The 135,492-nt window shown below is 43.4% G+C and overlaps 27 protein-coding genes, 3 long non-coding RNA genes and 2 pseudogenes across 40 annotated transcripts in view; 21 read left to right on the forward strand and 11 right to left on the reverse strand.

The window, feature by feature from the left end:
• Positions 1-3,213: 3,213 nt before the first annotated feature.
• On the reverse strand, positions 3,214-4,029 carry LOC9271092 (auxin-responsive protein SAUR36-like). The gene has a single exon (NM_001424529.1). The coding sequence runs from the start codon at positions 3,874-3,876 to the stop codon at positions 3,361-3,363; it is 516 nt and encodes a 171-aa protein (NP_001411458.1). The 5' UTR covers positions 3,877-4,029; the 3' UTR covers positions 3,214-3,360.
• A 2,754-nt stretch (positions 4,030-6,783) lies between these two features.
• On the reverse strand, positions 6,784-7,503 carry LOC9267694 (auxin-responsive protein SAUR36-like). The gene has a single exon (XM_066304120.1). It carries the CDS (start codon positions 7,349-7,351, stop codon positions 6,935-6,937), a length of 417 nt encoding a protein of 138 aa, XP_066160217.1. The 5' UTR covers positions 7,352-7,503; the 3' UTR covers positions 6,784-6,934.
• Positions 7,504-7,620: 117 nt separating this feature from the next.
• LOC112936414 (uncharacterized) lies at positions 7,621-10,652 on the forward strand. Of its 2 annotated transcripts, none has more exons than XR_010734987.1 (4): positions 7,621-7,798; positions 7,883-7,932; positions 8,318-8,366; positions 10,511-10,652. It is a non-coding gene; the product is annotated as an uncharacterized lncRNA (long non-coding RNA). The 2 variants fall into 2 exon arrangements; XR_010734986.1 differs by lacking the exon at positions 10,511-10,652 and adding an exon at positions 9,216-9,353.
• Positions 10,653-12,130: 1,478 nt separating this feature from the next.
• On the reverse strand, positions 12,131-13,228 carry LOC107276969 (pectinesterase/pectinesterase inhibitor PPE8B-like; annotated as a pseudogene).
• A 1,626-nt stretch (positions 13,229-14,854) lies between these two features.
• LOC4347756 (auxin-responsive protein SAUR36-like) lies at positions 14,855-15,511 on the forward strand. Its single transcript, XM_066304285.1, has one exon. It carries the CDS (start codon positions 15,012-15,014, stop codon positions 15,435-15,437), a length of 426 nt encoding a protein of 141 aa, XP_066160382.1. The 5' UTR covers positions 14,855-15,011; the 3' UTR covers positions 15,438-15,511.
• A 191-nt stretch (positions 15,512-15,702) lies between these two features.
• Positions 15,703-22,091, forward strand: LOC4347757 (auxin-responsive protein SAUR36-like). Its single transcript, XM_026020234.2, has 6 exons — positions 15,703-15,902; positions 16,130-16,205; positions 18,456-18,536; positions 18,613-18,681; positions 21,153-21,235; positions 21,535-22,091. Exons 5-6 carry the CDS (start codon positions 21,213-21,215, stop codon positions 21,989-21,991), a joined length of 480 nt encoding a protein of 159 aa, XP_025876019.1. The 5' UTR covers positions 15,703-15,902; positions 16,130-16,205; positions 18,456-18,536; positions 18,613-18,681; positions 21,153-21,212; the 3' UTR covers positions 21,992-22,091.
• LOC112936358 (auxin-responsive protein SAUR36) lies at positions 17,381-17,803 on the forward strand. Its single transcript, XM_026020138.1, has one exon. The coding sequence runs from the start codon at positions 17,381-17,383 to the stop codon at positions 17,801-17,803; it is 423 nt and encodes a 140-aa protein (XP_025875923.1).
• Positions 19,653-20,304, forward strand: LOC112936387 (auxin-responsive protein SAUR36-like; annotated as a pseudogene).
• A 763-nt stretch (positions 22,092-22,854) lies between the features above and the next one.
• LOC4347758 (auxin-responsive protein SAUR36-like) lies at positions 22,855-24,254 on the forward strand. The gene has a single exon (XM_015756711.3). The coding sequence runs from the start codon at positions 23,674-23,676 to the stop codon at positions 24,097-24,099; it is 426 nt and encodes a 141-aa protein (XP_015612197.1). The 5' UTR covers positions 22,855-23,673; the 3' UTR covers positions 24,100-24,254.
• A 3,692-nt stretch (positions 24,255-27,946) lies between these two features.
• LOC107278561 (auxin-responsive protein SAUR36) lies at positions 27,947-28,369 on the forward strand. The gene has a single exon (XM_015756713.3). It carries the CDS (start codon positions 27,947-27,949, stop codon positions 28,367-28,369), a length of 423 nt encoding a protein of 140 aa, XP_015612199.1.
• Positions 28,370-29,860: 1,491 nt separating this feature from the next.
• LOC107278953 (auxin-responsive protein SAUR36-like) lies at positions 29,861-30,193 on the forward strand. Its single transcript, XM_066303995.1, has one exon. It carries the CDS (start codon positions 29,861-29,863, stop codon positions 30,191-30,193), a length of 333 nt encoding a protein of 110 aa, XP_066160092.1.
• A 624-nt stretch (positions 30,194-30,817) lies between these two features.
• LOC4347760 (auxin-responsive protein SAUR36) lies at positions 30,818-32,409 on the forward strand. Its single transcript, XM_066304286.1, has one exon. The coding sequence runs from the start codon at positions 31,801-31,803 to the stop codon at positions 32,224-32,226; it is 426 nt and encodes a 141-aa protein (XP_066160383.1). The 5' UTR covers positions 30,818-31,800; the 3' UTR covers positions 32,227-32,409.
• Positions 32,410-33,036: 627 nt separating this feature from the next.
• LOC4347762 (auxin-responsive protein SAUR36-like) lies at positions 33,037-34,210 on the forward strand. Its single transcript, XM_015756708.3, has one exon. The coding sequence runs from the start codon at positions 33,673-33,675 to the stop codon at positions 34,105-34,107; it is 435 nt and encodes a 144-aa protein (XP_015612194.1). The 5' UTR covers positions 33,037-33,672; the 3' UTR covers positions 34,108-34,210.
• A 2,878-nt stretch (positions 34,211-37,088) lies between these two features.
• Positions 37,089-37,810, forward strand: LOC107277246 (auxin-responsive protein SAUR36-like). The gene has a single exon (XM_015756707.3). It carries the CDS (start codon positions 37,222-37,224, stop codon positions 37,654-37,656), a length of 435 nt encoding a protein of 144 aa, XP_015612193.1. The 5' UTR covers positions 37,089-37,221; the 3' UTR covers positions 37,657-37,810.
• Positions 37,811-38,426: 616 nt separating this feature from the next.
• On the reverse strand, positions 38,427-39,205 carry LOC4347763 (auxin-responsive protein SAUR36-like). Its single transcript, XM_015756710.3, has one exon. It carries the CDS (start codon positions 39,021-39,023, stop codon positions 38,598-38,600), a length of 426 nt encoding a protein of 141 aa, XP_015612196.1. The 5' UTR covers positions 39,024-39,205; the 3' UTR covers positions 38,427-38,597.
• A 1,174-nt stretch (positions 39,206-40,379) lies between these two features.
• LOC4347764 (auxin-responsive protein SAUR36-like) lies at positions 40,380-41,132 on the reverse strand. Its single transcript, XM_015755962.3, has one exon. It carries the CDS (start codon positions 40,928-40,930, stop codon positions 40,496-40,498), a length of 435 nt encoding a protein of 144 aa, XP_015611448.1. The 5' UTR covers positions 40,931-41,132; the 3' UTR covers positions 40,380-40,495.
• A 923-nt stretch (positions 41,133-42,055) lies between these two features.
• Positions 42,056-42,684, reverse strand: LOC4347765 (auxin-responsive protein SAUR36-like). Its single transcript, XM_015756014.3, has one exon. The coding sequence runs from the start codon at positions 42,555-42,557 to the stop codon at positions 42,132-42,134; it is 426 nt and encodes a 141-aa protein (XP_015611500.3). The 5' UTR covers positions 42,558-42,684; the 3' UTR covers positions 42,056-42,131.
• Positions 42,685-43,987: 1,303 nt separating this feature from the next.
• Positions 43,988-44,593, reverse strand: LOC107275988 (auxin-responsive protein SAUR36-like). The gene has a single exon (XM_015756011.3). The coding sequence runs from the start codon at positions 44,490-44,492 to the stop codon at positions 44,076-44,078; it is 417 nt and encodes a 138-aa protein (XP_015611497.1). The 5' UTR covers positions 44,493-44,593; the 3' UTR covers positions 43,988-44,075.
• An 80-nt stretch (positions 44,594-44,673) lies between these two features.
• Positions 44,674-45,910, forward strand: LOC112936359 (auxin-responsive protein SAUR36-like). Its single transcript, XM_066303996.1, has 2 exons — positions 44,674-44,703; positions 45,518-45,910. Exons 1-2 carry the CDS (start codon positions 44,674-44,676, stop codon positions 45,812-45,814), a joined length of 327 nt encoding a protein of 108 aa, XP_066160093.1. The 3' UTR covers positions 45,815-45,910.
• Positions 45,911-46,624: 714 nt separating this feature from the next.
• LOC4347766 (auxin-responsive protein SAUR36-like) lies at positions 46,625-47,423 on the forward strand. Its single transcript, XM_015755998.3, has one exon. It carries the CDS (start codon positions 46,688-46,690, stop codon positions 47,285-47,287), a length of 600 nt encoding a protein of 199 aa, XP_015611484.2. The 5' UTR covers positions 46,625-46,687; the 3' UTR covers positions 47,288-47,423.
• Positions 47,424-47,666: 243 nt separating this feature from the next.
• Positions 47,667-50,493, reverse strand: LOC4347767 (uncharacterized). The gene is made up of 7 exons (XM_015755487.3): positions 50,334-50,493; positions 50,116-50,248; positions 49,307-49,410; positions 49,039-49,210; positions 48,806-48,946; positions 48,630-48,724; positions 47,667-48,533 (listed from the first exon to the last, which is right to left on the reverse strand). Exons 1-7 carry the CDS (start codon positions 50,438-50,440, stop codon positions 47,855-47,857), a joined length of 1,431 nt encoding a protein of 476 aa, XP_015610973.1. The 5' UTR covers positions 50,441-50,493; the 3' UTR covers positions 47,667-47,854.
• An 8,741-nt stretch (positions 50,494-59,234) lies between these two features.
• LOC136351907 (uncharacterized) lies at positions 59,235-59,975 on the reverse strand. Of its 2 annotated transcripts, none has more exons than XR_010735188.1 (2): positions 59,739-59,975; positions 59,235-59,610 (listed from the first exon to the last, which is right to left on the reverse strand). It is a non-coding gene; the product is annotated as an uncharacterized lncRNA (long non-coding RNA). The 2 variants fall into 2 exon arrangements; XR_010735189.1 differs by having other exon boundaries at positions 59,692-59,975.
• Positions 59,976-68,262: 8,287 nt separating this feature from the next.
• LOC4347768 (protein ALTERED PHOSPHATE STARVATION RESPONSE 1) lies at positions 68,263-74,154 on the forward strand. The gene is made up of 4 exons (XM_015756430.3): positions 68,263-70,373; positions 70,456-70,601; positions 71,194-71,417; positions 72,550-74,154. The coding sequence occupies exons 1-4, from the start codon at positions 68,744-68,746 to the stop codon at positions 73,307-73,309; spliced, it is 2,760 nt and encodes a 919-aa protein (XP_015611916.1). The 5' UTR covers positions 68,263-68,743; the 3' UTR covers positions 73,310-74,154.
• A 6,025-nt stretch (positions 74,155-80,179) lies between these two features.
• On the forward strand, positions 80,180-82,514 carry LOC4347769 (probable cytokinin riboside 5'-monophosphate phosphoribohydrolase LOGL9). Its single transcript, NM_001422933.1, has 5 exons — positions 80,180-80,417; positions 80,551-80,648; positions 80,769-80,799; positions 80,907-81,221; positions 81,956-82,514. Exons 1-5 carry the CDS (start codon positions 80,196-80,198, stop codon positions 81,971-81,973), a joined length of 684 nt encoding a protein of 227 aa, NP_001409862.1. The 5' UTR covers positions 80,180-80,195; the 3' UTR covers positions 81,974-82,514.
• A 5,186-nt stretch (positions 82,515-87,700) lies between these two features.
• Positions 87,701-88,339, reverse strand: LOC136351653 (uncharacterized). The gene is made up of 3 exons (XR_010734831.1): positions 88,267-88,339; positions 88,066-88,164; positions 87,701-87,986 (listed from the first exon to the last, which is right to left on the reverse strand). It is a non-coding gene; the product is annotated as an uncharacterized lncRNA (long non-coding RNA).
• Positions 88,340-90,796: 2,457 nt separating this feature from the next.
• Positions 90,797-93,119, forward strand: LOC4347770 (F-box/FBD/LRR-repeat protein At5g22660). 3 transcript variants are annotated; one of them, XM_015755535.3, is made up of 4 exons: positions 90,797-90,865; positions 90,982-91,832; positions 91,960-92,115; positions 92,564-93,119. In XM_015755535.3, the coding sequence occupies exons 2-4, from the start codon at positions 91,005-91,007 to the stop codon at positions 92,786-92,788; spliced, it is 1,209 nt and encodes a 402-aa protein (XP_015611021.1). In that variant the 5' UTR covers positions 90,797-90,865; positions 90,982-91,004; the 3' UTR covers positions 92,789-93,119. The 3 variants fall into 3 exon arrangements, with proteins under 3 accessions (XP_015611021.1, XP_066160030.1, XP_015611023.1); XM_066303933.1 differs by having other exon boundaries at positions 90,988-91,832; XM_015755537.3 differs by having other exon boundaries at positions 90,797-91,832; positions 91,960-92,188.
• A 549-nt stretch (positions 93,120-93,668) lies between these two features.
• On the forward strand, positions 93,669-102,411 carry LOC107276304 (uncharacterized). Its single transcript, XM_015755357.3, has 12 exons — positions 93,669-95,493; positions 95,585-95,692; positions 95,788-96,648; positions 96,725-96,771; positions 97,730-97,836; positions 98,651-98,769; positions 98,845-99,054; positions 99,575-99,832; positions 99,959-100,091; positions 100,395-100,552; positions 101,703-101,786; positions 102,088-102,411. The coding sequence occupies exons 1-12, from the start codon at positions 93,958-93,960 to the stop codon at positions 102,172-102,174; spliced, it is 3,708 nt and encodes a 1,235-aa protein (XP_015610843.1). The 5' UTR covers positions 93,669-93,957; the 3' UTR covers positions 102,175-102,411.
• A 2,041-nt stretch (positions 102,412-104,452) lies between these two features.
• LOC9269322 (O-fucosyltransferase 6) lies at positions 104,453-111,982 on the forward strand. Of its 3 annotated transcripts, XM_066304386.1 has the most exons (13): positions 104,453-105,239; positions 106,590-106,717; positions 106,854-107,009; positions 107,145-107,335; positions 108,530-108,572; positions 108,675-108,765; positions 108,997-109,073; positions 109,416-109,504; positions 109,612-109,795; positions 110,095-110,276; positions 110,603-110,705; positions 110,784-111,115; positions 111,198-111,982. In XM_066304386.1, exons 1-13 carry the CDS (start codon positions 104,453-104,455, stop codon positions 111,640-111,642), a joined length of 2,808 nt encoding a protein of 935 aa, XP_066160483.1. In that variant the 3' UTR covers positions 111,643-111,982. The 3 variants fall into 3 exon arrangements, with proteins under 3 accessions (XP_066160483.1, XP_025876303.1, XP_015651396.1); XM_026020518.2 differs by lacking the exons at positions 104,453-105,239; positions 106,590-106,717; positions 106,854-107,009; positions 107,145-107,335; positions 108,530-108,572 and adding exons at positions 107,801-108,127; positions 108,251-108,323 and having other exon boundaries at positions 108,685-108,765; XM_015795910.3 differs by lacking the exons at positions 104,453-105,239; positions 106,590-106,717; positions 106,854-107,009; positions 107,145-107,335; positions 108,530-108,572 and adding an exon at positions 107,801-108,127.
• Positions 111,983-115,224: 3,242 nt separating this feature from the next.
• On the forward strand, positions 115,225-118,004 carry LOC4347773 (chitin elicitor-binding protein-like). The gene is made up of 4 exons (XM_015755430.3): positions 115,225-115,944; positions 117,122-117,239; positions 117,352-117,545; positions 117,645-118,004. The coding sequence occupies exons 1-4, from the start codon at positions 115,272-115,274 to the stop codon at positions 117,779-117,781; spliced, it is 1,122 nt and encodes a 373-aa protein (XP_015610916.1). The 5' UTR covers positions 115,225-115,271; the 3' UTR covers positions 117,782-118,004.
• A 997-nt stretch (positions 118,005-119,001) lies between these two features.
• Positions 119,002-125,247, forward strand: LOC4347774 (protein DETOXIFICATION 45, chloroplastic). 5 transcript variants are annotated; one of them, XM_066304287.1, is made up of 15 exons: positions 119,002-119,484; positions 119,606-119,733; positions 119,848-119,991; positions 120,076-120,224; positions 120,364-120,499; positions 120,721-120,817; positions 121,194-121,294; positions 121,492-121,655; positions 122,003-122,074; positions 122,183-122,299; positions 122,387-122,482; positions 122,601-122,722; positions 123,106-123,162; positions 123,715-123,787; positions 124,805-125,247. In XM_066304287.1, the coding sequence occupies exons 1-14, from the start codon at positions 119,156-119,158 to the stop codon at positions 123,734-123,736; spliced, it is 1,734 nt and encodes a 577-aa protein (XP_066160384.1). In that variant the 5' UTR covers positions 119,002-119,155; the 3' UTR covers positions 123,737-123,787; positions 124,805-125,247. The 5 variants fall into 5 exon arrangements, with proteins under 5 accessions (XP_066160384.1, XP_015612282.1, XP_015612284.1 ...); XM_015756796.3 differs by having other exon boundaries at positions 124,946-125,247; XM_015756798.3 differs by having other exon boundaries at positions 120,079-120,224; positions 124,946-125,247.
• Positions 123,966-126,578, reverse strand: LOC4347775 (probable flavin-containing monooxygenase 1). The gene is made up of 5 exons (XM_015756799.3): positions 125,997-126,578; positions 125,530-125,761; positions 125,270-125,445; positions 124,797-125,155; positions 123,966-124,454 (listed from the first exon to the last, which is right to left on the reverse strand). Exons 1-5 carry the CDS (start codon positions 126,441-126,443, stop codon positions 124,109-124,111), a joined length of 1,560 nt encoding a protein of 519 aa, XP_015612285.1. The 5' UTR covers positions 126,444-126,578; the 3' UTR covers positions 123,966-124,108.
• An 8,254-nt stretch (positions 126,579-134,832) lies between these two features.
• LOC107275755 (probable purine permease 11) overlaps positions 134,833-135,492 on the forward strand; it is a 1,224-nt gene continuing 564 nt past the window's right edge. Inside the window, exon 1 of the mRNA XM_015755758.3 lies at positions 134,833-135,492. This exon is cut by the window's right edge and continues 564 nt beyond it. Within this exon, the coding sequence (XP_015611244.3) occupies positions 134,833-135,492 (660 nt within the window).

Consider the following 135,492-nt stretch of genomic DNA (forward strand, 5'->3'; position numbering starts at 1 on the left):
ATTGGTCACGAAGAGGGCTTTCCTTGGGACAAACTATGGAGGTTGCAATGTATACCGAGTGTGAAACACTTTCTGTGGAGATTGGCACATAATAGTCTCCCTGTAAGGATGAATATCAAATAAAGGGGAATTGATGCAGACACGCTATGCCTGGTATGCAAGCGTTTTGATGAGGATGGCGGGCACTGCTTTCTAAAGTGTAAGCCTGTCAGATTGTGTTGGAGTTTGTTACAGAAAGAGAATATCCGGCTTGACCTCATGAATCTGAACTCAGCGAAGGATGTGGTTCGACATATTCTGTCACTAGGGGAGGAGTGCTGTATGGAAGTAGTTTTGCTTCTCTGGAATTGGTGGTTTGCTCGTAATAAGATCAATGCGGGGGAACACGGCTTCTCGCCGGAGGAAGTAGTCTTTAGAGTGAAAAATATGTTGCATGAGCTGTCTGCTTTGAAGCCTGTTGAACAGCGGAGAGGAAACACTGAGATCAAGCGCTGGTTACCGCCTCAAAGGGGAAAACTTAAACTCAACGTTGATGGTGCTTTTCATGCTGATCGCAAGACAGGAGGATGGGGTTTTGTTCTGCGCGATGAGGTGGGGCATGCTTTGTGTGCGGGCGCTGGGCGTTTGGAGTTTGTTAGTGATGCTATCTCGGCTGAAGCAAAGGCGTGTCTGGCAGCTTTATTAGCCATTCTGGTGCAAGGTGTTTCGGTGGTTGATATTGAGTCTGATTCGGATTTGTTGGTGTCGGCAATCAAGTCCTCTTCGCATGATTTAGCTACTGGTGCTACAATCTTCACTGAGATAAAAACGGTTCTCCAATCTCAGTTTCCTAGTTTTGAAGTCTATTTTGCGCCACGGTCTTGTAATAATGTTGCGCATGAACTTGCTCGACTTGGTGTGAGTTGGGATCCGGATCAATCTTATGTGTGGGTTGACCCCCTCCCAGAGTTTGTAAGGGCCAAGGTGATTCGTGATTCCACTGAATCCAGGTATTAATAAAGAATCCGGTGGTGAAGTTCAAAAAAAAAAAACAGTGTGCATGATGCAGTTTCCCTTTCCTGCAATTGAATTCTTGAGTGTGTAGTTATCCTTTGCAGCAGTTGTAAACTTTTTCCCAGTAGTAGCTATATATCGCCACTTCTTTGCCAGTTGGACTAGATCTATATGTTTAGGATTGTATCATGACCGAATTTGTGCGGTGAAATTTGATAGAAATTTCAAGTGATTTATGGTACTTGCCAGTTGCAATTTTCTTGTACTTATATATAATGTGGAAGTTAAGTTTCGGTCACTCTGGCATGTTTGGCAAAGGACAAGGCCATAAACATCTAAATCAGATCTCACCGAGGCAGCATGATTTAATTTGCTGGGCAATATTTCCTTAATTCTAATTTCAAGCCATTACTATTTCACATGTGGTGGAGCTGTGCCCTGTGGGTACATAACTAGCCGTAGGAGTTGAGAAAACATGAACTAGTCTGCTATTTGTGAGCTCTTCGCGTTGTCTTTGGCAAAATTGGTTCTATCACGATAAACCCAACCTTTTTTTTTTATTTTGTTTCAGTTCCTTCCATGACGTAAAACTTGATTTAGTTGGTTATGTGCTATCAACCTGAGAAGTTGTTGAAGCTAGGTATGCTTCTTATGGTCATGGCTTCTCTACTAAATAAAACATGTTTTAATACTTGGTGCTTTGCTAGTGTGTTCACTATTGATTCTCATTCTCTCCGTGTTCTTTATGCTTGTGCATGTCATATGCTTGTTTAAGATGGCTTCTATGAGTTTCTGGCTGTGGTTCTATTTGATCTTTCTTCTTTGTTAGGCAGTTGCCTTGTGTGTATAGTATACCTTGTTCAAGCACAAGACTAGAACATGCATCTTATTGTTATTACACTCCCCGGCGAAAATTGTTATTACACTGAAACTACTACTATAGAGCTAGCGGTTCTGTTCACATTCAGAGTTGCAGAGCTGGTGCCTTGCATCATATCAGGGGCCTAATGCCAAAATCCTAACTGTATATAATTATGTATTCACTCATTTTTGTATAGGTTTTTCAAAATTTATATATTGCTATTGAGTTTTATCTCATGTACTCCCTCCGTCCCAGAATATAGAGAGTTTTAGAGTTGAACACGGTTATTAAGAAAGCAGGTAAAATTAAATAGAAAAGCGTTGTGATTGGTTGAGAAGTGGAGGTAGGTGGAAAAAGTGAATGGTGGTGGGTTGTGGTTGGTTGGGAAGGGAATGTTGGTGGAGAAGTTGTTATATTTTGGGACAAATCCTAAGTGCTAAAAATTGTTATATTTTGGGACGGAGAGAGTATTACAGAGGATGAAGCTCAACGAGTCAACTCTTGACTTGCCCTGAAACTGAAGCATATCAAGGATTGTACCTGCCATGGTGTAAATACTGTCCTGTGCATGGATGTGTGGATGTTTAGTGGTACACTTGGATACCTCTAATCTCTTCACCTGAGTAGAGGATAATGATCGCATTACTCCTGTTATGTTTATTATTGGTAGTTTCATAGTAGCTTACTAGGTCCTGTCTATGTAGTACTTTCTGTGGAGTCTAGTGGGAAGCGCTTTTTATGGAATCTAATTTTGAATTCTTTCTGTGGAGTCAGGGACCATTGGATAAGTGAGAGAAAATTATGCCTGCAGTTATATTCAGCCATTCAGGGAATCTTAAATCTTTAAATACGTCAGCTGAAAGCTCCCATGATTTACCGCTGTCACTTGTAAGTTACTATATGAGGTAAAACGTATTCTCAATTTTCAGGCCTTACATTGGTTTCACATATTGTAAAACATGATCTTACATTTGGAAACTTTTTCTGTGACATCAATAAGGAGTGTTTTTAATGAAAAAGGTATATCTTCATGTGTATATTGTCATATGATGTGTTTGAATGAAGAGTGAACTACTTCTCATTTCAGTCATTTTAAGAGGGGGATAATTCCTGAGGTGACCCATGGTGTTTTTTTCAGCATTTTCCATGTCTCTCAAGTCTCAGTAGCATAGGATTGCTCACCTTCACTGGAGTAATTTAAGAGGGAAAACTATAAAAGTTGTTTAGAACCTTGCTAAAATATTTACTACGCGCTGGTACAATAGGATCTTGAACCCTGGATTGATCCGACCAAGTAGTTCATGTCTGTACAATAGCCTCATTGTTGCTCCAAATTATCAATAGTGGAATGTTGCTTAAGTAAAATCAATACTGGAATATTGAACCAACTGCAAAACTACATTTCTTTACTTGTTTACTGGGGTATATACATCTATTTACACACTAGATTTCATTAAGATTTACCAAAAAGGAGCACACATCATGAAGACAGTGCTTCTCAGTAGCTAAAATATAGCTAGTGACTGGCTAAGATTGACTGAAACCATGCTAGTGCTACTCTTGTAATTACATGGCATTACGACAGAGCTCACAACAGCCTGTTCCACCTCTTCCGAGGGCTTTCTCCTAAGCAAGCACATCACATACTCCATCACTGCTGCCTCACAAGGAAGTGTGATCTTTTCCTCACCTGTGAATCCAAATTCATCCTCAGACAACCTTAGGAGTTCGCCAAACACAGTTGTACTCAGATATGTCAATGGAACCCCAAATCGCTCTCCATCAGCTGTATAGATGATGCAGTGGCCCTTATCTGCGATGGCTGATGAGCAGCGTAGGTTGCCTTCTTTAGTTGCTCCCGTTATCGTCAGCCTCCGCCTCCCAAGAGCTGCCATATGTTGCCACTTCTTTGCCAGGTGAACTAGCCTCTTAGGATTGATCATGGTGTGTTTCTTCTGATGAGATGAGCTTTTGTTGTGAGTGTATTGGTGCTTCAGTTTATGGATGGTTTGAAGTGGCATGTACTAGTTTCATGAACTTATATAGCATACAATGGAAAATTGTAGCCATAAGCTACTGATGTGTGTAGCCATCAATATGACTATTTAGCAAGAGACAAAGCCATGTACTCTATCTTCCTAAATGTTGCTATCTCGTTCTTCATGATTGAATTCGATTCCCACTTCGCTTCTTAGCCTACTTGTGCACTTTGGGGTCCGCTCTATTTATCTTTCCTCTCTGTCATTCTTATCCTTCTCATTATGGTAGCCAGTTTCCTACTTATTGCTTTTACATTTGTAACGGGTTATACATTGTATTGAGGTGGACAGAATGCATTTTTAACATTTTATCAAGAATTATTTCAGGATTACTGCACAGAGAAGTGAGCTGGTTTTCAAACTTTATTCCCAAGGTTTGTTAAGTACTGAAATCCTCTGATAAAATACTAAACGTCCAAGTAAGAGATCTCAAATTGATATGGGTTCTTGTTTTATATTTGGTTCACCGCTGCAACTAACCTGACTGCACAGCCTAACGTAGTTTCTTTAAAAATAAATCAATTTATCTGGCATCTGGCGCTTTTTACTCATTTAAGATTTGCTGTTCATCGCTTGATTCTGATCTGTGGTCTACAAGACCATATATTTTTCCTGCAATCCTGCCTTTATCTTGTTTCCTTTATCACTTCCATATCTGCTGTTTGGTTCTTTGATTTATAAATCTCTGTGGTTTACAATCCATAGATTCTCCCTGCATTTTGTTCTTGGCAGACTATTGGCCTATCAGCTATCCAACTTCAGCATATAGCCAATTTTATGTTCAAGTGGAGGTTCCTTTTGCACACACTGTATTCTGGGTTCAGTCAAGTTCTGGTGGCGATCGTACTTTCTGGTGTACATAGTATCTGCACTTTTTCCTATGATATTATTTGTGGTTGTTACCAACGATAACCTGAACATACTTTTTTTTTTCAATGTAATTAAGATAGGAAGAAAAGTTTTACATCGACAGCTGGCTGTCGAGGAAAGATGTGCACTAGAGCACACGCCCCGAACCATATGCCAACCGCCCAAACACACGCTACAGAGAGGGAAGCCAAGCACCGAACCGGCCATCGCTATGCGAGACCGATCGCCACCGGGCCAACAACACCACCACGACACGAATACTCTAAAACGACGCCCTCACGAGGGTTGCGACGCCGAAAGACGCCGTCGTCATCCGTCCAAGGAATTGGACAAGGTTTTCACCCAGAGCTCCTTGCTGAGGGAGGATGGGTACCTCAACAGTGCCCTCAGGAGGGTTACCACGCCTGAAGGCGAAGTCACTGTTGGCCCAAAGAAATTGGGCTAAGCTTTCGCTCGGAACCCTCTACCGCCGTGGTCCGTCGCCCAATCCGAAACCACCATTTAAACATCGGCGGCACATGGCTTCCGCCACACTTGACCGACGCCCCTCCGCCGGCCAGCTTCCAGTCCTGCCAACGACAGGACTGCCACCACACAGCACCAACGCCCCGCCATCGACTGACTTCAACGAACCTTCCGATCCACCACCCGCCAGTCTCCTCGCCAAATCTGGCCAAAGGAGAACCCTGGACTGGGTGGCATTGCTTCAGCAACCTGGGCTTCCCCCGTTGACAAGCTGCCGCCTCAATCCAACCTAGAAACTCCCCACAAAAAAGGGGAGGAGCTCTAAGAAGGGCGAGGGTGCCGACCGGCAACGAGGAAGACGACCCACTGCCGCCAGCTCCCTTTGCACTACCATCTAGGCCTGCGCCGACGCCGGAAACGCTGCCGCTCCGGCTCCGGCGCCACCTTTGTCCGGCCTCCTTGCCTCACCTAGCCACGCATAGGCCACCACGGCGACGAGGGAGCTCAGCCGCATTGCTCAACGCTGGTGATAGCCACCCCGCACACGCCTGGCCGTACGCGTGCTGCCGGCCGCCGCAGCGCCTCCACCACGGTGCTGGCCTCCGCAGCCGCTAGCCTCCGCCGTCGCCGGCCAGCCACCTCCGCACGAGCTCCGCCGCTGCACAGCGGAAGCCACCTCCGCGCGCCTCCGTCGGCCGCCGTCGCCGCGAGCTGCCACCACCTCCGCTCGCCGGCCGCAGCCGACGCGCTGCCCGCCTCTACTGGCAGCCGGACGCAGAGCACCGTCATCGGCCACATCCGCGCCCGGGGGGGTCGGATCCGTCTCCGGCGTGCCCGGATCCGTCGCAGCCACCTCCATCGACCGCCGCCTCCGTCGACCACCGCCCCGTCGACGCTGCTCCGCCTCCAACGCCGAGGAAGGGCTCCCCGAGGATGTTCTCCCCGCCGCCGCCTTCCCGGCCGGCCGCGCGGTTTCCGGCGGCTGGCTCCGGCGGCGGCAAGGCGGCTAGAGGCCGGCGAGGTGGCGGCGCGGGCGGCTAGGGTTTTCTCCCCCTAGTCGCCCGCGTGAGGGCGACGCGAGGGTCACGCAACGGGTAGACCCTCTATGCCTAGCCCTCTCTCTTGCTCAACCTGAACATACTCTAAAATGGAATATCAGCATGCAAATCATACAGCATGTTTGTATTTTGTGCTGGTATATATTGTCTGACTAATTGGTTTGTTGCATTTTGAAGAACAACTTCAGATATTGTAACGACTGATTCCACACTATATATGAAATTCTTAAAGAACTGCATAGATAAGAAAACTGTAGAATAGCAAACTTGTAAAGCAGTAGTAGTTTGCTGTGCACCAATCAGCATTCCATTAACAAATACAATTTATTCGGGGGTAGATGTGATTCATTTTAGCATAGCAGCACACCTCTAAATGGTAATTGCGCCCCTTAGCTTCTATGGTGTAAAATCTGTACATTAAAGCCTGAGTTTGAAATGAATCGGTTCCTCATTCTCTATGGCCTAATGTTAGTTCATGCAGTCATGCTCAATGCCATTAACATAAAAAGAATATGTGAAGTATATTATACTATTCAATGCTGGTCTGCCAATACTTCATTTCCATTGTCGTGTATTAACTATTTTTCGCTACTATTGGACAAGAGGGGGAAAAAAGGACAGTAAACAGCGCAAAACTCTGTATATCTTCAGGAGCTACAAACTGAAAATTGTTGGTGCAAGGCCACAGGTGGCACTCCACAGCTTGAATCTTGGCAAGACATCACTACAGAGCTCAGGAACGCCCTCTCAACATCCTCCGATGCATTTCTCCTCAGCAAGCACATGACATACTCCATCACGGCCGCATCACAGGGCAGTGTGATCCTCCCATCACCGGCGAACCCGAATTCCTCTTGTGACATCCTCAGGAGCTCGCCGAAGACCGTTGTTCCGAGGTACGGCAATGGCACCTTGAACCGCCTCCCGTCTGCCGTGTACATGGTGCAACGGCCCTTGTCTGCAACCGGAGAAGTCGTGCAGCAGGCGTCGTCTTCCCTGGCGGCCGTCGTCTTGACCCTCTGCAGCCTCCTCGCCAGCTGAGCAAGCCTCTTGGAATGTATCATGGCTGGTTCTGGTTGTTCTTTGGTTCTCAGAATCTAAGGTATGTTGCTTAGGAAATGCTTAGCCTTGTGACTTTTTGGACTCAGTGATGGTGTCTTTCTTGCAATCTCAAGAATATATATAGGCATAGAGAGAGTCTACATCTCGTTCTATATGACTAATAAACATTTGCAGGGGACAAGGCCATTGGCTTGATGCGTGCAATGGTGTCCCCAACGGGAGGCAGCGAGATTCAGATTAGAATTTTGCTGGGGCCATCACTTGGTGCACTGGGGAAGCAATGGTAGTGGATTAGTAGCTGTTCTATCAGATACATGCTACAGTCTCTGCTGCTGAACTGGGCAGAGGTTTTATGCAACCATCCAAGGTCCAGCCTTTATGGATGTGCTAAATTCACTAACTATTCAGCTCACCTTCCTGTATCAAGATATTTGGAGATAAGCAAGCTGGTTCGTGTTTGTTCAAAAGCAATCATATCATTTCTAAAATGATTTGACAACCTTAACTGTTTTTCTCCCTGTGATTGATTGCAGACATCTGAAGACGAAGGTTCGTCGAATCTTCCTGAGCAGATCGATTCAGGGTTCGTTTTCCTGCCTTTTGCTGTGTAGTCACTGCACTTGAAATTGCAATCGCATATGGGCCGTGGTTTGGAGTGCCTTTATTCTTGCACGCAACACAGCTTGCTCGACAGACAGTTTCCATATCTCAGTTTGTAGCAGTTTGTTTGTATCTTGATTTGTGTAGCATCGCACGTGTGACATCTATTGTCGTTGGTTGGGTATATTCCGTACGTTTTCCAATTGGTCTACATCCAGTTGGTGGTATTCGTCAAGCCGTCGGTTTTAGCATGAAAGTTCAGTCTAGTCAGGTTGTTGTCCCTAGTTTTATTGAAGTGACCTGTGTGCAACTTTTTTCAAGGCTGTATTTTGCTATTGCCTGACAATTTGCTTGGTCATCCAGGACAGGGTATCACAATACCAGATGCAAGATGCACTCATGTATCCAAATCAACTTGTAAGTATCATGTACTCATTCCGTCCCAAAATATAAAAACATAAAATTAAATTGGACATTTCTTAATATTATGAATCTGAAAAGTATGTCCCATCTGGTTTTATGTTCTTATGTTTTGGGACGAAGATTGTAGTATAGTAGCGTTACAAAGATGTGCTATCGGCCGGACGCCCATCCGGGTGAGCTTGTTGGCAGCAGCGAGCTCAGCTGATCATGGCCATGGCGCGGGGTTTCTTGTGTTTCTGACAAGTGATCAACAACGTACTCTTGTTTTCTGACAGGCGATTCCTTTGCAGAGATTGCTAGCTTAGCACTATCTCTGTCCGAAAATATAAGTATTTTTTTAAACTTCGACACAGTCTTTTGAGATGCCATCTGACTAACAGTATTTACAAAAATAAGTTATTTTGAATAAATGGAGTAGCATAATTTGTTTAGTGATAAATCTAGGAACTATCATTCTCACGTGATCGATCCTTTTTAACTTTTTCACTATCAAAAGTCAAAGTTAAAATTATTTGACTAAGCACTATTTTAAAAGTGGTTATATTTTGGAACTGAGGGAGTACATTACTCCCTCCGTCCCAAAAAAAGGCAAACACTGGGTTTCCGTATCCAACTTTGACTATCCGTCTTATATGAAATTTTTTTATAATTCATATTTTCATTATTGTTAGATGATAAAACATGATTAATATTTTATACGTGACTTGTCTTTTTAATTTTTTTCATAATTTTTTTAAATAAGACGAACGGTCAAACGTTGGACACGAAAATCAGGGTTTGCCTTTTTTTTTTGAGACGGAGGGAGTATGATCTCGACCTGACAGTCTGCATTGTCGCTGGCAGTTTTGGATGGGACACGAGAAAAAGAGGGCAAACTGAGCGCGACGGCCAGCCGCCGGCGCAGTAAATCGGGAGCGCGCATCACATCCGGCATCTGGCACTTTTTCTTGTTGATTGATAATGACAATCTATATCTAATCATCCCCGTGCCCTCGCTAAGAAAAAAACGAGAAAAAAAATCGGCCTTTGGGGGCCGGAGATTAAAACTCCGGACCCCCTTTGCCCTCGCTCAAAAAGGAATCCGAATTTACTCACGTAGAGCAAACCATAGAATGGAATTTTTTTTCGGGAATACGCAAAAGGATTGCGCACTTTTGTATTAAAAGAAATAAAATTTACACGAAAGGCAAAACAAAGAAAAGAAGGGGGTTAGGAAGAAAAGGAGGAAAAAGAGGAAAACAAGGACTTAAGCCTATTCTCGCGATTACAAACTCTCAAGACTTAAACCATAGAATGGAATTAATCATTAGCAAACTCTCAAGAAATGCATGATACATGTACATATAGCTGCAAGCAAAATCGATCAATCGAGACTTGGAGAACAATGCCCTGGGCATGCTACAGAGACTACTACAAAATTGCAATTAAAACTGATCGATCGATCCAGAGTAATGACCATGACATATATGCAAGTTGCAGCCTATGCTTCGTTTGCAGATTAATACTCCAGTAGATGAATGACCTTGAGCTGACACTGACAGCGCCATGACATGAGCATGGTGTGCCTGGCTGGATGAGCTTTGAGTGGCATGGATTAATTGGAAAAAAAAATTCGGCTGGTTCGGAGATTAGAACTCCGAACCCTTTCTGACGTACAGTCGAGACAACGAAACCATGGATTGAAATTAATCGTAGTTGCAAGTAAAACCCACCGATGAAGAGCAATGCCCTGGGCATGCTGCGTACAAAAGTGCAATTAAAAACCGATCGAATTGAAGTTGCCTGCATCAACCACCGCCGTGTTGTGAAGCCTGAACACATGCAACAAACACTATTCAGAGAGTTTCAGACATAGTGACATCTATGGACTTGTCTTCTAACCATCACTTGTGTTGGTAGCTACACTTAATTAAACCTTGATCTTTCCTTATTCAACCTTCACCTATAAATTCCTGGCACATCCACTCCATTCACAAACAACATACCATGCATAACTCTAAGCATTCAGCCTCATATCAACAAAAGTGCAACACGTAGTACAGAACTACAGCCCAGACAAAGCAAGCCTATGGTTTGGAATTAATCATTTGCAGGCTTGCAGCCAAGAACAATTAAGCACGCCCATGATTCGTTTGCAGATGAATGAACTCGAGCTGACACTGTGACACTGATAGTGCCATGAGAAGGACGACATGGGGATGACACCGCCGACGGGGAGCTGTTCGAGGTGCCATTGCCGTACCTCGTCCTGAACATGCCCGAGGAGGAGTTCGGCTTCGCAGGCGATGATGGCAGGATCACGTTGCCGAGCTATGCTTGGGTGATGGAGCATGTCATGTGTCTGCTTAGGAGAGATGTCTCTGAAGAGGTCGAGAGCTAGGGCATTCTTGAGCTCACTGGCAAGTTCTTGCCACAATGTCGGAGTGTTCGGCCATCAATTTGCTGTTTGTACATTACATAAGATCCATGATGCAGAAAATTAGCGTCACGAGTTGTCCTGGCAGTAGCCTTTCATCCATGCCTGAAACTCTCAACTCTGAACGTCGCGGCAACACATCTCGCGGACTCGCGGTAGGAGATATTCTGGACTTTATTGGCCCGAACAGAGGAAATGGGCCGCCACAAAAGCCCATACGTTCCGCGGAGACGGTGAATTTCAGCCCATATTGAAAGGCTAGGTCGAATTGCCACCAGATTCGTACTGTATTTGAATCGCTAGCGAATTCGTTTGATTATTTCCGAACGCTAAAACTAAAGAATTTGCGTGCAGTTTGCCGGAAACACTAATGCGCGATGGGGTAGCGATCACCACCCCTCCCCCCTCCCTCCCTCCACGTTTTCTTTTTTGGCACCGTATTACTTTCCCCTATTTTAGTAAATTTATACACCTAAAGTTTATACGCCTAAAGTTTATAGAACCAAAGTTTATATATCAAAAGTTTATATATCCGATTCAAAATTAAATTTGAATTCAAATATTATTTATAGTATTTCTATACATCTAAAGTTTATACACCTAAAGTTTATAGACCCAAAGTTTATAAATCAAAAGTTTATATACCCGACTTCAAATTTGAATCAGGTATATAAACTTTAGGTGTATAAACTTTAGATGTATAGAAATACTATATATGAAAAAAATTGAATTCAAATTTAAATTTGAATCAGATATATAAACTTTTGACTTATAAACTTTAGGTCTATAAACTTTAGGTGTATAAACTTTAGATGTATAGAAATACTATATATAAAAAATATTTGAATTCAAATTCAAATTTGAATCGGATATATAAACTTTTGACTTATAAATTTTTGGTCTCTAAACTTTAGATGTGTAAACTTGAGGTGTATAAACTTTAGGTGTATAAATTTACTAAAATAGAAAAGTAATGCGGTACCAAAAAAGAAAACCAGGTGGAGGGACCAGGGAGGGAGGGGGAGGGGGGCGATCGATCGCCCATTAGAACTACCAACTGCTGTTTGCGACTTTGCATCTACTGGTTGCTGCTACTCTCAAACAATTCCCTGCCTATAAAAATCCTGACATTTTGATCGATCAACATCGAAATTTCCTTTGTTCTTTATTTCCTTTTGAGAAAACTCATGCATGAAAGGAATATATTTAAGTTGCATAATAAAGATTAAGTATAAATGATCCACTAGTTAAACCATGATCTAGACATAAATTAGTATTAGTATTAGCATAGATTATCTACTGGACCTAACTTATGGTTAAGCTTGGAGTATTCATTAATTGATCAATGGCTGGGCTCGAAGTACACCCCTGTCCCCGGAATCCACTTGTCCCCCTGGATGAAGTTCTCCACCGTGTACTTGGCCGCCTCCGATGCGTCTTGGATGACGTGGAAACTAGTCCACTTCACGCGGCCGCTGACGTCAGCACCATCCCCGGTGTTCTCGTACTCTCCATAGTAGACGTTGGACACGTCGGTCCTCCCTTCCCATGGCAGCCATCCCTTGGGATCGATCACGTCGGACATGCCGCACTCCATGAACACCACGCGCGAGAACGGCGGGCTGTCCGGGATCGGCTGCCACGGCCGGCCGAGGTAGGTCTCCACGCCGCCGGCGGGGGCGCCGCGGAGGAGGTCGTCGTCGGCGTAGATGTTGCAGTCCTGGAACGAGAAGCCGGTGGCGCTGGCCGCCGTGGCGAGGGACTGGGCGGTGATGGTGTTCTGTTGGCCGCGGAGGGGGAGGCGGGCGACGACGTCGCAGTGCTGGAAGACGGTGGTGGCGTCGCCGAAGATGAAGTCGACGGTGCCGGAGATGCGGCAGTCGCGGTAGAACTACCTGTTGCTCTTGGCGTACAGCGTGTCCTGGTACACCCTGATGCCGCAGCGGTACAGCGCCGAGGCGTCGGAGTTGGACAGCAGCGCCACCGCCTGCTCGTTCTCTGCTCCGGCCGTGTTCTCGATGGTCAGATCAATGGCGACGAAGCCAATGCCATCAACAGCTGCACACATATATACATTGTTACATTTATTCACAAAGAAAATGAGACATAATGTGTACAATGTACATTTGAATCCAAGAAGAAAATGCCACTTACTGACGGTGCCCGTCTTGGACGTCGACGAGACGCCGCCGCCCACGCTCTGGTTCCCGGTGATGATTGTAACATCCATCCCGTCTCCAATCAGCGTCAGATTCCATGTGTTCTGGCCGATGGTGATGAGCTCGTTATAAGTTCCTTTCTTGATGTATATGACATACCTCTTGGTGCTCTTCGACGGCGCGGCTGCGACAGCGGCGGCGATGGTGGTGTAGTCGCCTGAGCCGTCTGCTGCGACGACGGCATCGGCGGCGGGCGGCGGGTTGCTATCCAGGATAGCCATATGATCACGAAGTTGCTGATGGATCTCTTCTCTAGCTTGGTTTGGTTGTTTGCAATGCGGCGGATTGTGTGTTTTCTGGTGTTGATCGTCGATGAAGCTAATGATGAATCTGGACTTGATCGATGTGGTTTGACAACGGATCCTGTGGCTCTGAATTTATAGGTTCCGGGTGATCTTCAAATGGAAAATTAAACTACGAGATGAACTCCAACTCAGTTTGACAAAAAGGGAGAGTGACCAAGGCTAGCTAGCTGATCTATGTTCGGATGGATAGGCAAAGATAAGCCTCAACCTTTCTAAGGCTATCTTTGTTTAGGCTTATAAGCCAACTTATAAGTCGAAAAGTCTAAGCCAAAACAAACAAGCAGCTTTTTCATTTGGCTTTTTTGAAGTCATAAGCCACTCTAACACTATTAAGCCAAAAGCTAGGCTGGAGAAGTTTTTTTTGGCTTATATGAGATAGATGTATGACTTCACCACTAAACTTAGGATATTAAGGCCCTGTTTCTTTTAGCTTGGGATTATTATAATCAAGATTATTGGGAGTAAGATGAAAGAAACATATAACTTATTGAAGTAGCTTTATTATAATCTGATAAGCTCATTTAGGTGAGCTTTTTCCAGATTATTGGGAAAAAAATTACCCACCATGCCACCCCATTCTCTCTTTAGACTTGCAAACCCAATAATCTAGACTCTAATAATCTAGGAAAGAAACAACTAACCACTTATTCTACTACAGATTATAACAATCTAGTTTATAGTAATCTGACTCAATAATCTAGATTATAATAATCCCAATCTGAAAGAAACAGGGCCTAAATCCACTGGCTTATAAATCATATAAGCCAATAAGCTGACTTAAAAGTCTAGGCCAATAAGCTTAAGCCTAAACAAAGAGGGCCTAAATTCAATCTGGCATTTGCCTTTATTTGCATATCATTTCCATTTTTTACAAACTCTGTAACTGATAGACCGAGAAGAGGACGCTTGGCCGACCTTGAATCGTTCGAGCATAAACCTCAAGCTTTCTAGTTTTATTTTGACACTTCCCTTAACTAGTGTATCATTTCCGTTTTCACGCATTATCTAGTTTTTAATTTTATTTTTCAGTTTTACGAACAGCGGCAGTCTGAAGCATACACGGTGCAGACGACCCTTTCCTTCTTAACACAACTCGCCAAATAGGAGTACTATGTATGAATCCTCTCAAATGTCTTTGTTTCCCGCCATTTTTTTGGCCATCCCGGCATTGCCATCAGATGACGTCATGGTTCAGCAATTTCAGGCGTCTTCTTTCAGTGTCAAAACCAGGGGCGCCAAAACATATTCAGACAAGAAAACCATGGGTTGAATGAATCAGTTCCTCATGCAACGACACAATTCAGACATGCGTAGTGATAGTGAGGTCCCAGACTCTGGGCCATGAAGGACGATGCGATCGCCAATCATCCCAGCAAGTTGAACTCACTCCATCTCTCACCACTCAGCCTTTCACCAAACAGCTGGTCCCATGGAAATCTCATCAATATCTCAATGAAATGTGCAACGCTGCACATACAAACATCACTCATGGCATTGTCTCTCCTGCCCATCACTTGTGGTGATAGGCTGTCAGGCTGATGGCTACACTTGAACATTACCTTCATCAATCTTCACCTATAAATTCTTGGCCAGCTGAACACACCCACTTCATTCACAAACAAGATACTAGCAATCTAAGCATCCAATTTCAGATCAACCAGACTGCATCTAGTTTAGCCAAAAAGCTAGCAAATCAACCATGATCAGTGCAAAGAAGCTTGCTCAGTTGGCCAAGAAGTTGCAGATGAGGATGGCATCAGCCGGTGGTAGCCGACAGAAGGCGGTGGTCGCCGCCGATGATTGCTGCAGCACGGCGTCTCTATCCCTCGCCGGCAAGGGCCACTGCGCGGTGTACACCGCCGACGGCGCGCGGTTCGAGGTGCCATTGCCGTACCTAGGCACGCCGCTCTTCGGCGAGCTCCTGACCATGTCCCGGGAGGAGTTCGGCTTCGCCGGCGACGACGGCAGGATCACGTTGCCGTGCGATGCGTCGGTGATGGAGTACGTCATGTGCTTGCTTAGCAGAGATGCCTCTGAAGAGGTCGAGAGGGCGTTCTTGAGCTCCATGGCGAGGCCCTGCCGCAATATCGGAGTAATCAGCCACCAATTTGCTGTTTGTACTTAGCTCATTAGCTCCTAGCTCCTGATGTAAACTCATCCGGATGATAATACAAAAGTAGCACAATTTTCCTGTCGAAATTCTTGCTTTCGTGTCTGAACTCTGAACTCAAAAAGTCTGAAATCTGAATTCTCAACTCGTCAGAGTCGAACTCCTGTATTGATGACCTTCCGATCAGAATCGCACGGTACAGATCGATTCGAGCGGAGAAGTCTCAAGTCTGGAGTCTTTTTGCAGATAAGCCACTCGAGTTACCCAGAATTATCTTTTCATCCACGACGGTGAGGGTTAGTGTTTGCTTGCTCTCGCCGCCGCCGCCGGCGGCCGCCGCTGGGACTCCGTTCCCCACAATGCGGCCACCGACGTGGAGCCCGCCTGACGGCGGCGATGGGCGCGGCGTCAGCGTACGCGGAAGTGTGCTCGCGGCATCTCATCGTGTCGACTCTAGCGCGCACCTCTCCCCATGTTCTGGTGAGGGTTTTGGATCGAAATGAATGCTCTAATCGGTAGAAAATTTGATCGATTTATATTGTTTATTTGTAACGGTGTGTGTAAATATTTGTCGATAATTTGCTGATTTGTTGTATTGCACCTGTTTAAGCTTGGGCATATAGTGCATACTTTCTGAAATCGCAAATTAGGATTTTTCTAATAGAGTAATAGTAGTTCCCCTAATTTTCTTTTTTTTCTTCTGTTAGGTATTAAAATGCAGAATCAGATGGTGATATATGATAAGGAGAGATTATGCACTGGAAGTGCCCCTTTCCATTGCTGGTAAGTTGTTGTTACCTCTCAAAGATGTCTCCTTTTCCCCCCCAATTCATGCTTGATTTCAACCTAAGTACACTTCATGGTCAGACTCTGAGTTTCTGACATGCGATGTTACAGACAAGGATATACTCATTATTGCTATTTGTTTCCTTCTCCACAGCAATAGTCGCCTTCAGGGTTCTACTCCTCCACTATATTTCAAGTCTGTTTCAGACTGTCCTATATAGTTCACTACAAATCCTGTTCATTACTCTCCATCCTGCTTTGTTGATATATTAGGAAAGTCTCCTATCTATATTTTATGAAAAAATAGCACTTCCAAAGTTTCCTATATTTCGCTTTAAATAAATCAATTGTCCTATTTGATAACGATGATGGCAACTTAGCTGTGTTGAAACCTGAAACTTGAAACCAGTCAATGCCCGGAAGAAACTATACAGACCAAGAAGCATGGACAGAATCAATGATGAAACTACGAACAGAAAACTTGAGATGTTGCAGCAAGTTGCAAGGATTGAACATCTGCTGGCGATAAATCGTCGTCAGATAACAAGGATTATTCAAAACCATCCTCTTTCAGTGCCAAAACCAGGGGCAGCGAAAAATTCCAGCTGTCAACGAAACCATGGATTGAATTAATCATTTGCAACTCACAAGACACGCATGCTACAAAAGCGGAACTAAAATGGACCGATCCAGATTTCCAGAGCAATGCCCTGGACACACAGGTTGCCTGGATTAACTACCGTTCTGAACACAAGACAAGCCGTGTGTGTGGGGGCTCTTTCAGTTCCTCATGCAACAAACACGATTCAGATGTATATAGTGATATGGAGGTCCCAACTCCCAAACACTTGGCCATGGGCGATGCTTACAGTAGATCGCTAATCATCCAGCAATTTGCATTGGCTCCATCACTCACCGCTCAAATGTTCACCAAGCAGCCGATCCCATGTCAGTCTAATCAAAATCTCATTGATCCAGCAACCTTGCACGTACAAACACCACTCACGGCCATGTCTCCTGGCCCATCACTATCTTTCCTTCTTCAGTTTTCTCCTATAAATTTTGGCCAGCTGAACACATCCACTTCATTCACAAACAAGATACTAGCAATCCAAGAACCAAGCCTCTGATCAACAAAGTGCAGTTGATTTCGCCAAAAACAAGGCAGAACCATGATCCATGCAAAGAAGCTTGCTCAGTTGGCTAGGAAGTTGCAGCAGAAGATGGTGTCAGCCTCAGCCGGCAGTGGCCGGCACACGGCAGGAACCAGCCACGATTGCTGCAGCACTGCATCTCTTGCCGGTAAGGGCCACTGCGCTGTGTACACTGCCGACGGGGCGCGGTTTGAGGTGCCATTGCCGTACCTTGGCACGGCAGTCTTTGGCGAGCTCCTGACGATGTCTCATGAGGAGTTTGGCTTTGCAAGCGAAGATGGGAGGATCACGTTGACATGCGACACATCTGTTATGGAGTACGTCATGTGCTTACTTAGGAGAGATGCCTCTAAAGAGGTTGAGAGGGCGTTCTTGTGCTCCATGGCGATGCCATGCCACAATGTCGGAGTGCTCAACCATCAACTAGCTGTTTGTACATAGCTACTCATGTAAAATGTAGGATTACTACAAGAAAACTAATTATTCAGATCATACAAAAATACCAGCACTTTCTTTCTTGTCTGAAGTCTGAACTCGTTGGTTCTTGGGTGTCTGTACATTCTGGAAGAGGTGAGCTCCTCTGTTGAGGACCTTCCGATCAAACATCGAATGGTACAGATTGATTTGAGCGGAGCATTTGCAGAAAAAAGGAACTAGAATTACCCTGAATTACCTTTTCATCCATCAAGGTGGTTCTTTGAGGGCCACTATTTGCTCTCAGCTCTCACCGCTGCTGGCCATCATGGGGCTCCGTCTCCAGCTACCATGATGGATTCTTCTGCTCCTCCCTGGCATTTGGGGAGCCCGATTGACGGTGGGCTGGGTGGGGTGTCAGCGTCCGCGGAAGTGTGCTCGTGGCATCTCATCAGCTCGACTCAGGTCTAGGGCATAGAAAACGATTTTGATCAATTTAGATTGTTTATTTGTAGCGGTGAATGCAGAGATTTGTCGCTGGTATGCTGATTAGTTGTATTGCACCTGTAACCTGTTTAAGCTTTGGGGTATATAGTGGACGCTTTCTGAAATCGCAAAGAAGGATCTCTCTAATAGAGTAATAGTAGTTCCCTAATTTTCCTGTTTTTTCTTCTTCTAGGTGTTAAAGTGCAGGATCAGATGGTGATATATGATAGAGAGAGATTTTATACCTGAAGTGACCATCAGACATATCCAAGATGTTAGTATGTTACTACTATGAGCATAATGGAGAACTTCTGCCCAAAAGACTGAAGTTTTAGGACTGTTGCCTACAGGTTATTTGCTGTATACACGCAGAATTTCATCGTCTTCTGACGAACCAAAGTTGCTTCTTTCCATTGCTTGTAAGTTGTTACCTCTCAAAGATGTCATTTTTTTTTTCAATTCATGCTTTGGTTTCAACATACATTCATAGGTTGATTCTGAATTTCTGATGCGGTTTCCGAACAAGGATATACTCATTATTGCATCTCAATATGTTTTTTCCTTCTCCCTAGCAATAGTCGCCCTTACGGTTCTACCTCCGCACTAGCTGAATGTTTATTCAGTCTACTATACTCAAGTCTGTTTCAGACTGTACCACTCCTATATAGTTCACTAAAAATCCTATTCATTACTCTCCATCCTGCTTTATTGATATATTAGTAAAGTCTACTATTTATTTTTTATGACAAATTAGCACTTCCAAAGTATTTCGCTAAAAAAATATCAATTGTCTTATTTGACGATGACAACGACTTAACTATCTTGAAACCTGAAACCAGTCAATGCCCATAGAAACTATGCAGACCAAGAAGCATGGACTGAATGAATGATTCAATGCTATGACATGCTGCAGCTGAAACTACAAACATAAAACTCTAGGTATTGCAGAAACTGGAAACCAGGCAATGCCCACGGAAACTATGCAGACCAAAGAACATGGACTGAATCAATGATGAATGGTATGGCATGCTGGTGAAACTAAAAACAGAAAACTCTAGATATTGCAGCAAGTTGCCTGGAATGAACACCCATATGATCAAGATGGCTCGGATAGGAGCATCCAGTCTAGCTGAGGGTTCTACCAGTTCTGGGCACCACAGTACAAAGGGGACATGACCATTTGGCTGGTTGGTCCATAGGTTCTGATGCTTAAAGGCTACCTAGTTTTCAAGTCAGTACTACAGTACATCGCCAATCATCAAACTAGTTGCAGAGGCTCCACCACTCAGCTAACAGCCGGTCACATTAAAATGTCCTCACCGTCTCCTACTGCAACAATTACACGGCAACATTCATGGCTTTGTCTCCTCTGGTCCCGCCCTCCACTTGGGTTGCCCATGCACTGGCCTCTCTTCACCTATAAATCCATCGCCTTCTCAACACAACCACTTCATCTGCAAACAGCATAGCAATCTAAGCATCTCTAATTCACACCTTCAGAACAAAAGTTCATTTAGCGAAGAACACAACAGAATCATGATCAGTTCAAGGAAGCTTGCTCAATTGGCCAAGAAGTGGCAGATGATGGTGGCATCCAGTGGGCGGCAGACTGCAAACATCGATGGATGCTGCAGCACAGCCACAGTGTATGTTGCAGATAAGGGCCATTGCGTGTTGTACACCACTGATGGGGCAAGGTTCGAGGTTCCACTGATGTACCTCAACACGGTGGTCTTCTGTGAGCTCTTAAGGATGTCTCAAGAGGAGTTTGGCTTCACAAGCGACTACAAAATCACATTGCCCTATGATGCCGCAGTGATGGAGTACGTGATGTGTTTGATTAGGAGAGACGCCTCTGAGGAGGTTTAGAGGGCACTCCTGAGTTCCATAGTTAGGCCATGTCATAACACTAGTTGTGTGGTTCCACCAATGAGACTCAATCAGCAATTTGCTGTTTGCAGATAGTATGTATGGTTTTTGTTCAGTCCGATGTAAATTATCAGGATTATAAGATATGAGACAAAGATACAAACTTTTCCTAACAGTCCAGTTCAACATTTTTTTCCCGAAGAGTATTTTCCGCTGATTATTCTTATCAGTATCGTTTTCCCTGTTAGGTGTTACAGATACGATGCGAGCAGTTTGCTAACTGAATTATCCATTGATGAATTTTTAAAGATTTTCTTAATGTTGAATAAAATATATATCTAGGAATTTACGTGGCAAACATTGATGAAAATAAACGACGATAGGGGCTTCACAATTGTGTTGGAGCCACTCTTTTCTTTCCTTTATTATTTTCTTTATCCTTTTTTCTCCCCTGTAAGTTTTTCATCCAATGGATGAAATTAACAGCTCTCATGCTATGTCTCAGAAAGATATATGATTGACTCAAGTCTTATTGATAAACTTGGTCCAGTAGGACCATCCTAACTCAATGATAGCACCAGCGAGTCTTAGTCCTGGAGGTCATATGGGAAAAGAGCAATTTTACGGTCCTTGAGAAGATACCATGAGGTACCAAAAATTTAGTGTAAAATTTGGTACCTCACAGTACCTAGGTACCAAGAGATACCAAATTTATAATAGAAAAAGTGGTACCTCATGATATTTCCTCAAGAACCGTAAAATTGCTCTATGGGAAAAAGTATAGGAAGAAACAACGAAATGGAGTTCACATGAGATGTTGCTAGCCAAATAGTCCATCTTCTAAACAGGCAATGTGACATTGTTGAGAAAATTCTTATTTTTTTAGACCACTGAATGCATTTAATCTGGCAGTTCAGGAAAAACGCGTTATGGGCATGAAGTCCTCTCAACCAAGGGCCACTTTTGGATATTTTAAACATGATACAATTAAATACCTAATATATTTGATATCTCATTGCAGACTCAGAAATGGCACTGACCCTGAAATATGGACCCAGGCTACATGCGGTCCTCATGAGGCATGCGTCTTGGACACCAAAACAGGTCAGTATAGCCACACAATGTGGTGTCCATACATCCACGAACTATTTTTGTGGTATGGCTCAAGCATGTACTTAACTGATGGCCCTAGAGAAATCTAATCAGAACCACATTCCTGGCCTTGAAACATTGCATGTTCTGAGCTCATGGCAGTGTCCTTTGCCAGCTTGCACTGATAGTTGCACTTAAACCTCATGCCTCTCTTTCCCCTCACCTATAAATCCATCATTTTAGAACCACCACTTCATCCACAAGCTAAACACAACTCCTAGCTGAATACCACCTCGTACAAAAAATTTCAGGCAAGAAAGAAAGAGAGCAACCATGATCAGTGCCAAGAGACTCGCTCAAATGGTGAAGAAGTGGCAAAGAATGGCAGCCTTCGGCAGGAAGAGACTTACATGGACGGCGCCCAAAGCAACCGATAAATGCTGCAGTTCTGTGGCAGTGAAGGGCCATTGCATCATGTACACCGCCGATGGGAGGCGGTTCGAGGTCCCGTTGGCGTTCCTCGCCACGACGATCTTCGCAGAGCTCCTCAGGATCTCTCAGGAGGAGTTCGGCTTCACAAGCGATGGAGGGATCACATTGCCTTGTGATGCAGAGGTTATGGAGTATGTCATGTGCTTGCTCAAAAGAAATGCATCAGAAGAAGTTGTCAGGGCATTCCTGAGCACCATTGTGAAGCCTTGCCACTATGGGAGTGGCTTTGCACAATCCTTGGGATTTGTCCAACAAGTAGCAGCTTCTAGCTTCTGACAAATTATGTAGAGTTAATCTTTTTCATTTTTCTTCTTCTGAATGATGTAAATATGGAGACATGAAGTCAGAAATAGAAATTGCAAGTATTCACATCAAAGGAACAAGTTCGTTCTCTGTTTTTTTCTTAACTGAAGTTGTTTGTTACTCCTGAGTTCTGGAAGTCTGTATGTTTTCTAATCAAAGCTCAGGTTATGTGGCCAAGGAGTATTTTTTTTATTGCATAAGAGATGCTGTACATGCTTTGGACTAGACCAACGATATGGTATATTGATTCGTGCAGGTAGTTCAGAAATTTCTGGATACTATTGTACAGGTGAAGATAGAAAAATGATGGAAGCAAACAGTCAAGGAAAGCTATCCAGTGCTACTGTGCTAGCAGTCAAAATTTGAAACACAGCTTGCCAACAAGTCATGTTCAGAATGTTCAGAACCATGTATGGATGTACATTATCCTGAAATCCTCCTTGGCCTAAAAATGCAGATAAAAATAATTGAAGCTCTGAATCCTTGGTCGTCTTGCATTCCTAGGTGATGTAAACTGTAACATGTTCGGATAGGAACTGGAACAAGTAATGCCGCAAAATTACGATCTCAAAATTTAACATCTTAAATGGAAAACAGGCCGTGTAGTAAAAAAAGATCTCAAAATGAAAGTTTAAATGAAAAATAATGTACACTGATTCAAGAACAAAACATGCCAAATGGGTAAACACAGATGGCCTGGCATTCCTCTCAATCAGGCAAAAGGAGAGGGAAATATGGCATTCTAGCAAGAGGTATATTACTTTTTATGGATAAGGGTTCTTGCAAAAAATGTTGTACTGAGAAAGCTCAGCTACAACAAGAAACATCATATGCAAATGCAACACATGCAGGCTGAGAAGTCGAATACGACATCAGAGCCGGCTTTCTTCAGCTTCTAGAAACGTGATTCAAATGATTATTCAGGTACAATAATCTTACGATACAATATCCTTTCAAAAAAGAAATACTCAACAATAATCCTCCAAAAGAAATAAAGTGCGAGAAAGAACAAAATGGACACCACATTAGATGTTGGAGGGAAAAAAAGGGGAAATCAGACCATGTGCTGGACTAGACTTCTTCTTATGGATGTTCAGAAACAACATATCAGGGATTTAGGGGTGTGAGCAATGCATATCACAATTCCAAGGCTGCATTCAGAGCACCAATTTAGGTAACTGAGAGCACCACAAGCAGTATATAGTACTGAATCTAAGAGCCACCGGTATTCCAATAGAAACTGAAAATGATGGGTTCAATTAACATGTTCTCCTCACGCGGCCTGTTCCCAACGCTGTTCAGTATGGCAGTCACCCTTTTTTTTTTATTTTGAAACGAAGTATGGCAGCCACGAAATGATTGAAATCAACTGGCTCTTACTACTATCGGTTCCAGCATGCACCGAAAACTTGCTCCCATCAAAATCTGATACAAATCAATCATACCGCGACATCGCACACACCATTCCCATGGCCTTGTCCCTTGCCAACTAATCTCAATGACATCTGTACTGCGCCTCTGCTCCATGGCCTATAAATTCAGCATCTAGCAGACTGAGCACCATCACATTTCATCAACTCATCCACAAAGCGGGCATCGCACTTCATAGTACATCTCATCAGATTTCCAGCTGAAACCAAGATCAACAATCAACCATGATCAGTGCCAGGAGACTTGCTCAACTGGCCAAGAAGTGGCAGAGGATGGCGGCACTTGAAAGGAAGAGGCTCACAATGAAAGCCAAAGAAAATGAAGAGTGCTGCACATCTGTAGCAGGCAAGGGCCACTGTGTCATGTACACAGCGGACGGGAGCCGATTCGAGGTCCCGTTGGCGTACCTCGGCACTGCAGTCTTCAGTGAGCTCCTCAGGATGTCACAGGAGGAGTTTGGTTTCACGAGCGATGGCAGGATCATGTTGCCTTGTGATGCTGTGGTAATGGAGTATGCCATGTGCTTGCTCAAGAGAAATGCTTCAGCTGAGGTGGAGAAAGCATTGCTGAGCTCCATGGTGGCACCTTGCCACTACACCGGTTGTATGGTGCCAACCGTTGGAGTCAACCAGCATATTTCTTGCTTGTAGTTTCCTGAAGAAGAGCCAAGTCTTCTCCTGTAGTTCTATTATATCTGTATTATACCTGGATCAGTTTAGAACAGTTAGATGTAGGTAATAGAAAGAGGAAAATTGCCATGTAAGCCTTTCAATATTGCAAGCAATCAAAGAAAACGTCCAGCCAACATATGCTGTCATTTTTTTCCTTAAATTGATGTTGCACAGAGGAATGAATTGCATTCTCTTATTGAAAGGACCTTGATGTCGCCTAGAGGGGGGGGTGAATAGGCGATTTTTAAAATAAATGCGGAAGCTAAAACAAAACAGGGTCGGATTGTCTGATATCAGGTCGGATAGTCCTATGTGATCGGATAGTCTGAATTGAGATCAGACTATCTGACCTGCACAACAACAATACAAACAAGAGAACAACCTAAGAGATCTAGATTCAATCCACAAGCAAAGAGGTGAGCTCAACCAACAACAATATTAGCATGGCACAAAGCAATGCAACAAGAAGGTAAAGAGAGTGAGGATATCACCGAGGTTTATGCGCCGATGTATTTCCCGGAGTTCAAATCCTTGAGGGGATTCTAGTCTCCGTTGAGGGGCTCGCAAAGAGCCGGGTCTTTTTCAACCCTATCCTCGTGAGGTTGCACAAATGCACTCCTCCTTCCACTAAGGGTATCTCTTTCCTTGCGGAGGCGAGATCCGGACTTCACAAACTTCTCTTGGCCAACCACACGTAGATCAGTGGCCCAAGAACGACACCTAGCCATCTAGGAGTCCTCAACCTCCAAGAGTAATAAACACCACACAACTCTTGGACAAATCCTAGTGCTCAAGATCAAAAGAAACACACACTAGACTCCCAAACTCCAAATCCACACACAAAGATCCAAGTCACAAAGAACAAGGGGGATTTGAGATAGAGAGGGAGAGAGCTCAAAGATCCAAAGCACTTAGCACAAAGCTCAACCCAAAACAAGATTTAAATGAAATGAGTTTGGGCAACCCTAGAAAAGGGGTTGGTGGGGGGTTTATATAGATCCCCCCAAAATGTGACCGTTGGTGGGGAATCTTTCAGCCCACGTCGGATAGTCCGATATAAGATCGGATAGTCCGATATTTTAAACCTCCAAGGCAACAAGAAACAGAGAACGAAGTTCCATGAAATTTCAGACTTTCCGAGACATCGGACTATCTAATGTTAAATCGGAGTATCTGATATTTTAGAAGCAAAAACTTTGTCCTCAAACAGAGACTCAAGTTCCATGAAATTTCGGAGTCTCTTTATCATCGGACTATCTGATCCAACATCGGATACTCCGACACTTAGAAAAACTCACTCGAAAGGATTTTTCAAACAAAGACAGAGAGTGAAGTTCTGTGAAAAATCGGATAGTTCGATACATCGGATAGTCTGATTTCAAATCGGATAGTCTGATGTTGCTCAAGTAAAAATGCAATAACTTTTTACTCCGAACTCCGATTTCGAAGATCTTGGACTCTATGGAAAGCTAGTTTCGTGGGCTATCAAACCCAACATAAAACATGGTCCAAAACCTTCAAGAGATGTTGAAAAACTTGCAAAGAAACCCGGTGTAAGTGTTGTGACAAGTGAAACAACTCGGGATTAAAAATTTTGGCTTAGGTTTTTCAACTCACACAAACATGAAGCATTTTGAGCACTAGTATTCAACCAATTATATGCATGTGGTATCCCTCTTAATAGTACGGCATCCTAAACTCAAATTTAAAAAGTAAAGTTATACCAGTAGGAGTACCTTCACACCATATTGATTCTTCACTTGGAGGGTTACCAACGTCAAAGTCATTTGATCATCGGGAAGATCTCATCTTCTTGATCTTTGACATTTTATCTTCCATTTCTCAAATGATTAATGTGGATAATCCATGGCTTCAAATGGCCTCGCACAGTTCATCACGACACAGTCTTCACTCGCCCTTCACCACCGGTTTCGGTTCGTCGGCGCCAAGCCCCTTGCTTGCCCTTCACCACCGCATGGTCCATCGCAACTGAGTGTCGCTTGCGCTTCACCGTCTTGCCATAGGTAGTCACTTCATACCCGCATCTTCAATATCTTCTCTTTAATTCCCATCCATCGATAAGTCCATTTCCTAGCTTCTTCATCGGACTAATCACTTGCTTATACACTCAATAAGTGCATTAGTCCCTTAATCGTTTGTCATCAATAAACCAAAACCCACTAGGGGCATAGATGCTCTTTCACTTATGTTACATGAAATTGTTTACTGCAGAGTATTATCAAAAGTGTCTGTACAATCTACTATGCGCTTCTGATAAAACAAAAATGAAATGGTAAGGTGGCACAATTTTGAAATAATGACTTAAGTAATGTAAAAATCAGAAATAACAAGGACTTGAAGTAATGTAAAACTCATAATTAGGTCGCACAAACAACATTAACATTGAATCGTTGGATAAAGATTTCAGAGGGCCATTACAGATCAGAAGTAATAAGGACTTTAAGTAATGTAAAAATCATGACAGACGGAGACCCAATTATTTTCAATCAGTAGTAAAAGGCCGACTTTTGGAGAAAACCATGTGATGATGCTTAGCTGCTATCAGAATAAATATTAAAATGTTGTTGAAGTTATAACTTTTTAAAGAAGCCAATGTGTCATCCATCATAATCATAAGACTGGTCATTTTTTTCCTTCACAATTTCCAGCAAAATTTTCCATACCATGGTTTGCACCTGGTTGTAGACCCATAGGAAAGCCCAGCTACCCAGGGAAGATGCCGAGAACTCAATGCCACATGTGATGCTACAAACCAGGCAGCCCATCAATCAGAATTATGTAGGCTGCACTGTTCAACAGTTGCACACAATGATCAGTTAATGTGGTCCTTTTCACACCAAATCAAAATTTTAAGAGGTTATTCAAGTCCAATAGAGACAACTTCTCATCTGTTAATTGCAGAACCAAGTGCTACCCATCCCTGTCATGCAGTCTCAGTTGTGTTGCATTTCAAAGTACAAAAACAGGAAGCCGCAATCAATCTGAATTCTGAAATATTTATTAGCTCCAATAAACACAAGCAAATAATTTTTACTCCCACAAAATATGCCAGGCATATGGAAGCAGAGAAATGGGCTCATTTTTTATAATATTATTCCATCATTTCAATCTTGGAAGGCCTTGTTCGCCAAAGAAATTCTTCTACATCTGTGTAGAATGAAGGATCCTTTAAAGCAATCTGTTTTTGATTGGTTACAAACTTTGTAGCTTTAAGATCTTGCTGTATGTAAACCTCTGTAAATATTTTCTGCTTTAATGAAAATACACTGCTACGCAAAGCCCTGGCAGTTTTCCAAGTCAAAAAAAATATGCCAAGCATGATGGAATCCGCCAATAAAAAGCTGGACCAGAGGTGCCCTCACCATACTTCTCTGCTATTATCTCATTGCACAATAGTTGATGGAACTGCCCCTCACGCCGTCACAACATGGACCCAATTAAACATGGGGTCCTCGTGTTCCTCATTCACTAAACATGTCAGTATGTCACTCTGGCATCAAGTGCATATAGCGGTGTGTGCAGAACTCAACCACTAAGACATGCATGTAGCAAACACTTGTCCCTATCAAAATCTAATTCAACCAGTTGCACTCAGCATTTGCATGTTGCGGTATCATGGCCCTGTCCCTTGCTGATACTTCTGGCCAACCTAGACACTCGCACACCATCATTTCCCCCATCTATAAATTCAGACTAGCTATCTCAATATCATCAGTTCATCAGCTCCTCCAGAGACAGAAACTGAGAATCACACCTTATAGCATACCTATTCATATTTTCAGCTGAAAAAACCAGCCAACCAACCATGATCAGCGCCAAGAGACTGGTTCAATTGGCAAAGTGGCAGAGGATGGCAGCCCTTGGAAGGAAGAGGATCATGGGAAAGGCCCAAGAAACTGAAGAATGCTCCACTTCTGTAGCAGTCAAGGGCCACTGCGTCATGTACACAGCTGATGGGAGGCGGTTTGAGGTCCCATTGGCGTACCTTGGCACAGTGGTCTTCAGTGAACTCCTGAGGATGTCCCAGGAGGAGTTTGGCTTCACAAGCGACGGGAGAATTGTGTTGCCTTGTGATGCTGCAGAAATGGAGTATGCCATGTGCTTGCTCAAGAGGAATCCATCGGTCGAGGTGGTGGATGCATTGCTCAGCTCTATGCTGATACGTTGCCACTGCACTGGTAGTATGGTGCCAACTGTCGGAGTCAACCAGCAAATTTCCTGCTTGTAGCTTCCTGAAGAAGAGCCATATGGCTTGCCCTGTAATTGTAAATTATTATGTATTATATCTGGACCAATTCAAAACAGTTAGATGTAGCTAATAGGAAGAGGAAAATTGCACTGTAAATCCTTTCGATCTTGCAAGCAATCAAGAAACACGCAGTCAGCATATGCATCCATTTTTTCCATTAAATTATTGTTGCATACAGGTTAACAGTATGATTGCACATATTTCATACGAGAATTGCTGACTGCACAGAGTACTCTCACAACAAGTCTGTACAATCTGTTCTGCAGTTCTGATATAGTAGTGAGGAAATGAAATGATCAGGTGGCACAAACAGTAATAAGACCATTAAGAATCATAAATAATGACTGAAGTAATGTGAAATTAACAGAATGGAAGGAGATAAATCATTTTAAGTCAGCAGTAAACAGCTGATTTTGGAGAAAAAACATGATGTTTAGCCTCTACCATAATAAAATGTTGTTGAAGATATAACCTTTAAAGAAGGCAGTAGCCAGTAGGCCTGAACATGCTCAAAGGCATAAGAGTACTCCATTTTTCTTTTCACTTTTTTCATCTAAATTTTCCACACCACTGTTTGCTGCTGGTTGTAGACCCACAGGAAAGCCCAGGGAAGATGCTGAGAACTCGATACCACATGAGATGCTGCAAATCAGATAGGCCATCAATCAGAATTAGATAAGACACACTGTTCAGCAAGTTGCACACAATGATCAGTTAGCGTGCCCCCTTTCACACCTAATCAAATAGTTAATCAGGCTATACAAGTACAGAGTACACACGCAAATCCAATGGAGGCGACTTCTCATCTGCTAAATAAAGACTACTGATTGCTGAATCATAAGTGCTAGACATCCATGTCCTGTAGTCTCCATTGTGTTGTACTGTGAAGTACAAAAATAGGATGCCCAATCATTTTGAAATATTTGGATTGTGCAATAAACATAAGGAGATAATCATTCACTCTCATCAGAAGATGCCGAACAAAATGGAACACATCAATACAAAGCTGGACCAGACTACCAGAGGTGCCTTCACCATACCTGTCTGCTATTATCTCATTGCACAATAGTGGATGTAACTGCCACTCACGCCACCACATGTTGAACCCAATTAGCATGGGGTCCTCATGCCCCTCATCCACTAAACATGTCACAATGGCATCCGGTGTGCTGAACTCAACCACCAAGACATGCATGCAGCAAACACTTGTCCCCATCAAAATCTAGTTCGATTAGTTAAACTCAGCATCACATGTTGCAGTATCATGGCCCTGTCCCTTGCTGATACGCCTGACCGACATCGACGATGGCATGCTTCACTGGCATGATATCATTTCCCTCATCTATAAATTCAGAGACTAGCTATCTCAGTATCATCAGTTGATCAGTTCGTTTGGAGTCAGAAACTGAGCATCACACTTCATACCATAGCTATTCAAATTTCCAGCTGAAAAAAACCTACCAATCAACCATGATCAGCGCCAAGAGATTGGTTCAATTGGCAAAGAAGTGGCAAAGGATAGCTGCCCTTGGAAGGAAGAGGATCATGGCAAAGGCCCAAGAAACTGAAGAATGCTCCACTTCTGTAGCAGTCAAGGGCCACTGCGTCATGTACACAGCTGATGGGAGGCGGTTCGAGGTCCCGTTGACGTACCTTGGCACCGCGGTCTTCAGTGAACTCCTGAGGATGTCCCAGGAGGAGTTCGGTTTCACAAGCGACGGCAGAATCGTGTTGCCTTTTGATGCTGAGAGATGGAGTATGCCATGTGCTTGCTCAAGAGAAATCCCTCAGTCGAGGTGGTGAATGCATTGCTCAGCTCTATTCCAATGTCTTGCCACTGCACAAGTCGTATGGTGCCAACTGGTGGAGTCAACCAGCAAATTTCCTGCTTGTAGCTTCCCGAAGAAGAGCCATAAGTCTTCTCCTGTAGTTGTACTCTATTCTGTATTATATCTGGATCAATTCAAAATAGTTAGATGTAGCTATAGAAAGAGGGAAATTGCTCTGTAAAGCTTTCCGATCTTGCAAGCAGTCAAGAAACAGCCTGACAGCATAACCAAACCATTTTTTCCTTAAAACTTTTGTTGCATACAGGAATGATTGCACATATTTCATATGAGAATTGTTGACCATACAGAGTACTTTCAATACTCAACAAGTTTCTGTACAATCTATCTGCGGTTCTGATAAAAAAAATAGTGAGGGAAATGAAATGATCAGGTGGCACAAACAGCTGTTTTCAATGGTCAATCGTTGGATAAAGACTTCAGAAGGCCATTAGGAATAAAAAATAATGACTGAAGTGATGTGAAAATGACAAAATGGAAGGAGGCAAATGAATTTAAGTCAGCAGTAAAAGATTGATTTTGGAGAAAAACAAGTAATGATGTTTAGCTGCTACCAGAATAAAATGTTGTTGAAGATAGAACCTTTAAGAGGTCACTAAGCCAGTATCCAGTAGGCTTGAACATGGCATCCATCATTAGTTTAGGCCATTTTTCCTTCGCATTTTTCAGCTAAATTTACCATATCATGGTTTGCTGTTGGCTGCAGACCCATAGGAAAGCCCAGCGAAGATGCTAGGGACTCAATGCCACATGAGATGCTACAAATCAGATGGACCAAACTGTTCAGCAAGTTACACACAACGATCAGTTGATGTGGCCTCTTTCACACCTATTCAAATTGTCAAGCAGGTTACATAAGTACAGTGTACACATGGAAATCCAATGGAGACGACTTCTCATCATCTGCTAAATAAAGGCTGCTGACTGCTGAACCATAAGTGCTAGACAACCCTGTCTTGCAGTCTCCGTTGTGTAACTTGTGTTGTATCGCGAAGTACAAAAATAAGATCACCTAATCATTATGAAATATTGGGCTTGTCCAATAAACATAAGCAGATAATCTTTTATTCTCAACAAAAGATGACGAACAAAATGAAATCCACCAATAAAAGGCTGGACCAGAGGTGCCTTCACCATGCCTGTCTGCTATTATCTCATTGCACAATAGCTGATGGAACTTCAACTGCCCCCCACGCGTTGGACACAATTAACATGGGGTCCTTGTGCCCCTCATCCACTAAACATATCGCTATGGCATTCAGTTTGCAGAACTCAACCACCAAGACTTGCATGCAGCAAACGTTTGTCCCTATCAAAGTCTAACTCAATCAGCTACACGCAGCATTGCATGTTGCGGTATCATGGCCCTGTCCCTTGCTGATACATCTGACCTACATCGAAACTGGCACGCCATCATCTTCATCATCTATAAATTGAGAGGCAAGCTATCTCAATACCATCAGTTCATCAGCTCATCCAGAGTCAGAAACTGAACATCACACCTTGTAGCATACCTACTCAAATTCCCAGCTGAAAAACAAGACAACAAGCAGCCGACCAACCATGATCAGCGCCAAGAGACTTGTTCAGCTGGCCAAGAAGTGGCAAAGGATGGCAGCCCTTGGGAGGAAGAGGGTCATGGCAGCAGCTCAAGAAACTGAAGAATGCTCCACTTCTGTAGCAGTCAAGGGCCATTGCGTCATGTACACAGCTGACGGGAGGCGGTTCGAGGTCCCATTGGTGTACCTTGGCATGAGGGTCTTCATTGAACTCCTGAGGATGTCCCAGGAGGAGTTTGGCTTCACGAGCGATGGCAGAATCATGCTGCCTTGTGATGCTGCAGAGATGGAGTATGCCATGTGCTTGCTCAAGAGAAATGCCTCAGCTGATGTGGTGAATGCATTGCTAAGCTCTATGCTGACATCTTGCCGCTACACTGGTAGTATGATCCCAACTGTTGGGGCCAGCCAGCACATTTGCTGTTTGTAGCTACTGAAGTCATGCATGTTGAGGCCCTGATTCTGATTCCTTTATGTGGCTTACCTGGAATGGTCCAATGTAAGATAGTTAGATTAACAAAAGGAAAGTGAAATATGCTATGTAAAGCCATTTGATCTTGCAAATAATCAAGAAGAAACGTGGCCAACCAGCAGTTGCAGCCATTTTTGCTTACATTTAAATTGCCTATAATAGTGAATGCCACTCTTTTCGAAATTGCAGCATGCAGAATGCATGGCAAGTTTCTCTGAAATCTACCATATAAGATTCTCACCTTAAGAAATATAAGCTGCTGTTAGAAAAGTGAACAAGTGAAATCATCAAGTAGAAGAGCATTTGTTTTTATGATGAACCCTCAAGATAAAACTTACAAAAGCCCTCAGGATGACAAGGGTCAAGGAAAACAGATTTCATTGACACTATAAGACCGGATTTTCGAGTATGAACGAGTGAGGTTTAACTGTTGACATATAATTCTACACCCTGAAATGGTAAAACTGCATATAAGAAAATTAGGCCTGAAATGCTCAAAAGAAAATTTGAAAGCATAATAAAAGACATGTCCATAGTGGTTCTCCAAATGGAAAACTGAACTGTAGCGTTTCCATTTATAGTAATAGAAATGGGAGAGGGTTTCCTTCTCTTTCTTTAAAAAAGAAAAAAAAAGACGATTCACTAAATGGTCTTCAGGTTGGCAGCTGGTTGTAGGCCCACAGGAAAGTTCAGAGAAGCTCACACCACATGCAATGTACAAGTCGGTAGGTCATCAATCAGAATGGAGATGGGAGATGGGGACTGTTCAGTAAGTTTCATACTCTGCATTTATTAACAAACTGCCTTTCAGACTTAATCAAACTGTCAAGAACATACATAAGCACATTGTGAACTGGCCATACCCATGATAATGGCCCTTAAATTGATTGCAACTCACGGTGATACACTGCAAACTGCGAAGTACAAGAACAGGGTCCCTGATCATTGTGAAAATGATTGGTCTTTTGATTAACATATGCAGCTTATCTTTCACTATCAGCACAAGACTTGTCTGCCAATATCTCATTGTGTAGTACCTGAGGAACTGACCTTCACACACTGGACCCAATTTGCATGGGGCCCTCGTGCCACTTATCCGCTAAGCACGTTATATGGCGGTGCACTGTTATGTGCTCACCACACATCAAACAGTTGGCCCTAAAGCAATGTCAAATCTCGATCACCTTGCCTTGATCAGACTGGAACATCGCACATGATGTGCTCATGACCTTGTCTCCTTACCCAGCGTTTCCAACCATGCCTAACTTGGCTGGATACCTCCTTCTCTCCAACTATAAATCCATGGCTAAGTGGCCTCCAAACACCATCACTTCATCCACGAACAAAGCACTGCAACTCAGGTAGAGGTTTCCAGCTTCCGCCCTCCAGAAAAAAGAATCAACCATGATCAGCACCAAGAGAATTGCTCAACTAGCAAAGAAGTGGAGAAGGATGGCAGCCAAGGGAAGGAAGCGGCTTACAATGATGGCACCACAAGAAGCTGAAGGATGCTCAACAATGGTGGCAGGCAAGGGCTACTGCATCGTATACACCGCAGATGGCATGCGGTTTGAGGTGCCACTGCGGTACCTCGGCACGATGGTCTTCGGTGAGCTCCTGAGGATGTCACAGGAGGAGTTTGGCTTCACGAGTGATGGAAAGATCACATTACCATGTGATGCCATGGTGATGGAGTACGTGATGTGCTTACTTAGAAGAAATGCTTCAGTAGATGTTGAGAAGGCATTCTTGAGCTCCATGGCGATTTCGTGCCACTATGCAAACAGTACGACACCGTCTCTGGGAGTAAACATGCAAGTTGCTATTTGCAGCTCCTAGTAGTCATTTGTTAAGCACTCTTGCATGTAAAGTAGTTCTAGATAGAAGGAAAAAGTTGTACATTCTCTCATATGACAAAATTTGGCATCTGCCACTTTGATAACATCAGTATGTGAATCCAATTTTATCTGGAAAGGCTGAAGCCAACTGAGGAGAAACCAGGTCAATCACAACCGACAGTCATAATTCATATTATTTTCTATTGCATTTCTTTAAAAAATACAATGAGTCTGCAGACAAGAAAAAGGATTATATACTAACTGTCACATATTAGCACATACTAGAACAGATGTTTCTGAACTTCTTTTAAAAAAAGAAGATGAAGAGAGGAAACTAAAGCCAGCACATCAAGGTTCACAACTTATGGAAGGCTCAGAGGAGGTGCAGGAAGACTCCAACTCTCTAATAATGGATTCAACATGACACATTACAAATCAAGGAGACCAATCAAAACTGAGATATGAAATTTTCTGGAAGTTAGCTTAAACCCAATTGAGGGACACAATCCTACCCCATGTCCGTGGCATTAATCTACACCAAATGAAATTAGTACTGCTAAACACAGAAGTTTCAAGTACTAATTAGTCCCTGCACGCACAAATCCAATGAAGTGTACTCTGCTCTTCTCCTTCTGCTCAGGAAAATATGCACATGGGGATTATAGGAAACACAGATGCTTCGCAGAATCTTTGGGAATACAACATGCAACTTAAAACACATTGTGGGGGTAATTACTTGGCATTGGCAACCTCCAACCCTTTGGCAAAAAAAAACTTTTTTTTTCTATGCCGATTAACGCTTAGATATAGAAAAAAGTAGAACCTTTTGGGAGATAGCGATCACAGCCAGAATATCAACAAAAGCTATAGTATTAGATGCATCATGCATAATATCCTAATTTCTTCATTGGTAAAAAATAAATATCTTCAGGAACTGCGCACTTTATGCCCAAGCTAAAACAAATGTACTAGAACAAGAGGGTTTTTTTTAACTTTCTTGAGTAACAACAAGAAAACTCCGAAATCTCTAACCATGGCTGCAAGAACTTTCTCGAGACAAACAACTACCACAAGCAAATTTGCTTTCTTTAATACACTACCGATTTGGGCCTATTCGGTTGGGGATTCTCACCAGTCACCAGACTGTGGGCATCGATGTCACAGCAGACTCCACCGGCGAGCCTGCCTAGCGAGCGCCCAGGCGGCCGCGCGAGATTCACCGGCGCTAGCGGCCGCCACTTCCGCCGCCGCCGGCGGATACTTTTTTTTTTTTTTTGACATTTGCGGCGGATACTTCGAATCTTCGATATGGGTACAATACTTAAATGAAGGATACTTGGTGTTTGGATCACCGACTAACTTTAGTCTATACTGAGTATTAAATATATACTACTTACAAAACTAATTATATAAATGAAAGCTAATTTACGAGATAAATTTTTTAGACCTAATTAATCCATAATTGGAGAATATTTACTATAGCATCACATAGGCTAATTATGGATTAATTAGGCTCAATAGATTCGTCTCGTGAATTAGTCCAAAATTATAGATAAGTTTTATTAATAGTCTACGTTTAATATTTATAATTAGTGTTCAAACATCCGATGTGATAGAGACTTAAAAGTCCATCTACACAGGGTCAGAGGGTCTAACCATAAAAGCCCAAATCCTCTAACCTGTCTCAATCCGAACCGTCCATATTAATCGATCAAAACAGACACGTCAATGAAAGCTGCTAGAATTGAATCCACTACGAAATCTTTCTAATTTCTTCAGAACTCACTAGTAAGAAACAATAAGAATGCATGCAATATTTCGGCATATTTTTCCGTTGTGTCACAGAACCAATTGATCAAACAAAATCGTATACTATACATCATGAACAGATGAATTATGTGCAAACAAGAACTGATTGTTGAGACCCGGCATAGTGGCAAGGCCTGGCCATGGAGCTCAAGAACGCCCTCTCGACCTCTTCAGAGGCATCTCTTCTAAGCAGGCACAAGACATACTCCATCACCGACGCATCGCACGGCAACGTGATCCTACCGTCGTCGCCGGCGAAGCCGAACTCCTCCCGGGACATGGTCAGGAGCTCGCCGAAGACCGCCGTGCCGAGGTACAGCAATGGCACCTCGAACCGCGCCCCGTCGGCAAATGGCTCCAAATGGAAGCAATCTGACTACCAAATGGCTCCGGCAGGCAGTCTTACTCCGTTCGTCAAAATCTGACTTGGATACAGACAGTGATACCAAGTTGGAGTCTTTTTGAATTGATACCAAGTTGGAGTTGCTGCACTGAAAGTCTGAAACTAGGGGCAGCAACCTTGTTTAAACTTTCCTGCCAAAACCAGCATGAAACTCCCAAAAGGTCGTAGGACCATTGCAAAATGCAAGGAAAATGCCAAGAAATGGTCGCCACTACATGTGCCATGCTACAAATCATGCAGACAACCGATGGAAATCGGGGAGATGGAGCTGCAGTACTGCAAGTTGTGCCTGCAACAATCAAACCACTGCTAGCTAGCTAACCAACACCTAATAGGCATGCAATGCAACTCTGAGGCTGTAAAGCAGAGAAACGAACCCTGAATCTGCCCAGGAAAGGGCACTCCTGAACCTTCGCGCGGCGCCGTGTCTCCTTCAGTCCTTCGACACTACCACTTCACCTAACTGAAATCACAAGAACTAGTAATAGTCGTCAACTCATTCAGAAAACGATTGTCTTTGAACTAATCCATATCACCAATTTCTTGATACAGGAAGCTGACCAGAATGGAACAGCCTGCACGATGATGCTTCTCCCAGTTCAGCTGCAACTACTGTAGTACGTACGTATCTGGTTGCCCAGCCACTAGTCCACTGCAGCAGCAGGTGATGGCCTACCTCGCTGCTGTAGTACCTAATCTGAATCTCTCGCTGCCTACCTCTCGAGGCAACATTGCACGAGTCCAGCTCATGGCCTTGTCTCCAACCAAATGCCTTACACATGGACCATCTTTCGTCTCGTCTCGTCTATATATCCATGACGATCTAGCTATTAGCGATCAACATACCATCCATTCTTCCTGAGCAACACACACCTGAAACCAAGAACATAACAAGCAGCCGCCATGATCCATTCCAAGAAGCTCGCTCAGCTTGCGAGGAAGCTGCAGAGGATCAAGACGGCCGCCAGCAACAGGGAGGACGACGACGCCGGCTGCACGTCGACCTCGCCGTCGCCGGTGGCGGACAAGGGCCACTGCGCCGTGTACACGTCCGACGGGGCGCGGTTCGAGGTGCCGTTGCCGTACCTCGGCACGACGGTGTTCGTCGAGCTCCTGAGGATGTCGCAGGAGGAGTTCGGGTTCGCCGGCGGCGACGGAAGGATCACGCTGCCCTGCGACGCGGCGGCGATGGAGTACGTGATGTGCTTGCTGAGGAGGAACGCGTCGGAGGAGGTTGAGAGGGCGTTCCTGAGCTCGGTGGTGACGATGCCTTGCCAGAATTCAGGCTGCACGATGCCACCTGTGGCGTTGCACCATCAGTTTGCAGTTTGTAGCTAAAGGTTTCTGAAGATACTCACAGTTTCGCTGCACTGCATGTCTGCATTTTGCAAGTCTTGTGCAATCTGTATGATGTAAAAAAGAGTAGTTCAGTGTAGGAGATTTGAAATGAAACATTGAATGACATTATGACATATACCAGAATTTGATTTAACTGATTTAGTACTTTATTTAACCTTGGGCTTCAGTGTACATATGTTTGATTACGAGTTCAAGCGACCACGTTAACTGATCGTTTTGTGCAACTTGCTGAACAGTGTGATTTATCGATCTAACTTTATTGATGGCAGCTGCAAAACATGGTATGGAAAATTTAACAGAAAAATGTGAAGGAAAAATAGACTGAACTTTTTCACGGATGACGCATTGCCTTCTTGAAAGGTTATAGTTTTAGCGACATTTTATTCAGATAGTAGTAAACATCACCGCACATGTTTTTCTCCGAAAAGTTGGTCTTTTATTACTGACTTGGAAATTTTGGCGTCCTTCCATTTTGTGATTTTTTTTACAGTACTTCAGTCATTATTTCTGATTCCTAATGGGTTTTATCTGATGATTCATGGTTGACGTGCAAAGCGCTTGCGTGTTCGGGGAAAAAATCATCGTTGGAAATGTTGTCTTTGCCATGCCACCTGATCATTTCATTTTTCACTATTTTATCAGAAGTGCTAGAATTCTAGAATAGATTGTACAGACACTTGTTGATACTGAATACTGTGTGCAATCAACAATTTTCATGGAACATAAGAATTTCTTTATGCAACATCAAGTTAAGGGGGGAAAATGGTTATTCAATTTCTTGATTGCTTTCAAGATTGAAAGGCTTACATGGCAATTTTTTTCCTCTTCCTATTAACTACATCTAACTATCCTAAACTGATCAGGGCATGACACAGAATATAATGCAACTACAGGAGAAGACTTGGCTCTTCTTCATCAATCTACAAGCAGGAAATTTGCTGATTGACTCCAACAGTTGGCACCATAGAACCAGTGTAGTGGCAAGATGCCACCATGGAGCTCAGCAATGCTTTCTCCACCTCAACCGAAGCATTTCTCCTGAGCAAGCACATGGCATACTCCATCACAGCAGCATCACAAGGCAGCATGATCCTGCCATCGATCGAGAAACCAAACTCCTCCTGTGACATCCGGAGGAGCTCACTGAAGACCGCCGTGCCGAGGTACGCCAACGGGACCTCGAATCGGCTCCCGTCCGCCGTGTACATGGCGCAGTGGCCCTTGCCTGCCATGGAACTGCAGCATTCTTGATCTTGTTTGGCTCTCACTGTGAGCCTCTTCCTTCCGAGTGCTGCCATCCTCTGCCACTTCTTGGCCAGCTGAGCAACTCTCCTGGCACTGATCATGGCTGGTTCTTGGTCTTGGGTTTTCAGCTGGAAACCTGATGAGATGTGCTATGAGGTGTGATGCAATGCTTGCTTTGTGGATGAGCTGATGAAATGTGATGGTGTTCAGTCTGCCTGATGCTGAATTTATAGATGGCATTGAGATGAGTTAGCAAGGGACAAGGCCATGGGATCGGCGCATGCGATGTCGCGGTATGATTGATTTGGGTCAGATTGTGATGTGAGCAAGTTTTCAGTGCATTGCTGGAAGCGATAGCAGTAGGAGCCAGTTGCTTTCAATCATTTTTGTGGCTGCCATACTGAACAGCGTTACGAACAAGCCGCGTGAGAAGAACATGAGAATTGGACCCATTGTTTTCAGTTTCTATTGGACTACCGGTGGCTCTTAGATTCAATACTATCTAGAGATTGTGGTGATCTGAATGCAGCCTTGGAACATGCATTGCTCACGCCACTAAATCCCTAATATGTTGTTTCTGAACATTCATAAGAAGAAGTCTAGCACATGGCCTGATTTTTCCTCCAGCATCTCATGTGGTGTTCATTTAGTTGTTCTTTCTTGCACTTCATTTCTTTTGGAGGTACTACTACACATCTAGATTATTGATGTTCCTTTTTAAAAGGGTATTGTATCATAAGATTTATTGTATACCTGAATAATCATTCGAATAATGTTTCCAGGATCGAGATGTCGTTTTTGACTTGTCGGTCTGCATGTGTTGCATTTGCATATGATGTTTCTTGCTGTGGCTGAGCTTCAAAGTACAACTTATTAGGCAAGAAGAATATAATCATCCATAAATAGTAATATACCTTGTGCTTGCTAGAATGCCGTATTTTCCCTCTACTTTTCTCTGTTTGAGAGGAATGTAAGGCCACGTGTGTTGATTCTTTTGACATGTTTTTGTGTTGAAACCTTCATTTGAGAAACATATTTGTGCTAGCACTGCCTGTTTTCCCTTGAGTTTTTCATGATACAAATAAAATTTGGAGAGTTACTTGTTCCAGTTGCAATTTCCCTTGTGTTGTTTACATGAGTATATCACCCAGAAATGCAAGACGAACTAAAAGAAACTCTGCACTTTCAGGCAAAGGAGGGTTTCAGAAAAATGTACGTTCATACAAGGTTCTGTGCATGACATGTTGCTTCCATCAATTTTTTTTTCTTCAACTGGTATAGGACTATGCAGAAATTTCTGAACTACCTGAACGAATCATTTGCCATATTCATTGGTTAGTCTGACGCCTGTAAAACATCCCTTACGCAACCAAAAAAACATTACCTAAGCAATGATTATCACACACCCAGAACTGGAGAACTCAGGAGTCACAACAATTTCAGATAAGAAACAGAGAGAATGAACAGTTTCCTTTGATATGAATAATCACAATGTCTATTACTCCCATCATGTTTCCATATTTACATCATTCAAAGGAAGATAAAAGGAGAAAGATTAGCTATACGTAAACTTTCAGAAGCTAGAAGCTGCTACTTGTTGGACAGACCCCAAGGATTGTGCAAAGCCATTCCCATAGTGGCAAGATTTCACAATGGTGCTCAGGAATGCCCTGACAACTTCCTCGGATGCATTTCTTCTAAGCAAGCACAGGACATACTCCATGACCTCTGCATCACAAGGCAATGTGATCCCTCCATCGGTTGTGAAGCCAAACTCCTCCTGAGACATCCTGAGGAGCTCTGCGAAGATCGTCGTGGCGAGGAACGCCAACGGGACCTCAAACCGCCGCCCATCAGCAGTGTACATGATGCAATGGCCCTTCACTGCCACAGAACTGCAGCATTCATCGGTTGCTTTGGGTGTCGTCCATGTGATCCTCTTCCTCCCGAGGGCTGCTATTCTTTGCCACTTCTTTGCCATTTGAGCGAGCCTCTTGGCACTGATCATGGTTGCTCTCCTTCTTTCTTGTCTGAAATTTTTTGTATAAGGTAGTATTCAGCTATGAGATATGTTTGGGTTGTGGATGATGAAGTGGTCGTTTCTAAAATGTTGGATTTATAGGGATGAGGGGAAAGAGAGGAATGTGGTTTAGGTGCAACTATCAGTGCAAGCTGGCAAAGGACACAAGGCCATGAGCTCAGAACATGCAATGTTTCAAGGCCAAGCTATGTGGTTCTGATTGGATTTCTCTAGGGCCATCAGTTAAGTACTTGTTTGAGCCATACCATAAAAACAGTGTGTGGATGCATGGGCACCACATTGTGTGGCCACACTGACCTGTTTTGGTGTCCAAGATGCATTGCCTCATGAGGACCACATGTAAGTTGGGGGGTCCAACATGTCAGGGTCAGTGCCATTTCTGAGTCTGCAATGAGATATCAAATATATTAGGTATTTGATTGTATCATGTTTAAAATATCTAAATTTGGCCCATAGTTTAGATGCATTTTTCTGAGTCTTCATGCCCAGAACGCGTTTTTCCTGAACTGCCAGATTAAATGCATTGAGTGGTCTAAAAAAATAAGAATTTTCTCAACAATGTCACATTGCCTGTTTAGAAGATGGACTATTTGGCTAGCAACATCTCATGTGAACTCCATTTCGTTGTTTCTTCCTATACTTTTTCCCATATGACCTACAGGACTAAGACTCGCTGGTGCTATCATTGAGTTAGGATGGTCCTACTGGACCACGCTTATCAATAAGACCTGAGTCAGTCATATATCTTTCTGAGACATAGCATGAGAGCTTTTAGTTTCATCCATTGGAGGAAAAACTTACAAGGGAGAAAAAAAGGATAAAGAAAATAATAAAGGAAAGAAAAGAGTGGCTCCGACACAGTTGTTAAGCCCCTGTCGTCGTTTATTTTTCATTGATGTTTGCCATGCGTGAATTCCTAAACATCTAATTTATTCAACATGTGTGAAAATCTTTCAAAATTCATCAATGGATAATTCAGCTAGCAAACTACTCAAATCATATCTGTTGCACCTAACAGGGAAAAGGATGTTGATGAGAATAACCACAGAAACCAACATTTTTCAGAAAAAGGAAATTGCTGTACCAGTCTGCTAGGAAAAATTTGTATCTTTGTCTCATAATCTGTAATCCTGATAATTTACATAGGATTGAACAAAAACCATATAAACTAGCTGCAAACAGCAAATTGCTGATTGAGTCTCATTGGTGGAACCACACTAGTATTAAGACATGGCCTAACTATGGAGCTCAGGAGCGCCTTCTCAATCTCTTCAGAGGCATCTCTCCTAATCAAACACATCACGTACTCCATCACTGAGGCATCACAAGGCAATGTGATCTTGTTGTTGCTTGCAAAGCCAAACTCCTCTTGAGACACCCTTAAGAGCTCACAGAAGATCGCCGTGTTGAGGTACATCAGTGGAACCTCGAAGCGTGCCCCATCAGTGGTGTACAACACACAATGGCCCTTGTCTGCGACATACGCTGTGGCTGTGCTGCAGCATCCATCGATGCTTGCAGTCTGCCGCCCACTGGATGCCACCATCCTCTGCCACTTCTTGCCCAATTGAGCAAGCTTCCTTGAACTGATCATGGTTCTTCTGTGTTCTTGGCTAAATGAACTTTTGCTCTGAAGGAATGAAGTAGAGACGCTTAGATTGCTATACTGTTTGCAGATGAAGTGGTTGTGTTGAGAAGGCAATGGATTTATAGGTGAAGGAAGAGAGGACAGTGCATGGGCAGCCAAAGTGGTAGGCAGGACCAGAGGAGACATAGCCACGAATGTTGCCGCGCAACTGTTCCAGTTGGAGACGGTGTGATATTGAGATTTAAATGGGACTGGATGTTCACTGAGCGACGGAGCCACTGCAACTGATTCGATGATTGGTGATGTACTGTAGTACTGACTTGTACACTAGGTAGTGTTTAAGCATCAGTTCCAATGGACCAACCAGCCATTTGATCATGTCCCCTTTGTGCTGTGGTGCCCAGAACCAGTAGAAACCACAGCTATATTGGATGCTCCTATCCTAACCATCTTGATCATATGGGTGTTCAATCCAGGCAACTTACTGCAATATCTACAGTTTTTGGTTTGTAGTTTCATGTGCAGCATGCCATACCATTGAATCATTGATTCGGTCCATGTTTCTTGGTCTGCATGGTTTCTGTGGGCACTGACTGGTTTCAGGTTTCAGGTTTCAAGATAGCTAAGTCGTCACCACCATCATCAAATAGGACAGTTGATTTTTTTCAAAAAATATAATATAGTAATAATATATCAATAAAGTAGGGTGATGAGTAATGCACAGGACTTATAGTGAACTATAGGACACTCCGAAACAGACTTGAAATATAGACTGCATCCAATGTTCAACCATTGCGGAGGATTATAACGCTGAAACGACCATTGCTAGGAAAAAATCATATCAAGATGCAATAACAGGTATTTCCTTGTTTGTAAGATCATATTTCAGAAACTCAGGATCAGACCATGAAGTTTATGTTGTATTCAAGCATGAAAGGAAAAAAAAAATCTTTGAGAGGTAATTACAACTTACAAGCAATGGAAAGGAGCAACTTCCAGCCATCAGAAAATCGCAAAATTCTGCATTTCTACACCAAATAACTTGTAGGCATTAGTTCTGTAAGCTTTAGTCTTTTGGGCAGAATTTCTCCGTTCTGCTCACTAACATTTGTCTGATGGTCAATTCCAGAGTATAATCTCTCTTTAGAATATATCGCTATCTGATCTGCAGACCTGCACTTGAAAAAGCAGAATTAGGGTAACTACAATTATGGCCATCATTTTCAGAAAGTGTGCACTATATGCCAAGCTTAAACATGTGTGATACAAAAAATCAGAAAACCATGAACTAATCTTTGCAAATAGCGCTACAAATAAACAATATAAATTGACAAATTAGAGAGTCCATGTTAATCGGAACGCCCTCAATAGGAGTTTGCCTTTTTAGAGCACATACACCCAAGAATCAATTCAGAGTTCAGACAAGAAAACAAGAATTTTGACAGGAAAAAAATGCTGTTTTGCATCATCTGAATGATCTGTTTCTCGTATATAATCCTAACATTTACATCAGGAGCTAATGAGCTATGTACAAACAGCAAGTTGATGGCTGAACACTCTGACATTGTGGCAAGGCCTCGCCATGGAGCTCAAGAATGCCCTCTCAACCTCTTCAGAGGCATCTCTCCTAAGCAGACACAAGACATACTCCATCACTGACGCATCGCACGGCAACGTGATCCTGCCATCGTCACCTGCGAAGCCAAACTCCTCCTGAGACATCATCAGAAGCTCGCCGAAGACCATCGTGCCGAGGTACGGCAGTGGTACCTCGAACCGTGCTCCATCAGCAGTATACACCGTGCAGTGGCCCTTGCCGGCGAGAGAGGATGTGCTGCAGCAATCGTCAGTGGCGCTGGACGTGTGCCGGCCACCTCTGGCTGATACCATCTTCTGCTGCAACTTCCTGGCCAACTGAGCAAGCTTCTTTGCATGAATCATGGTTCTGCTGCTTTTTTTTTTCTTCTTTGGCTAAACTAGCTAGATGCACTCTGTTGGTCTGAGGCTAAATGCTTTAGATTGCTAGTACTATCTTGTTGTGAATGAAGTAGATGTATTCAGCTGGCCAAGAATTTATAGGTGAAAACTAAAGAAGGAAAGCATAAGTGATGGGACAGGAGACATGGCCATGAGTGGTGTTTGTACGTGCAAGGTTGCTGGATCATTGACATTTTGATTAGACTCCCATGGGACCGGCTGTTTGGTGAACATTTGAGCGGTGAGTGATGGAGCCAATGCAACTTGCTGGATGATTAGCAATCTACTGTAAGCATCATCCATGGCCCAGTCTGGGACCTTGTTATCACTATATATGTCTGGATCGTGTTTGTTGCATGAGGAACTGAAAGAGCCCACACGGCTTGTCTTGTGCTCCAAACGGTGGTTGTCCAGGCAACTTGCGTGTCCAGGGCATTGCTCTGGAAGTCTGGGTCGGTCCGTTTTAGTTGAACTTTTGTAGCATGCATTCTTGTGAGTTGCAAATGATTGATTCAATCCATGGTTTCCTTGTCAGCTGGAATTTTTTGCTGCCCCTGGTTTTGACACTGAAAGAAGATGGCTGGATAATCCTCATTATCTGACAATGATTCACCGCCACTGGGTGTTCAATACAGGCAACCTGCTGCAATATCTAAAGTTTTCTATTTGTAGTTTCATCTGCAGCACGCCATACCATAGAATCATTGATTCAGTCCATGCTTCTTGGTCTGCATAGTTTCTGTGGGCATTGACTGGTTTCAAGTTTCAGGTTTCAATACAGCTAAGTTGCCGTCATCGCCATCAAATAGGACAGTTGACATTTTCTAGCGAAATATAGGACACTTTGCAAGTGCTAATTTTTCATTAAAAAAATATACAGGAAAGTTTCCTAATATATCAATTAAGCAAGATGGAGAGTAATGAACAGGATTTTATGGTGAAGTACAGTCTGAAACAGACTTGAAATATAGACTGCATTCAACGCTCAGCTAGTGTGTAGACGATCGCCGGCGACAGCTAGTGAAGGCGGGGAAGGAGTCGGGTGCGAGGTGTCGCAGCTCCTGAGGATGTCGCAGGAGGAGTTCGGGTTCGCCGGCGGCGACGGAAGGATCACGCTGCCCTGCGACGCGGCGGCGATGGAGTACGTCATGTGCTTGCTGAGGAGGAACGCGTCGGAGGAGGTCGAGAGGGCGTTCCTGAGCTCCGTGGTGACGATGCCTTGCCAGAATTCAGGCCGCACGATGCCACCTGTGGCGTTGCACCGTCAGTTTGCAGTTTGTAGCTAAAGGTTTCTGAAGATGTTCAGAGTTTTGTTGCACTGCTTGTTTCTGCATTTTGCACGTCCCGTGCAATTTTGATGTAAAGTGGTTCGGTACAGGAGAATGGAAATGAAATATTAATTGACCTACTACTTAGCATCCGTTTGCAAATTTGCAATGCCCTTAACTTTTGTTTTTCGATGGCTAATACAGTTAACTGTGAACTACTACTATATAAGATAGTTCAGACCATGGGACATGATCAGGAATTGAAGTCTTCAGAGAATCAGAGTACATAGTAGTATATTCACCAAAGCCATTTAGAAGTCTGATTATATTTTAAGATAACTAGATAAGACACTAATAACCATATTTGATCTTATAATGAAATACTGTAATGATTAGTGCAAATCTAGATATTGTGTGGGCCGAATATGGTAATTGCTTGACATTGGCAGTTCTCCAGCCGAACCTATTTCAAACTGAAGAAAGGGCTCTATCAATTCCCTAATCCTTGTGAAATGATTGATCCCTCAATCAACTAATCATAAGTAGTTAATCTTTCACTCTCCCAACACAAGATGCCTAATTGCATGGAACCCGTCCATCAATAGTTGGAACTGGTCTTAGTTAAAGAAAAATCTAAACCCAAGATATGTGCACAAGGCCTGTCTGCCAATATCATGGGGTCCCAGTGCCACTGATCCACTGAACATGTCAATGTGGGGCGGTGCATTCTAGTGTGCCCACTACCCAGCACAGGACACAGCTCACAGTTGGTGCTACAGCAATTTATGATCTCAATCACATTGCCATGATCTTCTTTGCAATGTTGCACCAACCAAGCTTATGGCCTTGTCCCCTTACCCAATCATGGGTCGATGGCATGCACTAGACTGAATGCCATCCTCTCCAGCTATAAATTCAACGCAAAGTGGCCTCCAAGCACCATCTCACTTCATCCATCCACAAACACAAGCATTGCAAACTCAAGGTAGAGTTTTCAAGCTTCCATTTCAATTATTCTTGCAAACTCAAGGAAGAGAAATGGCCATGATCAGCGCCAAGAGGATTGCTCAGCTAGCAAAGAAATGGCGAAGGATGGCAGCACTGGGGAGGAAGAGGCTTACAATGTCGTCGACGGCGATGGCGACGGAAGAAGCCCAAGGTTGCTCCACGGCGGTGGCCGGCAAGGGTCACTGCGCCATCTACACCGCCGACGGCGCGCGGTTCGAGGTGCCATTGGCGTACCTCGGCACGGCGGTCTTGGGCGAGCTCCTGACCATGTCTCGGGAGGAGTACGGCTTCTCCGGCGACGGCAAGATCACGCTGCCGTGTGACGCCATGGTGATGGAGTACGTGTTGTGCTTGCTCGGAAGAAACGCTTCGGCAGAGGTTGAGAAGGCGTTCTTGAGCTCCATGGTGATGCCGTGCCACTATGCAAGCTGTGTGACACCATCTCTGGGAGCTTGTCAGCAAGTTGCTGTTTGCAGTAACTAGCATTACCAACTGTTGTTTGTTTGACAGTTAGCAGTATTGTGTGTAGAGTAGTTCAGACGTAGATAGAATTGAAAAGGAAGCTGTACAATCTCTCAGATGATCAAATCATAATGAAATGGTTCGCATTCCTCATTAACTGAGTCCAAAGTTGTACTCTGAAAATTCTGGCAAAGCTGAAGTGAAACTGGGAGAAACCTGCCAATCCAACACCTACAAGTCATATCCTTTTCATTTTCTTGAATGACAACAAGCAGATCATGGGGTCTAATTTCTTCAGAAACTGGGGCTAATGTTTTCTTCGGATGTAAATCAATTTACAAATAGTGCAGGAGTACCTTCCAGCACTCTGCAGATTACAGTAGGTGCCTCAAATTCTCACTTCAGATAACACATATATATACTTGAATAATATGAATGTAGGAGCAGTTTGAAACAGCAAATCTTTCAGTTCACCAAAATAAAAGGCCCTAGAGTACTGGAAGTAACCTACTAGTATTTGGTATATCATATGGTTCTTTGTAGAAGTAGCAGAAATTTAGCATTATATGCTACATCTTCAATTGCACACTATGGGAGCTTCCCAGATTTGAGCGCCTCGAAGCGTGCAGTAAGAGTTTCGTAGTCCAGAGGCATATTTGGATGAACACGAGAACTAAGGTTTGCCTTCGGCAAATCAGGTAATTCATGGTTTTCTTTCTCTTCATCTTCGGAGTGACGACTTCCTGGATAAGGTTCACTTCTAGGAGCTGGCCTTTCAATGGATTGTATCTCCGTATCACTTTCGTCCTCTGTCTCTGAATTCAATCCCTCTGAATCATCAAACTTTATCTCTGAGTGTACCTTCCGAGTAGAACGGATGTTCCTTTTCCGCATCCTCCTGGCACTCAATTCCACTTGTTCAGTGTCTTCTTTATCTTCTACGTGGTTTGATTCAATGGAGCTCCCTGTGCGGGACGTCCTCCTCCCTTGGGGGTTTGATTCATCAAAGGCCACTATATCTTCCTTCCTGGACGATCTACTAGAGTTGCTCATTGACTGTCTCTTGCTGGAATGACTAGATTCATGAAAAGAAGTTCTACGGTCCTCAACCTCATCAGATGAATGGGTCTTCTTATTGACAAGATCAGCTGCCGCCTTGGCAGCAGAAGCTGCTCTATTGGCAGATTCTGCAGCTGCTCGAGCAGCTGATGCAGCATCTTTGAATTGCATCGTACGCTCGTCATCATATTCATCAGCGTATCCAGAACTGCACATAAGAACAAGAAGCCATAGTTACACAGGTCCACATAGGTCACATTATATATATATATCGGTTATATATGCCTAAAAACAACTGACAAACCTGTAATTAGATGGATTTATTTGCACAGCATGTGCTGCTGACATAGTAGTTTTCACTGGAAAGTTGGTAGCTTCCACAAATGTGTTTGGTCCTTGCTGCAAAGTAGACAAAACCTATCAACCCAACGTGTCATGCATGGAAATACAAGTATGCACAAAAGATTGTCAGTGGCATACAATCAGCTCTTCAGAAGGTTTGAGAAGCTCCTGCTCAGTCTCGGTCATATCCCAATCGATCTGATGCTCCTTCGCAATCTCCTTGAGAATCTTCAGCTTAGTTTGCCCAGATGGCTTCTTAACTGATAGCTTCTCAATTAGCTTCAGAAGGACAGAAAGTTAACATTTGAGAAGATAGTACATGCAACAGTCACAATTGACGGATTGTGAACAACATAAATGTTGAAACTTACAAGGTTATTAACACAAGCATCTGGCCGTAGGTCAACTGCAGCAGAAACAAAATCTTTGCCATACTTCTTTTCAAAAAGATCGCGGATCCGACCGAGTTCAGGGAGTTCTGAGCACCTTGGGGCGGCAAAAATCAAACTGCAGATACCTTCTTTCAAGTCTGCTGGGCATTCCCTAAAGAAAAGGTTTGACAGCGATACAGCACACAATTACAACCCAGTTTTCAGAACATGCAAAATTGATAACACAAGCAAGTTCCAAAGTACAAACTTCTGCTTTGCAATGATGGGAAGGCGTGTAACAATCAGCTCACAGAAAAGATCAATGATCTCATTCGCTGCCATAATGTTCTGTTCTCTAATGACATGCTCAACCTGTAAAAAGCCCAAAAATAGCTTCATGAGAAATATGATCAGCATCATAAGCATGTTGTTTTTTCACTCAAGAAATACCATGCACATATTCCAATCTGCAACGGTAAATATCACAGAGAAACCTTATGTACTTATCTGTCCATAAGTTCCCTATATTCGAAATCTGAAGAGCTAAACATGAAAGGTGAAAACTGATTAACAGTTCAGAGGTCAAAGAACAGTTTTACTGTAGGATCCTACTGCATAGGAAAACCTGCTATTAACAGTATCCAATTACTTTGGAATTAAAGCGTATTGAAGAAGTTTCCTTATCTGAATTGAATAACTGCTAAGTAAATGAGGAAACGTCAGATTTATGGCAGTCAATCTCTTCCACATTGAAGATACCAACTTATTAATTTGTTTCCTCATTTTGTCCAAATGAAATGACTGAACTCATCATTATACGCCAAAATAACCTTCCTTGCCCTTTTTACCACGAGTTTAGCAATGGAACATAATCATAGTTTCTGATTCGCAGAAATCCGCAGCCAAGAAACTCTCCAACTCTGAAAGTCTCCTGTTCCCCAAGCCCTAGCTCAACTCCTCCCAAATCCCAAATGGAGCAAGCATGCCAATCAAAGCAAATCCCCCTAAAGACTAATCGGAACATCAGAACGCAACCACATTTGGAGGACAACGCCGAAACAAGAAACGATCCTTTACCCTGATCCGGGCGGTGTCCTCCTGGCGGTCGCGGAGGAGCGCGGCGATGTCGCGCCGCATCTGGTGCACCTGCGCCTCCCGCCGGTTCCGCAGCAGCTTCATCCTCGCCGCTGCCATCCTCGCCTCCGTCTTGCTGCCCACATCCAAACCAACCCACAATCACCTCACCACCACACTAAAAGAAGAAGAAAAAAGTACTAAAAGAAGAAGAAAAGAACCATTTGGATGCGCTGAACGAGCCGCGGAGCAGCACGGCGGCGACGGCCGCGCCGGCGATCCTCCTCAGCGCGCGCCCCGGCGACTTGGACCCCGCGGTGGCCATCATCGTGGACTACTACTACTGCGTGCGAAGGCGAAGGCGGAGGCGAATGCGAAGGTGGGAAGAGGAAGAGATGGGGGCTTCGGGTTTTGTTTCTTTTTTTTTCTCTCTCTCTTTCTCTTCTTGCACCGGCCGTTGGCAACGGTCACCTTTGACTCGGCAACAGATGCGCCTCGACGAGGCGCCGGGTGTGTGGGCCCGGGATGTCAGCCACACGGACGGACTAGTGCTTGCCGTGTTGCATGGGCTTGTGTCCGCACGGTGGGTGTCTGGATGGTGGGGCCGGATTGTCGGTCGGGAGATGCGGGGTGGTGGGCGGGGCCCAGTGAGTTTCCCGTTGGAGTGGGCCCCACCAGTGCTCGGGGTTGTAAAATGGACTCGGCTCGGCCCAACTACTATCATGGACTGCACTGAATTGGATGGGCCATCCAACAATTGGGCTTAGCATGTCCATGACGCTTACTTTTCTTTTTTTTTTTGAATGAGTTCTTGACAGTACTGAGTACGGAGTAGTATTCTGCAGGTTACATTCAGTTTGTGTCTTGTTTGTTCCAACTTTGCACTGAATTTGAATTTGGTTCGTACCAATGCTGCAACGGTTTTCTACCTCGTAGCACATGAGTGCCTTTTGTTTTCTGAATCTCCAAAGCCACCCTTTTCTGAACTTCTGACTGACTGAATCTGAACACATCTGCAACCTTATAAAACCTCAAAGTTATGCTATTGAAGCCAAGCAAACAAACGTGCCTTTAGATTTCTTTTCAGTTAAATAAATCACGCATGTGCGACGACCTTAAGGCTTAAGTTTCTCATCATAAAGATTAAAGCTAGAACAATTCAGACCACGCATGAAACTTTATACTACAGCTCCAAAATGTCACAAAATACAGTACAGTTATGCCTGAAGAAACCAATGCAGCTTTAATTACTCATGTTTTGTGGTCACTCAAGCTGGCCTCCAGGAGATCCAGTTTTAATTACTCCTCGACCCTTTTCCAGAGAATTCAGACAACATCAGGACAACACCCGTGTTGAGTAGAGGCAGAGTACGGCCATCTGAATCAAGATGCGGTCAAGTCAAAGCTCTGCGTCAAACACTGCAGGGGGCTGTAACTGTGAGCTATAAAGGCCTTTTGTAGCAGCTGTAAACAGAAAGTTACTGAGCTTGAATGAACACAAGGTCACATGACCTACTACTTGGTTTACCTCTCTTCAGCACTTTTTCTTCTCTCATCAGGTTCAGGCAGCAAGCAGATAGCTGCAGTGGTGTTCATGTGATTCAGAGGTTGCAAGGAGACGAACAGATCGCGACACAAGTTAGTTTCAGAAAGGCTTTCAGAGTTTCAGCTCGCTCGATTGCCTTTCTGTATCAATAATCTAGGAGTACTGGTGGGTGTAGACGAGCCGGCACTTTCGGACTATGGATTTACTAGAAGGCACCAAAAGAAGAGAAAGGTAAATAAGTGCCTTTGCTGCTCAAAGCTTCAAGAAGTCGTGTTGTGCAGTCTGTCTAGAAGGGTGCAAATGGTTATGCTAATTGCTACCAACACAAAAGATGTGCATTTCCATTGGCAGAAAAGGGGATATTTTGAACTTTGAAGGGTTTTTTTTTAAGTGAAAGACAGGCAATACATTTCATGCATTTCTGTTAATCAAAGCTTGTTCCTTTATTTATTTATTTTTCTCTCGAGATCATCATCCCAGAATATATAGAAATGCAGTGCATATCCGTAGAAAGGCCACCGAAGAGGAACAGAAAATAGACCGAATGGAAACAGACGCAGAGGATCCGGGTCGCGTACGTGGCGAACAGCGAGCAAGCATGAAACTTTGTGCACCCACAATACCGAAAGAGAAAGAAAAATCGCATCCGCGTCTTTTCACACAGGGTTTTGTGAATGTGCTGTTTCCGGCCGCGACAATCTTCCTCGCTTTGCGTGTCTAGATCTCGATTTAACGTGCTCCCTGCTGCTGCCGCTCTTGTTCATCGATCGATCTGACCATCCAGAGTACAACTAGTACGGAGAATTCACTTAACAACCGTCGTTCCGTCAAGCCATTTTTCTTGATACTGTGAGTCTGTGATACTCCTGCTAGTAGTGCACGTAGGCTCACAATAAGGATGTGTTTCACGTTAAAATTATAAGTTTGGTTGAAAATGAAACTATGTAAATTTGTGCCGTGTTTAGTTTCAAAGTTATTCTTCAAACTTCTAGCTTTTCCATCACATCAAAACTTTTCTACACACACAAACTTTAAATTTTTCTGTCATATCGTTTCAATTTCAACCAAACTTTCAATTTAGTGTGAACTAAACATAGCCTTGATATGATGAAAAAGTTAGAAGTTTAAAGAAAAAGTTTGGAACTAAAAGCACGAATGTGTGGTGGCTGCAGTTGCCTGGAGTTGTAGTGGCGGCACAGGCCAGGTACTCCTACCTAGAGAAAATAGTGTGGCGGCCATGGTCAGGCACATGGCCGGGACGGAGATGATCGAGAGATGCTTTTCTCGGCGTGGAGCAACTGTACGGTGAGTTGTGCTCTGCATACTCCGATCCGGGCCCTGAAGAGGAATCTTGTGAACTGCTGCAGGGCATGTAGTACGTACGACGTACGTACGTCCTCCCCTGTCTAGTCTGGTCTGGTCTGCTTCACAGTCGCCCGGCCTCCTCCTTGCCGCGCGCACCGGCGTCGCACGGCCACGATCCCCTTGCCGGCTGGCTGCCGAGCTCTCATCAGCTGTACGAATATGCGTGGCGCCCGCTCGGTAGCATGGCAATCAAACTATACTACTACTCCATCCGTTTCACGATGTAAGTCATTATAGCATTTCTCACATTTATAATGATGTATATGTCTAGATTCATTAAAATCACTATATAAATGTGCAAAATACTAGAATGACTTACATTGTGAAACGGATGAAGTATTACATAGCGTCCATAGACAGCTGCAGTAGCAGTGACATACCGCCACTACCAATACCGTTATATGATAGGACTAAGAATAGCGTGTTGTAACTTAGCGATGAGATCGTTATAGTAGCTTTTGCTATTAACTTTGTTGAGCTGCTATAACTGTTCTTCACATATCGATAGTGGAACTTAGAATCGTGTGCACATTTTTAATCTTTGTAAGAGTAAGTATGTATGTATTCTAAATCTTAAGTGAAACTTAATTTTAGTATTGATATACAATCTAAATTTATGGTAATTTCTTGAAATTATGCTATTGGAATTTAGCGTCCACTATCCATAATCCGCTATTCAGACAATAATTCGATACCAACCTTCTATACATTATTTATTATCTCCATGGCAATTGGCACGACTAGTTCGAGAGGATAGATGGTTTACATACCGTGTGGTGCATTTTCTAACTCTTGGTTTGCTGTCATAGTATATATATAGACTGATTTATTACATGTTTTTGACCATTTCTGGTTGGGACTTCCCTTACTATTTTTGTGTTCCTCCTAAACTTGTTACGTGGGACAGAGAGCGAGAGGTATTCCCTCTATCACAAAATAAGTTAATCGTAGTATTGAACGTGGCATATCATATCAGTATTAGATTAACTCATTATGTGACGGATGTAGCAGTGCGAAGGTTTCCAACAATAATATTATCCCAATGATCATGCGTGTCTGTCGTGTGAGGCAGGGCCAAACCGAAAGCAAATTAAGCATATACCTTCTCTGTCTTAAAAAAATTTAATCCTAACTATGAGCTTTAATATATGTGTGTCTAAATTCGTAGCTAGGGTTTGTTTTTTTTACGGGGTAGTATAATATATTTGGAATAATGCGTTAGCTACAACGATTTTGACGTGTGAGATGAAATCTTGCATGGCGCGTGGTAGTACTAAATTTAGCTCCAACTCCTAAATTTAGCTTTAGGAGTTGGGTTTGTAGTGGAGTAGTTCATTTTGTGAGAGAGCTTCACCCAGCTCCGCTTTCTTTTTAGTTAAGATGAACTTGTTTGGCTGAGCTCCAACTCCAGAAGAGGTAGAGCTCGAACTGGAGCTGTGCTCTAGTGGTACTTCGTCATCTCCTCCTCTCATCTGATTTTCTTTCTCCCTGTGCGTGTCACTGTGTGTGTACATGTACGTGTAGTGCAGGGCGCGCATCGCAAATGAACGTAGCTGTGCTGCTGTGGGTTGGGTACTTCTTGGGTTTGGGTTTTTGGCCCCAACGCGTTGTACCGCGCGCGATCCATCGTGCAATGCGATGCGCGCGCGGGTGCATTCGTGCGAGCGAGCGAGCGAGGCCACCGCCCACCACGTGCCGCAGCGCTGCACACACGTACCTGCACTGCACCTGCATCGATCGGCGCACGCATGCCATGCATGCTGCAGGTGCAGGCATATGCATGCATGCATGCATGCATTCAGATGCGGTGGTATTCCTCACAGATTCGACCGGCCCGGGGGCGGCGCAAAACTGCTTAGAGCATCTACAATAGCAGATTATAAACCAGCTATAAATATATTTTAATAAGATAAAAGATGAGATAAAAAAGCAGCGGACTATATATCTGTAGCCAGCTGTAGCACGAACTTTAAAACGCAATGTACGTATGACATGTGGGACTATATATTAATAGTATAGTAAGCAACTATTGTGTGAATTGGCTATTAGATCGGTTGTAGATGAATTAGAGCTAATAGTGAGCTATACTATTAAACTTGCTCTTAGGCTGTGTTAGTTACTTGGAGGTTGGGAACCCATCTTCCTGCACGGAAAACGGAGCAGTCCATTAACACGTAATTAATTAAGTATTAGTTATTTTTTTATAAAATGGATTAATTTGATTTTTTAAAGCAACTTTCTATATAAACTTTTTTTTTACAAAAACCACACCGTTTAGAAATTTGAAAAGCGGTGCGCGCGGAAAACAAGAAAGAGGGTTGAGAACTATAAGTTCCGAACACATTTTTCTTAGGCTTGCATGAAGTATTAAATATAGGCTAAAAAATTACTAACTATACATATTGCGACTAATTTACGAGATAAATCTTTTGAACCTAATTGCTCCATGATTTGATAATGTGGTGCTACAGTAAACATTTTGCAAATGAAAGTAGGCTTAATAAATTTGTCTCGCGGTTTAATGACGGATTCTATAATTAATTTTTTTATTAGTGTCTTAACACCCCATGCGACACCCTATATAATACCCGACGTGACACGCTAAAAATTTACACCCGTGATTAAACCACCCCCTTACTGTTCCCGCACGCACGGAGGAGCATCGACCCATGACCCATCGATCATTGTGTATATTGATTCGTTTGATTGAAGCAGCAGTTCGTATACAAAACGGGGTAGTAGTGCTATATATACTGCATCTGCATGGTACACATGCATAAACCACGCAGTGTTAGTGTACTGTACGCATGGATTGGCATTGTTGTAGTTGTAAAAAAAAAAAAATTGGTTGGGTGAAAGGTTGGTTACGGGCAAGGGCGTTGGAACTCGGGGAGGGACATGCATGCATTTGCGGACGATTATATTCCTGCCCCCACATGAGCCACAGGATTTCTTGTCCTCTCTGCTGTTTTGTTTTGTTTTACTGGTTGGGGCTCGAGAGGGACCCAACTACTAGTACTAGCCAATTAGCCAACAATCCTTCCCAATGGCAACGGCCCATGCATCCCGATTCCCGAATTGACACAAATTACTCAATTTAATTTCTGGTTTTGTAGTCATCTTTTGGACGAAAATAACTCAAAACAACCATTCAAATCTATGGCCTTTGATTCAATTAAGTTGTGTTTCGCCATCTATCTTCACAGGGCTACAGGTTCGAAAAAGAAGAGGGTAACCGGTCCTGAGCCTTGAGACATCACTGTCCGGCCTCTCTCTCTCTCTCTCTCTCTGCTACAGGCGGTGAGAGAGAGGGGATCCGCTTCCTTCTGCACAATTTTTGGCAATTTAACTCTTTGCAAAAACTATTTTTACAAATGAACCGCTGCCAAAACTTATTTCAAAAATGATTCTTTTGTTCAGCGCTAAATCGTGTTACGCTGAACTTAGACATCTCAACGTCAAATAGCGTGACGCTGAATGTGCGTTGGCACGCTGACTTAGCCTCCCATCTGCGGTGGCACGACATTCAGCGCCAGTTGACGTGACGTTGAGGTGTCTAAGATCAGCGCCAGATGATTTGGCGCTGAAAAAAAGGGTCATTTTCGAAATAAGTTTTGATGACTGTTTATTTGTAAAATTAGTTTTTTTAAGGGTCAAATTGTCAAAATTTGTGCTTCCTTCTGTGTCCATTAAGTTTTAGTCAGTCATGTCCTATTTGTTTACGTTCTGGCACTCTAAAAATAGAAAAAATCAAATTGTATGAACGGTACCTCTTTTACCAGAACATCGCTCGATCGGTCGGAAATTTTCGTCACATTTTTCATCCCTAGTCTATATTATGTTTTCTCTTGTTGATCGGTATAGATAGAGGGTGTAGGCCTAATTTAGCAAAACATTAGAGGGAATGAACTAGTGAGGCTAGAGCTCAGGTTGCTGGTTTGCAGTTAGCTAGTGTTCCCCACTAGCTAAGTTATTTGGTTACACCTGCTCACAAAGGACTCTTTAATTAAGCAACTTCCTTCTATGCATTCCAACAAAATATTGATAAGTTGAGTTTTAGATGGACACACACATGACGAAATCCTTGCTCTACATTCTTCTTCTTCCCAGTCCAAACTCTAAAAAACAAAACACCAAAGCTGATAACTCACCGTCCTACTGGACCGGGAGTTGCACGATCACCACCTAACATAATCCTTGGTCAGAATGGGAGATCGAGCACAGTTGTACAGTAGAGTTTCCATGGACAGTTTATGCAGCTACAGAGCCCTAGCTAGATTCCCAACGCACCAAGAAATCCTCTTCCAACCAAACCCAAACCCAATTACACTGCTCCACTACACTGTTCCTCTTTATATCAAGAACCCATTGCTCCACTGATCTGATCTGATCACCAGCCGGCCGGCCATCCATCCATCAAAACATGGAGCAGATATGATTGCTTTAATTTGTTTGTCTTCCATTTGCAATCGAGTAGTAGTATCAGATCTTTCTTTCTTCTTTTACATCCAGTAATGGCCTAATGGGAGTGGTTAAATTAATTAGGCATGAAACAATACTACTAGTAGATCTGATGCGCGTGCAATTGGTTAGCTGGTCATGGAACTATGGAAGCACAAAAGCGCGTAGGTCTGTATGCAACAAGACAATGCCAACGGGAATGAAGTAAGATGCATGCAGGCATGCGTGATCGCAGGACAGTGATCATTCATGCATCGATCCTCTTAATTAAATAGTACCATTTTTCAGATGCAGCTGTCCTTCAGTTCCCCTCTCAACAATGTGATACTTCCTCCGTTTTTACAATGTAAGTCATTCTATTATTTCCTATATTCATATTTATATTATGAATGTGGAAAATTTTAGAATGATTTACATTGTGAAACGGAAGGGAGTATGTTTTTATTCCAGCATGCATGTTGATGGCACTTGGAATCAGCTCTGGTTCAGTTTAAAACAAATTATTCACCAGATTATTGTAGTGGATCATCTACACTATTATAGATATAAATTAAATATTTTACTAAATAAACTTGATAATGGCTTAAAACAAAGGATCCAAGCTATACCGTACAAGAAAGCTTTTTGAGAGAGCATATTTTTAGGTGTGGAGTAAATAATATGCGACAATAATTCGGTGAAATGGCTGAAAAGAACATGCCCTTAACTAATATGCCTGCAGCTAGCAGAGATCAACAAGATCTAAACCCTCTGTTCTTATGTCATGTGCTAGTTAATTAAGTTAATTACCAGCCGCTTTACAGCATGTCCTTGTCATTGCCAAGTCATCTTCTAAGCATAAGAAAATGACAGGGATGAAAACTTACTCACCAAACCGTTTGTCTTGTTGACAAAAGGCCTGCCAAAAAGCATAGAAGAAAGCACCTCTAAATCTAATTTCTACATCAAAAAAGGCCGATATAATGAATCACTTTGTCGAGTTTTCTTGTGGAAGTAGATATAGTAGATGAACTACCGGAACAAAAAAAAAGTATGACATATTTTTGTCCCCTAATAAAACGGCACAATCCAAACCAAGAAACCAGAGAGGAAAGGTTGGAAAGGAGGCCACAGATTTGAGGTGCAGTCTGTCTCATCAACCTACTCCCATAGATGTAAAAGCCAAATTAAGTCATAACCTATAGTACTTTCCATTAGTGCAATCTCCTGTATAGACAAACTACAAAGAGGGCTTTTCTCATGATGTAATTGCTCATCAATTAAGTAGCTTTAATCCAGACATTTTCATTAGCTATGTTTCTTCTGACATTTCTGGAAATGCCCAACTACCATGTTTCTTGGCCAAAAGGAAGATCCTTGGAGAATGCTGTTAACAGTATACTATGTTCTTTCCATGTTGATTCTCTTTCTTAAGTTGCTGATTAAGGTAGTCCCACCTGATCCACCAAAACTCTTTTGTATGACTTCCTTTTTTTGTGTAATTGTGAAGCAAGTGTTTGCCCAAAGAAATTTCCTGCTGTGTCAATATGGATATGAGATCATAGCTACTAATCAACATTGAGTACAGCATCATGAATAGGAAATAAGTTCCACGCATGATGCTTTGTGATTGATTCAAGGTGTTATCTCACACTCCAGGTGAGACAAATAATCTAACAGCACTTATTAGTTTGTTCTTTTGAGAGATCACACCATGTGTTTCCCCCTCTTTTTGGTGGTAAAGCAAATGAAAAGTTCTTGAGGAGCCATGTGCAGAGAGACCATCAAATACCTTGGAAGAGTGTACAAGCAAGTGGCATGTATACATTTTGGAAGGTACTTGTACAAGTGCAACCGTATGAAAAAGATTGAGAAGCACTTGATTTCAAAATAAAGGAGCCAAAAGAAAAGTGCCCCCCAGATATATCCTGCATTGAAGCCCTGCAGATCTGATGAAAAGTCCCCATCATGCCCATCGTCACCGTCCATGCGCGATCCGACGGTCGGATCGCGCGCCAGCTCGGCAGAAAACTATTGGGCCAGCAGGACAATTGTGACCAACTTCACACTCAGGACCTGGATCCGGACCACATCACACACAGAGCTAAGGAGGGGTCCCCTTCATCAATCATTTGCACAAATGCACCCTGCAGATGAAACGCATTCAATTCAGTAAACTGAACTTTGCACAGCCAAAAAAGAGACTGTATGGATTGGAGCCATACTACCATCACCATGGCAATGGGGTAGATGATAGATCAGTGTATTTATGAACCTTTTTTGTAATGTTTTGGATTGCATGACAGTACTAGCATCCTGCTGTACACATGGACTGATCGATCAATGCTTTTGTATATGTGCTGGATTCATGAAAAGTTTTTGTCAGTGCATGGAGCAGGGTGGCACGTAGGGGATCAGACTCCAGGTCATATTCAGCTCTTCCTTTTGTTTTCTGCACTACAAGCTGAGGATGATCTTCAGCTGCTAGCTAGCTTTTGCTCTCCTGTTTCCATTCCTCTTCTTGGGTTTCCTTTTATTTTCTAGTGATCAGATAAATACATTTCGGTGATGGACATCTTATCTAGATAGATAGATTGGATGTCTGTTCATCCGACGTATAAAGGTAGATCGATGAGTCAAAAAATAATCAGATCAAAACATACACATCAGCTTCGATCAGTTCAAGATATAAAGCTTTAATTGCTTCCAGAAAAGCAAGAGGGGTTCCAGATAATCCTAAAAAGTTTAGGATTCAGTACAAGAAATGTTCTGATGTTCTTCGTTTCCTTCCTGACGTCTCTTAACACTCCTGGAGGCTACTCGTTCTGTCCAAAGTTAATAGTAGAGTAAATGAGCCAATTCATGTGAATTCATATTTCTGAAATCTCACTGAAAAGCACTCTCTTCAGCAAAAACATTTTTTTTTAAAAAAAAGTCTGCTTCATCAGTTTTTGGTGCGTTATAATTTTTTTTCATGGGGCCTGAACCTAAATTATCCAAGTGAGAGAACCCGAAATTTAAAAAAAATGCATCTGATGTTGATAGCTAAAACACACTTCAGGGTACCTAATTAATACAGACAGTAGCTAATTAATACAGACATGTCTGCGTTTTATATTTTATATGGAGAAGACTTCATCTGTTTCTCCTGGTTGACTTGGAAACACTGATATCTGATTGCACAAAGCAGATCAGGCAGGTCTTATATTTTTCTACAGGAAACACTGATATCTGATTGCACAAAGCAGATCAGGCAGGTCTTATATTTTTCTACAGGCGTATCTGGTCCAAGTTGAAGTACAGACATAAGTGCACATCGTATATGACGTATGCATAGTAATTAGAAATGAGTTTAGCTGCTTAAGTCGCCTCCTGGCCAGAACAAAAGAAATGTTTATGACATGATACTATACATGTGCAGTCAGAACAAGTTGGAATTTTCCATTTCTTTTTTATTCTTTTGGAAGCTATACATACCTCAATACTGTAGTATATTTTAGTGAAAGTTTGGACTTCTAGTTAGTTCAGAATATTTAGTAGTACAGCATTGGCAAATTAAAATATGGCGCCAGTTGATGTAGTTAAGATGCCTTTGTCAAAGGTTAAAAAAATTAAATTAATCCTCGATCACGTGCAAACAGGGAACAGAGAACAATACTATAACAGCAGGATGAATCTGTCATGAACACCCAAAACCTGATGCACTCATCATTGTGTGATATTTTTAATTTCGATTTCAGATCCGAAAACCTTGGGCATGATTCGTTGTAATTCGACGAGAGGAGTTCTAAAATGCTTCTAAAACAGTGGACCTGTAATATCTGTTTTCAAATGGAGTTCATACAAAAGAAGAAAAAGGCCATATTATTTTCTACCTTTTATCCGGCTAAAATTCTGGTATTCTCTTCAACTTTCCCAAAAGAAAAGGATTAGATTAATCAAATCAAAACTCCTTGCATATCAAGAACGGTCATTCGTTGGCGAGAAGAAACTTCAGCCGGGTCATGTTCACGCCGTGTTTAGTTCCAAAATAATTTTTCAAACTTCCAACTTTTCCATCACATCAAAACTTTCCTACACACACAAACTTCCAACTTTTCTGTCACATCGTACTAATTTTAAACAAACTTTTAATTTTAGTGTGAAATAAACACAGCCTCAGTTTGATTTGACTAGTTAAAGAGAGGAAAAAAAAAGATTCAGACTTGAGAGAATTTCATTTTTTCTTCAAAGTGGAATCCATGATAGGGACCTGGGGATCTCATTCTTTCTCCATTCATCGACAAGAATCTTCTCTTCTCGCACCAAACCAACTAAACTTATCACAAGTTCCAGGCGACATGTGGTACATGTAATGCATAGAGTTCTCTGAAATCGATTGAACAACTACTGCTCCGTACGGCAGTTGCTAGCTACAGCTATAATGGGCCACTGCAAACTTTCAAGTTTCAACGCTAGTTTGCGTGTATTATACACTTGAAAGTTGAATCTGTTCGGTTTTTAGGAGTCCAGAAAGGAAATAATTCAGCATTTAGATCATACTCTGGTTTGACTTTTGAGTCATTTGAGCAGACAATAGGATAGAGAGTTTGTTCCATCTTCCCATGTCTTTTTTCTTTGAGCAACAATTTTTTTTTTTGCAGGGAACAAAACTGTCGATTGTGTGTCCAACGGTAAAAGTTGGAGTACAATTTATTTTTCTGTAAATTTGGCGGTAGACTTTAAGAAGTTTGATAAAAAAATCATCATATGTTTTAAAATAGAGAGGGTAATTTGGTGTGTAATGATACAAGCCCAATATGTACTAAATCATTTGATCAATCTATCCGCTTTCAGGCTTATTCGGGCTCCATCACTGACATCTACATTATTAATTAGCAAAAAATAATACTTTAGAAAATATCTTTGCCGACGATCAAGAAATAGTCTTTAATCATATGGGCTCGATAACATCGCTAGTTCCACCACTGCCTATCCTCTATCCTGATTAAGGAGTAGTAGTAGAACTTTAATCGACCGTAGAAAATTACCACGATGAATAACAAACCTAATGTTTGGTTAGCATGGCAAAAAAGGGATTAATTCCTTGCCGGTTGGCGGCTTTCACCACCCAAAGCTAAATTAATTTTCCCCACAAAGAAAAAAAAAGCTAAATTAATTTAGCTTTCCTTTTTGAAAAGGGATGCCGGCTTTTATATTCCGGTGGACGGTCCGGATGATCGATGGGGGGTGCGCGAACGAAAGAATGATTCGTGGTCACGTGGTGCAGCGAGGATGTGAGGAATGTTGGTTAGTTTGTTCCTCCAAATGCTGGGTCTCAGGTCATATCCCTCTTGACCCTCAGATCTCACGCAGCTAAAAACATATCTTGTTTTTCAAACCGTTAAATAGTACTTCCTCCGTACACTAATATAAGGGATTTTTATATTTTTTTCAAACCGTTAAATAGTACATCCTCCGTACACTAATATAAGGGATTTTGATATTTTATTTACACTATTTGACCACTCATTTTATTTAAAATATTTATGTAAATATAAAAAAAGAAAAGTCGTGCTTAAAATACTTTGGATAATAAAGGATTAGTCACAAATAAAATAAATAATAATTCCAAAATTTTTTAATAAGACAAATGGTCAAACAGCGAAGCAAAAGTTTAAAATCCCTTATATTAGGGGATGGAGGGAGTATATTTTTTAAAAAAACACTTCCTATAAAAAGTAGTTTTAAAAAATAATTTTAATCTATTTTTAAGTTTAAAATAAATAATATTTATTACCGCTAATAGCTCGTCTGGTTTTGTTTATCTTCCATATTCCTCTCTTCTGAAACACAGACGGACCAATAAAAAAATATAAAAGAAAAACCACCGCACAAAAACAATTAAAAATAATTTATAAGTTAAAATTTTTTATTTATGTTTTCTAAATATAGTATAAAGGCAGATATACACACTCGCTCATATAAAGATAGATAAGCACATCTCAAATAAATTAGACTAGCGTATCTTAATATTCGTGAAGTTATAAACATCCCGCTCATGAAAATGACTTTAAATCAATTTTAGAATTAAGTTTTAAGATTTTATGTTTTGGTTGTAGTAGCTGATAAGTCAATTGAGCTGCAGTTTCTCGGTATTATTGGTCAAGCAAGTACTGAACTGAATATGCAATAATACAAATGAGCTTGCACCGATCGCAAAGCCCAACTGGCTGGTGTACTCCTGTGTTAATGCACAGCTCGTCTGTGCCACTCGTGAGTCGCAGCAGCAAGTATAAATACGCTTCGTACTCTATCTCATCTGTACTTTCTACTAGTGTACACCAACAGCATTTCGACGGCGTAGAAATGGACATACGCTTCTTCCCTTCGCCATGTACGTACGTACGTAGAGAACTCAAGAGATCGACAGCTGGGTATACGCAAAGCAACTATTCACCGCTCGAATCAGTTTTCAGTTTTTCACTCACTCTAGTCACCAACTTCGTTCGTTTGTTTTTTTTTTACTTATCCGTCGCGGCCGAAGCTTAATTTTCAGATGATTGATTTTGAGTTTTTCTTATTTTTTCGCTTTTACTTCAAAATCGCTAAAACACATATATAATTTTTTCTATATAAATTATTTTTGGTTTCTTCATTTATTTTTCTTCACTGAGTTATAACCATGGAACAAACAAGGAGAGGCCTCGTTTTTACTGCCAAGAGTTGATGGTTCTTTTGGTATGTAGAAAAAATATATAAATTTTTAAAGGATTTTAATTCTATAAAAAAATCCTATGAAGACTTTTGAAGGAAATAATTGAATAAATCCCTACGGAATGAACAATTCGAGAGTTATTTTAAAGAAAATTTAGCAATAGCTCTAATCTCCGATTTCTACGTATTTCATGCGATCAAATCAAAACAGTCATTCTTTGTTTTATAATGATCTATTTTGCATTTATATTTCTGTTTTAGAATCTTATGTTTCTTTTTATTTTTCATTTTCTTTCATTTCTGCCGATTCGATCAGAGGGGGCTGGAGTCGAAACGGTTCGACATTCACCGCCTCCGAGTCAGCGAGGCCGTTATTACTGTTACCACTATCATTTTCTACCGCGTCTGCGCACTGCATCGCATCGGCAACTCCTACCACAGTGTATACTCCCTCCGTCCCAAAAAAAAAGCCAAAACCTGAGTTTTCGTGTACAACTTTGACTATCCGTCTCATATAAATTTTTTTTATAATTTGTATTTTTATTGTTGTTAGATGATAAAACATGATTAATATTTTATATGTGACTTGTCTTTTTAAATTTTTTATAATTTTTTCAAATAAAACGGACGGTGGAACATTGGCACAGAAATCAGGATTTATTTTCTTTTTTTTTTAGGGAGGGAGTATGTGTTGTGCAATGCAAGCTGGATGGCCATGATTGCAGCACTGACTGCTGCTACTACTGCCGCCTATTTATGGTGGCATTTCCTTCGCCACGGAGACTGCAGAGTAAAAGCCCTTTTTTTGACTGACACCGCCCTAGCTAGGAGTAACCGAGTACTAGTCCACTGTAAAAATAAACATGGGACTAGTGGTAAAAAAGTCACTGCCATTTCAACGGCGACATTTCTCCATGCACTTCCAAACATAAACCGAGTTTAGTTCTTAATTTTTTTTTCAAACTTTTAATTTTATTATCACATCAAAACTTTCCTACACACAAACTTTTAACTTTTTTTATATCGTTCTAATTTTAACCAAACTTCCAATTTTAGCGTGAACTAAACACACCCATAGTCCTACTGGAGTTTTTAGGCCTGATTTAGTTTCCAACTTTTCCATCACATCAAAACTTTCGTACACACACAAATTTTCAACTTTTTCATCACATCGTTGCAATTTCAATCAAACTTTTAATTTTGGTGTGAACTAAACACACTCTTAGTATTTCTGAACTTGAAAAACTTGTTTTTTCACAAAATATATAAATACTTCAAAATATTTCATGTTGTAACAAATACATGGCCTGTTCACTTTGATGCCAAAAAAAACCTTACCAAAAATTGGCATTGCCAAAATTTTGACAACTTACCAAAATTTTGGCAGGATTTCTTATATAGTTACCAAAATTTAGCAGCAAACTAAATGTAGCTATTTTTCTGGTAACTTTACCAAAATTAGGTAAGGTTGAAAATGGCATCAAAATGAACAGGTCCACAAAGTACTATGTATCCTAAATATAATCCTACAGTGTATTGGTCAATGGTCTAGTAACTATTTAAAATTCATAGGAGGTCAAAGTAAAATGATACTATTGGTCAATGGTGATAATCATTTGAGATCAGGAGAAGTTCTTTTTGTGTGTGTGTGTTTTATTTTTACCCTTGGAGATCGAATGCATAATTGCAGCCTTGCAGGGGAGTACTACTAGTGACGACCAGTGAGCAAACTCGCTGGTTGGCGCGACCCGGTAGCTGATCGTCGTGCGATGCTGAATGGTAGCCCGGCATTGTCAAGTGCGTTTGTCGCTGTAACACACTGTGTTTTAGCAGCAGCTGTTTGCCTTTTCGATCGAAATGGGGGATTCTTATATAGTTATATCAGCCGGCTGGTCGAACAAAAAAGATCATATGCCTTTTCAACCAACAGCAGAGCAAAAGTATATAGTAGTATATGCATGGTTGCGAGTAGTTTACAGGTGATCTGTCCATTGGGATTGGATTGCCAATTATTGCTCATTTTTATGCTGGCTGGTAGTAGTAGTAGTACTAGCTATGCAAAAGTTGTGTTCCTGTATTTTTAGTTTCATAATTAGATCGCACATTTGTAATTTTAGCAATGTGTTGTGTGACGTTCCTTGAACAGTACTATGGAGGTAGTGCCATGTGTTCTCCTTCTATTTGAACGAGCCGGTTTGGCCAATCAAGCAACAATTTTGTGAAGGATGGCACATTAAGCATTCCATACGTTTGGCCAATAAATTAGTACACGATACTTGGATTTTGAGTGATATTCTCTGTTTATTATACTTTGATGTTTTAAAACAAGAATGTTAAGAAATAATATGTGCGGTTGTTCGGCGAGCGGGATTACGGTTGCTGTAGCCTATGGTTTGCCTTGGTGCTTGCGGCACTATTGGCTAGCAGTTGATTAGCCTCTATGTTTTTCCTGTGGCTATACTTTACGAACCCAAGTATTTAAAAATTAACACATGCCTGCCCGCAGCTATGAGTAATCACATTTTTATAATATCAAATTAAGGGGTGATTCTTATCCTCGAATTTACTACATTTTAAGAATAAAGTCGTTTGCTTTTGTGATAACTCTACTCAGTTAAGATAATTCATGTGAACATCCTTATTTCAGCTATCTATGAATTGATTTTTTTTCTTTTGCTAGGCGCATATTAACATTTACGTAAATGTGTTGCAGTTACATGTGAAGGATCAACACAATGCTCACATTTGTTTTGCTCAAAATCAAAAAATTGCGTGTTATGTTTTTCTTCAACTACACGCCGTTGGATTGCTATTGTACATCCGATGGTTGATATCCTTTGCAGCACTCTATTTATTCCGCTCGGCTTTCGCTCACCTCTCATATCCGCCTCTCTCGATAGAATTGAGATCCCCTTTCCATATCCTCCTCCCAATGTAGTGTTTGCGCTGCTGCCAGCTCTCTGATGTCCATGCCGAGATTGCCTCCTTCCTTCTACGCTCCCTTGTCTGTGCGATGAGACTACCATTTCCTCCTACATTCCCTCATCTGTGCGATGAGGTTATCCCCTTCCTCCTACAATCCCTCATTTGCGACCATCGCTATAGTTATCAAGAGGATGTATTGACTTACTCTAGATCGCTTACATCAAGACTCAAGGAGTGCGAGGAAAGGTGCATACCCCTTTCCGTATTCGTAAATCTCGGTCGCTATTGATACGCAAGCATGACGTTATGGGCTCTAGTAAGGTATGTTTTTTTTACATGGAAAAAACTTGTTAATATTTGTGTTACTAATAATTTCTGACCGGTGTTCTATGCTTGTACATATTGATTTATTGTTATGCACAGAATCCGAAATGTTTATACTTTGTGGTTTAAATTTTTCACAAACCATAGCCATGAAATTCACAAGAGACTGTCCCATCGTATCTTTTCTTGTTTGCACTAATTCACAAGAGAAACACTTGCGAATTAACATGGTTCCCAAAATTCACAGGAGAAACACTCGCAAACGTGGTTCTCGTAGCATCTTCACATGAATCTCTATCCTTGAAGCATCAAAACGAAAACCCCCAAAACCAGATCACAACCTCGGCACCAAACCGTGAAAAAGCTTGAGAACAAAAGCACACGCATCACACCTCACAGATCATCACACAAGAAACCACACCGCAAACCATGTCATCCTCCTCATCTAATCACCCCCAACACCTCACTCCACCACCCCACACCAAAATTCCACGCCACCGAGGCACCGATCCCAGCAAGAAAAAAAAAGAGAAAAGAGAAAAAGAAACAGCCAAACTCAACCGAACAGAAAAGCCCAGAAAACACACATCACAACCCCCCCCCCCCCCCCCCCCCCCAAAAAAAACGCCGATTAAGACGAAGAAAAAGGGTGAAACCCAAACAAAAACTGAAAAAGAAAAGGAGGCGAGAAGAACAAGAGGGAGGGAAGTGAAGAACGGGTGCCCCCACCCCCCCCCCCCCCCCAAAGTAAATCCAGCCCTCCACGCCGTCGACAGGCGTCAATGTACGGATGTCTCCTCCCCCCCTCCCCTCTCAACCCCAACCCCACCTCCCCCGAATACCCTTTTTTTTCCGGTAAAACCAGCCTCCTCACCTCGTGCTCCCTACAAGCCTCCTCCTCCTCCTCCTAGTAGTCGAGTAGGAGTACTACTAACCTAGTTAGCCACTCTATTACTACTACCTCCGTTGCCAACGCCGGAATCCATCCATCCATCCCCGCGCCGCGCTGTGCCGCCGCGAGAGCTTTGCGGCGGGCATGCGGGTGGGGATTCACCGCGGGGTGGAAGAAGCTGAAGCAGCAGCTGGTGGCGCAACGCCACGAGGCGCACCCCGCTGGCACCCACACCAACAAAAGGAGAAGATTCTCGCCACCACCACTCCCACTGATCCCCTCTTCTTCCTCCTCGTTCGCCTGCCATCTCCGGAGCCGGAGGAGGAGGAGGAGTAGCCGCCGCCCAGATCTGCGCCGCCATGCTGCCGCTGCTGCGGAGGCGGCGGCTGTGAATAGCTAGGTCGTTTTTATTGTTGTTTTTGGGTTGGTTTGGTTTGATTCCGATGGGGTGCGGGCAGTCGAAGATGGAGGAGGAGTACGCGGTGCGGCACTGCAGGGAGAGGTCGGAGCTGCTCGCCCTCGCCATCCGCCACCGCTACGCGCTCGCCGACACCCACCGTGCCTACGCCGAATCCCTCGCCGCCGTCGGCGCCGTGCTCCACGACTTCCTCCGCGGCGTCCAGTCGCTGCCCCCGCCGCCGCTCGAGCCCACGCTCCGCCTTCCCGCCCACCGCAAGGGCGACAACCTCCCCACCGCCTCCCCCGTCCCGGCCAACCCCGCCATCGCCTCCTCCTCCGCCGCCCAGCCGCTGCCGCCCGTCGCCAAGCAGGTACGAATCGCCGCCGCCCCCGATGACGGCGGCGGCGGCGGCCACATCCACTTCTCGGACGACGACTCCGATTCCGAGGGCGGCGGGCACATCAAGTTCCACTCCGACGACGAGGGCGACGCGCCCGCTCACCGCCGCCCAGAGATCGTCCGCTCCGCCGCGCCGCCGGTGGCTCCGCCGCCGCAGATGGGGCCACCACCACCGTATGGCTCCGGATATGCTCCTCCTCCGCCTTATGGTTCGGGATACGGGTATGGATACGGCCCCGCCCCCGATTACGGCGGCGGCATGGCCGTTGCCAACGGCGGCTATGACCCAGGGTATGGTGGTATGGGCGGAGCCAGTGGCGGCGGCGGCGGCGGCGGCTATGCGCCTGGATATGGAGGCATGGGAGTTGGGGATGGCGGCAGCGGTGGCGGCTATGAGCCAGCCTATGGCGGCATGGGCAGCTATGGCCAAAGCTTCTTCAACATCAGCTATGCGCGCAGCCAGCCGCCTCCGCCGTCCGTCTCATACGAGCACCGGCTGCAGGCCACCGATGCCAGGGTCCACTACTACGCCGGAGAAGGCAACCCTCAAGCACCCCCACTCGGGTATGGCGGTGGGTATGGTTATCCGCCGCAGGGCTCGAGCTCTTACAACCAGTATGCGTACGGTGGTTACTATGGTGGTGCTTCTCCTCCGCCTCCGGCCGATATACCTTCTACCTCCCGCGGGGAGGTTACGCCACCGGCACCTCCATCTCCGCCGAGGGTGTCTACTTGGGACTTCCTGAACCCATTTGAAACCTATGAGAGCTACTATGAGCAGCCAACTGCTGCTCAAGCGTCATACACTCCCAGCAGAAGTTCCAAGGATGTGCGTGAGGAGGAAGGCATACCAGATTTGGAGGATGAGGATATGGAGGTGGTTAAGGAAGCTTATGGTGATGAGAAGCACGCCGCCAATGGGTACAGTGGCAAGGGGAAGATGGCAAAAGAGGAAGGTGGTAGGAGCAGCACCGGGGATGAACTGCCCCATGAATCCAAGTTATCGGAAGCGAGCAGTAGCGGGAGCAACCAGGAGCATGATGTCCATGTAGTGGAGAAGAGTGTTGTGGGAGAACAGGTGCAGCGGTCAGAGCCTCGTCAGCATGTCGCAGGCCTGCCGCCCATAGGATCGGAGAAGACGTACTTTGATGATGCTGAGGTGGTGCTGGAGATCAGGACTCAATTCGAGCGTGCCTCAAAATCTGCCATTGAGGTGTCCAAGATGCTTGAGGTTGGGAAGATGCCTTACTACCCGAAGAGTTCAGGTTTCAAAGGTTCGTACAGTCAGATCTCATATGCTATTCTTTTGCAGTTTTCAAATATGAGTTCTAATTTGACCCCCAATTGCCAATATAGTGTCTGCGATGATGATTTGCGGGATACCAACAATGGAGGAAGAGTTCCTGCGGTTTGAAGAAGACAAGGCGATGGGGTGTGGCAATCTTTCCTCAACACTGCAGAAACTGTACATGTGGGAAAAAAAGCTTCTTGAGGAAGTCAAGGTATGTAATATATGCTTGGAATTTGTTGGGAATGATTTGATTCATGTGATTCTTTTGAGCATGTTATCTTTCCTTTTTTTACACCTGCATGTTGGTAGATCCTGATTGGTAGTGCAGAATCCAGTCCAGTGAATATCTGGATTTGTCCATTCTCTATGATATTGGCTGATCCTTTTTATAAATTCCAGCTTCTTTTAAAGGAAGAAACGTTGTTTGGTTGGTGACTTTTCAATGTTTTAGTGGATCAAGTAGCTATCAGGAAAAACTGCATTTCATTTCTGGATGGATATGTCTACTCTAATACTTAGTTATAAGTTTTTCTATTTGTTATAGGGAAATATTGGCCTTCATTCGAATGACTGCTGCCACCATGTTTTCCCTCCACAAGAATCGATCTCTTCCGTTTTCATACCTTATTGGCTTTATGCTTTTGGCTTCTAGTTTGTTGTTCTTACTCCTAGGAATTTAGTATGGCATGTAACACAATGCTTTTATTTCGTCATCCTTATGGGTCCACGATTTAAATGCTATGCATTTTTCCATTTATCCAATTTTAGATTGGGCTTACTCAAGTATTGTTTGCGTATTACAGGCTGAGGAGAAGATGCGGGCGTTGTATGACAGGCAACGTGAGGAGCTGAAAATATTAGATGAGAAAGGTGCAGAAGCTGATAAGCTTGAGGCTACTGAAAGATCCATCAGGAAGCTATCAACAAAGATAAGCATAGCAATTCAGGTTGTCAACACTATCTCAGACAAGATAAGTAAGCTGAGGGATGAAGAGTTATGGCCGCAAACATGTGAGCTCATCCAAGGGTATGCAGTTATCCCTTATGGCAACTTTGACTTTCATATGTTAGCAGCACATAGTAAAGTAATATCTGCTGTCTGTATTCTGCTTTTCTTGGCACATGATTTTCTAAACCTATTATCTACAGTTATTAGCATGTTTAGCTTCTGCATAGCTAATTAACTTCTATCTGTGGTTTTTTTTTTCTAAAATATTGTTTAGTTCCATTGACTGTAATTTTAAGGATGAGTTGTGTGTAGTGGAAAAATAAGTTGCCCAACTGTCCAAGGTTTTGTTTGGTGTTATTTTTTTTGGCAGAACGATCTTTAGTGACAGGAATTAGTTAATTCTGTCAAGTATTCTCATCAGACCTTCGGTATGGTGAATTTTCTGAGAAACTCTAGTTGCAGAAAGCTCATGTCTAGGGGTGCATTGCATTCTTCAGGTAGCAGCCATGGCCTATAGACATAGATATAAATAGTGTGAACTGGTATAGAACCTATCACTTTACATGTAGTTTTCTGATGTATTCTTAATTTTTGTACTTAGCCAATTTAAAATCCTAAAACACACGGCTGGATTTGATGCGTATGGTCATGTAGCCATGTAGCCCCTTTGTGCCGCAACGTAAGTTTGTCGTGAAACTTGTATTTTCACCTTTGTGCTGCAACATAAGTTTGTCGTGAAATTTGTATTTTCACAAGGTAAGCCCGTCGAGGATTATACATTTCATATGCATACCCCACCTGTAAAATTGGAAGAGTAGTCATTTATGCTGCCATTTCATAGGGGCGTTTGATGGTCCAATGCTATTCATTTTTTATCACTAAATTTAGCACCTTCATAGAGGCGTGTCATGGGCTTGGACCATTTTTTGGATGGCTGGATTGCCAGGATAATTACCTGCCTGTGGTTATGTGCCAAAAGGATTGGCTGCCATTTGCTTAGTCTTTCTGTGGTTGTGTTTTTACATACTGTTCTATCCTATTATTAGCAGCCAGCCCAATGAAATTTGTATATACATTGGGTTGTGTGCTGTTAAGATACTAAGTTAGCACCTATGCATCTTTGTTTGCACCCAGAATTCTCTGATTGTCTGAGTGCTGGCTTTGATACTTGCTATGGATCATTTCTCAACTAAAAAATAACAATTTTCAGGTTGATGCGGATGTGGAGCACTATGTTAGAATGCCATCAGATCCAATTGCATGCCATATCCCATGCTAAAAACATAGATTCCATGATAAACGGTGCAAAGTTTGGTGAAGCTCACATGGACTTGATCAAGCGCCTAGAGCTTCAGCATTTGGATTGGATAGCCTCTTTTGCCTCATGGGTGAATGCTCAAAAAAGCTACGTTGGTACTTTAAATGACTGGTTGAGGAAAGGAGTCACATATGAACCTGAGGTAACTGATGATGGTGTGCCTCCTTTTTCTCCTGGACGGCTAGGAGCGCCACCTATTTTTGTCATATATAACAATTGGGCAGTTGGTGTGGGGAGGATATCTGAGAAGGAAGTAGTTGAGGCAATGCAGGCCTTTGCATCTAATGTTCTTGGCCTCTGGGAAAGGCACAGGTCAGAGCAAAGACAAGGTCTTATGGCTAATAAAGGTATGGACAAGGACCTTAGGGTGATGGAAAGGGATGAACAGTCGATGCGCAAGGCTCTGGAAGCACAAAATAAGAAGCTGGTGCTCATTTCTAATCAGAGCGGTGTATCCTTATCAGCACAAGCACAGGCCTTACAAGATGGAGGTTCCCATGGTGATACTGGTAGTTTGCAACTAAGTCTGAAGAATATTTTTGAAGCAATGGAGAACTTCACCGCCAACTCTGCAAACACCTACAAGGATCTCCACCTGCGTGCTGAAGAAGAGAAAGCTCGCGTTGCCCAAGAGAGTTGCAGAGTTTCCTAGTTCCTTTCGTGGTTTCCATGTTACATGAGGGCATGAGCCCTTTTTAACGCAAAGGAGCTGACTGCAGTGGTTCAGATGAGCACTATAGTTTGCATGGCAGCGTCACAATTCAAGTGGCAAGTGATGCACCTTGCATGAAATAGCTTCTACCCAGGGCTGCGGGCTGCCAGACAAACCTGTGGCGTAAATGGAGACTTGCTAGATTGTGTTTTTTTGAATTGGAGCAACACTCCTCATGCCATACAGCCCAGGAACTCAATTTTGCTAATAGCTGAATCACAAGACATTGCCGATAGGGGAAGAAAAATCTGAAGTGGCGAGTGACAAGATTCACTCAATGTTGGGAAATCCCAGTAAATAGTTGGAAGATGTAAGCTGCATAAACGAAATGCATGGTCTAAGCATGGAGCAGTAAAATGTTCCGATCATGAGTCCAAGATTCATGAAGTTGTATCCATCCATATGAAATAGTCAAATGTGATCATGCTGCCAGGTTCAGGGAAAGAGTCACTGGAAGAGTGCAACAATGCTAGCATGCCAGTGTACATAGTTGAAGGCAATGCGATATGGGATGAACCAAAGCTGATGCTGTGGGAGATGCTTCCCTCCCAGCTGGGAGGCTGCAGCCTAGCTAGTTCACCTGTTAGGGGAGTGATGGATGATGATGAGCTTGTAGGATAGAGAAAAAAAGTGGATGCCCTGACCCCGTTCTGCAGTTCACTAACTGTTGGATTTTTTTGTTCCGTTATTTATTATACATATAATTCATTTGTATCCCTGTACAGCCGGTGGCTAACTCATAAACCCCCCCTTTTTTGTGTCATGTTTATTCTATTTCTCCCCCATCGACTTTGCCTGTTTCTGCTTCTCTCTCTTTTAATCGCGAAAGCCGCTTGTGTTGGTGTAACTGGTGCAGCAGTTCCATAAGATCGTTCATCTGGAATTGTGGTGAAGTTGTGACCATTATTGCGCTATGGTTTTTTCCCTTTTCTGCTAACAATGCCGTGTTGGTTGCTGTACTGAACCCTTTTTTTTTTTTTTGAAATGGGTTAGTTCCTATAGTCTTGACTCTTTGAAACTGTAGCATGATGGTCACTGGTCAAGGTGGTTCACAGTATTCTGGTTGAGGCTGTTGCACCTTTGGAATCAGAGGAACAAGCTGAAGCCTTTCTCAAAAAAAAAAAAATCTGGAATTAGATGAACAAGCTGAAGCCTTTCTAATGATCTACTACCACTTGTGAAACCTCCAATGTTGGGAGTGATGAGAGGAGCAGCATCAATGGGCTTACAGAGCAGTTGAGGCCTTGAATCCAACCAAACCGCACCACTGGCTCAACGGGCCAGCTGTGTGGCAAGAAGCCAAGAACAAACTGGCTCTGGGCTTAAATCAACCAAACTAAACCCCCAAAGTTGTGGCCAACGAACCAGCAGCTGCATCACATAGATCACATCACATCCAGGGTTTACACCACGCGATTATCTTGGTTACCATGCACGGTAACCTTTTCAGTTTTTAAAATCACGGTATGTCTCGTGGTTATCGTGCGGTTTTCACGGTTACCGCGGTAACCACCTTACCGTGGAGATCTAGTAACCGCGCGGAAAATGGTAAGTACACCTGATCCCATCACAGGTGAGGCAAAGAAGAACGCAGAGGAAAACACAGCTAGCGACCGGAGAAGAAAGAAAAACACCGCGTGGTTCGGACTTTTGGAGGAGTTTGGAAAGGTTTACCACTGCAGAAACGCAGCTTTCCGTCGAAAAGGCCAAGGCGTACGCACGCGATCCGGACCTAACTCGTCCACTCGGTCGGTCGGTCTCGGATCGGGCCTAGCTATCTCTACTACTGTTCCCTTCCCGGCAGATGTGCCGGCAATTGACCTCCAACGGCAACACGTACCACATACGTACGTACAGTACACGCACGCGGTCGCAGGGGCAAGGGAAGGTGAGTGATTGGTCGGAGGTGAGAGGGAGATCAAGTTGGACACGTCAAGTAATTTGATCGAGGTGCTCACGCAGTCAGCATCCATTCCACCATTCACTCGCATTCGCATTCCCACGCGCCATGCCCGGACTTTCCATGCATCTTCGAGCCTCATCGGTGGCTCGTATTCTCTACCACCTCCGTACCATAAAAATTACATTTCTAGCTAGTTTAGAATAAAATAGTAGAATTGAAAGATGACCATAATAACCTTATTTAATGAACCTACTACATGCACACATTCCATATATACAAATGATTAAAAGGAAGTTTGAGAGAATTAACCCATATAATTAGCATACTTAATAAAATTATAAGCATTAGCAGCCCAAATTATGTGGGATGGAAGGAAACTTATATAGATGAATCAATTGGTTGGGCCTCACATGGCTAGAAATATAATTTTTGTGGGATAAAGCCTTGGAGCTAGAAATGCAATTTTTATGGGATGGAGGGAGTAAGAAACAGAGAATAAAAATTTATTTTATAGATAAAAATTATATATATTTATTTATAGCGACTTAAAAGCTAATACTACAAAGAAATTGATGAAATTATAAGCACATAATGATTTAATTTATTTCATAAATAAATCATGACATTGCAGATGTAAACTAGATTGAACGCATCATTAGATCTACACATGTAAACTAAGCAGTAAAATATGAACAGATCAAATATGCGCAACATATCGAATACGTACCGAGGTGGCGGAAAGACCGGTTGCTCGGCAACTCGCGGTTGCGGGCGTCGACGAAGGCGCGCAGCACGCGACCGGAGAGGAAGACGAGCCGTCGTGGACGAACAGGGAGCAGTCACGTGAAGCGCTTCCCAAAAACCTTATTGCCGCCTTCTCCCTGTGCAGGACGTCGAAGGCAGAGGTTCCGGAGACCTGCTCTCCCGATCGCCGGTGCACGCCGGCAAGCTGTAGTATATATATATTGGTTCCACATCCATCCCAGGCTCCCAGCTGCAGTATATATATTTTTTCCCCTCCAAAATTACTCCAACATGTAGCTGGTACTGCTAACTGCACCATGTATGAATGCTTGCCATCCCTCTCGTCTACGGTCTATATATATATACCAACATGAGGTTATATTACTCTTGTAGAGACGGCCCAATTGGATAGGCTAGAGCTAGATTGCATTTGCATCCCTACACATGTACGTACCGTATATACTCACTTCTCACCAATCAAATCGTCTCCTACTACATCCTTATTATTGCATACTGGTACAAGCTACTATTAGGAGCGTGTAGTATAGGGATAGGAACAATCACCAGGAATACATACAGTGCATTAACACACTGGCTCTGCCGCTGTATATACTCCTATTTTCCATCGCTCGATCGATCGACCCTGACAGTGACAGACCGACTGTATATCAGTAGTACTCCATTTTGCTCGTTGCTGTGAAACAATATATGCCGCTACTGTAAATTTTAACGGGTTACGTACTGTTCCGTTCTGTACTTGTGCATGCCTTGCATTGCAATTGCAGGAGTGCGTACGACTAGTACCACAAGCAAAAGCACATGTAATATTAATGCACTAATGCTAGCTCTTGCCTGCTTCATCAACGCAGCTGCCAATTGACCAGCCACCCGGCTTCTCACTCCATCCATCGATCGCCAAACTTGTACTACTACTCCCTCCGTTTTATAATATAAGTCATTCTAGCATTTCCCACATTTATATTGATGTTAATGAATTTAGACATATATATCTATCTAGATTCATTAACATTAATATGAATATGGAAAATACTAGAATGACTTATATTATGAAACGGAGGAAGTAATATTTTATAGAAATTTCATCACCAATATTAAAATTTAATGGAGTTTTCGTCGGTGAGCCCAGGCGGCTGCCCTGGCTACCCGGACGGTGGCTCCGCCGCTGCTCCTACCCCAGTAATCATCTCAACGTGTCACCGATATATAATACTATTTTTCTAATATATTGACATGCAAGGTTTTTGTTCTCGAGTCAAGCTTATTTTAACCTTCGAGCTTGTAAGTAGGCTTGGTTTGGGCTTGGTTGTCAACCTTGCAAGGTTGTCAACCAATTGGTACTCCCTCAGTTTCAGATTATAAGTAGTTTTGACTTTAGTAAAAGTCAAATACTCTAAGTTTGATCAAATTTATAGGAAAGGTATTAACATTTTCAACCCAAAACAAATATATTATAAAACATATTCAATAATTGATTTAATAGAATTAATTTGGTGTTGTAAATATTACTATATTTATCTATAAACTTTGTTAAACTTGAAGTAGTTTGACTTTGATCAAAGTCAAAATGACTAATAATCTGAAACAGAAAGAGTAGTGAGTAGTTAGTTATATGTAAGAATAATTTTTTGATAAAATAATTTATTTTCTAGTTAATCACACTAATAAAAAGAAGAGAAAAAGTATTAAGATAAATATATGCTAATTTATCGTGTAGGTACATACTAATATCTATTCAATATGTCAGTTTATAAAAAAACAAGATAAATACTCCACGTACTAAAGTTATATATAATCAAGCTCGTTATAAGCTTGCATATTGACTTGATTTGGCAAAACTAGTAAATCCTTAAGCTCAAGCTTGGCTCATTTAGAGCTCAAGTCTGGTCCATGACGAGCCTAGCTTGAGCTGTTCGTAAGTCAAAAGCTATTTTAACAGCCCTATCCTAGAGTGAGAAACAGTCTTTACATGCATGCTATATACTCCTACTCATATATACTACTACTACTATACAGTCATACATACTCCCTCCGTCCAAAAAAAACAAACCCTGGGTTTCCGTATCAAACTTTGACTGTCCGTCTTATATGAATTTTTTTTATAATTCGTATTTTTATTGTTGTTAGATGATAAAACATGATTAATATTTTATACGTGACTTGTCTTTTTATTTTTTTTTATAATTTTTTTAAATAAGACGGACGGTCAAACGTTAGACACGGAAACCAGAGTTTGTCTTTTTTTTTTGGACGAAGGGAGTACAAGATGCATGCTGGCGACTAGCTATACTAGCTCTAGACATTAGTAGTGATACTTGACCGGCCGGCTGGCATGTACTTTTATATAGTTGTGTGTGTTAATAACTTCCTTAGAGCACCCGCAATGGTAAAGTAAGGTGCTATCTATAAAACATGTACATCTTAGCAATAGACTAGATTAATAGTAAACCACTTCAATGGTATGTCTACATGGGTATCTATAGCTCTCTAATCCATTGCCTCGTTTTTCTCTATAGATTATTTCTAGGCTAGTAGATAGCTTTACTTTCTCTCTTTATTTAATCTCTTTCAAGTAGAAAAATATGCTGACATGGATCTCTTATATAGAGCCTATAGATAACCATTATGGGTGCCCTTAGGCCGTGTTTAGTTTTCCCCAATTTTCAATTTTCTATCATATTATATCACATCAAAAACTTTCCTACACACATAAACTTTCAACTTTTTTTTTCCAAACTCCCAATTTTATTTAAACTTTTAATTTTTTTCAAGGACTAAACACACCCTTCATAACTCAATTGGCTGCAGTCAGCCACACTAAAGAGCGGTAAAAGAGATGCAAAATTAAAGACGACAAGCAGGCGTACGTAGAGTATGGAGCTAGCTAGCTGTACAGTACTAGACTCCAGTACGGTACAGAGAGAAGTGAGGCTTCAATTCTGGCAGGCCCTGCCGGGGTAGGGGTCCGGGCAAAACAGAGAACAAATGAAGCAATTAATGAGGCCAAAAATTAATCCTGTCGTCCAAAATTAATTAGGGCCGGCCTGGATATGCATGTAGTACTGCTTAAATTGTCGTACGACACCGTAATCAATTTGGTTTGAATTCAAGAGCTCGAAGAGAAAACAACAGCTTCAAATATGTTGCTGTTTTGTCGTCCTAGCCTTACTAGTACTACGTACTGAGCAAGAGAATGATCGATCGCCAAATGATCATCGATCCCTTGGTCAGAACATCTCATTTTGTGATCTTACCGATGACTTGTAAACACGGATAAAACTTTGTAAAAGTCATTTCGAACCGGGCCAAAATCGTCCTTAAGGTCCCTACTAAGATTGATTAGTACGATATACCCACTATAAAAATATTACCGTAGTACAAACATGAACGAGGCCTAATTAAAAAAGTTGAAATTAGTGTGCCTCACAAAAAAAAAGAAGAAGAAGAAAGGCGATCATAACCAGGAAAGACACATGAAACTCACATGTGAAATTATGAGCGAATAAACGAGTGTCATCCAGTACGTAGTGCTATTATTTGTTTAGTGCATCATAGCTTATATATGGCACACATATTGGCATGACGCATGCAAAATCTTTGCGGCTAATTAAAGTTAATTAACTAAAGTTTAGTCCACTGACAGATATGTGCATCGAGTAGTAGGAGCATATATAGCCACAAGATGACAAAGAAACAAAGACGTATGAGAAGGCTGGTAATTGCCTAATTGGCCACCATTGTCAACTGATTTCCCCCACGTTTTCCCCTGTCCTGTAAAAAGTTTTTCCAAGTAGTGGAGTAATTTTTTTTCTCTGGATTTTACGTTTACAGGAGGTTAATTAAGCAGCTGCAATGTGCTGCTGCTTGCTTTTGATCAAAGTAATCAATTCGTGCTCGTGCGTGTGCTCGTTTCCATCGTGAGAACAATTAATATAATGTACTGCCAATTGTGTTAGGACATATATATATGTAATTAAATAGAGGAGTAAAACAGAAATAGAATCCGATCTGCTGCTGCCGCTAATGACGAGTTCCATTTTTTTTAATCAGGGGAAGCTGCTGCGTGAATTCATCGAGGTCGTAGTAGAGCGAAGGGTGGGTCCCACCCTAAAAATCGAGGCTTTTATATACTCCACCGCCCCGCTTGCTTTGCTGTTCCATATGTACATCTCCTCTCCACACACTTCACACTTCACCTCGATCGATCGATCGCCCGCAGTAGTTAGCGAGAGTGATCGATCGATGGAAGAGGCGGCGGCGGCAGCGGACATGAACGGCGGCGTGCATCAGTCCCGGTTCCGGCGGGTTTGCGTGTTCTGCGGGAGCAGCTCCGGCAAGCGGCGCAGCTACCGCGACGCCGCCGTCGAGCTCGGCAAGGAGCTGGTATATATGCGTGATTAATTAATTTCTCTCCATGTTGATCATGATTAATTCATGCATTCGATCGAGCTCGATCAATCAGCTCTAGTTAACTAGCTAATTAATTAACTGATTAAGACGATGAATTAACTGGTAGGTGGCGAGGAAGGTGGATTTGGTGTACGGAGGAGGCAGCCTGGGTCTCATGGGGGAGGTCGCCGAGGCCGTGCGCAACGGCGGCGGCCACGTCATTGGGTCCGTACACATAGGCACCCCCTCTCTTCGTTCTCCTCGTGTTGCCTAGCTAGCTCGTACTCTGTCTGTTCAATGATCAATCCGGCAATGTTTAATCAATTTCTTTCTTGATGCATGCAGCGTCATACCTACCACTCTGATGGGCAAGGAGGTAAAGAATTGATTTCAACAGCTCATTAATTTCAGTCATATATATTGACTAGCTAATAATTAATTAAGGTAATCAAATGGTAGAAATTAATGATGAGGTACGTGTAGGTAACGGGAGAGACGGTGGGGGAGGTGCGGGAGGTGGGGAGCATGCACGAGAGGAAGGCGGAGATGGCGAGGAGGTCGGACGCGTTCGTGGCGCTGCCGGGAGGGTACGGGACGCTGGAGGAGGTGGTGGAGGTGATCGCGTGGGCGCAGCTGGGCATCCACGCCAAGCCCGTCGGCCTCCTCAACGTCGACGGCTACTACGACTTCCTCCTCGCCTTCGTCGACAAGGCCGTCGCCGACGGCTTCATCCCCCCTTCCCACCGCCACCTCTTCGTCTCCGCCCCCGACGCCCCCTCCCTCGTCCACAAGCTCGAGGTATATATATATATATATATATATATATATATATATATATATATATATATATATATATATATATATATATATATATATATATATATATATATATATATATATATATATATATATATATATATATATATATATATATATATATATATATATATATATATATATATATATATATATATATATATATATATATATATATATATATATATATATATATATATATATATATATATATACAGGCTTAGCAATCTTAAAATTGTGATTTTTGTCGCGGGGATAAAAAAACCCGAAATATCTGGAATTTCGATATTTTTTTGGCTGACCCTTTTTTAAGAATTTTGATGAATTTTGAATGAATTTGAATAAACTTTAATCAAATTAAAAAAACTGAAATTTCTGACGTGATATGTGCTTGCCGGTAGGGGGGCGAAGTTACCAAAAAATTCAATTACCATACACATCTCCATCCATCAATCATCATCATCTTCTTCTTCTGCATCGATCGTATAGTCGTAGGCCAGTCGAGAGTATTCTCAGTACAGTCGTATTATTTTGATGTAATTGGCTATTTGTGGACTCTCGTATGCTTTCTCGATAGATATATCTGTCCTTCGATTCCCTGGACAACACGGCGGCGATCGGTCCACTGACCTGATCCGCTAGCTATAGCTAGTTACTGTTTCCAAGCTGAGCTGATTCAAACATGACCAGTGTTTTGACTTGTTTTGTGCTTGCAGGAGTACGTGCCGGTGTAGCAGGAGGGCGACCCGGAGACGCCCAAGCTGCGTTGGGAGATCGAGCAGCAGGCAGCCGTCCAGGTCGTCGGCTACAGCTCCTCGCTCCACGCCCAGCTAGCTATTGCAGATTAATCTCTCGATCTGAATTACTTAGTAATTAATCTGGTTGACTAAGTAGATCATCAACGAGAGGATGCAGAGGAGGAACAGGTACCTAGTACGTACTTACGAATTCTAAAAAAAAAGGTACTCTGTACTCCTCAATTATCTGCCTTTAGCTAGTGTATTATGTACGTGCTCTGGTTATTGCTTATTGTTAGCTGGTCTGGCTGCATGTACTCTATATATATATGATGCAGTTCTGTACATATACATCGATCGATCGAGCGTGTCGCTTTAATCTGTATAGTGTACTATCTGCTCCGTAGCACACGTATAGGGGGATGGTAATTAATTAAGCACTACTCCCTCCGTACCAAAATAAGTGTAGTTTTACACTATTCATATTCAACGTTTGACCGTTCGTCTTATTTAAAATTTTTTTATAATTAATATTTTTGTTGCTATTAGATGATAAAACATGAATATACTCCCTCTTGTTTTGGGACGGAAATCCACGGATATCCACGGATGCACTTATTTTGGGACGGAGGTAGTATCATATACTCCCTCTTCCCTAAATGTTTGACGCCGTTGACTTTTTTAACATGTTTGACCGTTCGTCTTATTCAAAAACTTCTGTGAAATATGTAAAACTATATGTATACATAAAAATATATTTAACAATAAATCAAATGATAGGAAAAGAATTAATAATTACTTAAATTTTTTAATAAGACGAACAGTCAAACATATTTAAAAAAATCAACGGCGTTAAATATTTTGGAATGGAGGGAGTACGATCACGTGAAGCATGCACGGAGTTGTAATGTAATGCCTCTCGAGAGCGACTCAAACCAGCTGGATATATATATGTGCAAAAGTTGGAATAAGATATAGTCCAAAATGTCGGAGGAACACGTGTTCGATCGAGAAGATCGAGGAGATGTGTACTCCAGTGCACAGACTCAAGGTGTGTTTAGTTGGGGGAAAAGGAAATTTTTAGGTGTCACATTAGACGTTTGATCGGATATCGGAAGGGGTTTTCGGACACGAATAAAAAAACTAATTTCAGAACTCGCCTGGAAACCACGAGACGAATCTTTTGAGACTAATTAAGCCATCATTAGCACATGTGGGTTACTGTAGCACTTATGACTAATCACGGACTAATTAGGTTTAAAAGATTCGTCTCGTGATTTCCCCCATAACTGTGTAATTAGTTTTTCTTTTTATCTATATTTAATGTTTTGTGCATGTGTGTATAGATTCGATGGGATGTTTTTAGGAAAAAATTTTAGTAACTAAACGGGCCCTCACAGGGACGACGGCTAGGTTTACTTTAGTTTACCATCGGTCAGACGGCGCCGGTTACCGGGATAACCGGGGGTTTACAGTACAACCGGGTGATCAGTAACTAAACTGTACGAATGGAGAGGTCACCTACTGCATACTCTCTCCGTAAAAAAAATAACCTCCTAATTTCCCAAGACAAAATTAAATAGAAGGCTGAATGACCAAAATACTCCTTATTAATAGCAAATTAGTATTGGTGAATAAGTAGATAAGGAGTATTAAAGAAATAATTTTTTTTTATTTGTGAACTAAAAGTGGATGAGAATGTAGAAGTTGATTTATTTTAGGACAAAGTTTAAATTTCATAAGTTGATTTATTTTAGAACGGGGGAGTGTACGCATGCCCTGCGCCCATGCAATTCAACAGGTCAATCAGTCAGATCACCAGATATCAGCTGAGCCGTCGCTATGGCCTCGTTTAGTTACAAATTTTTTCTTAAAACTACCAACTTTTCTATCACATCAAAACTTTCCTACATAAATAAACTTCTAATTTTTTCATCACATTGTTTCAATTTCAACCACATTTTTAATTTTAGCGTGAACTAAACATACCCTATATATGGTGTAGTGATTGGGACGGTGTGCTAAGCTAGCCGAAAATATATATTATCGCCTATCGTTGTAGCATGGTAAACCGGCCGCATGGATCAAAAGTACAATGTTTTACTGGAAAGATTTAGGAAATTCGTCGGCTGATCAATCCGTCCGTCCAGCGCTAGCTAGCTAGTTAGCTGATCCGGGCGCCGGCTGGCTTGCTTAAATTTCCATTCAATTCGACGGGCTCCGCCAGGGTCTTTACTGTCGCTGCTGCTGCTGCTGCTGGCATTTCATGCACTTCGTGCCAACGACTAGTAGCTAGCTAGCGCCCCTGCACGCAGTAACACACATTTGTGACTAGCTCATCTGCCAATATGCCATGCCATGCCGAGCTCTAAGAGACTCTGACGAGTAGTAGCAGCAGCAGCAGCATCTCTTATCTTCTCTGCGACTCTAGCTGCTGCAATCATGGCACGCTGCTGTTGTCAATCATGGCGTCGACCTAATCCGATCCGATATTAACAGGCCACCGATCGATCGATCGCCATGCACCGTACGTACGTATTACCGTACGTGCTGGCGCCTGGTGTACAAACTGAATGTCTCCATGGAGTACTGTGTACGTACGTATAGTGCTCGATCGGTTGTGTACGTCAATGCACTGTGCATGAGCTAGCTGATGTGTTCGATGATCTGACACCAATAATTCGAGCACTGTACATGTTGGTGGAGTACGTTACGCGTGTCCCACGCATATAGTATATAGCTAGAGTACATCTGTCCGAGTCATGAATCGTCTCTGTTTCGCTCCCAATAAACGCGCGCGCACAGTGTTATACATGAATGCGCCAATGCATGCAAACAACGATCGACCTGCATCGATCCATGCACGAAATGTTCGCAAGACCAGAGACGAGCTTGTGCATGCTAGTGCTCTACTGCATGCCTTCAATTTGAGCCAGCCATGCATGCAGCGCTAGCTGCAATAACCAAACTGCACCAACCAAAGCAAAGTGCAATATGTTATCCCCTCCATATATATATAGTAACTGCTAGTAGCACATAACACATACTCCCTCCGTCCCATAGAAAACCAATCTAACATTAGATGTGACATATCCTAATACTACGAATCTGAACATATCTTTGTCTAGATTTTTTGTACTAGAATATATGTCACATCCAATTCTAGATTTGTTTTTTTCGAGATGGATGAAGTATAGAGTTAAATGTAGTTGTCCTACGACAATCCTACTATATAGCTAGTGTCTACTGGTGCAGATCAAATCGAAATGCAATGTACGTATGGCCGCGGCACGAAGATGATCATTGATCACCTATAGCTAGTAGTTCAGCACGTCGTGGACCACTAGTAGTTCACTGATGCATAAATACGGACTGGATCGGATCAAACATTCGCTGCATGTAGATGGATCGATGTAGGTATACCAGCTGGCTCATGGCGATCGAGACGGTCAGTCGTCTCAGGCCGGTGTGCAGAGCAGAAGCAGATCAAGATAAGCTGCTAGAGCGAGCTGGGGCTAGCACTAGTACTACCTCAGCTCTCCAATCCAACAGTATGTATGTACCTTCTATATGTGCGCCGTGACGACGAAGACGACGACGACGACACGAGTCGCTAGCTTGTTTCGACGGGACGAGGCCCGGCCTCCCGGCCTTCACGCTGCTGATCGACACGAACATGTCATATGACCTGCAGGTACATGCACACTCGAGTGATCGTACTCCTACTCTCATCTGCTAGTAGCAAGGTGCAGCAGCTCGATCTGAAACTAGCAGCGGAAAACGCACCCGATCCCATGCAATGCCATGCACGCGTGTAAGAGCGTGGAGAGGCAGGCTGGGGCTTTGGCTTAGCGCAGTTAGCATACGTACTCCTATACATGGCGCATGGCGCACTTTGCGTACGTACGTGCGACTGCGACATGCGCAGCGAGAGCTAATGAGCTTTAGCCTTGAAAACAAAAGGAGATGGGATGACTATCCATTTGTCTGGTGATTTTTAACAAGAAATCACCTAAATTTTTTCTACCCTTAGATTTACATCCAACGAACTACAAAAAGAAAATAAAAAATACATATTTACTTACACATCATTGTTATCAAAATTACAATGCACTTACATGCCATATCAACTGAATTTATAAATGTAATTTTAGTTATATAGGACTGTAATTTTACAATTTAAAGAAAATAACAAATACATATTTACTTACATATCATTGTTATCAAAATTACAGTGCACTTACATGTCATATCAACTAAATTTACAAATGTAATTTTAGTTATATATGACTGTAATTTTACATTTTAGAGAAAATACAAATACATATTTACTTGCATATCATTGTTATCAAAATTACAGTGCATTTACATATCATATCAACTAAATTTAAAAATGTAATTTTAGTTATATATGACTGTAATTTTACATTTTAGAGAAAGTACAAATACATTTTTACTTACACATGGTTGTTATAAAAATTACAGTGCACTTACATATCATATCAACTAAATTTACAAATGTAATTTTAGTTATATAGGATTGTAATTTTGTATTTTGGTTTCAAACGAGAGAGAAGGAGAGAGAACAACACGCATGTCAATTTTTCGAAGCGTAAAAAAAGTGAGACTGACCGATCGACGCTGGTACACGCGGCCCAACAGAATCCTATGCGGGTTCGCACTTCCCAGCCCAATATATGCGCACGAATCTTCGCACACATCGAATGGCCTAAAAAATGACAAATCTGAGAGAAAAAATCACACGACAAATCTACAGCAAAATCGAAAGGAGATAAAAAAAACAAACAGAGATGCTCCATAAAGGCCTGAAGATTGATGGGCCGAAAATTGGTATATATAGTGCTGTAGTTAGCCCATGGGACATCGTAACCTTGCACCAAGCCCACTAGCAAGAGAATGAAGTACGTGTGCTGAGGAATATTTGAATCTCCGCTGCTTCTTGATAGTCCCTACTCTCTCTATTTCATACAAAACCAATCTATAAATTATAGCATTACAAATCAGAATATATCTTTATTCAGATTTATAAAATTATAATATATTACATCTAATATTAAATTGATTTTTTAATGGAACGGAAGGAAATGATAGCAGATTGAGAAATGCGGTACTCCTCTCACTGGTGGAGAAACCCTTTGTAGTCCCGGTTCATAACCCCCCTTTAGTCCCGGTTTCCAAACCGGGAGTACCAATCCGGGACTAAAGATCGCTATCTTTAGTCCCGGGTGAAATAACCGGGAGTAAAGATCGATCTTTAGTCCCGATTGGTAACACCAACCGGGACTAAAGATCGAGCTGATCTTTTTTTTTTGCATGGCCCTGTTGCTGCATGGTTTATATATATATATATATATATATATATATATATATATATATATATATATATATATATATATATATATATATATATATATATATATATATATATATATATATATATATATATATATATATATATATATATATATATATATATATATATATATATATATATATATATATATATATATATATATATATATATATATATATATAAACCATGCATATATATATATGTTTCAATACATATATATGCATACATATATATATATATGTATATATATATTATATTATATTATATTATATTATATGTATATACATGCATAATATATATGTATTTATACATATATATGTTATGCAAATGCATATGTATATAGATATATATATGACCAAAATATATTTACATTATAGAAAATGTGTACACATGCATATAGAAACATATGTAGTCATGTATTAATTACAATCCATTATATGTCCTAGCTAGCTACGATTTCGACGTAGTAGTAGTCGCTGCTAGCTCAGAAGCTAAGGACCGGTGAATTGTGTTTCCATCGTAGTAGAATTCACCCTTGGGATCAAGGATTTCTTCGTTGATGAATCCCATGAGTTGTTCTTGAACCGCTGCGATAAATTCCTTGTGTGTGGTCAGGTTATCCCTCATGCGAATAAACTATATGAATGTATGAAATTGATTAGTAATTAAACAAGAAATCGTTACGTAATGAAATTTTGAATTTATTTGTACGTACATCGAGCTCTCTTGTGGTGATGATTTGGTCTGCAAGGCAGTGGCAATACTCACACACGTAGTAGCCGCACAAGTTAGTTCCCTGCTTTTGCTTTGCGCACTACAAATAAATGACAAATTAACGGCGTGAGATCTAATTAATATACAGTTGTATGTATTAATTTGAATCGGAGAAATATAAATGTAGAGCATGTGTACTCACAGGAAATTTGAACCTCCGCCTAAGTCTTTCTCTCCAGTTGCCGCGGACCAAATGACGGAACCGATACCAAGCCCTACATGGAGTTTAAAGATATGGTTCGTAGTAGAAATAATTAACATAACAAGAATTTCTTAATTAACAGAGAAACTTATGCCAGTACCTGTCTATAAGTTCGAAAACCTTGTCAAACGTAGACTCTTTTTTATCCATTGAGTCATATACATTGACGGTGCAGGCCGACAGGTCGAAGAGTAAAAGCACCCAGTGGAATCTGCAATGTGCGTGGGATGCATTACATACCAACCGGGACTAAAGATTCCGGGGGGGCCTGACATGACCTGACAGCATTCGAACCGGGACTAAAGATGATCTTTAGTCCCGGTTGGTAACACAAACCGGGACCAAAGATCAAATATGCCCGTTACCCTTTTGAACCGGGACTAAAGATCATCTTTAGCCCCGGTTTTTATTGCATCCGGGACTATTGTGAAAATCGGCCGACCGACGAAAGATGTTTCTCCACCAGTGTCTCCCCTGGTGAAAAATCGTCGTGCAAGCTAGCCTGTCAGGTCGCAATGCACCCGTGCACCCGTGATCGACTGATAGAGCGCGCGGAGCAGACGCCACGCGATGCATATATATGCGCGAAGTCGCGAACCAACCAACCAACCAGCGCTGAGACCAGCGGGTACTACTGCCAAGTTGGTGCTCACCAGAGTGCGTGCATCGCGTCACAAGATTCGTAATACGCATGCAATCAGTCGCAGACTCACCGGATCGAGTGGAGGTGCGCCACTGATAGTACTATATCCGTTCTGCTTCTGCTTCGTCGCCTGCATGCCTCCCGTGGCCGCGGCAGCCGCGTCGCACGGTCGAGACGTACGCGAATTTGGCGGTTCGGCTTGGTCGCCCTCCACACGGATCGCGCCGATGCGACACGTTGTTGCGCACTTGCGCTAGGGGAGTTCACATGGAGTAGCAGCTGCGCCTGCGCGGAGCTGGACAACGGCAGAGTTGAAATCGGTGTTCAGGCACCTGGTGCAGAGCACACATGTGCAAGCATCTCCATCTCCTTCTCCTAGGCATTGCTTGGATGCAACGCCGATGCTAATGTGTGCCACCCAAAAAAAGAAAAAGAAAAAGGGAAATATGAGTGCCCAAAATGTCCCAGATTCTGACAACTCTCACCAGAAACTCCATAAAAATTTGCTGTTATGTTTCTGGATGAAATCATAACAACATTTTTTCTACTTGATTGGTTTTGGATGAAATTACTTTCCCGCAAACCCGCATTCTACATTTCTACTTCCGTTCTGGTGGCACACCACGTTCATAAAAACTTTCAGTTCGATTTCGGCTGTCGCTCGCAGACACACAGCAACGCAAACCAACGCAAAAACATGTCGAAACCTGTTCGCCGGCACGGCTGCAGGAGGTCACGGCGCCCAGGCCGCAACGCCCTGCCGACCAACCGCCCTGCACGAGCTGCAGAGGCTCCGAGCGTCGTCGTGCTCCTCCCCGGCGGCGTCGGCGCTCGTGGCGCTCGGCGGTGCGTACGGCCGCGTCGAGGAGCTCGTCCGCCTCCCCTCCACCACCAGCAGCCGCCGCGACGGCGACGACGCGCCGTGGAGGAGAGCCGCGGAGGAGGAGGCGCTCGACGCGTCCGTTCGCCGCGGACGCCGTCGCGTCCCCCAAACAGCACGTCCGCGCGGCGCCGGAGACCACGAGACGCCGCCGGGACGTCGTTGTTCGCCAGCACGGAGGCGCAGCGGCTCTTGCGCTGCTTGACGAAGGTGACCAGGAACGCGTCGAACGCCAAGAAGAAGGTCGTGGCCGGCAAGCGTTCGCTGGCGGCTCAAAACGAGACGCCGCCGGCGGTGAAGGCCTTGTCGGAGGCAATGGCCGCCACCGTGGCCGTCCTGCGGGGCGTGGCGACATCTTTGTACGGAAGAATCGTGGACACGAAGAAGAGGAGATGGTTGGTCGTCACACTCACACCATCCGTGTAAGGATTTAGAGAGTGATGGTGAGGATTTGTTGCAGGGATTAGAGGAGAGCGTAGAGGGAGTGGAGAGTGGACTCGAGTATTTATTTAGGTGTTTAGTTCAAAGCAGAGTTGCTTTGCTTAACATGCTTACCTTGTAGAGTATAGTATGTAAATTATTAACACTCTCTAATAAAAAAAATCATGACACATAATTTTTTTTTATTTTTACCGACGGACTACAAAATAACCTCGCTTGTACAAAAACTCCGAACCCAGTATGCTCCGTCCAACTAAGCCGTGGAGTAGGTCGCTTGTACAAAAACTCGAATGCTCCGTTCAGGAATCAACGCGGCCTACTATGGACTAATTGGGCTCAGCCGTGGTCCTTTCTTATTGGGCTTGTAACAGGACCGTGCGGCACCAATCGTGTTGGGCCGAAACAGGACTGTGCCTACGTGCGGCCCATAATGTGTTGGGCTGGGGCAGAAATTCCGCCTCGGGTGAGGTCCATATCTATTACGGGAGCCGCTCCCTGCCGCCGCCGCCGCCACCCGCCGCGAACGACGCGCCTTCCCGACGCCGATCGAGCGCACTCCTCCCTGCTATATTTGGGTACACGGTGTAGTCCGATCTGTTTCATCGATTAACCTTGCTCGATTGATTGATCCCGTCCCCTCCTTTGATCTGAGATTCAGAATTACTTCTTGTGTTATTGTCATCTACAAAAGGTGCAGGCAACGTGCTCGACGGAATGCTGACCACGAGCGACATGGCGTCGGCCGCCGGCGGTGCCAGCGGCAAGGACTGGTTTGACTGCCTCCCCGATGATCTAGTGCACCACGTCCTGTCCTTCTTGCCAGCGCTGGACGCCGTCCGCACCAGCGTTCTGTCGCGGAGGTGGCGCGACTTCTGGGTCTCCATGCCTCGCCTCAACGTCGACGTAGGTGACTTCCGCGACGACGGTCAGTTCGAGAATTTCACGGTCCACGCGTTGCCTCTCTTGGACAGCAGCGTGCCCTTGCGCTCTCTCCGTCTCCGTTCTTCCCTACACTACCTTTCTGCCTTGTGGGTCAACCATGCTGTCAAGCGCAAGGTTGCTGTGCTTGAGTACTCTGGGCGTGCGGAACTGTGTAGCTCTGTTGATGCCAGCCTCAGCTTGGCTTCTTCATATCTGACTAAGGTGGTGCTCAAACATTTTGATTTTGATTATGGCCAGTTTTGGCCATTGATCGATGCATGCCCTGCCCTGGAAAATCTGGAGCTTTTGGATGTTTGGACCTTCTACTCAGTAACGATCTCGTCAAGTTCACTCAAGCATCTGCGGATCGTCAGCTGTTTATTTTACAATGGATTCCGGATCAATGCTCCAAATCTTCTCACAATGTGCCTTGACGATGTAAATGTCAATGGTCCTTTGGGACATGATTCTTTGGTCTTGGAGAACTTGTCATCCTTAATGACTGCTTCAGTCAGTGTATACCATTGTTTCTATCCTAAACATTATGTCAAAACTGAGCTGCATTTTTTTCATGGCCTTTCACATGCTAGAAACCTAAAATTGATAGCTCCACTATATGAGGTTTGTACAAACTCCTTAACTATTTCAGGTTAAGTTTGTTTCTAGACTACCATTGTTTTTTTTTTTTACCATTTTGATATAACATCTAACCTATAATTTGTTTTGTTCTTTTTGTTTGGGTGCACAGGCTCTGTTTGAGGAGGGCTTACCAACATGCCCGGTCTTTAACAACTTAAAATGCTTGGTACTTGGTGACTGGTGCATGGCTTTTGACCTTTATCCACTACGTTGTATCCTTAGGCAGTCACCAATGTTAGAGGAGCTCTGTGTGGAACTTGGGGAGGTACATAATTGTTTCTGCATCTTACTCCAGAACCGTGCAAGGGCAACAAACCAATGCTTGTTTGTGATATATGGTTGGTTGCTGAGCTTACGGCTATTGTTTCTATTCTAGTTTGGCGATTGGTTTTTTTTTAATGAAAATCATTAAATAAAGCAGGAGAAAAATACAACCCCTAAGGCTATGTTTGGATAATGGGAAATGAAGAGTGGATTGGTATTGGGAAATGAATCAAGGGCTAGGATGAAATAAGTTAGAGAAAATGGATGGTTAGGATTCAAAGTTACCCCTTCATAGGTGGAAAATTATTTCCCTTTCCATTATCCAAACGGTGCCTAAGAGCGAAAATAAAAGGGGAGAACTGTACACTTTAAACAAGATGTGGTATAAGCTCATGTTGGCGCTTAGCCCCTGCCATGGACCTAATGGAACTTTTTTTTCCTTATTGCAGGAGGAGTGTGAGAATTGCAAGAACAGAAAACCAGCTTTCTCATATGGGGAAATATCACCATTTTGGTGTGATCGCCTGAAGACCATCAAAATCAAATGTACCGAACATGATGAGAGATTTGTCGCTTTGCTGCAACTGTTTTGCAAGATCTTAGTCTGTATTGAGGAAGTTGACATAGATAGGCAGTGGGTTAGTGCTCAGCCTCCCGATTCGTCTGAGCTTTGAAGGCCACAGAAAAACCTGGCAAATGTCTAATGATTTGTATCCTTATCATCTACTCCCCCGTCCAAAAAAACTAAATCTCGTACTAGATATTGGTACGTTGTCCAGATTCATAATATTATAATATGTCAACGTCTAATATGAGGTTTAGTTTTTTTAGACGGAGGGAGTAGTACACAACCTTGATAGCACTGGCAGGAGTTCGTGCTACCTTGCGGGCTTGTGATATCTATTTTGTTGCCATGGAGATGCCTGGCGCCATGATAATTAAGACTTTCGTTTGATTTATGAACCAAAGTGATTTATATGATAATTAAGACTTTGGTTTGATTTATGGAGATTGGTTGATCGTTTCATAGAAGCAAACACATTCAACAGTCCAAAAGTATCTGTACCCACTCCACATTCAAGATTGTACACGAAAACACAGAAATTGCAGGGCATTATAAAGATCGACTTTTAGATCCTACCAATTCAGAAAAATCTCACACTTATACAAATCCTTTGTCAGAAAAATCTACCCATTGCGACAGGAACAGATAAGGAAAAAAAAAACATATGTACGTGTCAGCAAAGTGCCTACAGAAAAATCCCCAAAACTGCGTACATAATTACTACTCCAAAAAACATAATTACTGTATTACACAACTTGGGATGCCAACTAGCAATCAGAGAAACTAGCATATGGTAATTTTTTTTAGAGGGAACTAGCATATGGTAATCAAAACGTGATTTACACGCAAGATTCTCACGTTCGCTATGGTGTCAATCTTGCGTACATCGAGTTAGCCACGGAGTATATATCCAAATCCAAAAAAAAAAAAATCGTCATCAGCACCGAATTTCTTGCCCAATAAATATCGCCCTCCTCCCCCTCGAACGCAACGGCTCGCAAAAGCAAAAACCGAAAGTCCGAAACACCTCCTTCTTTTTCTCCGCGCCCGCATTTCCACCAACCGCCACCGCCTCTCCACCACCTTCCTCCCCATCGCCGCCTCCTCTCCACCTCCACCTCCTCCCCGTCGCCGACTCGCCGCTGCGGCGATTTCGACGAACACCTCGCACTCGCCTCCGCCTCCGCCTCCTCCTCCAAGGGCTCCGACTCGATCGCGTCGGGCGAGGCATTTCCACGAACACCTCGCCTGCGGCTGCGTGCTGTCTCCCACGGCGCAATGCGCAGAGGAGCATCCCAAGCGCAGCAGCGCAAGGACGCCGAGGCTGCGGAGCAGCTGGATCGCCTTATGCGGGAGGCGAGCAGCCCGCGCAAGGAGGCCAGGGAGGCGTTGCTGCTGGATCGCTCGCGCCGCCACGACGAGGCGATCGCCCGCGTCGACGAGCTCGCGGCCAAGCACCCGGAGTCCGCGGCCGTGGCACACCTCGCCGGGCTCCTCCACTACCACGCCACCTCCCGCGCCATGGCCGCCAAGGACAGGCAGGGTGTCGAGGCGCACTGCAACACCGCGCGCGACTTCTACATCAAGGCCAAGCGGCTCGCCCCCAACTGCGTCGAGATCGCCGTCCGCCTGGCGCTAGCGCGGCTCCGATGCTTCAATGACGGCGAGGCGGAGCCCGAGATCGAACGCGCCTTGGCCATCCCCTTCCCCACCGACCCCGCGGAGAACAACGTCGCGTACGACAACGCCCTGGGCACCACCAGCTCCAGGGACAGGGTGGAGAAGGCGAGGAGGGTGGCCCTCGCTCGCCGCCCCGAGATTCTGTCCTACGTGCGCAACAGGTCCATTCCCGGCGATGTCCGCACCGTGCTCGACTACGCCGACAGCGATGGCGTGGCCAAGGCGGTGAAGCCAGCGAAGGAGGTCGCCCTGCGCTACCCCTACTCGGCGCGCGCGCACCTCATCTACGCATACATCCGCCTCAAGTTCGCTCAAGGCATGGCCCCGGGCATCGACAACCGGACGTTTCTGAGTCGCATCCTCGCCGATTTGGACAAGGTGGCAAGTCAGTTCAAGACCTCGCTTGTGCTCGCCATGTTCCGCGCCAAGCTCTCGTTTCTCCTGGGCATGTATATTCCTATGACAGTTGAGTGCATCCGGGCGAGCACCATGGAGTGGCCTGCTGATCCGTGGGATGATGACGTACCTGTTAAATCTGTGCTCGGAGAGAAACCTGAAGATAGGGTGGCTTCTATCCGCAAAGAGTTTGGACGTTTACAAAAGAAGCTTGACGTGGTGGCCATAGATCACATGCAATCCTTAACAATCGAAGAGCGGGACAGTGTTCTATCAGTGGGACTCAATTCGATGCTTCAACACTACACTAATGAAAAAATTGACGAGGCTACAAAGATCGTGTCTGAGGCACTCAGCTTTGTCCAGAAAAGCGGGTCATGGAGGTATTGGATTTGCCCCTATTGTGTTGGCAAGAAGATCCCGAACACTGATGCGCTCTTGCAACACATGCGCAACAAGCACCCGGAAGGGAGTGTCTGGCCGAAGCTGCTGTCTGTTTTAGATCCAAACTTGATTTCCGATACATCTCGGGGTGATCATTTCTCGGATGACATGACTGTCTATAAAGATTCAGAGGAGCAATATGTCTTCCATTTCAAAAGGATTCTGCCACCTGCCGTAACTGATCAAAGGCCATTTTCTGAAATACGAGAGAACAAATGCACAGAAGGAATTAAAATCCTTGAGAAGATCAAGCTAAAGCTGAAGAATGCCCCCGCAGACATTTTAAGCACCAAGGTTTGACAATCTTCCCTTTTGCATGGTCTTGTTTCAGCATTTTTCTCGCTCTGACAATTATATTTATTGGCCTAAACTTTTCACATTGCAGTTTAATGAGGCTTGTGCTGAAATCCGGGACTTGTGGCATGATTTCCTTGAAATCTCTGTTCTGGATTTTCGTGTAGTTATCTTACCCCATGTGATGGTTTTCATATGGGTATGTTTATATCTGGAGGCTCTTGTTTATGTGTAGTTATCCATCTGTTCACTCTTACTATGTACTGATCTACAAATCTACAACTATCTTTACAGGAACGGTTTCTGCAACGCATGAGTGAAAAGGCTGCCAGTGAGAGTGTTAATGCTGCTGATATTGGTGTTGTATTTCCTTATGTTGATACTCCTGATATTGATGAAATACTTCCTAATGTCGATGATGCCCTTGACAACAGTGCTGCTGACAATGATGCAATATGTCCCAATGTTCCTGATGCATCTGACAGCGATGCTGCTAATATTGATGAAATACTTCCTAATGTCAATGATGCCCTTGACAACAATTCTGCTGACAATGATGCAATATGTCCCAATGTTCCTGATGCACCTGACAGCGATGCTGCTAATATTGATGAAATACTTCCTAATGTCGATGATGCCCTTGACGACAATTCTGCCGACAATGATGCAATATGTCCCAATGTTCCTGATGCATCTGACAGCAATGCTGCTAATATTGATGCAATACATCCTAATGTTGTTGATGCCTCCAGTAGCAATGCTTCTAATACTGATGCAGTATGTCATGGCATTGATGATGCCCAGGGCAGAGATGCTGCAGTATGTCCTAATGTTGACGATGCCCCTGAAAACAATGCTGATGATATGGATGCAGTAATTCCTGACACTGCCGATGCCCCTGAAAACAACGCTGATGATATAGATGCAGTAATTCCTAACACTGCCGATGCCCCTGAAAACAATACCGATGATATGGATGCAGTAATTCCTAACATTGCCGATGCCCCTGAAAACAATGCTGATGATATGGATGCAGTAATTCCTAACACTGCCGATGCCCCTGACAGAAATTCTGATATCAAAGATGGCTCCAATCTCTCCCACGCAAACAAGGTCCAGGAAGATGAAGCCAACCAAAAACCAGAGAACACTACGGTTGTTTATTTTCCTATATTTATAGTATTTGCTAAGTAACTTTAATTGAAGTGCTAACATCTGAAATTCCTTTCAGCTGTCATGCTCAGACGGCACATCAACAGATGTAATTGATAAACAAAGGTATGAATGCTTCTTTTTTTAATTATCAAGCAGGATTATTGTTCCATTAGAGTAGTTCAGTTAATAACTGTCCACTGTCAATCTGTTTTCTTTTATGTATTGCCCAATATGTCAACAAACTTGTATTTTTTTCACTAATGATTCACTTACTGAACCATGTAACTTCCCCATTTTTTATTTGTGGAAAACCTCCCTGTTGTTTCTAAAGTTAGCATATGTTCAGAATGAATAAGTGCATGTAATGTGGCTACTTCAATAGTTAGTAAATAGAAACATGTTACGTGGAGATATTGTTTAGCAGGGAACATGCTATGTCAGTTGGGCATGTGTTTCAGAAACCAATGGAATGATGGGATTTTTAAGATCCACATTTGCACGTGCAAATGATCCATGTAATAGAGAAAAGGGCAACTGATGATGGTTATTATCAGTGTGTGAGCTACTAAAGAATACATACTGTGTAAGCCACTTAAGAATACATATTGTCAGCTTGTAAATTAGCATCACTCTGATAAAATTTAACAAGTATTTTAGAAATAAGGAGAGGTGTGTCAGTCAATTTCCGTCTAGAAAGCTACTAGGTATTTTGAACATTGTGAACTGTTTTTCCTCATTATCTTGTAATTCTATACCCGATTTAGTGATGGTGCATAATTCTGTGACAACATAAAGAAATATTTTGTTTTTTATAGAGATTGGAGATCAGCATGACAACTATTTCTTCAGTCTACATTTTGAAATACACGCGTGTGAGAGACCATCGTTTCTTTATATCATCTTTATGATCTAAAAATGCTGCATCTCGTTATATCATTGTGTTTTTACTGTGTCTGGGTCCTCTTGATCCTTCATGTTTGTGATCTCTGATAGATTCATAAAAATAGCTAGTATCGTTACTGATTATCATTTTTTGTTTCTCCAATACGTACAAGAGCTCAAAAGTTTTTCCTTGGTGCAGTGACGCACATGTTAAAGATGAGGACTATGGTGCCACAGTAAATGAAAATGAGTCAAATTCACCAACTGAAATGGTGGAATATGGAAACGAGCTGGATGCAACACCAGGTAATATGGAGGCAGATCTAAAATGTGACAGCCTGAAAAGAACTTCTCTACCCAGTTTAAGTGACCAAATTTACAGTGCAGCAAACACTGCTTCACACTTGTTAGGTACATATATTTCATTTGAAACGAAAGGAACTTTGCTACATGTGTAGAAATTCTAGCTGTAGCACAGTGCTGTCAATATTCCAGTTTAGCAGATAACCAATAGATTATCGATGTCATGTGAACTTGGTTCCATTTTGGTTTTATTTTAGTTTGGTGTTATAAAAAACAAACTGTCTAAGCTACTGGAATTTCGGCACAGTTGATTGAAATTGAAGGATGCATGTTCACTTAATCTAACTGCCAACGCTCTCTTATGTGTGAAATGTCTTTACAGATCCATTGCACATGTTCTTTATCTAGTATCTAGTCTAATCCAGGTAAACTGTAGGCAACATTTTGCATTACCTAGAGGGCAAGACCATTTGACCTATTGACCCCACCTAGGTTTGACAGGAAAAGTCCTTATATTATGTTTTACTTTGATGTCATTTTATTGTTATCAGCGAGCTTATTATTGCTTTATTGTAATTACCTTCTTCAATGCAACCCATCTTTAATGGATTTAGATCTTTGTTCTGTGCATTTGTTGTACCAAACGTACTACAGCGGCTTCAGGACATTAAAAATGATGATATTTGTAATGTTACCATTTACTATGAAAAGTATAGTCATTTGTTTCTTAGACTAAGACATTCTGTTAGCGATTCTGAATTATGTTCAGTAATGCAGCAAGATAATTTTTTTTTTCTGATTGGCAATCTTATAATAGGAAAATTTGACCACTCTACTGAGGAAATTGCAAGCATTTCCTGCTACCAAAAAAGCATTGATGATCTCAAAAAGAACAATGCTGATGAAGATCTGTATTTCTTGAATGTGATAATACAGGTAGCTGAAATTTGTACCAGACTTTGTACATTGCCGTATACTTTTTTTTTTCTAATTCATTGTAAACTCGTACAGTTACTGTGGAATTTGAGGCACTTCCGGAATGAATTTCTAAGGGGGCGATCTACCTTTGACATAGTGCATGAGGACCTCTGCATTGCTGAAAAATTATATAGGATCTTCTCTGCATGGGAGAAAAATGAACATTCTAAGACGGTTCTTTTGCTAACTGATGTGAAGACCACTTTGTGTGGAATCGTAAATGATAGCAATATGTTTCAAACGGTACGTGTTTAATACCATCTTATAGCTTCATAGACCAATTCATTCAAACAATTGGCATCATAGGAGATTAACTGCTAATTTATCTTGTTTTATCTTCCTTACCTTTTTCCAATATTTTTTCCCTTAATTTATGGTTATTGTAGACCTATATGATTATTCTCTAGCTAAACATGGATTTAATATAGTTTCCAGTTCGTAAAACAGAACATTTCTAACCTCAAGAACCATGTCTTTTAACTAATTATTTTCCTTTTCAATGTTGGCAATCAATTTTATTTTAGTTTTTTTGCTTTTATGTTTGCATGTTGATGTTATTTTACAAAAAAAATGAATGAAAAAATTGGATGTATTGCTCTCACGCTTTTCACTTGTATTCTTCTTGAGTTTTTTTTTTAAAAAAAATAAATTAGAAGTGTTGGAAGACCCTAGGAGACTTATCTGAATCCTTCCTCTAGTTATATTTGATGCTGCATAAAAATATTTCCTTCTTCACAAGGTTAAACTTGGGGCAATATGTCAGTTGCAGGCTGGAAGAAATTTTGCATCTGAAATAATGGCTATTATTCTTCGGAGTCTGGATAAGTTTGAGAATTCTGTGTGCGTTGGTTCAATGAGAATTGTATTAGATGCACCCTGCAGACATTGTGTATGGTACACACTTGGTCTTTTTGGGACAAGATTGAAGCAACTTATGAGCTGCAGATGTGGAGAGTGGTTTGGGGAAGAATATATTTTGCTTTTCCATAAACTTGACGCAAGTTCACCTCATAGCACAAAGGTGTGTCACACACTGTGTATTTTCCTAGTCTTTCAACATTTTATTAGTGGATATAATGACGTGAAAGCATATTCTTGAATGTATTAAGTATTGACACTTGACAGAGTTTATCTTGGTCCTCTTCAGATCAATTGCTTTGATGAGCTTCCAATGTTAATGGATTATCAGTCCGATTGGGAGAGAAGATGCAATAACTGTTCTGGGAGTGTCAAGCAAATTGGTTGTTTTCTTTCAAAGGGACCACACTTCTTCACAATAGGTGAATTTTCTTGTTTAAATAGTGCCTTGCATGTAATGTTACACACTTCTTTTTCTCCACCCTATACAGAGACTACACTTGAAACAAACCTATTCTGTTTGTTGCAAGTTAGAATATGTTGTAAATAGCCTAGTAATGTGCTTCGTGTGAACCCTTCTCCCAACAAAAGCAATAGGTGAGATACTTGTCCTTCAGAAGTAGCAAAACCAACGTGAAACAAATGTAAATTCACCTTTAATTGCTTTGCATGTGTTACTTTCATATGCCCCTTTTATTGTGTAACTTGTTGCTACCATGTTTCAGTTATGAAGGATTGGCTGGGTAGCGATGGAAGCCAGGCTATCTTGTCTGAAGCATTGTTTGGCATTGGGTCTCCCCTTGACATTACACTTCTCTACAAAGGTGTTACACTTCCTCACATAGGTGGTCACTCTGCAACGAAGTACCGTCTTGCCTCAGTGGTATGTACACAATAAATCATTTTTTTGTCCTGAATTGAACTGTCACTGGACTGAAAACAATAATTCGCAAAATAATTATTATGCACTAAGGTAATCCGGAAGAGACGGGGAACAATAAACCATTGTGCATTGATTGTTTTGCATACTTTTCAGGAGTTTTATGCAGCATTTCTATACATTGAGGTGCTATTTTGTTTCTTGACTATTGGTGGTGTTTGGATTCTTTGAGATGTTTGGGTTGTATCTAAATTCTTAGTTGTCACAGAATTTGGGTGGTGATACTGAGCAAAGAGAGCATAAAGAGGTGTTTATTTTTTTATATATTTTCAGAAAAAAAAATAGGTACTACTTCTAGGAAATGTTATTATTTATATTTTCACATAGAAATATGGCTATTTTGGGATGGAGTATTATTTAATTTGTGTTCAGGATATTAGAGATGGTACTTATCTAATTTGTGTTCAGAGAAATGGTATTACTGGCAGCTGAACACATTCTCGTTTTCCATGTTTTCTGATAAACCTTTATCAACTTTCTAAAAGGTGAAAAGTCGAAGTGATTAGGCACCATTATACCTTGGCAGTAGCTTGTTACATATTAATTTAACATGTTTCACTGCAACTTGCCAAATGTTAGCAGTGAGTGTGGCAATTAATCCTATGTGTGACTTGAAGACTAGAATTTGAGCAGGAATATATAGTCCATATAGCGAATACTAGGGAGCGGAAGCAACACAGTGGATTATTACTTCTATGGACTGTCATCTCGATATATTGCTGAACTTTAAATTGGAACATATCATTGATTAAGCATTGGAGAAGTACCATGGCTAGGTAATCTTGTGGGACCAACTAAATGCCTGATGTTCTTCTCATTTCTATATTTGGAGTACTCTTATTTCCATCCATATCTTATAACGATTTGTCTCATCAATTTGAATGCATCGATTGCAGAGATAACGGCTACATCGGCATACCATTCCTCAACCATGTTTTGTAATCTCTACACATTATGTTGCTACTTTGTTTCAACACATCCTGTCATTAGACTGGTTGTGGGATTATCTGCTTATAGAAGCCTAATCATGTATTGAAAATCTACTTCATGTGCATACAGTTAGCTTAACATTGCTATCTGTCCAACCACGCAGATTTGCTACGTTGAGCATGGTTATGTCTGCTTTGCTCGTGACCAGGACGACAAGTGGCTCAAGTATGACACTACGACGGTCAAGGTAATTAACTACCCCTCCCAACCATAATTTTTCATCGTTTCTGACTCTGAACTCGTAGATATGCCACTTTGGCTACTTTCCCACACCATATTTCACAAGAATACATATTGTTGTGAAAATAATAGTTGTCATGGTGAACCTAGCTGTATTATTGTACAACACGAGAGTTTTCCTTACCTAGTTACTACTACATAAAATAACTCGTAAAATATCTTTCGATAACTGAGCCATGTAGACTTTGAATTTGAAATCCTAATCTTCTCCTAATGCCGATCTGAATATTTCGTTTGCCCATTTGCAGACAGTAGATACCTGGGGAGAGCTACTAGAACTTTACAGGGAGATCAACATCCAACCTGAAGTCCTTGTCTATGAGGTCATCAAGTAGCTATGACACCCTTGCACCGATCTGGCAATTCCTCTGCCTTTGCACATACAGAGAACTTGTATACAGTATATACTAGTACATATACACCGTCGTCAAGTTTCGTTACTGCTGCCAATCACACACCGCTTTCTTCATCGATCTTTTCCCTGACACAAGATTGGCAAATATGTTGAAAGAAAATATTGAATTTTTCCCTTGCTCCTTGGGAAATTCTATGAAATGTTGAAATTGTACTTACGTTACTGCAAGCTTTTGGATTCAGTCGTTTTATCTTAACTGAGTTTCAGTCGAATTAGAGCCTAAGGTTCATTAGCTCACAAGTAGCGTTTCATTAGCTCGAGAGAAAATATTGTTTGCCGCCTCCTCTTTAATAGCCATGCAGTGTTTGTTTCTCAACACATCCTTTTTGTTTGTCTAACGCTAGCTCTCAGTGTCAGCCTTGTTCACACTACTGCCAATAGTAATTTATTAGTTTAGATCATATGAGCAGCTTCCATCTTAAAACAGAAGATATGAATAGCTGGGGAAAAAAAGGCACGGAGATTCTTAGTTCATTAGCAATGATTCTATCATATGCCCTTTATTTGAGAGCATGTTTTGCTGAGCGTGATATCTCAATTTATCTTATATATAACCACAAGTTGTTACTCCTATGCTAATGCATGCATTCTCCCTGATTTAGCTAATATAGTGTTATTCAGCTGAACGATGGCTGGTTACCGGAATCTCTTTGCTGTACATTGTATAACGTTCATTTTCAAGGTGCCTGGAACGTAATGCGGTCGCAGCTGAACTAAATGATACAATAACTGAGAAAAAAAAACCTAATTGAAGTGATAGAAGACAAAATAATGCTCATTTGTAACTATATAGTGGTGTACACTGTACAAGATCAGAAATCATTTATAGCGGTATGTTTAAAAAAGTTAGAGATTTACAGTAGGAATAAGTTCATTTTAGGTCCGCGAGTTCGATTTTTGTTCTTCAACCCAAATACCAAATAAAACGGATCCCTCAACTTACAAAACTAGTGCGAACGAGATCCCTCGATAGCATTGCCCCCGATTTGACTAACATGCTGCCTACATGGCGGTGGCACTAGGAGAAAAATTGAAAATAAAAAATAAAACAAAACATGCGGGACCCATATGTCAATCAAACAAAAAGATAAAAATAGTGGGACCCATAGGAAAGTGGGTCCCACTTCCTCCACCTCACCCTCTCTACCTCTATCTCCTCTTTCTGCCGGTGAGCCGAAGTCAATAGGGTCGCCCCGCTAGGGGGTGGGGAGGGACAAGGCGGGGAGCCCGGCGATCTCCTCCCAAGTCTAAATCCACCGTCGCCGACACCACCTACACCACGCAAAGAGGGAGAAGGCGGGGAAGCTAGCGAGCTCCTCCAAGTCCAAATTCGCTGTCGCTGACACCACCTTCACCGTGCGGAGAGGGGGGAGGCGGGGAGACCAGTGAGGGGTTCTGGAAGGTCGACAGCTCCTCCAAGTCCAAATCCGTCGTCATTGACACCACCTCTAACATGCTCATCGCCACCTCCAAGCGTGGGAGAGGAGCAAGACGGCGGCTCTTAGGTCAAGGGCAACCACGAAGCAGTCTCGTTGCTCGCTCCAGAATCGACCATGGCCTCGTTGAGCTCGGGAGGCTGTGCGGCAGTGGAGAGGTGGCGTGGTCCAGTGCCGTCGATGTCATCTCGCCGCCCACTCCGTCGGGCGCCATGTCGGCAAGATCGATGACAACGATTGCCACCCACCATATTTGGGGAAGGAGAGGGAAGAAGGGGAAGGAGGCCATTGGCCGCATCTAGGAAGGAGACCACCAGGCGCTAGCTCATCTCTCTTCCTATCGGACGCCACCTGTTGTTGCCCTTCTCTGCGCCGCCCATGTCCGGGCTCGGCCGGTAGATAGATGGGAGTAAATAAGGGTTTGTTGTTAACATGTGGGGGTCCATATGGGTCCCATGCTGACTCGGCTGGTTGACACATGGGCCCTATAGTTTTTTTTTCCGAATCAAAATGACACGTAAGCACCACATCATTACCACATGGGACGAAGACATAGTAAAATAAACCAATATGTTGGGCCAGAAAGGAAAGCCCACAGTACTGCCCTACGTACACGGAAAGCCTATCTGTTTTCTCGATTGATTGGATCCGTCTCCTACTCTCCTCCCCACTCTAACAAAATTTCCATTCCTTTCTCTCCTGCTAATTTCCCATCTACAGATGCAGGCGACGTGCTCGACGTAATGCCGCCCACGAGCAAACATGGCGTCTCCGCCTACCAGCGAGTCCGCGATCACGTCGGCCGGCAGCGCCAGCGCCAGCGGGTTCGACTGCCTCCCCGATGATCTCGTACACCATGTCCTCTCGTTCTTGCCCGCGCCAGACGCCGCCTGCACCAGCCTTCTGTCGCGGCGGTGGCGCAACCTCTGGGTCTCCATGCCCTGCCTTGACATCGACGTAAGTGACTTCCACGACGCCTCCCAGTTCGACAGGTTCATGGACCACGTGTTGCATCTCTTGGACGACAGCGTGCCCCTGCGCTCTTTTCGCCTTCGTTCTTGCTGGATTGACGATTCTGCAGTCTCGTGGCTCAGATATGCTGTCAAACGCAAGGTCCCTGTTCTTGAATACGCTGAGCGTCAGGGATATTTCATCCATGGTTGCCATGATCTCATCTCGGCTTCTTCGTATCTGACTAAGGTGGTGCTCGAACATGTTGTGTTACATGATTGTCACTTTGGGCCATTAAACAACGGGTGCCCCGCCCTGGAAAACCTGGAGCTTTTGGAAGTTAATATCCAGTTCACAGAGATCTCGTCAACTTCACTCAAGCATCTGCGGATCGTCAACTGTATGATGGACTGTAAATTTTGGATCCGTACTCCAAATCTTCTGACAATGTGCCTTGATGGCGTAGAATGCAAGAGCTCACTATACTGGACCGTACTTAACAACAGGAGTCTTTTTACCGTCCTTGAGGACTGGCGGTACCAAATCCCAGCCGTCCATTCCGGGAGATCTAACGGCCAGGATGCCTCGGTACCGCGCGGTACTGCTTCTCCTTGAGCCGGTACTAGATGATTTCTAGCGGTGGAAGGGTAGAATTGTAACTTCGCATGCATAGAGTGCGATGGATGTGGCGGCCTCTCGGACGGCTGCGACCTCGAGACCTTCGGGCGGCGGCGGATGCAGGGACTCCGGCTTGATTACTTCCTGATCTCCTCCTCCCCGACGCTAGCACAACGGATGCCCATGGGAGCGAGCGACGACGGACGGACGGAGACCTATCGGGTGGCGAAGGTGCCGACTTCGGGGGAACCTCCTGACCCACTCTGGTCTCCTCTCGACAGCTCCGCCACTTCCTCTCCCTCCTCACTGCTCCACTCGCGACGACTGCTAGGAGCCCTCCTTCCCGTTGATAGTCCCATGCTGCTGCTACTGGTGCTCGTCCCCCGCCTCCAGCACTCTCATCCCCAGCACCTATTCTCTTCCCCCCTTCTCCCCTCTGCCTACCGTGGCCGCCTGCCTCATCAGGAGGACTATGACGCCAGTTATCATCGCCCTCCAGGCTAATTGTTCCATCTACTTGATTTCTGCCACTCAAGCTGCTCTAATACCCTTTGTTCTTTCTCTGTAAAATTTGTAGATCTGGGATGTGTGGCAATTTGTGTTTTTTTTCACTCGGAACATATCAGAACTTGTAGCAATGGAGAATCCGTGCATTTGTTTCTGCAATGAACTGGAATTGGCTGAACATTTCTGACGCATGTGGATGCTGGTTTTGCTTTGAATTTCAGTTGATATAAATGTTGTCTGTCCTATGTGGATTTCGTACGTTCTGTTTGGTGATTTACAGAACAGGGAAGTTCTGTACTTTAAAATCGGTGGCAAATTTCTGTGTTGGTGAATTTTCCTGTTATATAAATCTCTTCAACCTCTGGCTAGTGGCAAGCCACAATCTCATCCTTGATTCTCATCCTGTAGCTGTTGGCAGCAACGACTGAGTCTCAGCTTCCATAGCTTGTGCCCTATCTCACATCCATCATGGTTGGTCTGCACAGCACCAAACGTCAAAGAAAATATACCAGGCAGCTCCATTGGCGGTCGGCCCAGGATCTTGTGGCATGGCGGCACAGGATCACAGCCTACCGGGGCATGCAGCGCGGCGCGGCGCCGGAGAATGGGCGTGCGGCGGCAGCGTGGAGAGAACGATTAAGACGATGGAGTTGCATGTAGGACCGGTAATTACCCATCCCAATCCTACCCTTTTTAAATGGACGGTTAGATTTGAATGGTACCTCTTGATACCTGTACCTCGTGGTACCTCCTAAAGGATGGTAAAAATCCTCTAACAGAGTAACAACAGCTTCTGTCAGTGTGTATGGTTCTTCCCTTGAAGATTATGAAGATGAGGACTTAAGCGAAGATGAAGATGAGGACTTAAGCGATGGGCATCATATTGAGTATAATATCCTTGGTGTCCTTTCACATGCTAGAAGCCTAAAATTGGTAGCTCCGCTACGAGAGGTTTGCACAAACTACTCTGACTATTTCATCTTAAGTTGGTTTTCATTTATGTCTTGACTACTATGGTTAGTTTTATCATCGTTGATACAATAGGTAACCTAAAATTAAGTTTTGATTCTACTTTTTGGGTGTATAGGCTTTGTTCGAGGGGTGCTTATTGACATGCCCGGTCTTCAACAACTTGAAATGTTTGGTATTTGGTGACTGGTGCATGGATTTTGACCTTTATCCACTACGCTGTGTTCTTAAGCAATCACCAATATTAGAGGAGCTCTGTGTGGAACTTCGTGAGGTACGTAAATTGTTCTGCGTCTTATAACCGTGCAAGGGCAACTAAGCAATGTGTGTTTTGTGATGGTTGTGTTATTGATGAGCTTACAACTGTTGTTTAGTACTAAATGAAACATTTGGTTTTGTTATATTGCAGAAAGAGTGCGAGTATTGCAAGGAAAAAGCACCACCTTTCTCGTACTCGTATGGGGAAATATTGCCATTTAAGTGTCATCGCCTTAAGACTGTCAAAATCAAATGTGGAGAACGTGATGAAAGATTTATCGCTTTGGTGAAACTGTTTTTCAAGATCTCAGTCTGTATTGAGAAATTTGACTTAGATAGGTGGTGAGTTCGGGTACAAGCCTGTGCCTTCCTAGTCTGTGAAGGCCGTAGAAACATTAAGAAATATATATATGTCTCATGATTTAAATCCTTTTTATCTGCTACTCCATACTTTGTTTTATTCTATATTAATCGCTGTCAAAATGCTAGTAGTAGCGAAGTGAGCACAGCTCAACGGGTTAGGTTCCTTGTGGTGGAACCAGCCTACCCGGGTTCAAATCCTAGATTTGACACGGGTGCTCGCATTTACGGCTAATTATTCTTTCAGTGGTAGGTGACGCCATGTGTGCCTTCATAGGGGTAATTTCTCAAAAAAAAAATGCTAGTAGTAATTTCTCAAGTCCAGTAATGGATTTACGGGTTAAAGTTTGAAAATCTGGCAATTGTGTCATCACCATTCACTGGGGCAACGCTGACGAAGCCACCTTCTCCGGCCCAAATAAGTTGGGCCCATATAAGAATTTGCCCGTTCCCGACAGACGCTCACCGCCTCTGATCTATGTCGCCGGCGCCACCGCGGCCGCCCGCGACCCTCTCGTCGCCGTCGCCGTCGCCCCGCTCCTCCCCTGAGCTCTCCGGCCGCCGGATATGGGCCAGTGGCGGCGGCGCGGCCAGCACCACGCCCAGCACCAGTTCCCGCGCCGCATTGCGCTGCCTGGCGCGGCCCTCCTCCTGCTTTTCCTCGCCGTCTCGCTCGTCTCCTTCTCCCTCTCCGTGCCACCGCTCACCGACCACCTCGGCCTCGCCTCCTCCTCCCGACGATCCCTCGGGAGCAGCAGCTCCCGTCGCCGCCCGGTATGAACGGAAACTCTGGCGCCCACCCCCCCCCCCCCCCCCCCTCCCTGCCCCTCATTCCATCCAAGCAGCCTGGTGCCTTGGTATGATGTTTTCTCTCGCTCTGTATCCGCGAGTCCACAGCCGAACACCTCTGGCGGCGAAATGGACGGCCTCACGAGCGGCGGCTCCTCCGGCATTCCGGCTAGAATTGCTTTTTGTGTGTGTGTGTGTGTGTGTGTGTGTGTTATGGATTGTTAATGAATGAGTTTAATTTTAATCATGTGCTTGTTCTATAACCCGGTATATTCAATACCAGAGCTGAGAGCTGTTTAGACTTGTGTTTATTTGATCTGTGGAGAATATAAGTTCGGATATTGATTGGTTCAATACAAAAATGTCCTAGTAAATTGGATCATACAGGTTTATAGCATTTGTCACTGTGTCAAGTAGCAGTAGTGAAGAGGTAGGATGGGCTTCAAGCCTTGAAATGTCTGCGTAGGGAATGTTAGCTTTGATTTTTTATAACAGATGACTGATCAATTAATTATTTTTTCTCAAAATGTAGAGGAATGAAAGGGTTGCACCAATTGACCTATGGGGTTCAAAGCTCGCTAGCAACTTCTTTGGCTGCAGTAACTCTAGCGGAAAATTCCTTGGTGAGCCATTTCTCTGCACTAAGCCTCTAATTTACTGCTAAACTTTGTATAGCACATCAAACATGTTGTGTACTTTGTGTAATCGTTTATTATATGTGAATGATAAGTAAAACTTTATTTGTATCGGTGCTTAATTCATGCTACTCTTTGGAAATAGTCGAAACGTCTTTTTATTGGAATGAGTTGATTCTATCCTCTGCCTAAAGGTATTGCCTTTCTAATGTCTTCTAGATTCCAGTGTTACCACACAGCCGGATCGATATTTGATTATTGTTACAAGTGGAGGTCTCAATCAGCAGAGAACAGGGGTGAGATGCATCTCTCTCTTTTGTATAAGTATACTATCATGCACTGGGGAAGCTTCTCTATTTTGATAAAATGCAGTATACACTAGGCAAGGTTCTGAAAATGAATTAGAATTATAAACTAGAAGTGGTGAAGTTCATGAAATTTAGTAGCTATTACGCTGAGCCACACCAAATCTCTTTGTTTCTGAAGCTACTAACTTTGGAGTTGGTAGTTTGCACTCCATTTATGGATGAAACTGAACAGCATTGCAGTAATGCCATGGTTCTACATTTATTTGGAACTCTTAAGTAGTTATGTTTTTTTTCCATATTAGATATATCATGACATCTGCTTATTTCTAGATAGTTGATGCTGTTGTCGCTGCACGCATTTTAAATGCAACGCTTGTTGTTCCCGAATTGGATCAAAGATCTTTCTGGAAAGATTCAAGGTATAAAAGCATAGAGCACCTCCAAATTTTAATTCATGATCCTCTATGTGTGATTGCATATTTTAGTTGAACTGATTAACTTCTTTTCTGAATGCTCTCTGCTGCAGCAACTTTTCTGAAATATTTGATATCAACTGGTTCATCTCATTTCTTGCAAAGGATGTCAATATTATCAAAGAACCTCCAGAAAAAGGGGGTAAAGCTGTGAAACCTTATAAAATGCGCGTCCCTCGAAAATGCACTCCAAAATGTTACTTAAACCGTGTATTACCTGCACTCCTGAAGAAACATGTAAGTCGTGGACCCTGTGACTCTGTAGTAGTCTTTGTTACTAGGCTATATTAATTTTATGTGAAATTATCGTTTGTTCCTTTCCACATTCTAGATCAGATACTTGGATACTATTCGAACCTTGATAACGTTTACTGAATGTCTATGTTGGAAGTTGAGAGTGCTTTCATTCCGTGTTTATAGCTTATACATGCATTTTGTTCTTCATGCTTCTCTGTGTATTTTAGCTCTTTTTGTGGTTGAAGTTCAGAAAAATCCTCAGCCATATAGCTCATACCACTTTCTCGCTGGTTATTCAGGTCATTCGCCTGACTAAATATGATTACAGGCTCTCAAATAAGCTGGACAAGGACCTGCAAAAACTGCGTTGCCGAGTCAACTATCATGCTTTGAGATTTACTGACCCAATACAAGAATTGGGTGAAAAGTTAATAAAACGAATGCGAGAGAAGAGCAGACATTTTATTGCTCTGCACCTGAGGTATGCTTAGATAAAGCTGTCCTCAATCTGCAGGTTTCCTTATCGTTCAAAATTAACCTGTTTGATCCATTCTTTTTGCTGCACAATGAAGTGTCAACTTCTAATGACCAAAATACTGCTATTGTTGCTAAAATTATAAGGTGGTTTTCAGCTCCGACCTGTTCGCTTAACTTTGTTAGAATTAGTATGGAACAGCAAAATTATAGAGGTTGATTAATTGAAGAGAAAGTAGAGACTAAAATAACATTTCATATGTACACTCTTCCTCTTGCACTATGCATCATTTTGCTCTTTTTTTCAGCATGCACCGTCTATCCTGATGGCAGGTTTGAACCTGACATGCTTGCCTTTTCTGGGTGTTATTATGGTGGTGGAGAAAAGGAGAAAAGAGAACTAGGCTCCATTCGCAAGCGATGGAAAACTTTGCATGTATGAACAATATCATGCAGCAGATACTTTCGAAGTGAGCTAAAGTTTCCTGTTACCAACTTGTGTTCTACATTTCAGATAGGCGACCCAGAGAAAGGAAGGAGGCAAGGTCGATGCCCACTAACCCCTGAGGAGGTAGGGCTAATGTTGAGGGCATTAGGCTACAAAAGTGATGTCCATATCTATGTTGCTTCCGGTGAGATATATGGAGGGGAAGACACTTTAGCACCCCTCAAATTGCTCTTCCCCAATTACCATACCAAAGAAACATTATCCACAGAAGAGGAATTGACTCCATTCTTGGCACACTCATCTCGCATGGCGGCAATTGATTTTATTGTTTGTGATGGAAGTGATGCTTTTGTAACTAACAACAACGGTAACATGGCCAAAATTCTTGTTGGGCGAAGGTGATGCATCAGTTCTTTCCATTTGGATATTTTATTTATTTTAGTTCATCGAGCTCTAACTATCTACTGGTGCTCTCTGCAGGAGATATTTTGGCCACAAGAGAACAATCAGGCCAAGTGCTAAACAGCTCTATCCCTTATTTATGAATAGGTCAAATATTTCATGGGATGCATTCTCCTCACAGGTACAAACAATACAGAAAGGATTCATTGGAGAGCCCATGGAAATTACGCCTGGAAGAGGTGAATTCCATGCCAACCCTGCTGCCTGTATATGCGAAAAGACCGGCATAAAGTCTGTAGTCGGATCGGATTCCAGAAGTAACCGAGAAACTGTTAACAGCACTGAAATAAGTAACAAACCTATTGGTGGGCCAACATATCCTATCTATACCGATGAAGAGGCGGATCGACCTGATACTGAAGATGATCCTTCAGGGATAGGAGAAATGATTGACATGGAAGCTGAAGATGATTCATTGGCCAGCAGAGTAGATTCTGTGCTGGAGGAAATCCTTTCGGATTAATTCAGTTATGCATCTAGCTAGGAGACATTTAGCTAAGTTATGTAGATTTAACTTCTCGGACGCTTGTTGTGTGTGGTAGCAAACTAGCAATTGATGGATTTCACGCCTGAAAGTAGCTAGACCTGCAGTTGCTGGTGTACATAGATTTTTGAGGTGGACCTGTACATCAACACCTCTTGCCGCAGTGCCTCTAGCTCAATAAGGCTGGCCTCTTTTTATTTTTGGCGTCTCCACTCTCCAGCGTCGTCGGCTAGTAATTTTCTCACACTTTGTAGCAGCATGCTTGTATATCATGGAAACTTGTTTGTGCAGCAGCTTAATTCATTTTTTTTTAGTTTCATTGGGCCAAGTTTTCTTTCTCCCATCTTGAATCATTTTCTTTGTTATGACGAACTACTGTAAAGTGTAAACTTGTCTTGGGCTCGTGACACTAACATTTTGTAATATTTATTGAGAGAAAGGAGCCAACAGTATCCTGTCGTCAAAGAGTCTTCACTTTTTTGTTCAACTCTGCAAGAGAATGCTGTAAAAATGTGAGAGTGATGGATGCATACATAGATATATAGATATATCTATCTAGATTCATTAACATCAATATTAATATGGGAAATGCTAGAATGATTTACATTGTGAAACGGAGAGAGTACGTTGTACTTCTACAATTCAATTCAAGAATACATGGCTCAGCGCTTTGAGTCAGGCCAGGCAGAGAACAAAACGAATTGGAGAACAAATGCTTGGCCGGCTGCCTGCAATCTACTAGGATTCCATTTACCTCTCGCCTATTTGGCCACTAGCTTAGGATCCCAACTCTGGCAACAAGCAGAAGCGCCTAAATGGCTAAATGGAAATGCAGCTTTTTTTTTCTTACAGAATCAAAAGGAGCATCAACAACAGTGCATTAGCAAGTTTTCAAATGTCAATCATAGAAGCCAGAAACTTTTTATCTGAAACCAAAAATGAAAAAGAAAAAAAGAGAAAAAAAATTGAACACTCTTGAGTGCTTAACCTGTTAAAGTGTTCATAAAAGACACGGCACGAAGCAGGGTTTATCACATCATTTGAGATGGGGTTATCACCACCCTATAATTTGATGGATACCGCGAAGTATACTGTACGTGATTTTAAAAGCTGAGAAGGTTATCGTTCATGACAACGACAATAACCGTATGGTCCTGATAACTGGTGCTCCGTGAAGGCCATAACGGGTATGCTCGGTGACGAAAACAGGGACGCTATCAAGCTCAAACGGCTAATTCACATTTCGTAGTAATATAATTCACCGATTTTTACAAACACCAACGTTCATCTGTTCGTCCGAACTGTAGCTAGCTCTGCCGGGTCGGCCGAATCCAAATCCAGTGGAGCTGGCTCATCCAAAGACAAGATCCCGATGCCTCGTCGGCATCCGTCACGTGCGAAGTGGCTCGTTCAAGGAGCCGTCCATATCCAGCCCTCCGTATGTGTGATCGATCGACGGCGAGAGCTGTCATCTCATCTCATCTGTGAGAGAGCTGGATAAGTGTACCATTAGTCCTAGGAGCAGTATAAAAAAAGAGACGGGTGAAAAACCAAGAGAGAGTTTTACTCACTACTTAAATATCACCCTAAAATTTTTCACCCTATCACATCGAACGTTTGAACATCTATATAAAATATAAAATATAGACTAAAAAATAACTAATTATACATATTGCAACTAATTTGCGAGATGAATCTTTTAAGCCTAATTGCTTCATAATTTAACAATGTGGTGCTACAATAAATATTTGCTAATAACGGATTAATTAGACTTAATAAATTTGTCACACAGTTTACTGACGGATTCTGTAATTAGTTTTTTATTAATGCCCGAATACCTCATACGACAACTTATATAATACTCGATGTGACACGTTAAAATTTTACGCCTGATCTAAAAACACCCTATACTACCGTTGCAATGCTGTTCACCTTGAGATTTGGACGGCCCATTTGGCCAGGAATCTCTCTCATCACTCTCTCAGGCTCAACCCGACAGCCAGTTGATAACCTGTGTGTTGTTCTGGGAGGATGTGTTTAGTTCATCGTGTCAAGTGTGTGACTGTGACCGTGTGTCTAGGAGTTTGGTCGTGATGTTAAATTTTACTATTGACGACGCATCTGCGTGCCTCGGATCCTTTGCAATGCTGAGTTGCTGACAGGGTGCAGTTTGCCGTGCTTTGTTTTTTGACGACACTTTCTTCAGTACGCGCCCAGCGTCATGCCTAGAGCATGAGCAAGGAAACTGAGAATCATGTGGAAACTAGTGCTGGAACAAGTGCTTCACACACTGTAACTACTGAAACTAGTGGTTCACACTGTGAGCCACAGGGATAAAAAGCTAGTACTGCTAGTAGTAGTACTCGTGAAAACCATTCATCATTGAAGCCATGCACGAAGAAAGAGAGTTACGAACTATGCAGATCGTAACCAAAATAAATTTTCCTCCGAGGATTTAGCAATTTAGTAATATTGTCAAGTTTTAACTGAATTTCTTATGTATTTATTAAAGATTGATAAAAAAATTAAATGGATACACATTCCTGACAACTTTATTTAAAAGGTGGTATGGTTTGAAATAACCAATTTGAACCACCCCTTAATCATTTGGTAGTACATGGCGTTGTGAGCTTGTAATTAGCCAGCAAAGGCACCCAATCCTGATGCCGCTCCCAGCTTTCTCATGGCATCCCGTTTCCGTACAGCTTAACAGTCATCACGGCACACAGTAGTAGGATGGATGCGAATGTGCGGTCACGTACGGGAGGGACCAGGTAATCCGTAACATCGGACGCCATGCCAGACCACCGCGCCCGGCACGACTCCTGCTCCTCCTGCCCCCCGCCCAAACCCAAAAAAAAAGTTCTCACACAATCACACGCTGCGCTGCCACTAGTAGACGCCACGCCCTCCAGCTAATAGCCGCGCGCGTCGCCGCCGAGGGCCGCATCGTCCGCCGCGAGAAGCCGAGAACACGAGTCAACGACGAGCACCTCGCGCAGAAGATCCCCCGCTTCCCTCCGGTTCCCACCAGGGTTCATAATTTGAACGAAAACCGGTAGAATTCCGCGAAATTTCGACGTTTCAACACGATTTGGAATTAAGTTCCGATTGAAATTTCAAAGTTTAAACAGTAGATTTAGTTAAAATTTAATCAAAGTTTATTAAAAATCATGATACCGATAAGACTCGAAATTTAGTGGTCAACCGACCCTGGTTCCCACCCAGCAGTCGAGCACTAGCAGCAGGAGCCGCCGCTGCACTGCAGCGCCCCCACCAAGTCCCTTGTCCCCGCGGCCACACCGTCTCCTGTTCCCCTCCCGTGCGGAGATCAACACCGCGCATTTGGAAATGGACGGCCTCGATCCCGCCTTCGTTGCCCGCGCCGCGCCCCGCGCGCAATGGAGGAGAGGACTCCACCACCACCGTCCACCGCCCACACCTCTGCTGGTCTCTCTCTGCAACGCAACACGCACGCACGCTGCCCCACCTCTCCTCTACCTCCGCGCCGCGCCATTGCGCCTCCCCTCATTTAAACCTAAAACCAAATCCAAACGCCACACTGTAACACACACACACACACTCTCTACTCTCTCTAAGCTAAGCTAATGACAGCAGCAATGGCGCCGCCGCAGCTCGTGTCCGTGCTGGTGGCGCTCCTCTGCGTGGCGGCGGCGTCGCCGGCGGGGGTGGGGGCGGCGCGGTTCGTGTGCAACGCGACGGCGCCGCGGGCGTCCACGTGCCAGGCGCTGGTGGCGTACGCGCCGCCCAACGCCACCACGCTCGCCGCGGTGCGGGCGCTCTTCCAGCTCCGCTCCCACCGCGCGCTGCTGGCGTCCAACGGCCTGCCGCTCTCCACGCCGCCCTCCGCGCCGGCGCCCTCGCCGCTCCGCGTCCGCCTCCCCTGCCTCTGCTCCGGTGGCGCCGGCGCCACCTTCCAGCGCCCCACCTACCGCATCCGCGCCGGCGACACCCTCGACGCCATCGCCAGGGGTGTCTTCGCCGGCCTCGTCACCTACCAGGACATCGCCGCCGCCAACAACGTCTCCGACCCCAACAAGATCGCCGTCGGCCAGGAGCTCTGGATCCCCGTGCCCTGCAGCTGCGACCCCGTCGCCGGCCAGCCCGTCGTCCACTACACCTACGTCGTGCCGCCGGGGGCCTCCGTGGCCGCCATTGCTCAGGACTTCGCCACCACGGAGGCCACCGTCCTCGCCTTGAACCGGATGCCCGACGCCAAGAGCCTTCTCGCCGGCCAGGTTCTTGATGTGCCGCTCCGAGGTACTCCAGGACAAAAGGAGATGAAAAAAAAAACAACTCTTATTACTATTTATTTTCTCTATCTCCTTTTGATTTGTACTAGTAGAAGGAGCTAGTACTTCACCTAAAAATGTCTTCTAAAAAAACAACTTTTTTAAAAAGAAAAAAATCTTCTAAAAGTTGTTTCATTTGAAATGCTTTTGAGTATCTTGCTGCCATTGCCTCCAAGATACTGTATCTAGTGAAGCTCACAACCTTTTTGGCACATCCTTTTGTCTTTGGGAACTTTTTGTGCTCCTTTGTTACTAGTAGTACTTGTTTGCATTGTGTCTTTTACTAACTCTTATTGGCGCATCCAACAAAGTACATGTTGCAATAGCTGGTGTGCAAGCTGCATTTATACAATGTTTTTTTTTTTCTGAATTTCTAGGTTCTTTGTGCTGGATGAGATAGAAATGCTTAGCTGTGGGCTGAACACAAAGCTCTATCTCTTTTTGCTCCTCTTTGTACATTCTAGTACTAATCTTACCCCACAACAACCAATGTTCAGAACATGCTTTTCTCATCATTTGCCTTGAGCCCTTGAAAAGGTGTGCTTATGGATGGGCATAATAAAAAGATGCAGTAACATTTGACACTAGTTACTGGAGTACTAGTATTTCAGTCCTCCAACTTGTTTCCTGTTGCAGCTTTTGCTAGCTTATAGGAGTAGCAAGCTGCAGCGTTTATCATCCCTTAGGCTTGTATTAATCGATTATAAAGGACTGGGTCCTTGCCTGTACTGTAGGAACTTGAATGTACCTGTAGTATCCTAGTAGGAGTAATAGTAGAAAACAATGTACCGACACAGTGACATCTCCACTGAACTACTGTTAAGTGGTCATAGTTCTGGTCTTCTGAATATGCCTTGCTGCATATTGGATCTGAAGTTTAGAACATTTCCCATTCGACATATGTAACTTACCCGTAAGTCACCAAGTTAATTTGTTGTTGTCATAATCGTGGTAATGTCAGTATTGTGCAAGCTAAAATGCCCACTGCCAATTTTTTTTTGATGCTACTGTCAACTGTCTAGTACTTCCTTTCTAATTGGAATTTTAATAGACTTAGAATTTCAGAGATATAATCCCTTTTCATCTCATTGTCATACGTTCACTCTTAATAATGTTTGGGACTAACAGGTCACATATATGTGCAGCCTGCTCCTCTGCCATTAGCAGTACAGCTATAGACCGCAACCTCCTTGTTCCCAATGGAAGTTACATTCTGACTGCCAACAACTGCATCATGTGTGGCTGCAGCTCCTACACTTGGCAGTGAGTGTTCACTCTACTAAAGATCATGCTTACTGTTATTGGCAAATCCGCAAATGAGTATGTGTCGCCCGATTCTAACTCCCAACTCCCGACAAATCTCTGAATTATTCAGGCTGGATTGTCAACCAACACAAGGAATAAGCTCATCGTTCTGCCCAGCTTCAAAATGTGGAGATATGTTCCTCGGGAACACGACCACATCGCCGACATCATCTTGCGAAAGCACGGCGTGCTCGTATGCAGGGTACACCAATAGCACATCTTTCACCATCCTTGCCAATCTTACCACCAGTTCTACATGCAATGGTGAGTGCAGCTCAGATATAACACAAAACAAATACTAACTAGTACCATTTTTGTTTGCAATGAGTAACATATTGACCCCTTGTTGGTTGTACCCTGCAGCTGCTGCGATGTCTCCAATGGCGCAGCAGGCTCACTCATCGGCGTTCAGGCTGGCATCAACGTGGTTGAGATGGACTGAGCTGATCGTTTGTCTTCATGTCATTTTCTTGTGTGTAAGCTTCCTCAATCATGTTTGAGGAGCATTTCCATTCTTGTTTTCTCAGTGCCTGGACTACTGATTTCGTGGTCTCATGTTGTGAGTAATCTGGGCAGTGTAAGTGTGGACTTAATAAGTAGCTGATTGGACGTGTAAGTGTGGATGGACACCAGGGGAACACATGTTTTTGTGTTAGAATGTAGATCAGGAGACATTTGTACTGTCGAACTCTTGCAAAGGTAGTTCTATGATTTTGCTTTTAACCTTTTTTGTGTTGAGTTCGTTTATAGAGAGAACGGAATTTGGCTTTGCCTGAGATGCCTCGCTATATGGATTTATTACCTTTCACCAGCTCCTACAGCTTGTGTTCCTTGCTAGTAGATGTTTGGCAACAAGACAAGCTGTGGTTTGGTCACTACTTCTGTCGATGAACTCAAGTGCATCCGTTCAGTTTGATTTACCATGTGGAATCAGGGATGTTGGATGAACTGTGGTACACGGGACCTATTTGGAGAGTTTCTAGCTGCTGTAGTTTTCCACGGAATTTTTAGCTTCCTTTAGATTGTCACCGAGATTTTGATAATTTGTAATTATAGAATCTAAATTAAACTGACTACCAATGAATAGATTATCAGAATATTAAGTTTCTCCAAACATCCGTAGTAATAATAGATCTCAGGCAAGAGTACTACAGCTGATTGTTTCATGCTCCCATTGTTGAACGTATGCAGTAAGTCTGTTGATGAACAGTATTTGGTAATCTTCTGGGAAGAATTCATGGGCATCGTTCAGTTTGACACTTGGAGTCTTGTTAAGTTGTACTAGAAGTACGAACAAAGTAGCCAAAACAAATTTATAGGTAAAACAAATCTATTCGCGGTTTAAAATTCAATGATAATAAAAATCTCCAAAATCAATTCAGTTTCGAAATATTAATTTTGGTTGTGGCTAATCAAGCAGACCATCAGAGTGGCAGAATTTGGGATGTTGGATTATTGTTGTACTATACATGGGTTTCAGGCTGTTGGGCAGCCCAAATCATGGAAAGCCTGGACGATTTTATGCAGAAAAAATTGCAGGATATGCCCACCCAAGGGTTTTTTCCCCTGGAACGCGCTGCACGCATCCGTGGGCCGCGCCGTGCGCGAACGCGCGCGCCGCGCGCACGCCACGCCACGCCACGCCACGCCGCGCCACCTGAGCCGCCCCGCGCCGCGCCGCGCGTGACCAAAAAACCCCGGGCGCCCCAACGAAACCGCCACTTTTCCTCCTCCCCTCCGCCCCCCGTGCTCGGCGCCTCCATCATCGTGCACCGCGCCGCCCTCTTCGATCGCCCAGACGCCCACGGTGCCGTGCCCGACCCGACGCGACTCCGCGCGGCGGCTGCGCTTGCGCTGGGCGGGGGCGGGGGGCTATGGAGCTCGCTGGCGGCGGGACGGGGGTCGTGCGGCAGCGCGCCGAGCCGCTGGGTGCTGGCCTCCTACTACGCGGCGGCGGGCGGAGTGTGGGGGGAGGAGGGATCGGCTGCGCCCGTCGCGCCACCCTGCGGGGGCTCGCGCTGTCTCCCCTCGCGAGACGGGCGGTCTCGGCCGCGGGTGGGCACTTCCTCCCCAGGCGCGCCGTTCGCGCGGCGGCCGCCGCCGGCGATGGGGGATTCTACGGCGAGGAGGATGCCGCCAGCGACCAGCCGTTTCCGGCGCGCGCGTCTCCCTCCGATGACGCGAACGATTCTACCGCGGTGCGGTAAGTCGTAAACTCTGTGCTTGTTGTGATAAAAATGTTTTTCGAGTATTCGATGATTTCACTTTTGCCTATGGAGACTGTTTGGGGTGATGCGTGTTCAGTGTGTTCGTTGCGCTCTCAGCAGTTTAGGTGGGGATCATCCTGGAGAAATCAAGAAGGAGCTATTGAATCTGGCTTTACCGGCCATAGTTGGACAAGCAATCGATCCTGTGGCGCAGCTGTTAGAGACTGCATATATTGGTCGTTTAGGTAAATTTTCTCATCTTAAATATGAGTGACAGCAGTGTAGTGTCTGAGAAAACGAATTCAGTTCTGTGATTCCTTACAAATTGTTATGGTGTTATTTTTCTGAAACTTTGATAGGTCCTGTAGAGCTTGCCTCAGCTGCCGTGGGTGTGTCAGTCTTCAATATTATATCAAAACTGTTTAACATCCCACTCTTAAGCATCACAACCTCATTTGTGGCTGAAGATGTTGCAAGACATGATTCCGATCAGTTTACTTCAGGTACTTGATGCTTACTTACTCTTATTTGCTGAAGAAATACATTGATTTAAGAATTGGGAGCTAAATTTCTCTGATGATGCACAGAAGGGAACATGTCTAGTGAGAGTGGAGGAAGGAAGAGACTCCCCTCCATTTCTTCAGCTATACTTTTGGCTGCTGCAATTGGTGTCATTGAGGCCTCAGCTTTGATTCTGGGGTCTGAAATACTCCTCAGCATTATGGGTGTGTCACATGTATGTTCAAGAATCTCATACCAATGCATTGATGCTATCCTATATGGATGCTAAACTTTAGCATATCCTTCACACTTTCGGTAGAGACTCTATTTTACTAAACCCTTGATGCAGTACTCTCCATTTATTTCTTCGGCAGGCGTCAACCATGCATAGTCCTGCAAAGTTGTTTCTTTCTTTAAGGGCACTTGGTGCTCCTGCCGTAGTGGTTTCATTGGCTATTCAAGGTATCTTTCGTGGATTGAAAGACACAAAGACACCTCTACTTTACAGTGGTAAGACTTATCACCTGCTAAATTCAATGATTTCCTATCACTTCTAGACTGTCGATTAGAATTTCAAAAGTAAATATACTGGATGGAGATATTATCCCATTGTCAGTACATCATAAAAGTTTATGATCATTAATTTTCTCTCTTAGTGACATTTGTTCTGAGTCTTCTGACAACTGAACAAAACATATATAGTCACTTACGGATCAATGCTGAATCTTCAGGCTTGGGCAACATCTCAGCTGTGCTTCTACTTCCCTTTCTCGTGTATTCGCTGAACCTTGGATTAAATGGAGCAGCTCTCGCAACTATTGCTTCACAGTATGTATTGCATTTAAATATATTCAAACAATTTCATCCAGACGTGCCACAATTTCAGGAACACACAAACTGTTTTATAGTTTAAAATTGATACAATTGTCAAATTGGTTAAAATAAACAGATGAGACAAGCTAAAATATATGTCTGTTACTGTTTCTAATAGGTTTTTTCTTTTCTGGGGTCCCAATTGTTTATCGCTTAAAGTAAGAGGGAATAGACTGTTTGAGTTTTCCATCAATGTGCTAACTAATCCTGTTTTAGTTTGTTTGCTTAAGAAATGTGCACCCCTTCCATCTTATTTATTTTTTTCTAGAATTTTTCCTACATATCGTTGATGTATTATTTGTTTGCTGCCTTTTGTTATCGAAATGTCTAGGTATCTTGGTATGTTTCTGCTCCTTTGGTCTTTAAGCAAAAGAGCAGTTCTACTGCCTCCAAAAATTGAAGACCTTGATTTCGTTGGGTACATAAAATCTGGTGAGTGGTATGTCCATATGTGGTTATTATTTTACTGTTAAGTAACTTTTGATGCTTCCAGGCTTTTGATGCACATGTTGTATTTTATGAATACTAACTTGCGCTAGCTTTTACTTTGCAACTCTAATATTTATGTACACCTTAGTGACATAACTCTTGCCTTTGTACAAGTTCTGAATACTTTTCAAACTTTCTAGGTGGCATGCTATTAGGGAGAACTCTTTCAGTTCTTATAACAATGACCCTTGGAACTGCAATGGCTGCTAGGCAAGGCACAATAGCCATGGCTGCTCATCAAATATGTCTACAGGTTTGGCTGGCGGTATCATTACTTTCGGATGCATTGGCTGTTTCTGCCCAGGTGCAACTCTCTTTTGTAATGTAATTTTGTATTTCTTTGAAAAGCTTTACATTCACTATGTTTTTTTTTTTTGGCAAACATCGGTGACTTATCTTGCCCAATGACCTTATGGGGTTTGAAGTTTTCAACTAAAATATGCAAAACTGTGGGGTGCACTTAAGTCAGTACAGAATTAAGCCTTAACAAACATGCTCTCTCTAGAATTCCCCTTTTGTGAGAGGCTTGGGATGGTTGAATTTCCTCAATCATTCAACCATCCCATGGTATATGACATTTAAGCATGATCCCAATTTCTCTTGAACAGGGCCTTAGTGCATTCAATTTATTTTAGACCTACTTGATTGCAGGCATTGATTGCAAGTTCTTTTGCCAAGCTTGACTATGAAAAGGTCAAGGAGGTCACATACTATGTCTTGAAGGTAATAAATAACAACCTTTATTAAATTACGCAGGTGTTATCTTCTATTGTTGGATATTATTCATTGAGCATGTATCGAAGCAACTTACAACTGAACTCTATTTTCCAGATAGGACTGCTTGTTGGTGCAGCTTTAGCCCTTCTTCTGTTTGCCTCTTTTGGTAGAATTGCAGAACTGTTCTCCAAAGATCCTATGGTTCTACAAATTGTTGGGAGTGGTGTTCTGGTATGTGCCCCTTTTTTTTGTCATACTACAATAAGATCTTCAGCACTGTCAACGTCATCTTTACCCGTTCTGTTTTTGTTTTTGAAGTTTGTTAGTGCCAGCCAACCAATTAATGCCCTAGCTTTTATCTTCGATGGACTTCACTTCGGTGTCTCAGACTTCTCATATTCTGCTTCTTCAATGGTATATACACTTACATAATAAATCTGTAATATTTTGATCTTGCATTAGCTGCAACTATTTAGTTTGCCACTGTGTCCTTTCCTTTCTGCTGTGATTAATTACTGTCTTTTGTCTACAGATTACTGTTGGGGCAATATCTTCTTTATTTTTGCTATATGCTCCCAAAGTTTTTGGCCTCCCTGGGGTTTGGGCTGGGCTGGCTCTTTTCATGGGTTTGCGCATGACTGCAGGATTTTTGAGGCAAGTTTTTCTTTCTGACTTCCTCTCGTGATTTGCTGAACTGTAGGAGACAATTTGAGGTTATCTTTGATATGTATTGTTATCTTTTCTGTACTATAATGGATGGAGTAAATAGCAGAGTTTAACTTCCCCTGAAAATGCAGCTGTTACAACATTTGCATATAGGTTTTGTTGAGCTCTATTTCAGTCATTTCAAATACAGAATTACTGTGCTGGTTTGTAAATATATTGTTTGCATATGTTGATTGTCTTCAGAATCGTTCATATGCTTGCAAGCATTTAATGGATGCAAACCTTTCATTGTTGTGGTGCAAACTTTGGCTCCTGCTGATCATAACCAGGCTGTTTGATCATGTTGTGACATTTACCTATCTACTTTACAGATTGGGTTCGAGAGCAGGTCCTTGGTGGTTTTTGCACCAGAAAGAGCCAACATACAAGTTAGTGAAAATGTATTCTTGGTTGTGATGTTTTATTGATTCGTTTAATAATAAGTAACTAATCATTACCGCTACTTCTATACCAAGAATTGAACTAGACGTGAGATGCTGTTAATTTGAAGTTTTGAACCAATCTACATATGGCTCAATTTAAGTCTAAATTGAGTCTCATGCTAGTGCCATCTTCCCATACCTGACATATACAGTGATATCATCTGTTGTTAAACAATAAGATATATCTTTCTCACTAGTAAAACAAAGAAGGTACATCTAATTAAAAAAAAGATATCCTTTTCCAACCTATCATGGATTACGCTTAGCATATTTTCTAGTGCACCATGACAGAAGTACATTTACAAAGAGATTACTAATTAGTTTTAATTTTAGGAGACAAAGACAACCCTTTAATCTGAATAAGGTTCTTTGGCTGTAACATTACCACATTGGTTTGGCATCTAGTTGTTATCTTTTGGTAGAAAATATAGTGATGATTGCATCTTTAGGGTATGCACATAGCTGGTAGTATTTTTGCTAATACATTGTTATATGCAGATTACACTCAAGTACATGTTGATGTTGGGCTGCAGGGGATAAATAGGAAGATAGAGAATGGAAGTGATCAAAGGTGCATTATACTCAACAGACTAGTTCAATATATTTTGTTCTTAGCATTGTGTTGACTTTTGCAAATGTTTTGGACTTTAGGTAGATTTACATGATATTAACTGAAGTACAAGCATAAATTCACATAAATTGAGAACTAACTCTCTCTCTCTCTCTCTCTCTCTCTCTGAAAGTAGAAGTGTGTAAAGAACATGGTAGATTCTATTTTATATTGTTATGATAACAACAAACTTGAAAGATATAAAACCTTTCTAATCAATCAGTAGGATCCTGGAGGCAGTACTTGTGTTCTTTTCCTATGAATATACTTGTAGGGTAGTCGTCAGTAAAGACTCGCATAATCAGCAGGCCCATATGGCTGGAACCATTCAGCCAGTACTCCTTTCTTCCTTTTAGGGTTGCATCCAATGTCTTGGCATAAGATATCGTTAAACCAAATGTTAACGGTGCTTATACAGGACCTGCGAAAGTACTTTCCGTTGTAAAGATCCTTATATTTAGCCCACTCTGCTACACTCTCTTCCATACATCTTATGCTTGGTAATTTGAAGCGACCACCCAGGAAATGCGTAACCCAATTGGCCATCCTTTCTGAGGCATATATGTTGGTAAGGCTCTCAGAGTATCCAACAATTGCTAACTGAGGAATCCGAGGATGGATGCATTCTCTGCAAGTTTCAAATATTTTGGTAAATGGGAAATGAACGTACAGGCTTTAACTAGTAAACATTAAAACTTAAACATGATGTATCAAGTTTATTAAATTCTCATCATCCCAAATTATGCTAACTACTGGCTTATTGTTATCAAAACCATTGGAATTTCGTAATGATACCTATTAGCTGCTCTGGAGCGTAAAAATTGGTTAATAGCTTCAACAGCTGATGGACATTTTCATGCATAATAGCAGTGCACTAATTTTGCGGACATAATGTTATCCCTTGTTCCTGTCTATTCACTGTATTGTTCTCAAAGTATGCACACTAACCAAAGAAATGTTGAACTTCTACCTGTATAGAGGGACCGCAGTAGCTGATGACCCTGCCACTTTCTCTTTGCACCAGTTTGCTGTGAAGATGTCTCTAAGTTTCTGATCTCCCCTAAATCCTGTTGCTAGAATTACAATGTCACTCTTTATGTGTTCATTTCCATCTTCCAGGATGATTCCATCATTAAAGAAGCTGAACCTCTTGGATTTCTTGAGAATAATGCTGCCTTCATCAACCTTATCATAAAACCCCTCTGGTAGCATTGCAATCAAGCAAGACGACATGGCAAAGGAGAAGCTGTAGTCAGGAACCATCCCATGCTTTTGTAAAGGAATGCTTTGCTTGAAGTAAGTTTCAATTACTTTTGAGATTGCCCATCTCTGAAAAAGCAGATGGAAAGAAATATTTTCAGTTTTGTGGGTTCTCAAGCTTATTAGTCTGAATGAAAGTTGAACTGGTTTCTAAACTCCAATTAAATTGAAGTGCTAATGTACCAAGGGAGAGAGCGCAGTGGCTAAAACATAATATAGAAATCCTTCACCGGGTTTATGAACTAGTAGCTGTGAAATACGGTTAAGATAGAAGTAACTGAGGTCAACTCCGCAAATACTAGATTTGTGTACCAACCAGTGCCTTGTTCTATATATCATGGTACATGGCTGGGTTTCACCTACATTTTGAACAGAAGTGTTAGCCATATGTTCTTTAGACTGATTATTGCCAGTTAGTGAGGAGCTGATTCTGTTTGACGCACCATTCACCTTGGCGACCTCTGCAGCGATGTCAAATGCAGATTTTCCAGAGCCTATTATAGTCACCTTCTTCCCTTTGACAAATTCAGCTGCATTATCCATGTAAGAGTAATCTATTGAGTGCAAGATTTTCCCCTTGAACAACTCTAGGCCACTGTTTGCCGGAAATTCTGGGATATTTGGGCTTCCGCTGTGCCTTCCAATGCACACGATTAGAAAATCCACTAGAAAAACCTGTGACAACAGGAGATCAACATACAAAGTTGCAGTATGGCATACAATTTTCTTCACACAAAAGGTGAAATACATTATATTGTTGGTTCAAGCAGATTTGCTGACTTCATATTATTCTTGTTCAGGGTGAGGATGCTGTTCTATTTTCATTGCTAGATAATGTCTTTTCTCACATGTTACTCCATTCCTATGCACCAGTGTGAATTTGATAAATATGCAAGGTGAATGCACATACCTCAATGTTACCAATTTTCAAGTCCTTCACGGTGAGGCGCCACACCCCATCTTTCTGAGCACCAAATGCCTCACCATTGCCAGACCAGTGCTCCCACTGCATTATCTCTCCCTCGGTTGCACCAAGGTATTCAACTCCAAGCACCTGGCTATTGAACCTGATGCACTTGAGGAGATCAAACTCGCTGGCATATGACCTCAGGTACTCCATGACCTTCCTATGGCTTGGGTACTTCTCTGTCACAGTTGCTGGCCATGCCAGGTCTGAGAACCTGAATGCCGTGGTTGGTGCCTGGAGCCTTGTTGACTCCAAGGTGTGTGCCCAGACGCCACCGATGGTGTCGTCTGCTTCGAACACGATTGGGTTGAATCCTTTGTCCAGTGAGTGCTTGCATGCTGCTAGGCCGCTCACACCGGCGCCGATGATGCCAACCCTCTTCCTGTCCATTTTCTTGCTCTGCGTCCAGGTTCTTGGGAGGAAGGAAGAAGATGGGGGTAGATGTTATAGAATGTTGCTGATTGATTGATTCTTTGGATAAGTTAAATTAGATTTTTTTGGAGTTGGTGGATCTTTTCCGGGGATTGGATGGGGGCCAAACCACCACCACTTGCTTGCTTGGCGTCTTCACTGTTTGCTGGTTCTAGCCCTGTCAGCCTCTGGTAGTTTGTCCCTTTTTTTCCGCTGTGAGTTTTTCTTTTTGTGTGTTTGTGTTCAGTGGGAGGTTGGGAGTGGTAATTTTATAAATGGATGATGGATGTGTTTTGAGTGCTTAATGAGGTGAGGTGAGGTGAGGTCTCTTTCAAAGTTGAGCAAATATCATGGCATCTCAATGGGATAAAATCTGAATTTATACGCATATATCAAGAGGGCATCCCAATGGGCTAGATTCTGGATTGGCCAACAAGGCCTCGAATCGATCCAACATGCTTGGCAACGACGTCAGCGAACGTCTTCCGGCCGATGATGGAGGTGGTAAAGCCGCATTTGGTCCCTATCAAAGTTTGTGGTCTAAAGCGAGAAGAAATGTTTACCAAAATCAGGCCCAATATGGTGCCCAAATTAGCCAATTCTAGCGGAAGGCCCACTAACGAAGGCCGTTATAATTAGTGGAGGCCCAATAATAAGAGAAACCTTGACTAGGCCTGTTCCCTCTCCACTCTCAATTCGCCGCCTTCCCCCGCCCAGCACGCATATGATCCAAGCCCAGGATAGGTCAATCTGCAGAATTTTTTTTATTTTTAATTTTTTTTATTAAAAGTTTTACAAAAATAATTTTCCATTTTGAAAATTGACGGAAGTAGTCGCCTACCGGCCTCTGGGAAGGCGATTTTTAAAAATCGCCCTCCCAGAGGGCGGCGAAAATGACGTGGCAGACGACCGTTCGCTCTCGGGCGACGGCCGTCAACGAAATTTGCAGGCGGCCCCCTTGCCGCCCTCCGCGAGGGCGATTTTGTACTGTGCGGGGGGCCGCCTGCAAATGGGCGGCGAGGGGGGGCATGGAATTTTGCAGGCGGCCCCCTTGCCGCCCTCCGCGAGGGCGATTTTGTACTGTGCGGGGGGCCGCCTGCAAATGGGCGGCGAGGGGGCATGGAATTTTGCAGGCGGCCCCCTTGCCGCCCTCCGCAAGGGCGATTTTGTACTGTGCTCTATATTTTTGTATAAATATCAATAGTTATCAAATCTTTTTATATTGAAAACTATACAAGATTAAAATCTCCAAGACTGGTAAAATACAATTTTATTATTTTTTAGGGCATATTTGGATTGTTACTGTACAAATATTTTGTTACCGTACAAATATTTTATTAATTTTTAGGGCATATTTGGATTGTTAGTGCCAAATTTTTCTTCACGACCAAATATTTGGTAAGGTAAAATTGCATTTGATCATATTTGGTTTGCTGCCAAAATGTAAAATTGTAGTGAAGAATGTTCTACATAATCTCAAATCTAGATTACGTATTACCAATGAATAGGCTTCCATTTTCGTGTGTTGTGTGCTAGTGGGAAAGAAGATATGAAGAGGTTGCCTTCAGATTGTCAATTATATAGCGTCGTTTTCACTGCAATATATGTGAACTCAATGAGATACATTATTCATTAGATGTGACAAGACGATCACGCGTGGGCGTGATTCACTTTATGTAAACAGGCAGCGCCGAAAGTTGATAGTGATAACTCGAGCTGCCGCTTTTCATGTGTGCTGTTGTGGACTGTGCGCGCTACTGGATCTGACACTACCGTGCAGCGCCGAAAGTGTGTTGTCGTGAGCATAAGTTGTTCTAGCACCATATGAATGAAAAGAACTATGTAGACGAGACAAACACAAGTAGTACTGCAGTAGTAATAGCAAAAGTAGTACTGCTTTACAAGTTTGTAAGTCAAAAGAAACGGTCACATAAGGACTGAAGAGGTAGAACACTACTGACGAGGCCTCTTACCCCTGTCCCTCCTACCCTGCGCCCTAATGTGCCCGTGGGAGTACGTGAGTCGGTCCGGGGGTACGGCACGGCCAACCCGTCCTGCCTGTACAGGTGTGACCTCTGGCTGCTCCTGAGTGTGCGCCTCTGGAGCTCCTCCAAGCTGAGAGGAGCCTAGTACGTCGTGGTGGTCTGCACCGTGCAAGTCGTCGTCGTAGAACTGGCTAGTAGGACCAGTCCTACCGGCGTGAGACGAAGAGGCCCCAGTACCGAAGATCCCGGCTGCAAATCCTGCTGGACAAGGACCATCAGTTTCGTACAGGTATTTAACAGTATTAATAAAAAGTAAAGTACCGTGTGGGCGAGGGATCGACGCTCCGTGAGAGGAAGAGCTGGCGAACGCGCCCGAAGAGGTGGCGAACACCCCTGCGGAGCTCGTGGAAGCGCCGGTCGTGCCTGCGAACGCGCTCGAAGGCAGACGAGGTCCTGCGATGAGGAAACGTGCAGTTAAAACATGGTGACATAATCGTGCAAAAGCTGAAACAAAAATGAACTAATATCTGGGCTGAACTGTACCGTGCGAAACCGGTGCTGTAGGTCGCACTGATCCGAAGCTAGGGGCGCTCGAAGGCAAACGAGGTCCTGCGAGGATGGATCATCAAGTTACGACGGGGTGATGTTTTCGTACAAAAACAGAAACAAAACTTAAGAAACCTCTGGGCTGAGCAGTACCGTGTGAAATAGGTGCCGTAGGTCGAGGTCCTGCTCCGACGGTAGGCGCGCGAGGCCGTGGTTGTACCGGACCAGCTGGAGGTACGACGTCCACGGCGCTGCGACAGGAGAAGACGCGCATGACCGCACGCATCTTCTCCTGCATCCGGTCGAAGGTCACCCTCTGCTCAACGTCAGTCAAGTGCAAACCTCTGTTCAACCTCACTTGGACTGCGGTGATATCGGCACTGATATCCCGTGCGGCATCAGCCTATGCAAGATGGAAATAACAAATTCAGTAGTTGTCCTATATTATGCAAGATAAATGAAATAATTGTAAGAAGTAATACAAATTGGATGTACCGCCACGAAGTAGTCTCGGTCACGGTGCGTGGGATACGCGTCCGTGACAGCGGCAACGTGCGGCTCTGGGGCGTCTGGAGTGAAGGTCACACGCGCACGAGTGCGAGGAAGGTACCAACGAAGGTAGTCACGGTAGTTCTCCTCCGTGTGTGGGAAGAGCTCGTTGATCACCTCCTCTGTAGCTAACACCCAGTCGTCAACGTACTGCTGTACACGTGGAGCCCAAAGTGCGCCTGCTAGCTGTCCCCGTCGAGTCAACCTGTGAAGAGAGGTAAATTATATGGCTCGATGAAGTAATTATCATAAAAATTTAGAAATGAACAATCCGAACTCACGAGTGGTCGGCAGGGAGGACGGTCGGCTGCACGTTGCCCGGAAACACCTGCCTAAGTCCGAACTGTCTCATCACACGCTGCGGGCAGTGAGGCTCAACGAAAATGTCGAACACCATCGGCAGGATGGTGAGCCAGTAAGCCTGGTCGCGTGTGCACAAGGACGAAAGTCCTAGCGGTGCTCTCGCAGCGACGGCCTCTTCTGTGTACGGCTCCCAGATGACGTCGCTCGGCTGGAGACGGTCAAACTCGAACACGAAGTCCGGGTAACCACGTCTCACCTGGACGTGAGCGTAACGACGCTGCAATAAACATGATCGGAATTAGACATGTTATGTGAAGAAAAAAAAAAGACGACTGATAAACTTATAACGCAGCGAAGTTGCACTAACCCCACGTCGACACCAGTAAGTCCCCATCGTGGGACCGTCCTCTGGCCACTGCGCGCTGCGACCAACCCCGTAGGGTGCGCTGTCCACCACTGGTCGACCTATGGCAAACCTCTCGGCTGCCCAAAGCTGAAGCAACATAGGGCAGCCAGCGATGATCGCTCCCGCGTCAGTCTTCGTGCACGCCTCACAGAGGGCACGGTACGTGGCTGCTAGCACGGCAGAACCCCAGCTCCACTGCGGCACGTCCTGTGGCTGAGCATCCGCGATGTGCCTAATAATTGATTTTGGTTCAAAGCCAATGTTACCAACAACACTGCTGTACATCTCACTTGCCACAAAAGCTGAAGTGATGTTTCGGTGATACTTCTCCACCCCTTGTAAGTAGCACTTGTGCTCGGTCACAATGCTAACTTTCCAATAATCATTCCATTTACCCTTATATGCATGGACACGCCACGGACAATTTTCCTTCATGCACCTCACTTCATACACATAATTTGTTGACTTGACCACCCTAAACTCTCTCTGCAAGGAAACTGCCCAATGCTTCACCGCCTCCTTCATCTCATCCTTATGAGCATATCTTGCACCCTCAATTACCTCGTTCTCCTTATACTCCCAGGGTACATGATCACCCTCTGATATAACAAGTCCAGAGAAGTCCTCATTTGCCCAATCAGTGGCCATTACATCACCTTCCTCATCGGATGATGCGTCGTCGTCCACTTCCTCATTATCCGAATCTTTCCTCTCCATTTCATCAACAATTATACCGACTCTCTCCCCCTCATCCGCCATGCCCATAGCCTGCTCCTCCCTTGGTTGATTTTCCTCATTTTGCATCGATGGTCCAACAACATCCCCTGCATTGATAGGACCCTCTACATCTTCGGTTTGCATTGAAACATTTATATCTTTCTCTTGTACCGACACAAATATAACGAGGGGCCATGACCGTTCAAAAGCCATTTCCACATACCGTCTCCAAGCATCAGTGCTGTCCATCGGCATTAGTTCCCAAAAATAACCTTCTGTTGCACGACTCACTACAACTGACACTGACATTGTGTAGACTTCTTGGTCTATTCTAAATCCTCTCAACAACCAACTATAAATTGACTGAAATGTTCTCTCCGCAGGCCTATCGATGCCCTTAGATGTCATTACAAAATCTGACAGATCAACACCATCTGGACCAAATCTAATATTTCCTTCACCGTGAACTATCTGAAATGTGACCTTACTTGACATTGTGCCTGATGAAAACAATAACTGCGTTAACCTCGCATTTCTGTACTACGCCCTAAGTTACATTCTCTACAATATTGTTCTCTAAATTTCTAAAATTACGTTACATTCTCCAGATCAAACTAAACTACATCTTACAATTAACACTACTGTCTATGTCTCAATTCATACTATTATATTCTATGCTCTGGATCTACACATATGTGATGTGTGCTACAGATGTGCTAAAATATATGGAACTAAAACTAAAACGCAACATATATACTCAAACATAACATATTAGTACAAATGCAAAAGATGTATGGGAGCATACCTGTGATGAATTGAGCGAACCAGCAGGGCTTCGCCGCTCCCCTTCTGCTGCCCTCCCCTCTCTCTCTTTTGTTTTTTTTGGATTTTTAGTGAATATAATGAAATTTCACAGAGGAGGGACTGGGCTTTATAGGGGGAGAGGCAAAAATCGCCCTCCCCCAGGGCGGCAAGGGGGCCGCCTGCAAAATTCCATGCCCCCTCGCCGCCCATTTGCAGGCGGCCCCCCCCACAGTACAAAATCGCCCTAGCGGAGGGCGGCAAGGGGGCCGCCTGCAAAATTCCATGCCCCCCCTCGCCGCCAATTTGCAGGCGGCCCCCCGCACAGTATAAAATCGCCCTAGCGGAGGGCGGCAAGGGGGCCGCCTGCAAATTTCGTTGACGGCCGTCGCCCGAGAGCGAACGGCCGTCTGCCACGTCATTTTCGCCGCCCTCTGAGAGGGCGATTTTTAAGGCGGTAGGCGACTCCTTCCGTCAATTTTCAAAATGAAAAATTATTTTTGTAAAACTTTTAATAAAAAAAATTATAAATAAAAAAAATTCTCAATCTGCAAGCATGGCTCCATGCCTCCGGCCTCCTCATCAATCATACGTCATGGTCAACTGGCACTGTGGCACACCAATCAGGCAATCACCAAGTCAACTGTATGACCCTTTGCAAGTCAACTGTATTTCAATCTACAGACAGATCCATCATTTCGAGCTAGCTCTTCCGGTCATCGAAGTCGCCTCTACGTATAGAGAGATCATACCATGGTCGATGCAATGTACTTTCTTACCTTCACGATATCTGATTTCGGAGTCGTCGGGGATGCCTTGAAGTCAACTGTACAGAGCAGTTTGGGGTATCTAAATTCTAAAGTCAGCTTCTCCATACATGGATGCGATCGAGCAATGTATGGTAGATTTGACTGAGAACTTTCAACTTTGGCCATAGCTTTCAAGAAAAATGTTGATCCATGATTGTTAACCCTATGTGTTGGGTTCTGCACATGAAGCATAAATTAGCGGAATTGCTATCCTTCATTCCACAAAAAAATATGAGCATTTCTATCAAAATTTGGACTATTAATCCGTGCCAACCTCCTTTAGCTTCAACGAGTCATGGCAGCTCTAGCGAGGCATCAACACCCCCAACCAGTTTAGGTCGGGGAGAGGGGGCTTTCCCTGGAGCGTCGACGGAACCGTATGGATGGAGGCTGGCAGTGGGCCAGCGTCTACGCTTGGCTTGAGGATCGGAGGAGAGGTGGGGAGCAAGCTCGCTCGCTCTACCAAACAAGCGTCTTGTTTGGATCCCCAGGGTATTAAATAACCCTTCGGAATCTTACTATTTAAGAGTATTAAACATAGATTATTGACAAAACCCATTCCATAACTTCTAGTCTATTTTGCGAGACGAATCTAACGAGGTATATTAATCCATGATTAGCGGATGATTATTGTAGCATCATTGTAGCAAATTATGGATTAATATACCTCGTTAGATTCGTCTCGCAAATAGCCCAGGGGTTATGGAATGGGTTTTATCAGTAGGGCTATTTAATAGCAAGATTCCGAAGGACTATTTAATAGACCGGAGGATCCAAATAGGGCCAAGGTCACAAAGAGAAGGCGTGCGAAGAAAAAGAACGTGAACATTAGGTAATGACCTAATATCAAATATAAATAGAATGAGTGAGACTTCGAACTCAGACCGGCTAGCCCACCACCTTATGAAGCTAATCAGAAGACCCCTGGACATTTCTCAAGATGCACGTAGAAGAAAATAAGGTTATTGTTCATGCATGGATCTTAATGCAATCCTAGCCATCCACAAATTAATTGAAATCAGGGGCTGTCCGTCAAAAGTCCAATAACATAGATGCGATCGAACGATGTACGCAGTAGTATACATCAAGAGATCTATGGTAGATTTGACTGAAAACGTTGGGCATATCTTTGAAGAACACGTTAGTCCATGATTGTTAACCATTTGTGTGCAGTGTTGGGTTCAGGGTACTGTACATGACGTATAAATTAATTGGAAACTATAGGAGCGCAAAAAAAGGAATCACCATATATGGGACTATATATAGTACCTCATAATGTTGTATCAGATCGGTACATATATATAAGATGCTAATGAGCTAGGATCGTATTAGAGTGAATTGCTCATTAGCAAGTAGTGCTAAAACACAGTTAGCTAGCTAAGTAGTTAGGGATTGTTGAGCCGGAATAGTATCATCCAGGTACTTTTGAGTTTCAGTCAGTGATCTGATCTATGGCACACGATCAAGAAATTCAGCTAATGATAAAAGGTACTCCTTCAGAATCGAACCCTTCCTGATTGGTTCAGGTTGTACTACTTCAACTTATGCGTGGGTCCTCTTATATACCTTAGTAAGTACTCTCTCCGTCCCGATATAAGAGCTATCTATATTCGTAGTAGTTAGACTTATATTGAGACGGGAGAGTAGCAAACTAGTACATGCTGTCATGATTCATTTCTGCACTTTCAGACTCGAACCTCGTAATATTTGATAGATCAACGGTAAGCATGTTATTTTTTTTTAAAAAAAAGTACTATTGGAATTACACATTTTAATGATTTTTTCCAATAGTTCCATTGTTGAGATTTTTGTTTAATTATGCTAAACGAAAGACTAAATGCGTTTTAGCTTCAATGGAAATGTAACCTCTTACAAAAACAGTAGTATGAATGCCCTGCAAATTCTAGCCACACGATTGGTTCTCTTCAATTTGATTGTCAAATTAAAGCAACGGGTAGTACACTAGTAGTAGCAGTTCACGGCAACCTTAGCTGCGCAGTGCGTACGTACGCATGTCTCACTGCGTACATCCTTTAATTTGTCTGCGTTAAGAACAGGCTCAGACAATAATTAAACTTCACTGGTTCGATCACACTTACACCACGTACGCTAAATTACTGTAACTTTCTTTCTGCCAAGATACTCCCGGACAGGAGGAATCCTGCCATGGCGAAATCTGCAAGGGGCAAGCTGCGCTTGGGCCGCCGATCGCGAGGAGAAGAGGCGTTCGACGATGTCGGTGGGTGCCAGTGATGGTGGACATGCTGATGCTGCTCGTCGGGGAGGCAATGGCGCCTCTCCTCACCCGCCTCTACTACAACTCCGGCGGCAACAGCCTATGGATGGTCACGCTCGCGCAGTCCGCCGGAGCGCCGCTGCTGGTCATCCCCTTCCTCCTCACGCCGCGGGCCGCCGCCGTCGGGGAGCCTCGGCCGGCGCCGGCGGCATCCAAGATGGTCGCCATCTGCGTGGCCCTCGGGCTCGTCGTCGGCTGCGACAACCTCATGTACTCGTACGCCATGCTGTACCTGCCGGTGTCCACGTTCTCGCTCCTCGCCGCGACGCAGCTGGCGTTCAACGCGGTCACGTCGCGCCTCATCAACGCGCAGCGGTTCACGCCGCTCGTCGTCAACTCCGTCGTCGTGCTCACCTTCTCCGCCGCGCTGCTCGGCGTCGACGACCCCTCCTCCTCCGTCGGCGGCGGCGCCGGCGGCGACGCCGTTCAGCGTGGCAAGCACGCCGCCGGCGTCGTCCTCACCCTGTCCGCGTCCGCCGTCTACGCGCTCATCCTGTCCCTGTTCGAGGCCACCTTCGACAAGGTGATCGGAGCAGCGACGCCGCGGTGGGTGCTCAAGATGCAGATCTCCACGAACGCGGTGGCCGCGACGGTGTCGGCGACGGCGCTGTTCGCG

Source organism: Oryza sativa, chromosome 9, assembly GCF_034140825.1.
Source record: "Oryza sativa Japonica Group chromosome 9, ASM3414082v1".
Taxonomy (NCBI): Eukaryota; Viridiplantae; Streptophyta; class Magnoliopsida; order Poales; family Poaceae; genus Oryza; species Oryza sativa.

Bases quoted from the DNA above. Each gene is read 5' to 3' on its own strand.
- LOC9271092 (NM_001424529.1), bottom strand. From the start codon at position 3,876: ATGCCACTTCAAACCATCCATAAACTGAAGCACCAATACACTCACAAC.
- LOC9267694 (XM_066304120.1), bottom strand. From the start codon at position 7,351: ATGATACATTCCAAGAGGCTTGCTCAGCTGGCGAGGAGGCTGCAGAGG.
- LOC4347756 (XM_066304285.1), top strand. From the start codon at position 15,012: ATGATCAGTGCAAAGAAGCTTGCTCAGTTGGCCAAGAAGTTGCAGATG.
- LOC112936358 (XM_026020138.1), top strand. From the start codon at position 17,381: ATGATCCATGCAAAGAAGCTTGCTCAGTTGGCTAGGAAGTTGCAGCAG.
- LOC4347757 (XM_026020234.2), top strand. From the start codon at position 21,213: ATGCGTCTTGGACACCAAAACAG. The intron at 21,236-21,534 runs GTCAGTATAGCC...AAAAAATTTCAG, and splicing joins CGTCTTGGACACCAAAACAG to GCAAGAAAGAAAGAGAGCAA.
- LOC4347758 (XM_015756711.3), top strand. From the start codon at position 23,674: ATGATCAGTGCCAGGAGACTTGCTCAACTGGCCAAGAAGTGGCAGAGG.
- LOC107278561 (XM_015756713.3), top strand. From the start codon at position 27,947: ATGATCAGCGCCAAGAGACTGGTTCAATTGGCAAAGTGGCAGAGGATG.
- LOC107278953 (XM_066303995.1), top strand. From the start codon at position 29,861: ATGATCAGCGCCAAGAGATTGGTTCAATTGGCAAAGAAGTGGCAAAGG.
- LOC4347760 (XM_066304286.1), top strand. From the start codon at position 31,801: ATGATCAGCGCCAAGAGACTTGTTCAGCTGGCCAAGAAGTGGCAAAGG.
- LOC4347762 (XM_015756708.3), top strand. From the start codon at position 33,673: ATGATCAGCACCAAGAGAATTGCTCAACTAGCAAAGAAGTGGAGAAGG.
- LOC107277246 (XM_015756707.3), top strand. From the start codon at position 37,222: ATGATCCATTCCAAGAAGCTCGCTCAGCTTGCGAGGAAGCTGCAGAGG.
- LOC4347763 (XM_015756710.3), bottom strand. From the start codon at position 39,023: ATGATCAGTGCCAGGAGAGTTGCTCAGCTGGCCAAGAAGTGGCAGAGG.
- LOC4347764 (XM_015755962.3), bottom strand. From the start codon at position 40,930: ATGATCAGTGCCAAGAGGCTCGCTCAAATGGCAAAGAAGTGGCAAAGA.
- LOC4347765 (XM_015756014.3), bottom strand. From the start codon at position 42,557: ATGATCAGTTCAAGGAAGCTTGCTCAATTGGGCAAGAAGTGGCAGAGG.
- LOC107275988 (XM_015756011.3), bottom strand. From the start codon at position 44,492: ATGATTCATGCAAAGAAGCTTGCTCAGTTGGCCAGGAAGTTGCAGCAG.
- LOC112936359 (XM_066303996.1), top strand. From the start codon at position 44,674: ATGGCCATGAGTGGTGTTTGTACGTGCAAG. The intron at 44,704-45,517 runs GTTGCTGGATCA...TTCAACGCTCAG, and splicing joins GTGGTGTTTGTACGTGCAAG to CTAGTGTGTAGACGATCGCC.
- LOC4347766 (XM_015755998.3), top strand. From the start codon at position 46,688: ATGCCATCCTCTCCAGCTATAAATTCAACGCAAAGTGGCCTCCAAGCA.
- LOC4347767 (XM_015755487.3), bottom strand. From the start codon at position 50,440: ATGATGGCCACCGCGGGGTCCAAGTCGCCGGGGCGCGCGCTGAGGAGG. The intron at 49,411-50,115 runs GTAAAGGATCGT...GGCTTTTTACAG, and splicing joins AGGACACCGCCCGGATCAGG to GTTGAGCATGTCATTAGAGA. The intron at 49,211-49,306 runs GTTTGTACTTTG...CCTTTTCTTTAG, and splicing joins CCCATCATTGCAAAGCAGAA to GGAATGCCCAGCAGACTTGA.
- LOC4347768 (XM_015756430.3), top strand. From the start codon at position 68,744: ATGGGGTGCGGGCAGTCGAAGATGGAGGAGGAGTACGCGGTGCGGCAC. The intron at 70,602-71,193 runs GTATGTAATATA...TGCGTATTACAG, and splicing joins AGCTTCTTGAGGAAGTCAAG to GCTGAGGAGAAGATGCGGGC. The intron at 71,418-72,549 runs GTATGCAGTTAT...AACAATTTTCAG, and splicing joins ACATGTGAGCTCATCCAAGG to GTTGATGCGGATGTGGAGCA.
- LOC4347769 (NM_001422933.1), top strand. From the start codon at position 80,196: ATGTACATCTCCTCTCCACACACTTCACACTTCACCTCGATCGATCGA. The intron at 80,418-80,550 runs GTATATATGCGT...ATTAACTGGTAG, and splicing joins TCGAGCTCGGCAAGGAGCTG to GTGGCGAGGAAGGTGGATTT. The intron at 80,800-80,906 runs GTAAAGAATTGA...AGGTACGTGTAG, and splicing joins CCACTCTGATGGGCAAGGAG to GTAACGGGAGAGACGGTGGG.
- LOC4347770 (XM_015755535.3), top strand. From the start codon at position 91,005: ATGCTGACCACGAGCGACATGGCGTCGGCCGCCGGCGGTGCCAGCGGC. The intron at 91,833-91,959 runs GTTTGTACAAAC...TTGGGTGCACAG, and splicing joins TGATAGCTCCACTATATGAG to GCTCTGTTTGAGGAGGGCTT. The intron at 92,116-92,563 runs GTACATAATTGT...TCCTTATTGCAG, and splicing joins TCTGTGTGGAACTTGGGGAG to GAGGAGTGTGAGAATTGCAA.
- LOC107276304 (XM_015755357.3), top strand. From the start codon at position 93,958: ATGCGCAGAGGAGCATCCCAAGCGCAGCAGCGCAAGGACGCCGAGGCT. The intron at 97,837-98,650 runs GTAATATGGAGG...ATCTTATAATAG, and splicing joins CGAGCTGGATGCAACACCAG to GAAAATTTGACCACTCTACT. The intron at 100,092-100,394 runs GTGAATTTTCTT...ACCATGTTTCAG, and splicing joins ACCACACTTCTTCACAATAG to TTATGAAGGATTGGCTGGGT.
- LOC9269322 (XM_066304386.1), top strand. From the start codon at position 104,453: ATGGCGTCTCCGCCTACCAGCGAGTCCGCGATCACGTCGGCCGGCAGC. The intron at 109,074-109,415 runs GTGAGATGCATC...GCTTATTTCTAG, and splicing joins TCAATCAGCAGAGAACAGGG to ATAGTTGATGCTGTTGTCGC. The intron at 109,505-109,611 runs GTATAAAAGCAT...TCTCTGCTGCAG, and splicing joins TCTTTCTGGAAAGATTCAAG to CAACTTTTCTGAAATATTTG.
- LOC4347773 (XM_015755430.3), top strand. From the start codon at position 115,272: ATGACAGCAGCAATGGCGCCGCCGCAGCTCGTGTCCGTGCTGGTGGCG. The intron at 115,945-117,121 runs GTACTCCAGGAC...ATATATGTGCAG, and splicing joins TCTTGATGTGCCGCTCCGAG to CCTGCTCCTCTGCCATTAGC. The intron at 117,240-117,351 runs GTGAGTGTTCAC...TGAATTATTCAG, and splicing joins TGCAGCTCCTACACTTGGCA to GCTGGATTGTCAACCAACAC.
- LOC4347774 (XM_066304287.1), top strand. From the start codon at position 119,156: ATGGAGCTCGCTGGCGGCGGGACGGGGGTCGTGCGGCAGCGCGCCGAG. The intron at 121,295-121,491 runs GTGAGTGGTATG...CAAACTTTCTAG, and splicing joins CGTTGGGTACATAAAATCTG to GTGGCATGCTATTAGGGAGA. The intron at 122,300-122,386 runs GTATGTGCCCCT...TTGTTTTTGAAG, and splicing joins TTGTTGGGAGTGGTGTTCTG to TTTGTTAGTGCCAGCCAACC.
- LOC4347775 (XM_015756799.3), bottom strand. From the start codon at position 126,443: ATGGACAGGAAGAGGGTTGGCATCATCGGCGCCGGTGTGAGCGGCCTA. The intron at 125,762-125,996 runs GTATGTGCATTC...CTGTTGTCACAG, and splicing joins TGAAAATTGGTAACATTGAG to GTTTTTCTAGTGGATTTTCT. The intron at 124,455-124,796 runs GTAGAAGTTCAA...TGAAACTTGCAG, and splicing joins ACTGCGGTCCCTCTATACAG to AGAATGCATCCATCCTCGGA.